This window comes from Dromaius novaehollandiae, chromosome 16 (assembly GCF_036370855.1).
Source record: "Dromaius novaehollandiae isolate bDroNov1 chromosome 16, bDroNov1.hap1, whole genome shotgun sequence".
NCBI lineage: Eukaryota > Metazoa > Chordata > Aves > Casuariiformes > Dromaiidae > Dromaius > Dromaius novaehollandiae.
This window is the reverse complement of record NC_088113.1, coordinates 3,691,115-3,830,479: the sequence shown is the minus strand read 5'-3', so window position 1 is coordinate 3,830,479 and position 139,365 is coordinate 3,691,115. Positions and strand designations below refer to the sequence as shown.

The 139,365-nt window shown below is 56.9% G+C and overlaps 1 protein-coding gene and 1 long non-coding RNA gene across 2 annotated transcripts; both read right to left on the bottom strand.

Annotated features, from left to right (window-relative positions):
• Positions 1-52,937: 52,937 nt before the first annotated feature.
• Positions 52,938-64,556, bottom strand: LOC135330088 (uncharacterized). Its single transcript, XM_064521291.1, has 4 exons — positions 63,928-64,556; positions 63,393-63,516; positions 62,834-62,958; positions 52,938-55,008 (listed from the first exon to the last, which is right to left on the bottom strand). The coding sequence occupies exons 1-4, from the start codon at positions 64,207-64,209 to the stop codon at positions 54,889-54,891; spliced, it is 651 nt and encodes a 216-aa protein (XP_064377361.1). The 5' UTR covers positions 64,210-64,556; the 3' UTR covers positions 52,938-54,888.
• Positions 64,557-94,062: 29,506 nt separating this feature from the next.
• LOC135330087 (uncharacterized) lies at positions 94,063-108,063 on the bottom strand. Its single transcript, XR_010391845.1, has 2 exons — positions 106,796-108,063; positions 94,063-106,361 (listed from the first exon to the last, which is right to left on the bottom strand). It is a non-coding gene; the product is annotated as an uncharacterized LOC135330087 (long non-coding RNA).
• Between the last annotated feature and the right edge of the window lie 31,302 nt (positions 108,064-139,365).

Below are 139,365 nucleotides of genomic sequence, written 5' to 3'. Positions count from 1 at the left end.
CTGCTGACGGCTGCTGGACGGGTCTCGCTTGCCCAGCAAGCTGCCCCCTGTGCCAGGCTGGCTGAAAGGTTCCCTTGCTGGCAGAGATGAATTCCCACCCCTAGGGGAAGGACACTAGAGCCAAGGAGAGACAGAGCGAGAGATTTCCCCGGTGCCGTAGGGTGTCTCCCTGCCTCTGAGAAAAACCAACCCAAACCAAGCAGCGCGGTCCCCCTGCCTAGCAAACTCCTTGAGGTGAGCTGAGTATTTTCCTGCTCTGGAAACGTGCTGGATTTCATGCAGCAGTGCCCCTGCGAGGCACAGCCCAGCCGTTGGGAAGGGGCTGCACCGAAAGGTGCACGGAGGGTTCTGGGTGGCTCCGAAGCAACCCCAGGGCTCGTGCTGCAGTGGATTTACAGCAGGCATTCGACTGCTGGCCATGGAAATGTTTGCGGCGGCCTCTGAAGCACAGCAGTCTTCCCTCCACTGACACCCTAACGTAGGGGCAGGAGCTGAGCTCGGTAACACAGGTGTGAGGGCAAGTGCTGGGAGCCCCCTTGCCTTCCCTGATGACGCCTTGATAGCCCAGGCCTTCCCAGTCCCCCGCCCCCCACCCTGAGAAAACAGGCTGTGGAGCCCTTCCCTCAGGCAGGCGGGTTGGACAGAAACTCGGGCTCCTCTGCCTTGCTAGCCGGGCAGAAGGTGTCGGCCAGCTCTCGGAGGAGTTGCTGGTGACGAAGAGGAAATCGCAAGAGCAGCAAAAGAATACCAGGACGTAAAAGCAGCGCTTGGAAGTAAAGTCTTTATTCTGTGCTGGGGGCGGGGGGGGGTGGGGGATAAGAGGAGGAGGGGGCTCCCCTCCCCGGGGGCTCTCTGGCTCTGGGCAGCAGCTGTGCTGGAAGATGCTTAGAGGATCCCAGCTGGAGGGGCTGTGCCACGCGGTGAGGCCTGTTCTCTGCTGACACGCGAGTCGGCACCGTCAGCAGCCCCTGCGGCTCAGAGAGAGCCAGGGAAGGACAGGGGCATATGTGCCACAGAGTGCCGAGCCTTCCCTGGCCCGGCAAAGGCAGCGGGAGTGAGGTGCAGCACAGCCCTCTGCGATGTGCTTCCTGCATGTTCTTCTCCCCACGGATTGTTCAAGAGTCTGAGCAAGCTCCCTGCCTTCTCTTGCTAACCGTCACTTCCGAGCACTGGTGTCAGAAGATGATCTGAAGCCTGGCGCCACGAACCTCCTCAGCTCACCCCCCAGCAGCCACCCAGCTAATGCCCTCCCTCAGCAGGCGCATTACTCCGGCGTGGCCCTCACAAGCTTTCCACGCATGCGTCTCTGCCGGGCTCCTCTCTGGGAAGGGGGCTTTGGAGCTGTTGGAGGGACGGGCTGCCTGGAATACTGCTGGCCCGTGGAGGGGAAGGTGTCTCGCGTGCTCCCTGGCCTCGCTTTAGCTTGGGTTTCTGGCACTGGAGCGCAAGGTCTTGATGGGGGTGCCGAGGGGTAATAGAGGGGCTTCTGCACGCCTTCTGCTGTGCTCTGAGCATCTTGCTGAGAGCCTTGGAGGACAGAGGGGAGGAGATGAGGTGACAGCTCCTCTGCAGACTGTGCTTCTGCCTCTGAAGGCATGACCATTCCGGGGGCCATGATAGGTGGGAGCTTCATGCTTGGTTGAGGCGTGTCTAATTTTTTAGTGGGGATTTTCTTTTCTGCTGGCCTTAGAAAGCCCTGGCCCGGAGAGCTCTCCTTCCCATCTCTTGGGCTGGGCTGTTTTGCGACCCGCCTTCCACAATGGACTCCTGAAGCCACTGTAGTCAGAGGGGGACCACACCGCTCTAATAGCTGCTCCACTAGCCCACTCTCCTCCGTGCTTTCTTCTGAAGAGTCCTCAAAGGAGCTTGCCTTTGCATGCATTTCTTTTTCTAACTTCTCCTCCTCCTCCTTCTTCAGGGTGTCAAGAGCATCACGGACAATCCTTTCAGCATACGCTTTTAATTCTGCGTGGAGATGCTGAACTTTGCAAATGGCGTTTTGGATGCTACGCCTTGCAAGCGTGCTACTCTCTGGGGATACAGCCGCAAGATTTTGCAAAGGCTGCACCGGGGGCAACCTTGTGGCTTCTGACAGCCAATGTTCAGATTCACGAGATGATCCTTCCCCTTCTTTTGTGACCTGGGTGGAGACAGGCATCTGGGGTGGCTGCGGTTGTCTCTCAGCAATCGTTTCAAGGGGCAGCTTCAGGACTTCAGAAAATTTACACTGGAAGTGCCGTTCAAATTGAGAAGCCACGAATGATTGCAAGGTGACTCCAACACTCACAACTGCATCTGTGGGGATTTGGTCAAGAGAAGGCAGAGGAGATGCTCCATCATAGCCTGCTCCCTCAGCTTGCCTCGCTCCGCTTCCTCCCGCTTCGGCAGCTCGCGTGGCTCCTCCGGCAACAAGCTGCTGCCTCCGCCTGGCCAACAGCCTGGGCTCAGAGGCGTCTGACGGGCTGCATAGCAAACGCTTCCCTAAGCGATCCCAAAGGGTTGCTGCAATCTCTCTGGCCGCCTGTCCAATTTCCTGCTGGAGATCTGCAGGCGATGTCTCTGAAGGCTCTGCCCTTCTCGCACTAGTCAGTATCCTTCCGCTGATGGCCAGGGGAGCCCTCCTTAAAACGTGGACCGCCGGATGCAGCTCTTTCACCCTCTGCAGCACTTCCTCGACCACGCTCTCAGCCAGCTCTTGCAGCTCCTGGGCTTCTGTCGGCGTAGTCCACACCAGCGTAGCCTGGGCTTCGTGATGCACTTCTCCCGTTAAAGGCTTCTGTAACAGAAACCAGCAGGAACTGATGAGGGAACGGTGAAGAAAAGGGTAGAGGAGAGGGAGGAGGGTAAGTTGTTGGGCTGGACTCTTTGCGCTCTTCTGCCGTGGGTGCTGCCTGCTCTCACGACACCTCTGCCTCTTCTCTGAGGCTCACTTGCACCTTTTCCAGTGCGCATGTGAAGAAGGCTAGTTTTGAGACCAAGAGAATAGAAAAGCAGTCCTTGTTCCTGGAGCACCCAGCTGCTCCTGTACTTTCCCTGCCAGGCTGTTGCACCGGATGGAGCCAGGCAGCATTTCCCACGCCCCGCTAATGAGACTCGGGCAACAGCAGGCTCTCCTCTAAGCTAACCTTGGAGCTCCTGCAGGAGGGAACTAACCCACGGGTGGCTAAGCACTGGCACTATCGGCCTCAGGGACGCTGCATGTCTGGCTGCTCACCACACGAGAAACAAGCAACAGGGACCGTGGGGACACGTAGTGCAGCTAAGGGATTGATGCTGAGTAGGGGAGTCTGAGAGCACAAGAGCCCACCAAGAGTGCCGGGCACACCTGGTCCTGCTCAGCCTGCTGGGGGAGGCGTTTGTCTGCTTCAGGAGCCTCAGGCTTCTCCATGCTCTCCGCAATCATGGCGAGATACCTTTGAAGAGAAATACAGATGGCTGAAACAGAGCGCCTGCAGCTCTCTTGCCCAGACCACTCCCTGCTCAGCCACTGCCCTCGTCCCGCTCTGGGCTTCCTGGCTCCAGCGCCCCAAACAGCTTCCAGCTGCCTTTGCCAGGCTCCAAACACTGATTGCACCACTCTAGGCACAACCAGCATCTGCTCGCGCAGCAATTTGGCGGTCTTCCGTGGAACGCAAGGCTCTAGCCGGCACCTCGCTGAAGGGCCACGGTCCCGCTCCTAGCGCAAGCGTTCCTTGTCCTGTCTCTTACCTGGCCCTCACGTCCCGCTCTGCAGCTCTCCAACTCTCTCGTTGCTCCCACAGCAGCCGCTCTCGCAGGCGAGAAATGTCCATCCCCTGTGGCAGTTCGGGGGCACTCTTCAATTTTGCCAGTTGTTCTCGAAGCCTTTTCTGAAAGTTGACACCGGCTCTCAGCTCCCCTCTGCCACAACACGCTCTCACGCACCTGCGTGTGGAGGCTTCACCCTGGCCCAGAGCAGCACTGTGCTTCAGCCACACACCCGGGGCGGGAGAGAAGGGCTTGCCTCAGCACTCGCGGCGGGCCCTCGGGCCTGCCTGTGCCCAGCCCCGCGCCCTGCGCTAGCTCAGCACGGAGCTGCGCAGTCGTTTCCATGCCACAAGGCCTGGCACACCAGCGCAGCCTTCCCCGCTTCTTCAGGTCAGGCCTTGCTGAGAGCAAAGAAGTGAGGCCCCGACCCTCTGCACCGGGAAGCGTGCCTGTGAGCCCTGAGCTGTACGTACTTGTTCTCGACGGTACGTTTTGTCCGCCTCTGTCCTGAGCGTGGCCAGATACTGCCTGTAGTCGTTGAACTCCCGCAGAGTGCACACGACCTGCGGTGGGACGAGGGCAGAAATCACCCAAGGCTTGTCACGCTCGCTACGCAGCCTGCCTTGCCAGCAAGAGCGCTAACGCAGCGGGAGCTGCTCCCCTGCACCCCCTGCCCTGCGCAGCGGCTGGGGGCTCTGCTCCCACCCCCGCAGCGGGCAGCAGCGCTCCTCACTCCGCCGCCAGGCCACGCACCCGCTGCTCCGTCGGCGCCCAGGCAGCGCGGCACGGCCCTGGGAGAGCAGGCGTGGGACTTCCCCGAGCGGGCTTTGGGCTCCTGCTGCCCCCAGGCAAAGCAGCGCAGCAGCCCCGCGCCCTCCGCCCACAAGAGGCGGCTGCAGCAAGCGCTCTGGCAACCCTGCCTCCTGGAAACTCTTCTTCTCACCCCCATAGCCAACCTACTTTGCCATCCCTGGTGACGTAACCTCCTCTCTTCAGTCTCCGCAGGTTGTCTTTGCGGTTGTAGTAGGCCTGCAAATGCGGGTCATGCAGACCGTTGTACTCGTTGCTTAGTAAGCGGCAGTGTGGGTCGCCCAGATTGAAATAACCAGATGGCTGGTGAAGCTGTAAAACGTACCGTCCACAGCATGAGCAGGGTAGGAGGGATCAGGAAAGAGACAAAGACACTTCAGAGCTTCCTCAGCCCATAGGGTAGCTTCTTCAGCCTCTGAGGTTTAGAGTAATTCCTGGCTCAGCACTTAGCGCAGCTCTGAATTTTACCCAAAGGACAGATTTCGCTACTTGAGAAAAAGCCTGGGGCCTACAGCTTCAGTCTTGGGGTCATCTATTGTTACTGTATGCAAGTGAGGAGCTATTTATGGGGCCATTTGAGAAGATGTCCCATTTCTCCACTAACATTTACTTTTCCTTTTCTGCATCCAGTGTTGCAGTTCTAAGGAGCTCGCCAGAAAGTTTGCATCTACCTATGGTTTCTTTCCTTTGGAAATTCACTGTGATTGCAAAACGAGGCTGTTGTCAGGAGAGCCACAAAACTGTGCTTGTGCAAATAGAAAGTGAGTTTGAATAGCTGATACCAAAAGTCTTTCCCATCATTGTGAAGTCCTAACAAATACCACAGCCACACTGCAGGGCAGAGGAGGGTGGGGAGAAGGCAAGAGAAACACCACCACCCCCATCCAAGCAGAAGAGGCATGCAAGCCAAGCAGGAAGAAGTGCAGGAAATCTCCGCACCAAAAACTTTTGTCCTGGTGTTTCACAGTTAGCAAATCTCTGCTCCACTGTAAGCAGTCTCCTCAGGGTTAGGCAGTCCTAAGGAGCGCCTTGGCTAACTTTGCCTCCGAGTAGTATCTGTATTGGCAACAGTGTATTGAGGCCTGGAAGGAAAAAGGGACTTCCTCTATTTCCCTAGCAGAGAGGCCATGGCATTGGCATATCCCCAAAGAACTGAAGCAGGAGAAATTTTGACTCTCCTTGATGATGATGGTGAGCCCTCCCATTTCTTCTCCAGGCTGCTCAGTGTATCTGGGCAAGCAGAGGCTGAAAAAGCAGGGACTTTTCCTACTCCTTTCTACTGCTTTTACCTTTTGCCCCAGCTTGCTCCGGTAGAAGACAGGGTTGGAGCCAGGCAGCAAAGGGAGTTTGACCCCGAGCGGCATATCCAGCAGCTCAGGACATCCTGCTCCGAGTTGCTGTCTTCTGCGCCCGGGCTGGAAAGACAGAGACGCTCATGGGCATTCGGGCCACCATCTCTAGAGCCTTCTTGCAGAGCGCTTACCGGAAATGCTCTTTAAGGAGCCCAGACAAGGAGAGTGCAAAGAGTGGCCTATTCCACAGCAGCTCTTTGCTTCATCGCCTCCTTCCCCACAGCTCCAACGCCTGTAAACCAACCCCCTGGGGTCCTTGCACAGCACCCCTCCTACCTGCTGAGCTCGAATCCAGCACGGGCAGAGAGACAGGAGCCCCTGGGAGCCTGCACTGGCATCCCTCTAGGCCTACCACTCTCACTTCCCTCCACACTGCCCCAGGCCCCAGAGCAGCCCGCGCGGTCGCCGGCTCCCAAGCTGAGCCCTCTCCATCCGTCCAGCACGCACCTCGCCCCTCTTCTCCTCTGCACTCAGCAGTCCGTCTGCGTCTCGCAGCCCTGCAGCCAGGTAATGCTCCATGGCTCCTCTCGAGAGCCCTCCTGCAGCTGCGACCCTCCACCGGCACCTCTCGCTCCAGCGGCACCCAGCTCCGGTCGCCCCAGCCGGTCTCCCGGCGAGCGGCACGCCCAGAACAATCGCGCACTGTTGCATTGCCGCTTTCCTGCGCCACCGCCCCGCTGCTGCCGGGCCACCCCGGGGCCGGCCTGCAGCCCTGGCCTGCCCTCGGCTTGCAGGAGAGTTCAAGAGCAAGGCTGACCCAGTCCTTGAGGAGGCTGTGGCAGGCCCTCTGCAGAGCTCTTGACCTTTCCTAAGCACCAAGCAGAGCACCCAAGCTGGTAATCCCCAACCACAGACGTGCCCAGGCAGCGCTGCCAACCAGGCAGCCTGGGGGGTGCCGAACGGTGAAGGCGGAGCCCCAGCATCCCCCCAAAACCACACAAAACTGGAAGGAGACTCAGCCACAGCTGCTGGGAACTCTTCTGCTCGGTAAGGGGAAGGACATCTGCCTTCTGAGAAGAGCAGCCAAAACTAGAGGCCCGTGCAGGCCCGCATGGTGCTGGCGACCTTAGACCTGCCAGGTCATGGCCCAAAGTGGCTCTCAGGATGTGAGCTTCCACTGCACTGGCGGTGCTGCTCTCTACCTGAGGAAGGTCTCTCTGAGCATGGCTGGGCTTTCTCCTTTGAGCAGGAGATGCCGTGATGCTGTCTGTCGGCGGTCATCACCTTCTCCGAGTGTGCCGGGACAGCCTTTCAGCAGGGCAGGCTCACAGGTCGCGTTCCTTCCACGCCAATGTGCCAGGAAGGCAGTGCAGCACTCACTGCTGCCCTACCTGCCTGTGGCTGGCTGAGCAAGGGCTTTCAGAAGCATCCACCCCATGGACATGGGGTGCTGGTGAACGGGAAGGTCTGGCAAAGTGGCAGTGTGCGTGTGCCAGGAGGATGTCTCTAGCAAGGCTGCAGGTGGAAATGGCAGCTGGAGCCGTTCCCTTCCAGAGGTCTCCCTGGCACAAAGCAAAGGGCGCAGGAGCAGCAGCACTGGGGGTCAAGGGGGAGCTCCAGCTGGCTTGGCTCCGCAAAGAGCTTGCCCCCAGCTTCTGCAGGCAGGGCACAGAGGCTGTGCTGAGCACCGCCACCGCCTCAGCCGCACACGAGCCGAGCTGCTGTCAGCTTGAGTCACCAGGCAAAGGGCTGGCCCTGTGCGGGCACGCAGCACAGCAGGTTGAAGAAGCTGCTTTGGGGAAGGTGCAGTCCCTGCCCGCCCGCCAGCTGCAGAACCCAGCACCCGCCATCTGGCAGCACCGCTGCCCCGACACCCTCTCTCCGGGACAAGAGCAGCCCACTGCAGCCTGACACTTCCCAGCCACGGCTGCACCCGCTCTCAAGGCCGACTCCTCCAGCCCCAAGCACATCCCCTGCTGACGGCTGCTGGACGGGTCTCGCTTGCCCAGCAAGCTGCCCCCTGTGCCAGGCTGGCTGAAAGGTTCCCTTGCTGGCAGAGATGAATTCCCACCCCTAGGGGAAGGACACTAGAGCCAAGGAGAGACAGAGCGAGAGATTTCCCCGGTGCCGTAGGGTGTCTCCCTGCCTCTGAGAAAAACCAACCCAAACCAAGCAGCGCGGTCCCCCTGCCTAGCAAACTCCTTGAGGTGAGCTGAGTATTTTCCTGCTCTGGAAACGTGCTGGATTTCATGCAGCAGTGCCCCTGCGAGGCATAGCCCAGCCGTTGGGAAGGGGCTGCACCGAAAGGTGCACGGAGGGTTCTGGGTGGCTCCGAAGCAACCCCAGGGCTCGTGCTGCAGTGGATTTACAGCAGGCATTCGACTGCTGGCCATGGAAATGTTTGCGGCGGCCTCTGAAGCACAGCAGTCTTCCCTCCACTGACACCCTAACGTAGGGGCAGGGGCTGAGCTTGGTAACACAGGTGTGAGGGCAAGTGCTGGGAGCCCCCTTGCCTTCCCTGATGACGCCTTGATAGCCCAGGCCTTCCCAGTCCCCCGCCCCCCACCCTGAGAAAACAGGCTGTGGAGCCCTTCCCTCAGGCAGGCGGGTTGGACAGAAACTCGGGCTCCTCTGCCTTGCTAGCCGGGCAGAAGGTGTCGGCCAGCTCTCGGAGGAGTTGCTGGTGACGAAGAGGAAATCGCAAGAGCAGCAAAAGAATACCAGGACGTAAAAGCAGCGCTTGGAAGTAAAGTCTTTATTCTGTGCTGGGGGCGGGGGGGGGTGGGGGATAAGAGGAGGAGGGGGCTCCCCTCCCCGGGGGCTCTCTGGCTCTGGGCAGCAGCTGTGCTGGAAGATGCTTAGAGGATCCCAGCTGGAGGGGCTGTGCCACGCGGTGAGGCCTGTTCTCTGCTGACACGCGAGTCGGCACCGTCAGCAGCCCCTGCGGCTCAGAGAGAGCCAGGGAAGGACAGGGGCATGCACGCCACAGAGTGCCGAGCCTTCCCTGGCCCAGCAAAGGCAGCGGGAGTGAGGTGCAGCACAGCCCTCTGCGATGTGCTTCCTGCGTGTTCTTCTCCCCACGGATTGTTCAAGAGTCTGAGCAAGCTCCCTGCCTTCTCTTGCTGACCGTCACTTCCGAGCACTGGTGTCAGAAGATGATCTGAAGCCTGGCGCCACGCACCTCCTCAGCTCACCCCCCAGCAGCCAGCTAATGCCCTCCCTCAGCACGCACATTACTCCGGCGTGGCCCTCACAAGCTTTCCACGCATGCGTCTCTGCCGGGCTCCTCTCTGGGAAGGGGGCTTTGGAGCTGTTGGAGGGATGGGCTGCCTGGAATACTGCTGGCCCGTGGAGGGGAAGGTGTCTCGCGTGCTCCCTGGCCTCTCTTTAGCTTGGGTTTCTGGCACTGGAGCGCAAGGTCTTGATGGGGGTGCCGAGGGGTAATAGAGGGGCTTCTGCACGCCTTCTGCTGTGCTCTGAGCATCTTGCTGAGAGCCTTGGAGGACAGAGGGGAGGAGATGAGGTGACAGCTCCTCTGCAGACTGTGCTTCTGCCTCTGAAGGCATGACCATTCCGGGGGCCATGATAGGTGGGAGCTTCATGCTTGGTTGAGGCGTGTCTAATTTTTTAGTGGGGATTTTCTTTTCTGCTGGCCTTAGAAAGCCCTGGCCCGGAGAGCTCTCCTTCCCATCTCTTGGGCTGGGCTGTTTTGCGACCCGCCTTCCACAATGGACTCCTGAAGCCACTGTAGTCAGAGGGGGACCACACCGCTCTAATAGCTGCTCCACTAGCCCACTCTCCTCCGTGCTTTCTTCTGAAGAGTCCTCAAAGGAGCTTGCCTTTGCATGCATTTCTTTTTCTAACTTCTCCTCCTCCTCCTTCTTCAGGGTGTCAAGAGCATCACGGACAATCCTTTCAGCATACGCTTTTAATTCTGCGTGGAGATGCTGAACTTTGCAAATGGCGTTTTGGATGCTACGCCTTGCAAGCGTGCTACTCTCTGGGGATACAGCCGCAAGATTTTGCAAAGGCTGCACCGGGGGCAACCTTGTGGCTTCTGACAGCCAATGTTCAGATTCACGAGATGATCCTTCCCCTTCTTTTGTGACCTGGGTGGAGACAGGCATCTGGGGTGGCTGCGGTTGTCTCTCAGCAATCGTTTCAAGGGGCAGCTTCAGGACTTCAGAAAATTTACACTGGAAGTGCCGTTCAAATTGAGAAGCCACGAATGATTGCAAGGTGACTCCAACACTCACAACTGCATCTGTGGGGATTTGGTCAAGAGAAGGCAGAGGAGATGCTCCATCATAGCCTGCTCCCTCAGCTTGCCTCGCTCCGCTTCCTCCCGCTTCGGCAGCTCGCGTGGCTCCTCCGGCAACAAGCTGCTGCCTCCGCCTGGCCAACAGCCTGGGCTCAGAGGCGTCTGACGGGCTGCATAGCAAACGCTTCCCTAAGCGATCCCAAAGGGTTGCTGCAATCTCTCTGGCCGCCTGTCCAATTTCCTGCTGGAGATCTGCAGGCGATGTCTCTGAAGGCTCTGCCCTTCTCGCACTAGCCAGTATCCTTCCGCTGATGGCCAGGGGAGCCCTCCTTAAAACGTGGACCGCCGGATGCAGCTCTTTCACCCTCTGCAGCACTTCCTCGACCACGCTCTCAGCCAGCTCTTGCAGCTCCTGGGCTTCTGTCGGCGTAGTCCACACCAGCGTAGCCTGGGCTTCGTGATGCACTTCTCCCGTTAAAGGCTTCTGTAACAGAAACCAGCAGGAACTGATGAGGGAACGGTGAAGAAAAGGGTAGAGGAGAGGGAGGAGGGTAAGTTGTTGGGCTGGACTCTTTGCGCTCTTCTGCCGTGGGTGCTGCCTGCTCTCACGACACCTCTGCCTCTTCTCTGAGGCTCACTTGCACCTTTTCCAGTGCGCATGTGAAGAAGGCTAGTTTTGAGACCAAGAGAATAGAAAAGCAGTCCTTGTTCCTGGAGCACCCAGCTGCTCCTGTACTTTCCCTGCCAGGCTGTTGCACCGGATGGAGCCAGGCAGCATTTCCCACGCCCCGCTAATGAGACTCGGGCAACAGCAGGCTCTCCTCTAAGCTAACCTTGGAGCTCCTGCAGGAGGGAACTAACCCACGGGTGGCTAAGCACTGGCACTATCGGCCTCAGGGACGCTGCATGTCTGGCTGCTCACCACACGAGAAACAAGCAACAGGGACCGTGGGGACACGTAGTGCAGCTAAGGGATTGATGCTGAGTAGGGGAGTCTGAGAGCACAAGAGCCCACCAAGAGTGCCGGGCACACCTGGTCCTGCTCAGCCTGCTGGGGGAGGCGTTTGTCTGCTTCAGGAGCCTCAGGCTTCTCCATGCTCTCCGCAATCATGGTGAGATACCTTTGAAGAGAAATAGAGATGGCTGAAACAGAGCGCCTGCAGCTCTCTTGCCCAGACCACTCCCTGCTCAGCCACTGCCCTCGTCCCGCTCTGGGCTTCCTGGCTCCAGCGCCCCAAACAGCTTCCAGCTGCCTTTGCCAGGCTCCAAACACTGATTGCACCACTCTAGGCACAACCAGCATCTGCTCGCGCAGCAATTTGGCGGTCTTCCGTGGAACGCAAGGCTCCAGCCGGCACCTCGCTGAAGGGCCACGGTCCCGCTCCTAGCGCAAGCGTTCCTTGTCCTGTCTCTTACCTGGCCCTCACGTCCCGCTCTGCAGCTCTCCAACTCTCTCGTTGCTCCCACAGCAGCCGCTCTCGCAGGCGAGAAATGTCCATCCCCTGTGGCAGTTCGGGGGCACTCTTCAATTTTGCCAGTTGTTCTCGAAGCCTTTTCTGAAAGTTGACACCGGCTCTCAGCTCCCCTCTGCCACAACACGCTCTCACGCACCTGCGTGTGGAGGCTTCACCCTGGCCCAGAGCAGCACTGTGCTTCAGCCACGCACCCGGGGCGGGGGAGAAGGGCTTGCCTCAGCACTCGCGGCGGGCCCTCGGGCCTGCCTGTGCCCAGCCCCGCGCCCTGCGCTAGCTCAGCACGGAGCTGCGCAGTCGTTTCCATGCCACAAGGCCTGGCACACCAGCGCAGCCTTCCCCGCTTCTTCAGGTCAGGCCTTGCTGAGAGCAAAGAAGTGAGGCCCCGACCCTCTGCACCGGGAAGCGTGCCTGTGAGCCCTGAGCTGTACGTACTTGTTCTCGACGGTACGTTTTGTCCGCCTCTGTCCTGAGCGTGGCCAGATACTGCCTGTAGTCGTTGAACTCCCGCAGAGTGCACACGACCTGCGGTGGGACGAGGGCAGAAATCACCCAAGGCTTGTCACGCTCGCTACGCAGCCTGCCTTGCCAGCAAGAGCGCTAACGCAGCGGGAGCTGCTCCCCTGCACCCCCTGCCCTGCGCAGCGGCTGGGGGCTCTGCTCCCACCCCCGCAGCGGGCAGCAGCGCTCCTCACTCCGCCGCCAGGCCACGCACCCGCTGCTCCGTCGGCGCCCAGGCAGCGCGGCACGGCCCTGGGAGAGCAGGCGTGGGACTTCCCCGAGCGGGCTTTGGGCTGCTGCTGCCCCCAGGCAAAGCAGCGCAGCAGCCCCGCGCCCTCCGCCCACAAGAGGCGGCTGCAGCAAGCGCTCTGGCAACCCTGCCTCCTGGAAACTCTTCTTCTCACCCCCATAGCCAACCTACTTTGCCATCCCTGGTGACGTAACCTCCTCTCTTCAGTCTCCGCAGGTTGTCTTTGCGGTTGTAGTAGGCCTGCAAATGCGGGTCATGCAGACCGTTGTACTCGTTGCTTAGTAAGCGGCAGTGTGGGTCGCCCAGATTGAAATAACCAGATGGCTGGTGAAGCTGTAAAACGTACCGTCCACAGCATGAGCAGGGTAGGAGGGATCAGGAAAGAGACAAAGACACTTCAGAGCTTCCTCAGCCCATAGGGTAGCTTCTTCAGCCTCTGAGGTTTAGAGTAATTCCTGGCTCAGCACTTAGCGCAGCTCTGAATTTTACCCAAAGGACAGATTTCGCTACTTGAGAAAAAGCCTGGGGCCTACAGCTTCAGTCTTGGGGTCATCTATTGTTACTGTATGCAAGTGAGGAGCTATTTATGGGGCCATTTGAGAAGATGTCCCATTTCTCCACTAACATTTACTTTTCCTTTTCTGCATCCAGTGTTGCAGTTCTAAGGAGCTCGCCAGAAAGTTTGCATCTACCTATGGTTTCTTTCCTTTGGAAATTCACTGTGATTGCAAAACGAGGCTGTTGTCAGGAGAGCCACAAAACTGTGCTTGTGCAAATAGAAAGTGAGTTTGAATAGCTGATACCAAAAGTCTTTCCCATCATTGTGAAGTCCTAACAAATAGCACAGCCACAGTGCAGGGCAGAGGAGGGTGGGGAGAAGGCAAGAGAAACACCACCACCCCCATCCAAGCAGAAGAGGCATGCAAGCCAAGCAGGAAGAAGTGCAGGAAATCTCCGCACCAAAAACTTTTGTCCTGGTGTTTCAAAGTTAGCAAATCTCTGCTCCACTGTAAGCAGTCTCCTCAGGGTTAGGCAGTCCTAAGGAGCGCCTTGGCTAACTTTGCCTCCGAGTAGTATCTGTATTGGCAACAGTGTATTGAGGCCTGGAAGGAAAAAGGGACTTCCTCTATTTCCCTAGCAGAGAGGCCATGGCATTGGCATATCCCCAAAGAACTGAAGCAGGAGAAATTTTGACTCTCCTTGATGATGATGGTGAGCCCTCCCATTTCTTCTCCAGGCTGCTCAGTGTATCTGGGCAAGCAGAGGCTGAAAAAGCAGGGACTTTTCCTACTCCTTTCTACTGCTTTTACCTTTTGCCCCAGCTTGCTCCGGTAGAAGACAGGGTTGGAGCCAGGCAGCAAAGGGAGTTTGACCCCGAGCGGCATATCCAGCAGCTCAGGACATCCTGCTCCGAGTTGCTGTCTTCTGCGCCCGGGCTGGAAAGACAGAGACGCTCATGGGCATTCGGGCCACCATCTCAAGAGCCTTCTTGCAGAGCGCTTACCGGAAATGCTCTTTAAAGAGCCCAGACAAGGAGAGTGCAGAGAGTGGCCTATTCCACAGCAGCTCTTTGCTTCATCGCCTCCTTCCCCACAGCTCCAACGCCTGTAAACCAACCCCCTGGGGTCCTTGCACAGCACCCCTCCTACCTGCTGAGCTCGAATCCAGCACGGGCAGAGAGACAGGAGCCCCTGGGAGCCTGCACTGGCATCCCTCTAGGCCTACCACTCTCACTTCCCTCCGCACTGCCCCAGGCCCCAGAGCAGCCCGCGCGGTCGCCGGCTCCCAAGCTGAGCCCTCTCCATCCGTCCAGCACGCACCTCGCCCCTCTTCTCCTCTGCACTCAGCAGTCCGTCTGCGTCTCGCAGCCCTGCAGCCAGGTAATGCTCCATGGCTCCTCTCGAGAGCCCTCCTGCAGCTGCGACCCTCCACCGGCACCTCTCGCTCCAGCGGCACCCAGCTCCGGTCGCCCCAGCCGGTCTCCCGGCGAGCGGCACGCCCAGAACAATCGCGCATTGTTGCATTGCCGCTTTCCCGCGCCACCGCCCCGCTGCTGCCGGGCCAGCCCGGGGCCGGCCTGCAGCCCTGGCCTGCCCTCGGCTTGCAGGAGAGTTCAAGAGCAAGGCCGACCCAGTCCTTGAGGAGGCTGTGGCAGGCCCTCCACAGAGCTCTTGACCTTTCCTAAGCACCAAGCAGAGCACCCAAGCTGCTAATCCCCAACCACAGACGTGCCCAGGCAGCGCTGCCAACCAGGCAGCCTGGGGGGTGCCGAATGGTGAAGGCGGAGCCCCAGCATCCCCCCAAAACCACACAAAACTGGAAGGAGACTCAGCCACAGCTGCTGGGAACTCTTCTGCTCAGTAAGGGGAAGGACATCCGCCTTCTGAGAAGAGCAGCCAAAACTAGAGGCCCGTGCAGGCCCGCATGGTGCTGGCGACCTTAGACCTGCCAGGTCATGGCCCAAAGTGGCTCTCAGGATGTGAGCTTCCACTGCACTGGCGGTGCTGCTCTCTACCTGAGGAAGGTCTCTCTGAGCATGGCTGGGCTTTCTCCTTTGATCAGGAGATGCCGTGATGCTGTCTGTCGGCGGTCATCACCTTCTCCGAGTGTGCCGGGACAGCCTTTCAGCAGGGCAGGCTCACAGGTCGCGTTCCTTCCACGCCAATGTGCCAGGAAGGCAGTGCAGCACTCACTGCTGCCCTACCTGCCTGTGGCTGGCTGAGCAAGGGCTTTCAGAAGCATCCACCCCATGGACATGGGGTGCTGGTGAACGGGAAGGTCTGGCAAAGTGGCAGTGTGCGTGTGCCAGGAGGATGTCTCTAGCAAGGCTGCAGGTGGAAATGGCAGCTGGAGCCGTTCCCTTCCAGAGGTCTCCCTGGCACAAAGCAAAGGGCGCAGGAGCAGCAGCACTGCGGGTCAAGGGGGAGCTCCAGCTGGCTTGGCTCCGCAAAGAGCTTGCCCCCAACTTCTGCAGGCAGGGCACAGAGGCTGTGCTGAGCACCGCCACCGCCTCAGCCGCACACGAGCCGAGCTGCTGTCAGCTTGAGTCACCAGGCAAAGGGCTGGCCCTGTGCGGGCACGCAGCACAGCAGGTTGAAGAAGCTGCTTTGGGGAAGGTGCAGTCCCTGCCCGCCCGCCAGCTGCAGAACCCAGCACCCGCCATCTGGCAGCACCGCTGCCCCGACACCCTCTCTCCGGGACAAGAGCAGCCCACTGCAGCCTGACACTTCCCAGCCACGGCTGCACCCGCTCTCAAGGCCGACTCCTCCAGCCCCAAGCACATCCCCTGCTGACGGCTGCTGGACGGGTCTCGCTTGCCCAGCAAGCTGCCCCCTGTGCCAGGCTGGCTGAAAGGTTCCCTTGCTGGCAGAGATGAATTCCCACCCCTAGGGGAAGGACACTAGAGCCAAGGAGAGACAGAGTGAGAGATTTCCCCAGTGCCGTAGGGTGTCTCCCTGCCTCTGAGAAAAACCAACCCAAACCAAGCAGCGCGGTCCCCCTGCCTAGCAAACTCCTTGAGGTGAGCTGAGTATTTTCCTGCTCTGGAAACGTGCTGGATTTCATGCAGCAGTGCCCCTGCGAGGCATAGCCCAGCCGTTGGGAAGGGGCTGCACCGAAAGGTGCACGGAGGGTTCTGGGTGGCTCCGAAGCAACCCCAGGGCTCGTGCTGCAGTGGATTTACAGCAGGCATTCGACTGCTGGCCATGGAAATGTTTGCGGCGGCCTCTGAAGCACAGCAGTCTTCCCTCCACTGACACCCTAACGTAGGGGCAGGGGCTGAGCTTGGTAACACAGGTGTGAGGGCAAGTGCTGGGAGCCCCCTTGCCTTCCCTGATGACGCCTTGATAGCCCAGGCCTTCCCAGTCCCCCGCCCCCCGCCCCGAGAAAACAGGCTGTGGAGCCCTTCCCTCAGGCAGGCGGGTTGGACAGAAACTCGGGCTCCTCTGCCTTGCTAGCCGGGCAGAAGGTGTCGGCCAGCTCTCGGAGGAGTTGCTGGTGACGAAGAGGAAATCGCAAGAGCAGCAAAAGAATACCAGGACGTAAAAGCAGCGCTTGGAAGTAAAGTCTTTATTCTGTGCTGGGGGCGGGGGGGGGTGGGGGATAAGAGGAGGAGGGGGCTCCCCTCCCCGGGGGCTCTCTGGCTCTGGGCAGCAGCTGTGCTGGAAGATGCTTAGAGGATCACAGCTGGAGGGGCTGTGCCACGCGGTGAGGCCTGTTCTCTGCTGACACGCGAGTCGGCACCGTCAGCAGCCCCTGCGGCTCAGAGAGAGCCAGGGAAGGACAGGGGCATACGTGCCACAGAGTGCCGAGCCTTCCCTGGCCCGGCAAAGGCAGCGGGAGTGAGGTGCAGCACAGCCCTCTGCGATGTGCTTCCTGCATGTTCTTCTCCCCACGGATTGTTCAAGAGTCTGAGCAATCTCCCTGCCTTCTCTTGCTGACCGTCACTTCCGAGCACCGGTGTCAGAAGATGATCTGAAGCCTGGCGCCACGAACCTCCTCAGCTCACCCCCCAGCAGCCACCCAGCTAATGCCCTCCCTCAGCAGGCGCATTACTTCGGCGTGGCCCTCACAAGCTTTCCACGCATGCGTCTCTGCCGGGCTCCTCTCTGGGAAGGGGGCTTTGGAGCTGTTGGAGGGACGGGCTGCCTGGAATACTGCTGGCCCGTGGAGGGGAAGGTGTCTCGCGTGCTCCCTGGCCTCGCTTTAGCTTGGGTTTCTGGCACTGGAGCGCAAGGTCTTGATGGGGGTGCCGAGGGGTAATAGAGGGGCTTCTGCACGCCTTCTGCTGTGCTCTGAGCATCTTGCTGAGAGCTTTGGAGGACAGAGGGGAGGAGATGAGGTGACAGCTCCTCTGCAGACTGTGCTTCTGCCTCTGAAGGCATGACCATTCCGGGGACCATGATAGGTGGGAGCTTCATGCTTGGTTGAGGCGTGTCTAATTTTTTAGCGGGGATTTTCTTTTCTGCTGGCCTTAGAAAGCCCTGGCCCGGAGAGCTCTCCTTCCCATCTCTTGGGCTGGGCTGTTTTGCGACCCGCCTTCCACAATGGACTCCTGAAGCCACTGTAGTCAGAGGGGGACCACACCGCTCTAATAGCTGCTCCACTAGCCCACTCTCCTCCGTGCTTTCTTCTGAAGAGTCCTCAAAGGAGCTTGCCTTTGCATGCATTTCTTTTTCTAACTTCTCCTCCTCCTCCTTCTTCAGGGTGTCAAGAGCATCACGGACAATCCTTTCAGCATACGCTTTTAATTCTGCGTGGAGATGCTGAACTTTGCAAATGGCATTTTGGATGCTATGCCTTGCAAGCGTGCTACTCTCTGGGGATACAGCCGCAAGATTTTGCAAAGGCTGCACCGGGGGCAACCTTGTGGCTTCTGACAGCCAATGTTCAGATTCACGAGATGATCCTTCCCCTTCTTTTGTGACCTGGGTGGAGACAGGCATCTGGAGTGGCTGCGGTTGTCTCTCAGCAATCGTTTCAAGGGGCAGCTTCAGGACTTCAGAAAATTTACACTGGAAGTGCCGTTCAAATTGAGAAGCCACGAGTGCTATTGCCTGCTCACAGTGGGCACCCTCCCACCAGTTGATCCCTTTCCGAGCTGGAGAGCACTGTGGGCAAGGCGGCAGGCAAAGAGCTGGTTTTGTGCCTGTCACCGGCTACCCAGAGCATCGGGAAGGCTGTTCTCCAGGACATGCCTGGTCCTTCAGCATCTTCCCTGCAGCTGGGAGAGAGCCTGGGAGGTGGCAGGGCCCTTGCTGCCAGCATGTTTCACCGCCTTCGCCTCTCCAGCCGTGGCAGCTGTGCCACTTGCCCGCCAATCCTCTGAGCGGCCAGCTCCTCCGCGGCAGGATGGCGAGTGCCTGTGGCCTTTTTGCCCACCCGGGAGGTCACAGCAACGACGGACTCCCATAAGCACTGCTGAGAGCCCGTCCCCAAGTGCTCCTGCCCAGGAAGTGCTTGCAGGAGGAGGCTGACTGCTTATCTGCAGGCAAAGGCATCACAGTGTCCTGAGGACACCTCCTGGCCTACTCTCCCAGGACTTCCTCAACTGACGTGTTTGGGAGGAAGAGGAAGGACCAAGCCCCGATCGGTGCTCGTCCAGCCAGCTGTGGGGGGAGTACCTGGCCAGTGCTGCCATAGCTCTGCCAGTCCATGGGCTCGGGCTGGTCACCAGCAGCCTGCCCGCCGGTCCCCAGAGCCTGAAACAGAGAAGGAGGCAATTGCAGGGAAAGCCACAAAGGCTTCCAGTGCCAGAGGCTTCCTGAGCAGACCTGAGCCCAGAGCCAGGGAGAGGGGCTCAGGCGGCAAGCTGCCGAGGGCTGTGCCTCTGGCTCTGGCTCCTGTGCTCTGTCCAGCTTTGCGCCAGCGCCCAAGGCTGGGAGAGCTGCCTGGCCCCTCTGCCAGCAGCCCCGCTGGCTGCTCTCGGAAAGCCGCCCAGGAACAACGGGAAGGGGAAGGGCCAAGCCCCCGTCTGTGCCTGTCCAGCCAGCAGCAGGGGGAATACCTGGCCGCTGCAGCCGTAACTCTCCCAGTCCAGGGGTTCTGGCTGGCTGCAGCCTGCCAGGCCGTTGGTGCCCAGAGCCTGCAAGAGAGAAGGAGGCCTTGTCAGGGAAGGTCACAAAGGCAGCAGGCTCTGGCACCAGGGCCTCTTGTCCTCTCCCTGCCCGGGAGAGTGCCGGAGGCTTCCCGGGCAGACCTGAGCCCAGAGCCAGGGAGAGGGGCTCAGGCAGCAAGCCCCCGAGGGCTGTGCCGCTCCAGCACCTTGGGTGGCAATGCCCCAGCGCCCGTGCCTGGGAGAGCTCCTAGACACCTCTGGCAGGCTCCCCGCTGGCTGCTCTTGGAAAACCAAGCCCTCACCTGTCCCCGTGCAGCCAGCTGGCTGCGGGGGCAGTACCTGGCCACTGCAGCCGTAGCTCTCCCAGTCCATGGCCTCTGGGATGCCACAGGCAGCCATGCCATCCCTCTCCAAAGCCTGCAAGAGAAAAGGAGGCCTTTGCAGGGAGAGCCCTGAAGCCAGTGGGCTCTGGCCCCAGGGCCTCTTTGCGCCTCCCTGCCCGGGACAGGTGATGCACAGCGCAGGCTGAGCTCGGCCTGCCCGCAGCAGCCTCCCTGCCACGGGCGGTCCCTTTTCCAGGGTGGCGGCAAAGTGGAAACTGGAGAAAAGAGAAAAGGGAAATCTGAGTGGTCTGAGCGCAGTCTGGCCTGCAGTGGTTTTGGGCCCTGCCTTCTGAGCCATCACGCAGGCCCTCCTGTACCCCCGCAGCTCCCCTGCGTCTTCTCCCGAGCATCAGTGGCCTGTGGTGCCGGCCGGCCCAGCTACACACCTGGCCTTGTCGCCCTGTGGCCAGCACTGGAGCCACGGTGGGACGGAGCCTCTGGAAGCAAGGCGACCCGCCTTCCACAATTGACTCCTGAAGCCACTGTAGTCAGAGGGGGACCACACCGCAAATCTGGAGCAAATGCAGTTTCGGAGCATCTTGCCAAGCCCACAAGCTTTTGTGAGTCTGCTGCGAAGCATTAGCGGCAGATAAGGCCTCCTTGGAGATGGATGTCTGGCGAGGGAGCCGAGTCTCCCTCTTCTCTTCCCAGCCTGGGGACACCGCTGACCGTGCAGGGAGGGCGCTGGGCTTCAGCCAGCCCCGGGATACCAGCTGCCACCTCTCCTCGCCTCTCCTCTCCCCCATCCCAGCCGCTGCCGGGCTCCGCGAGGCAGAGGGATTCCTGGAGGCTGCTCCTCCTGGCATCCCGGGGCGCTCCAGCATCCACCGCCAGGCTCCCTGGGGTGCTCAGTACCTGAGCGAGCAAGGGCAAGGGCGCATGGCTTTGCCGTGGTGAGGTTGGGACGGACCTAGCACGGCGTAGGTTGGTGCTGAGCCTATGCACGGAGCCACTGTGGCCTCCAAGGCCGGATTCATCCACCTTGCAGCCACAGGAGCGGTGGAGCTCCACAGGCCCGAGCGGGCAAATTCCCCTCCCGCCTCGTCCGCGCATGGGCCGTGTCCCGTGGCGCCCCAGGCCTGCCCTGGGGAGGTATCGCTCCTGAGACCCTGCACTCCCCGCGAGCCCCCCGAGCCTGGGCGCCAGAGCCGCACGGGGCGCAGCATGGCTGCTGCAAGCCCTGGTGCCCCCGGCCCCTTCCCAAATCGTCCTCCCCGCCTGGGGCTCGAGGCTGCGAGCAGCCGCAGGGCGGCATGGCTGGGGCAGCAGGGAGAGGTGGGCGACGCAGGCGGGGCGGAGGGGAGCGGTGGGGAGGTTAAGGCCGTTATAACACGGTGCGGGGGGGGTCTCTAACAGCCGAGGGATCGCTGGCCAGATGGGGAGCCTCGCCTGCTGCTCCGGGTGTGCAGGCCATGGCCACAAAGGAGGGTCCCCTCGTAGCAGCTGGCCGCGAGGAAGAGGTTAAAGAGACACGTGTCGGGGCAAAGCCCAAGGGTGGGAGACGCAGCCCTGGCTTTTGTCTGGGGGCACTTCCCATCTGACGGGCGAGCAGGTGGGACGGGAGCCCTGCAGCGCGCCGCTTGCACCCAGGGCCGCGGCGCTGAGCGGCACTGGGGAGGCCGGGCAGAGGCCATCTCAGCCGGGCCGGGCCGCCGGCCGTCTCCAGGGGCACGGCTTCAGCTGCAAGGCCTATTCAGCGCTGCGACTGCCTTTGTTGCTTTTGCGGATAATGAATCGCTGCTTTTCTTTTCTTTTTTTTTTTTTTTTTGTCCCCTCTCTGGAAAGAATGGAGACATCCCCATTGTGCGAAGCCTTCACAGAGGTAGCCAGAGGCCCCTGCCCGGCACAGGGACAGAGGAGGGGGCAGAGCCAGCCGTCACGCACTGCCTGGGAAGGGGCACAGCCTGGGAAGGGGCACCGCCGTCCCTGCACAGGGACCCCCCGAAGCATCACCGGGCTCAGCCACACCGTCCTCCCTGGTCCAGCTCGTGGGACCCTCGCGGGCGCGGGGCCGGCGCTGGCATCAGCTTGCCTCTCGCCTCACTTCTTCATACTAAATGTAGCCCAAACTCCAGGCAATCGTTCAGGGATGGATCTGCTGCAGCAGTGCCGGCATCCCTGGTGCTTCTCCGGGCCAGGCGTGAGCTGGTCGGGGACCGGCGTCCAGTGGAGCCTGTGCACCCTCCAAGAGGCCTCTGGCAGGGTGAGAGTGTCCCCTCTCCAAGGGCTGCCCCTCACCGACCCGTCTGGGCCCCAGGCTGTTGCAGGCAGTACATGTGCACACCCATCCGAGCACACGCGTGCACACTCGCAGATGAGCACGTGTGCATCTACACGCACGCACACACAGACGCCTGTGTGCACGCGCCGTGCTGCGTTGCCCCTTCCCTCCTCCGCCCTTTGGCCTCGCCTGCGTCTCCGCACTCCCCCGTCCCCTTGGCTGCACTAGAGACACCGTGGCACCGGCCCGGTGCAGCTCCCCGGCCCGTGGGCACCGCTGGGGGCCGGGACTGGCAGCGCAGAGGCGGGGGCTCAGCCGGAGGCGGTGGCGGCAGGAGCCTGCCGCTCCCGAGGCACGGCTGCGGTTTGGCTGAGCACCTCGCATCCGGCTCGGAGCCTGGCTTTCCACTGCCTCCTCGTCCTCCCCTTGCAAACGGCGCGGGGCTAATTTTGGTTATCTTCTCCGGGCCATATGAATTCTATTAATATGAAAGTAATGAGGTAATTACTGTGATTTGGAGAAATGGCTGGGGAATTGCTTTGGATAGGATTTCACCAGCCAAGAGGGCAAATTCAAACCGCTGTTTGGAAAGGAGCAAAGGGCTGTTCTGGACGGGGCGCTCTGCGGTGACCGGGGAGTGGTGGCTGCCGGCCCCGATGCCGCGAGTCCTGCTCAGGCTGCCCGTCTCCTGGGGGTCCGCGCTGCCCTCCCTGGGGTCTCTTCTCCTGGGGCAGCCGCTGGGGTTGGCAGGCTCCTTGGGAAGCGTCGTGGACTGCAAGGGGAAGCCCGTGGCCAGCGGCGAAGAGCAGCAGCCCTTTCTTGCCCCGGGTAGCAGCGTGGCCCGGGGCAGACCCTTGGGTCTGGCAGCCTGAGGAGGGACAGCTGATGTTCACGGCCGCTCTGCGCTAGCTACACAGCCCCCGGACCTGAGGAGCTGGAGCTCTCCCAGGTCCAGCAGCCCTTTCCTGACCATCCAAAATACCTGGCAGAGCTCCCAGCTGGCTGTGTCCCAGGGAGCCCTGAGTTTGCCAGGGGAAGGAGGCTTGACTGTCACCAAGATTGACAGGAAACCAGCCAGAGACAAGATGTCCATCTCTGGCCCTGGTCCTGCTGCTGGGATAGGCAGCTGAGAAGACCACTGGGAAGGGGGAAATAGCAGAGGCCGTGTACATACACAAGTCCTCCCACCAAACAAGCTCCAGTTAACTTGTCAGGCCACAAAAAAGAGCTTTGTACTGCCAGGTGGAAGGGGGCACTCGGGAAGGAAGAGCTCAGCCCACGGCAAAGTGGGGGACGGGGGGAGGCATTTGGGACCTCTGTGTCAGTTCCTGGACAGACACACCAAGAAGGAGGGTAAGGATGTGGGCTCCTAACCAGTGCTGTGTTGCCTTGGGACCATGTCCCTCCCACCCAGGGAAGAAGAAGTGACAACCCCAATGAAGAGAAACGCCCGTCCTGTTTCCCTTCCCGGCGTGGAGGCTGTTGGGGTACGCGCAGGTGAAAACAAGCAGAACCTGGCGCCAAGGCAGCAGAAGGCTGGGTCCCATTGGGCTACTGGGAGGGGAAGCAGGGATGGTTGACACCACAGCAGCAGTGACGAGGGTCCCTGGGCACGGCGGGGCAGGGAGACAAGCGGGCCCCGTGACGCCCGAGATCGGGAGCTCCTCCGGCAGGTTTGAAGGCGGGAGTGTGTGCACAGCTAGGAGTAAAAATAACTCTTGTTGCAGAGCAGGAGTAGCATGGACATCTACCAATCAGGTAGGGAGCGTGAGATGCAACCCCAGCTGGTATCAAAGGAATTTGCTAAGAAACTTGCTGTCCCAGTGAGGACAGCTTTGCGGAGCCCTCGAGAGCCGGGGCCATGTGGCCTAGCAGACAGCCAGAGCATGCAGAGGAGGGACATGGGGCTCAGCACCACCCTGTGAAAACCAGGGCTGGGCTAGCTGAGGGCTGGAGGGGCTGGGCTGTCAGTTCAGTGGGAAGGAGCTCCCAAAGCCCTCTTCAGAGACTCTCTCAGCCTAGATAACCAACAGGGAAGCGGTCAGTGGTCAGCCTGGTGAAGCGTGTCCCCTGTCCCCGTGGGGTGCTGCTCCAGGACTCAAGGGCACAACGCCGTGCCTGCAAGATGGACCAGAGGGGAGCCATGGCCCCATCCCTCTCCGTGCTGCCAGCTGTTGCGCCAGGGCAGAGGGCAGGGAGAGGAGCCCGGGGCTGCAGCGGGCACTTGCAGCTCTGAACATGGAGCTGCTCCCGCCTCCTCCGCGGAAGGGGTGGGGGTGCTTGGGGCCCAGCTTCGGTGCCCTCTGGAGAGAGGCGCAGCCTCTGTCCAGGGAGCCAGCTCTGACAGGGCTCCTGTCCCCTTCTCCAGGCTGTGGGACACCCAAGCCCATGCCCCGTGCTTCAGCTCTAGGTCCAAAAACCCACAAGCACACCCAGCCCCAAGAGGCTGGGTGCACCCCTGCTTGCACCCACCAGGCTGCCAGGTCAGGGCTGATGTTATAGTTTGTGAGTTATGTTTGCAGGTTCTCAGCTGGCTGTAAAGCACCCATGCTCCCCTCTGGCTACAGACAGGGTGGGTGGCCAAGCAGAAGCTTGGTCTCTAGTCTGCGGCACCCAGCGGGCCGGGTCAGGCCATGCTGGGCCTGGCAGCCCTCGGGCGGGGTGTGCAGAAGATGCCCAGCATTGCACACGGTGCTGAAGCCGAACACCCCCCCGCACACAACAGGCCTCCACTTGCTGTAGAATAGCTCTTTGCTGGCACCTGCTGTCAGCTTTAAATTATGCATTTGCCTTTTCCCACAGTGCATCAGCAGCAAGAGGTCAATCCAGCAGCACCTGGTGTGGCAAGAGCAAGGGCAGTGCATCTGGGGCTTCCCTCAGCTGCTCTGCACCCCAGGACCACGGCTTGGCCCCAGCTCTGCAGCTGTGCCTGTGCCCGGAGGACGATGCTGCCGGGCTGGGATGCATCCTGCCATCCCACAGTACCCCAACAGGATGAGAAGAGCAGACGTGGTGACAGTAACCAGGGCCAGCTGACACTTTGGCGGTTGCCAGCACGGCCATAGCGACGAGGCAGGTCATGGGCAAGGCAAGGGCAGGATCAAGGAGGTCGTGCACAGCTCCCCCCCCCTGCCGCGTAGCTCAGGCAAGGTCCGTGGGGAAGGGTCAGAGATTAAATGAGGCTCTGGAGCCTGTGGGAGGAGGATGCATTGGTGGAGACACCCCGGAGGCATCCCACAGCTGTTTCTCACACCCTTAGCAGTTTCTGCAGCAGCCTGCCCCGCGCTTACCCAGCGTGCCGTACCGGAGCAGACCCTGGGCACCGGGCACCACGACTGCTGCAGGGGGAAGCTGCAGCGCCTCATGGTTATGGGCTCACCAGAGCAGCTACAGCCTGGGGTCACTAGTCCAGATTTGCTCCGCAGCATTTCTCCAGACGAACCCTGACACAAATAACTTGATCCAGAGCTACTCCTCACCCCACACGTGGGAAGGAGAAATGGTCCCTTGGAGGGTGGGTCAGCACCAGCAAGCCCACCAGCCACGACACAACAGCAGCAGCTATTGAGGCACCATCAGCAGCACCCTGCCAGAGCCATAGCCCAGCTTGTGCCTGAGCATGGGCCAAACACCTGCTGGAAAGGTGAACCCCAAGGCAAAATTTAATTTACAAAACTGACGCTGAAGGGTCTTTTCTTCCAGATGCGGAGGAGCATCCTTCAGGGCCCATAAACAACCTTTTCCTAGGACATGAGGGTCTTCCTGCCCGTCCTGCCCCCCTGCTCTGAGAAGCCCCACGTTGGCGACAGAAGACTTTTCCTCCAGTGTTTCCCACTGGGCCTGGGAACTAAATATTGCAGCCAGCTGCTCTAATACTTCTGCTCTCTTAAAGCTTCAAGTAACATCCATCAAGATCTCCTCTCGCTCCAGGACATTTCCCACGGGCATCCCGGCTGCATGCAGAAGCCAGGAGGGCAGCTGGCCTGCCCATGCATCACCCAGCGCTGGCCTGTCCTCCCCCGGGGGCTCGGGTAAGAGGGTGGGTAACTGGCACAAGGGGGGCTGCAGGCAGCAGCAGATCACTCCAGGCCCATGGGGACAGGGTGGCTCGCTCGTGGGGGCGAGGAGGCTGGGCTGAGCAGGGCAGGGTATTGGGGTGGCGGCTTTCAGCCTGCAGCTTTTTTTTTTCTTTTTTTTTTTTTGCAGGTCTCTCCGCCAGCCAGACTGCCAGTGGCTCTGCATTTGCAAGGCAGGAGGATTTTGCCTTTCCCCTGGCCCAGCCTGCAAGCACGCGTGGCCATTTGCCTCTCCCCTCTGCACTCACAGCCCACTCCAGGGCTAGTGCAATGTCCCTAGCAGACATGTGAGGCGCAATAGATGCTGGGCCTGGAGCAGACAGGAACAGGGCTAGGGTGGGAGGGTTTTGCTACGTCTAAACAAAGCATCTCTGAGGTCAAACACCTTGGCAGGCAGCATGCGCCCTGGCACCTGCCAGTCTTAGAGAAGGAGGCCGCCTGTGCCCATGGGAAAGGCCACGTCACCGGTGTTTGCCAGCAGATAACGCCCCCGAGCCAGCGAGCACCCGCGTGTTGCCTGTGCAGCTGGGAAGCGTGATTTCAGTGCCTGCGCTTCTTGCAGGGCCATGCCCATTTTGACTGCCCATGAGCTCGGAAGTGCCAGGGCTTGAAACACCGGGGTTCAGATCCTGCTCTGCTGTGTTTGTCCTGACTTCTGCACTTCTGTCTTGACTTCAGCATCAGGCTGAGCTGGGCTGGGAGGAGGACCCAGGCCAGGAGCAGAGCTGCACTGATGCTCCCAGCCTGAGTTATTGCTCTCAGCCAGTGGAAAACATACTCTCTTTGCTGGGTCTGGAGCTGTCCCATGTCTGCAAGGTTGCTCCCAGCTGCAGCAGCCTCCAGGAGCCAGGAGAAATGAGGGCAGCTGTGGCTTCGCCTTCAGCCAGCTGCTGAGAGCCGAGGGGCTGCTGCGAATAACGCGTCTGTGCTGCCAGCCCAGGGTGATCGTCGCTGTGGGACAGCCGGGCTGCTCTCCCCGGGGAGGCACTGCCCAGGCAGCAAAGGGGAGCGGGCCAAGCCCTGGCTGCTGTGGCACAGACCCTTCAGCATCCCGCACCCAGCCGGGACCTGCATCACCTCGCTCTGTGTCTCAGTTTCTCCACGAGCACGGTGTGGGTGGGCGGCTCCTGGCCAGAGGGGAATGCTGCACCCATGGGAGCTGCGCCCATGGGAGCCAGGGGATGAGCAAAATCATCCGCTAATGTCTCCAGGAGGCAGTTCCCAGCCCAGCTCTAGACTCTGTGCCATCCAAGGGTACCTCTCCTCACCTCTCTGTGCTAAAGTTAAAGCTAGGACCCCACCACAACACTGGGCTCCAGAGAGCCGTGTCCGAACAAAGAGGAGCGTTTCTCCCGGCAGAGAGGCAGACGGCCCTCAGCATAGCTGGAGAAGCCATAAGCACCTGCGAGCAGTGTTTAAACAGAGGAGGCAGCCAGTGCTTTTTTCGGCTGGGTTTACCCCTTTGCACCAGGGCCTTGTCTCAAGGGACTGCCACGTGCTGGGGGAGCTGGAGCGGCAAGTTGGCCCTGGGCTGCTCAGGCAAAACTGGGGCTGCTCCCTGTGCGGGCTGGGGGCTGCTCCCTGCCTCCCACTGCTAGCGAGGGCATTTGCCCTGAGCCCATGCGTCTCCGAGGCCGTGCTGGGCAGGGCCTGGCAGGAAAGCAACAGCACTATCGTTTGCAAGATGCTGATTAGCCACAACACTGGGGTCTCACGCCCATTCCCCAAGAGGCCAGCGGGGCTAATCAACCCAGCATAAATTGCAGACATGACAGTAGATTTTACAGTCTGCAATTCATGTGCTGACTTTTATGTTTAACTTATGTCAACTACATCACCCGAGGGGCTGACTGAAGTCCTTGCCGTTGATGTCACTTGGTTGTAGAGCAGATGTATAGCATGCAGTAAATATTTGGGTTTAATGTGTAAAGTTTCACTGATGTGCAGGCCAAGAAATAGTCTTCCAGAAGATTAACAGCTTCACTTAAGCAAAGAGTAACTGTTAGAATTGCTGGATTTCATAGTCAGTGATTCACTGGCAGAAAGGATGGGATGGACTCCAGCACAGGTATGTCGCAGCACTCAACTCTTGCCTTTCCCAAAGCGGTTTTACTGCCCAAGGGCTACTTTTTCCCATCCTGTCCCTTGTTCTTCATTAGAAATTATCCTACCTTGATAGCCTAAGTCCTGCAGTGTGGTAGCAAAAGTCTTTGCACACCAGGAGAGTCCAGGTGACTGTGACTTTCTTGTAGGGATGTTGTAAGAGGAGAACCCAGACTGAGAAGGAAGAAACTTTGCAAGAACAAATTACATCCTAGAGCAAAGAGAAAGTGCTGTCAAGTTAAGAGAGTGATAGATTTCAGTGATTTTAAGATCAGGCAATACCATTTCGCTGCATCTCCTGTATAACAAAGGATGAATCAGTCAGTCAACCATATATTGCACATCTGAATCTCTTCAGCCATTTCCCTCTCCATCCATTTCAGCATTTTCCCAGGGCTTAGCCCTGCACCGTAGGGATGGTGACATGCCCACCGATGCCAGGTCGGGCAGACCGGGCTTGCAATACGCATCGGTGTAATCCTGGGGACGGCGTGCCACCAGCCTTGCTCATCCTCTGCAACAGCCCAGTCTCCGTAAGGAAGGGGCTGCTAATCAGAGGGGGCGCAAGCAAGCGGGATCAGTGATGGGAAAGGTGGTGACTGATGCTGCTCTCTCCCCCTCCTCGCTCTGCCAGGACCCTCATGTAAAGCCACACCAGGTTTGGGGAGCTCTGGCTGAGAAGCCTGGCAGCAAATGCCCAGCACAGCTGGGGCTGGATCCCTCCTGGGGTGTACGTCTGTCTGTGTGTCTGTGTGTCCGCATCCTCTGTGCCCAGCTCATTCCCACCCCTGGCCCCGCTGCTGCCGACAGCCCCCGGCAGCCCCTCGGCCGCCCTCCCTGATTCCCGCGGAGCTGCCCGGGGAGAGCCGGCGGTGCCTCTGCACAGCAGCCCTCACCTGGGCGCTGAGCACTAATTAGTGCCTGAATAGACACAGCACCGCAGGAAGCCCGATGGATTGTTATCCGGATGCTTGCAGCCTGGGAATCTTGTTCCACACTCTGAACGTGAGCTCTTAAGGTCTTTTATTTTTTCAGAAGGGATTAATTTAATTAATGCAACTAACAAAACGTCTAACTGCGCTCTGTAAGTAGACCTGCAGGCTTTGTCACAGCTCCTGTCTATGCCAAGAAATGAGTCTAATAATAGCTGCTTAACGATGAAGTTCAGGGGACCAGAGAGATTATGCAGAGAAAATGCCAGGACAGGCTCAAGCAGGGGATGGAAATCAGCTGTGAAAGTAGCATCAGAAGGTCTCAACAGGACTCTGAGAGACTGCTGCTGGAAGGAGCTCCTCAGCAGCCCCAGATATGGCTTTTATCGAACAGGAGAGACACACAGCTCAACAAAACCCGGCTTGCGAAAGGCTAAGGAGCCCATTAGCTACCAGCAAGCAGTCTTTGGCTTTGCTGCCACAGGAGGGTAACGTGGTCGTACACGCGCGCACGTGTGGGCTGTGGGAAGGGGCCAGTAGATCATCCTAAGCCATACAGCTTACGGATTTTACGTGTGGCCCAGCTGTCCCACACGGGAATCTGGACAGTTGCTTCAGAAATGCTGGAAATCAGTGTGCTATACAGGCACACAGTCACACGTGCTCGCTGAAAGGTAAAACACACACAGCCACAGCAGCAGAGCAGCGTCTCAGCACCCAGCCTGCAGCTTCTCTCGCTCCTGGTCCTCTTCCCCCTCACACTGGTTTTGCTGTCGGTGAGGAGCTCCAAGCTGGGCCTCTGCCACTGACGCACGAACGCTTCTCTGTTTCTGTGAATCAGATTTTTTCAAACAACCCCCTACTCCAGTTCATCAAAAAAGTCCTGACTAAGGATGCTGACCTGCCTGGAAGCGCGCAACTCACTTGCACGTGCCAGGCAGCCCAGACTCAGGCCCCACCCAGGCCCCTGGCCCAGAGCCAAGGCATGAATAAATCAAGCTCCCGGCCGTTTGTCCTTCCTGCAGGACATCGCGGCAGTTATTCCCACGACATCTCGCCGTGTGTCAAATAGAGCTGCAGGCCGGGACGCCTCCAGCGCTGGGTGCTTCTCCCATAGCTCACCACATGCCTGGGACACGCATGGGGGTCCTAGAAATGCGGGAGTCTCCTGCCTGAGAAAGGATGGGCTTCGGAGCATGCCCAGGGGGGAGCATGCCATCCCAAAAGCGTGAACCCCCCGCAGAGCATCCCAGCGTGTCCGTCCTCCCAGTACTGCAGCACCTCTCACCTGACCCTGGTTGGGGAGGTATAGTGGGGCTTCCCTCAGCTGCTCTGCACCCCAGGACCACGGCTTGGCCCCAGCTCTGCAGCTGTGCCTGTGCCGGGAGGACGATGCTGCCGGGCTGGGATGCATCCTGCCATCCCACAGTACCCCAACAGGATGAGAAGAGCAGATGTGGTTGTTAAAGAATAGCGAACTGAAACTGTCTAGAGGTAGCCGCTTAGCACAACTTCTATAAGACTTGCTTAGCATGAGTAGCTAAATTTGCTGAAGCCTTAGGCTGCACTTAGATAAAATAATGAACTTTTACTTAGTCCAGTAAGAAAAGGGCCTCAGAGCTGGTTCAAGCTAGGAAGATAAGGAAGTTACAAGCAGTCTGCATTCCTGCCTCTCACACTCCGAAAGGGAGGGTGTCTGCAGGAATGTATCTCACACCCCGAAAGGGAGGGTGTCAAGGCTTTGAAAGAAGACCAGCGCAGGGCATTAGGACCTTGAGGGACAAAGCCTCAGCTCACTGCTGGGGCAGTGTTAATTGTTATGATTTAGAATCACCTCCTCCTCAGGACCTTAAGACACAACAGTAAGACCCAACAAAAACAGAGGTACAACCGTCATCAGAGACCGCAAAAAACAAAAATAAGGAGAAAAACAGCTTACCTCAGAATGACGATGAGACCCAATGAGGAGCAGGAGACCCCAGGCCAAAAAATTACTATTGGTCTAACTATCGCGTGAGGGGTGGGAAATGTAAGTTGAAAAAACTGTAATTGCCCAGGATTTGTTTATGTTAGGGTCCCTCTTAGGAGGCACCCAGCTCGAGCTGTAATTATGGCACGCGCGTGATTAAAATTTAATTTGTTTTGATTTGGCTCTGAACTTTACTTGCGGGAACCTAGGGTCGAGCCCTGTTATGGTGGCCAACAAGCCTAATTTCCATAACAGTGGTGACAGTAACCAGGGCCAGCTGACACTTTGGCAGTTGCCAGCAAGCCCATAGCGACGAGGCAGGTCACGGACAAGCCAGGAAATCAGGTGGGCAAGGCAAGGGCAGAATCAGCAAGGTCGGGCACAGGCCCCCTGTGGCGTAGCTCAGGCAAGGTCCGTGGGGAAGGGTCAGAGATTAAATGAGGCTCCGGAGCCTGTGGGCGCAGGATGTGTTGGTGGAGACACCCCGGAGGCATCCCGCAGCTTTTTCTCATTTGGGTGCTTTGAGAATAAAGCCCTTCCACCAGGAAGCTAGAGGAGTGAACTAAGTATGGGGCAGGGGGCAGTGATGGTGAGGCAGGAAAGGCTCAGGATAAAGAGAAGAAAGTCTTCTGAACCCTATCAGTGGGTACCCCTAAACCATGTCAGAGCATGACAGCTGCTATCTTCTGAGATGTAGGGGGATGCTGATGTCATACCTGCAAAAATCTTCTGCTCTCTTTGTCTCATTGTCTTCTTCAGAGGCTCCTGAAGAGAGGGATGTTCTTGTCTCAGGACAGAGACACAGCTGTCTAGAAGAATCCTCTGTACTGCCTTCTGCAAGAAGAAACAACCAGCCACCAATGAGTAACTTCTCAGCCTGCAGTTCTACCTTGGCAAGAGGGTATAGAAAGCTAAGCGAGACATCATCCCTCAGCTAGAAAGTCTTCCTGTTGTGAGTATGACTGATGCTCATCACTTGCTTAGAGACATTACCCTTTGGAAACCTCCTCTGTCTGCTGTTTAATCTTGTCGTGAACTCTGGTCAGCACACAGGCTCCAGCCCTCCCCACTGTTTCCCCTCAGGTGCTGTGACGGGGGCCAGCAAAGCAGCCATGGCTCTGTTAGGCTAGAGCTCTTCTCTTGGAGCCTCCTGTAAAAGACTTCTGAACTAGAGGAAAGGGGAGGTTTGAGAAGGAAGGAGAGCACTGCCTGCAGTCCTGGGAGGGAAGACAGAGGCTTCGGGCACTGCAGTCCAGACGTGTATATACCTTGGTTTTCAGTGTCTTGGTCCTCCTGCAATGGCTCACTCAAGCTGTCTTCAGGACTCTGAAGTTCCTGACGAGCAGGCTCTTGGGAGCTCAGCAGCTTGCTGCTGGACAGAGTTTCTTCTTCCTGAAGAGTTAAGAAATGCATTAAAGAATAAGCTTCACGACACAACAAAAACAGGCAGGAATTGTGATTCAGCCCCCAAATTTCTTCATCTTCAGGATTAGGACATGGTGCACACTGGAACAGCTGGCTCCAAGACAAGCTGAATTCCAGACAAATAGAGAGGGCTGAAACAGAGCGCCTGCAGCTCTCTTGCCCAGACCACTCCCTGCTCAGCCACTGCCCTCGTCCCGCTCTGGGCTTCCTGGCTCCAGCGCCCCAAACAGCTTCCAGCTGCCTTTGCCAGGCTCCAAACACTGATTGCACCACTCTAGGCACAACCAGCATCTGCTCGCGCAGCAATTTGGCGGTCTTCCGTGGAACGCAAGGCTCCAGCCGGCACCTCGCTGAAGGGCCACGGTCCCGCTCCTAGCGCAAGCGTTCCTTGTCCTGTCTCTTACCTGGCCCTCACGTCCCGCTCTGCAGCTCTCCAACTCTCTCGTTGCTCCCACAGCAGCCGCTCTCGCAGGCGAGAAATGTCCATCCCCTGTGGCAGTTCGGGGGCACTCTTTAATTTTGCCAGTTGTTCTCGAAGCCTTTTCTGAAAGTTGACACCGGCTCTCAGCCCCCCTCTGCCACAACACGCTCTCACGCACCTGCGTGTGGAGGCTTCACCCTGGCCCAGAGCAGCACTGTGCTTCAGCCACAAACCAGGGGAGAAGAGAAGGGCTTGCCTCAGCACTCCAGGCACTCGGGGATGACTTTCCTGCCTGTCCCCACCCCTGTGCCATCTCAGCTCAGACCCAGGGAGTTGTTTCTATACCAGAATGCCCAGCCCGCCAGCACAGCCCCCACTGCTTCTTCAGTTCACGCCTTGCCAAGATAAAACAAGTAAAGCCCCAACCCTCTGCACCGGGAAACGTGCCTATGAACAGTGAGCTTTACTTACTTGTTCTCAACGGTACATTTTGTCCGCCTCTGTCCTGAGCGTGGCCAGATATTGCCTGTAGTCGTTGAACTCCCGCAGAGTGCACACGACCTGCGGTGGGACGAGGGCAGAAATCACCCAAGGCTTGTCACGCTCGCTACGCAGCCTGCCTTGCCAGCAAGAGCGCTAACGCAGCGGGAGCTGCTCCCCTGCACCCCCTGCCCTGCGCAGCGGCTGGGGGCTCTGCTCCCACCCCCGCAGCGGGCAGCAGCGCTCCTCGCTCCGCCGCCAGGCCACGCACCCGCTGCTCCGTCGGCGCCCAGGCAGCGCGGCACGGCCCTGGCAGAGCAGGCGTGGGACTTCCCCGAGCGGGCTTTGGGCTCCTGCTGCCCCCAGGCAAAGCAGCGCAGCAGCCCCGCGCCCTCCGCCCACAAGAGGCAGCTGCAGCAAGCGCTCTGGCAACCCTGCCTCCTGGAAACTCTTCTTCTCACCCCCATAGCCAACCTACTTTGCCATCCCTGGTGACGTAAGCTCCTCTCTTCAGTCTCCGCAGGTTGTCTTTGCGGTTGTAGTAGGCCTGCAAATGCGGGTCATGCAGACCGTTGTACTCGTTGCTTAGTGAGCGGCAGTGTGGATCGCCCAGATTGAAATAACCAGATGGCTGGTGAAGCTGTAAAACGTACCGTCCACAGCATGAGCAGGGTAGGAGAGAGCAGGAAAGCGACAAAGACATTCCCAAGCTCCTTCAGCCCACAGGGTAGCGCTTTCAAGCCTCCGAAGTTTAGAGTACTGCCTGCAGAGCCGGTAGTCACATCTGTGGCCCTGCCGGAAGGACACCGTCCCCCAGCATCTGGACGCCTTGCTGCCGGCTGCACGCAGGGCACCAGCCACACACTTGCATGGTGCCGCAAGCCAGGCTGGCGTTGGCTCTGGCAAGCTCACGCACAGGCAGAGACCAGTGGTGGGACACGCTCTCCCGCCCTCTGGCCAGTATTGGGCCCTGCTCTTTGCAACTCCTGCCTTCTCTCAGCACCACGGAGCCCGGAGCTTGCTTTGCCCTCCCAGCCCTGTCTCATTTAAGGACTGCAGCTCCCACTCTACAGCATGTCGCCACCCTGATTTCTGTGAAAGGCTGTTTCTTCTCCAGGCTGCTCAGTGTATCTGGGCAAGCAGAGGCTGAAAAAGCAGGGACTTTTCCTACTCCTTTCTACTGCTTTTACCTTTTGCCCCAGCTTGCTCCGGTAGAACACAGGGTTGGAGCCAGGCAGCAAAGGGAGTTTGACCCCGAGCGGCATATCCAGCAGCTCAGGACATCCTGCTCCGAGTTGCTGTCTTCTGCGCCCGGGCTGGAAAGACAGAGACGCTCATGGGCATTCGGGCCACCATCTCTAGAGCCTTCTTGCAGAGCGCTTACCGGAAATGCTCTTTAAAGAGCCCAGACAAGGAGAGTGCAAAGAGTGGCCTATTCCACAGCAGCTCTTTGCTTCATCGCCTCCTTCCCCACAGCTCCAACGCCTGTAAACCAACCCCCTGGGGTCCTTGCACAGCACCCCTCCCACCTGCTGAGCTCGAATCCAGCACGGGCAGAGAGACAGGAGCCCCTGGGAGCCTGCACTGGCATCCCTCTAGGCCTACCACTCTCACTTCCCTCCGCACTGCCCCAGGCCCCAGAGCAGCCCGCGCGGTCGCCGGCTCCCAAGCTGAGCCCTCTCCATCCGTCCAGCACGCACCTCGCCCCTCTTCTCCTCTGCACTCAGCAGTCCGTCTGCGTCTCGCAGCCCTGCAGCCAGGTAATGCTCCATGGCTCCTCTCGAGAGCCCTCCTGCAGCTGCGACCCTCCACCGGCACCTCTTGCTCTGCTGTGACCTCCTGGGTTGACAAAAAAGCCAGAGGCACCATGGCAGAGAGAGCCATTGCCCTGCAGGGCCTTGCCCACACGGCTCCATGCCGCCGGTGGCGGCGCCCGGGGCGCGGGGAGGGCATTCGTGCGGCCGCTGCGGCCCGGGCCCGCTTGGGAGCCGCCTGTGCCGCGGGACTACAGCTCCCAGCATGCCGCGGGGCGCCGCGCATGCTCCGTGGCGCTGCGCTGCTGCTGCTGCTGCTGCCGCCCCGGCCCTTCCGTTGCGTTCCGTTGCGCTCGGCGGCCCTTCCCCTCCCCCTGCCGCACGGCCGCCGGCGGCGCCGCCGAGGCCTGGGCCCCCGCACGAAGCCCCGCACCACGGCGGCACCTGCGGAATCGTGAATGAAATGCTGTCGTGGGGGTGGGCAGCTCCGAGCGAGTGGTAGGCATAACGCTGTCTGACCTCAGGCTTTGACCTCGCTTGTGATTTCACTGCTCCAAAAACTAGTGGCCTGGCAGGGCGCTTTGAATCTTCTGGAGCAGAAGACGCTGTCGGTGATGTTTCTTGGCCTGTCATGTGCTTGTGGAAAACCGCTCCGGAGCTTTCACAAGCTACTTAGGTGGGAGATGAAGAAAGATTTCTTTTCTGGGAGAAAAGAGTTAACCTTGTTTTGTCACAACAATCAGTTTGTCGAGGTGCAAAAGAGGGAGTGATGGGCCAGGCCATCTTCCAAGCAGGCGTTTTTACATGGTGATAGGATCAGCTCGGAGCCTTTTTTTCTCCAGGCTCAACTCCATGCCAGCTCTCTCAGCCTCTGCTCATAGGACAGATGCTCCAGTCTGTTACTCTCAGCCTCTGCTCATAGGACAGATGCTCCAATCTGTTAAGTCCTGAGATCTAGTCCCATTTAGTCTTGAAGACTTCTCTTTCCAATGAAGGGCGCACTAAAGACTTCTCACTCACTGAAGCCAGTGGAGAGATTGATTTATGTCAGTGTTCTTGGGAGTGAGTTCAAAGACAACAATTATAAATCAGACTTTCAGAAAGCATGACTTACCATGAATCCTAATATTACCATGCTAATAAAGGTAGAGAAAATAAAAAGCCTCCACTGAGCTCTCCTCCTGCCAAGCTAGGAAGTCTGGGAACTGACTCAAACCATTCAGCCAGGAGAGCTGGTGTTCCAGCTGAGGGTGCATAAAGACTAAGGCCTGCAGCAGGTACAAGAGATGCCTCTCAGGCCAGAGGAAGTTGTCTTCTCTGCAGGGTCTCTCCTGTGCTGCAGGAGCCTAGCGCCTTGAGCTGCTGTGCCTGCCAGGACAAGGCTTCTTCCCACCGGGCAACACCAGGGCTGCTTGCGGAGGCTCCGGTTGTACACAGAGCAGCCGCAGGCTGTGGCCCAAGGCTGTTGCAGTCCCTGGACCTCTTCTCTCCCACCTGCTTCCCCCCCTTGCTGGAGTGGCTCTGGCATCATGGCAGCAGTGGCCCTTCAGCCGCCCTTTGGAGGCAACGCTGCTGGCTCAGTGCCTGGTTGCCAGCTTTGCAGAGGCCTCTCTGTTTCACCTGTGGTGGAGCTGTGAGTGTGCTGGGGCTTGGCGAGGGCAGGTGCACTGCTAAAATGCACCAGCTACGCCAGTGCCTGCAGCTGGCCCACGCTGGCGCTGGGCTGTGGCCATGGCAGTGCTCGCAGCCCCTTTGCCCACGGCCCAGCAGTGCCTGCAAACCCTGCTGACGGTCACGCACACAGCGCTGCCGAGCTGCAGAGCAAAGCCCATGCAGAGACTTGTGTCTCCTCCCTGGCAGGAGAGGTAGGACACTGCCAACCGGCTACCAGAAATGCCATGCTGGGGAATGGCAGTGGGGGGGTCTTCTGCCTTTCCAAGCCCTCGGGTAGGCGCCACGGAGGCTGGAGGGGGCTGAGCTGCCAGGCAAGAGACCACCATCTTAGAGCCGGGGTTGCTGCAGGCTCCCCATGCCAGCCCACCAGCCTTGCTGGGGCGATGCCTTTGCTCAGCAGGTCTGCAACAGCTTCAGGTCTCCTCTGGTCAGAGCAGCCATGTGCCCCTTCTCCCCTCTCCAGGTGGAGCAGGCCAAAGGAACCTGTGTGATGGGCAGTAGTGGATGAGCCATGGGAAGGCTGGGCTCAGCCAAGGGACATGGCACCTGCAAGGTGCCCAGCATGAGAAGAGAAGGAGCCGAAGAGGTCACCAGAGGCTCCCAGGCCACCAACACAACAGTTTCAGCTCTCTGCTAAGGATGTGTGTCCCCGGGCAGGACAGTGCCTGCCCTCCAGGAGCATCAGCCCCATCCAGTTGTCCCCCACTGCCTCTGTCATCTCGCGTCTGGGTCCCCCAGGTGCCAGGGCTGCAGTGGGGCCAGAGCTGGGCCATGGGCACAACTATGTGGCCCCAGTGGGGCTGCTCCCAGGCTGCCGCCTGCCCAGGAGCCCGAGGCCAGGAGTGCTCGGGGACGCGATGGGGCCATCCCACTGCCCAGCTCTGCGCCAAGGGGTTTGCTGTGGCTGCGCTGGCTGATGTCAGTGTCCGCCACCTGGGAGCCCCTGACAAGCCCCAAATGCCTGCTGGCTCCACTGCCCAGGGCCTGGCAAGCCGCACAGGGGGGTGTCTGCAGCCCTTAGCACTGACCCCCGGGACTCACACTGCTGGGCTGGCTCCATCGCCAGCTGAAAGCATCTTTGGGAGAGCAGCCAGCACAGCACTAGAAAGCCTCATTGCCGCCCAGCAAGCCCAACTCAACGGGGCCGTACCAGAGGCAAGCTGCAGTACTGGCACTCTGGGGTTTAGGGGCCTCCTGAGCCAAAGGCTCCCCGGGATCAGCATTTTAAATTTAAAGGGCTAGAGCTTAGGACACAGACAGAAGTGACGGAAAGCTTAATCACTGCAATCTCCAAAGTCATAACACGGACTGCAGTAACAGTCCGAAGCTCAACAAATACCTGCGCAAACTCAAGAGCCCTCAGAGCCAGTCTGGCTCAACCTGCTCTCCTCTGTACTGCCATGCCAAGGAAAGAGCTTCCCAGGCCTGGCCAAAGCCAGCAAACACTGCAGGACTAGTATGCCCAGCCGCTGTCCCGTACTCCACAGACAGAGCTCTGCTGTTTAAAACACAAGCCTCCTGTTCAATACTTCTTGCTTAGACTGGCTGGGGGCACTACATCCACAGAGGTTCTGTATGGAGATGGGCCCGCAAAGGAGGAAGTCCTTGCTTCAAAAGGATGAGAAAGAAAGTACAACACAGGATCAGAGTTGTGGATGCCAAAGACAGTTACATAGGTTCAAAAAGTAAACACAGAAATTCATGCCGGGGGACGGGGAGGGAAGACGTGCCAGGCATCACCAAAGGCTCAAGAAGAACCAAGCTGCAAAACCGCTGGGAGACTGGGCATTTTGGACTGTTGCCTCAGCATCTGATGTTAGCCTCTGCCAAACACAGGATGCCAGCACAGATGGGCCACAAGAAGTCTGAGCAAAAGCAGCTGACCTGGTTAAGCAGCAGTGGAAGAGCAAGCTAACCAGAGCAGCTCTGACAAGTGCTACCGCCACACACCAACTTTCCCCCAGGATCATAGTCCTGAAGGGGGGCAAAAATGATTTTCTTTGGGTTCTTCGTTAGACCAAAATTGTGCCTTTTTCTTTTCCTGACAGTTTTCGTGAAAGCCTAAAGCTTTTGGGCTCCTCCTTCCCCACACAGGCCCAAACCCTGAGCTTGGTCTTTCCTTTAAGAATGGTATCCAACTGTGTGGAAGCTCCTGTGCAAGGACTGCCAATGTGAGTGGCAAATGGGAAAGAACAGCAGCATTGCTGTTGCTGTACTGGCACCTGAAAGGAAGGTGGGGGCAGGTAGGGAGGAAGTTGACTGAGCTTGCAGAGCATTAACAGGAAAACAGCTTGAGTTTATATGCTTTCCTGTAAAATACGCAAGGGTTAATTGAAGCAACTACCTTTCTCCTACCTTGGAATCAACAGCATCTCAGCAAACTTTGTGTGCCTGAAGTCAGTGGGTTGACTGGTAATTTTGCTCAGGGGTAAAGCAGTGATACAGTGATGGAAGTGTACGGGGAGAGAAGACACACTAGTGCCTCACAAGAGCGGTGAATATTGTGTTTATCATACTCAAACATGTGGTCATGGACATACGAAAAGTACGGCAGTCTTTCCTCCACACACACTGTAAGGGCGTGAACTGAGCTCAGTAACACAGATGTGAAGGCATGTGCTAGCCATCCCCTCTCCTCCCCTGAATACTCCTTGATAGCCCAGGGCTTCCCAGTCCACGCAAGCAAACGCACTGTGGAGCCCTTCCGTCAGGTAAGCTGGTTGAAGAGAAACTCCTGCTCCTCTGCCTTGCTAGTAAGGCATAAGGTGTCGTTGACCTGCTGGAGTAGTTGCTGCTGACTGTTGTGGTGAACTGTCTATCCTAAGAGCAGCAAAAGAATACGAGGACATACAAACAGCGCTTGGAAGTAAACTCTTTATTCTCTGTGGGGTGACCATTTCCTGTAGTTTTCTTGCTGACAGTTCTCAGCACTGGTGTCAGAAGAAGAACTGGAGCCTGCAGACACACACCTCCTCAGAACAGGCTCCAGCAGCCGCCCAGCTAATGCTGTCTCTCCCGATTCCCATTGCTGCAGCTCGCCTGGCACAAGCTTTACATGCACGGGTCTACGCTGGGCTCCTCTCTGGGAAGGGGGCTTTGGAGCTAGTGGTGGAGTGGGCTGTCTGGTTAACTGCTGGCCCATGGAGGGGAAGGCTTCTTGCATGCTTCCTGGCCTCGCTTTAGGCATGGGAGTATAAAGTCCTGATGCATGTGCCGAAGGATAATACAGGGGCTTCTGAATGCCTTCTGGTGGGCTCTGAGCATCTTGCGCAGAGCCTTGGAGGACAGAGGGGAGGAGATGAGGTGACAGCTCCTCTGCAGACTGTGCTTCTGCCTCTGAAGGCATGACCATTCCGGGGACCATGATAGGTGGGAGCTTCATGCTTGGTTGACGCTTGCCTAATTTTTTAGCGGGGATTTTCTTTTCCGCTGGCCTTAGAAAGCCCTGGCCCGGAGAGCTCTCCTTCCCATCTCTTGGGAGATCCCAGCTGGAGGGGCTGTGCCACGCGGTGAGGCCTGTTCTCTGCTGACATGCGAGTCGGCACCGTCAGCAGCCCCTGCGGCTCAGAGAGAGCCAGGGAAGGACAGGGGCATGCGCGCCACAGAGTGCCGAGCCCCTGGAGACAGGAGCCCCTGGGAGCCTGCACTGGCATCCCTCTAGGCCTACCACTCTCACTTCCCTCCACACTGCCCCAGGCCCCAGAGCAGCCCGCGCAGTCGCCGGCTCCCAAGCTGAGCCCTCTCCATCCGTCCAGCACGCACCTCGCCCCTCTTCTCCTCTGCACTCAGCAGTCCGTCTGCGTCTCGCAGCCCTGCAGCCAGGTAATGCTCCATGGCTCCTCTCGAGAGCCCTCCTGCAGCTGCGACCCTCCACCGGCACCTCTCGCTCCAGCGGCACCCAGCTCCGGTCGCCCCAGCCTGCGAGCGGCACGCCCAGAACAATCGCGCATTGTTGCATTGCCGCTTTCCCGCGCCACCGCCCCGCTGCTGCCGGGCCAGCCCGGGGCCGGCCTGCAGCCCTGGCCTGCCCTCGGCTTGCAGGAGAGTTCAAGAGCAAGGCCGACCCAGTCCTTGAGGAGGCTGTGGCAGGCCCTGCGCAGAGCTCTTGACCTTTCCTAAGCACCAAGCAGAGCACCCAAGCTGGTAATCCCCAACCACAGACGTGCCCAGGCAGCGCTGCCAACCAGGCAGCCTGGGAGGTGCCGAACGGTGAAGGCGGAGCCCCAGCATCCCCCCAAAACCACACAAAACTGGAAGGAGACTCAGCCACAGCTGCTGGGAACTCTTCTGCTCGGTAAGGGGAAGGACATCTGCCTTCTGAGAAGAGCAGCCAAAACTAGAGGCCCGTGCAGGCCCGCATGGTGCTGGCGACCTTAGACCTGCCAGGTCATGGCCCAAAGTGGCTCTCAGGATGTGAGCTTCCACTGCACTGGCGGTGCTGCTCTCTACCTGAGGAAGGTCTCTCTGAGCATGGCTGGGCTTTCTCCTTTGATCAGGAGATGCCGTGATGCTGTCTGTCGGCGATCATCACCTTCTCCGAGTGTGCCGGGACAGCCTTTCAGCAGGGCAGGCTCACAGGTCGCGTTCCTTCCACGCCAATGTGCCAGGAAGGCAGTGCAGCACTCACTGCTGCCCTACCTGCCTGTGGCTGGCTGAGCAAGGGCTTTCAGAAGCATCCACCCCATGGACATGGGGTGCTGGTGAACAGGAAGGTCTGGCAAAGTGGCAGTGTGCGTGTGCCAGGAGGATGTCTCTAGCAAGGCTGCAGGTGGAAATGGCAGCTGGAGCCGTTCCCTTCCAGAGGTCTCCCTGGCACAAAGCAAAGGGCGCAGGAGCAGCAGCACTGCAGGTCAAGGGGGAGCTCCAGCTGGCTTGGCTCCGCAAAGAGCTTGCCCCCAGCTTCTGCAGGCAGGGCACAGAGGCTGTGCTGAGCACCACCACCGCCGCAGCCGCACACGAGCCGAGCTGCTGTCAGCTTGAGTCACCAGGCAAAGGGCTGGCCCTGTGCGGGCACGCAGCACAGCAGGTTGAAGAAGCTGCTTTGGGGAAGGTGCAGTCCCTGCCCACCCGCCGGCTGCAGAACCCAGCACCCGCCATCTGGCAGCACCGCTGCCCCGACACCCTCTCTCCGGGACAAGAGCAGCCCACTGCAGCCTGACACTTCCCAGCCACGGCTGCACCCGCTCTCGAGGCCGACTCCTCCAGCCCCAAGCACATCCCCTGCTGACGGCTGCTGGACGGGTCTCGCTTGCCCAGCAAGCTGCCCCCTGTGCCAGGCTGGCTGAAAGGTTCCCTTGCTGGCAGAGATGAATTCCCACCCCTAGGGGAAGGACACTAGAGCCAAGGAGAGACAGAGTGAGAGATTTCCCCAGTGCCGTAGGGTGTCTCCCTGCCTCTGAGAAAAACCAACCCAAACCAAGCAGCGCGGTCCCCCTGCCTAGCAAACTCCTTGAGGTGAGCTGAGTATTTTCCTGCTCTGGAAACGTGCTGGATTTCATGCAGCAGTGCCCCTGCGAGGCATAGCCCAGCCGTTGGGAAGGGGCTGCACCGAAAGGTGCACGGAGGGTTCTGGGTGGCTCCGAAGCAACCCCAGGGCTCGTGCTGCAGTGGATTTACAGCAGGCATTCGACTGCTGGCCATGGAAATGTTTGCGGCGGCCTCTGAAGCACAGCAGTCTTCCCTCCACTGACACCCTAACGTAGGGGCAGGGGCTGAGCTTGGTAACACAGGTGTGAGGGCAAGTGCTGGGAGCCCCCTTGCCTTCCCTGATGACGCCTTGATAGCCCAGGCCTTCCCAGTCCCCCGCCCCCCGCCCCGAGAAAACAGGCTGTGGAGCCCTTCCCTCAGGCAGGCGGGTTGGACAGAAACTCGGGCTCCTCTGCCTTGCTAGCCGGGCAGAAGGTGTCGGCCAGCTCTCGGAGGAGTTGCTGGTGACGAAGAGGAAATCGCAAGAGCAGCAAAAGAATACCAGGACGTAAAAGCAGCGCTTGGAAGTAAAGTCTTTATTCTGTGCTGGGGGCGGGGGGGGGGGGGGTGGGGGATAAGAGGAGGAGGGGGCTCCCCTCCCCGGGGGCTCTCTGGCTCTGGGCAGCAGCTGTGCTGGAAGATGCTTAGAGGATCCCAGCTGGAGGGGCTGTGCCACGCGGTGAGGCCTGTTCTCTGCTGACACGCGAGTCGGCACCGTCAGCAGCCCCTGCGGCTCAGAGAGAGCCAGGGAAGGACAGGGGCATACGTGCCACAGAGTGCCAAGCCTTCCCTGGCCCGGCAAAGGCAGCGGGAGTGAGGTGCAGCACAGCCCTCTGCGATGTGCTTCCTGCGTGTTCTTCTCCCCACGGATTGTTCAAGAGTCTGAGCAAGCTCCCTGCCTTCTCTTGCTGACCGTCACTTCCGAGCACTGGTGTCAGAAGATGATCTGAAGCCTGGCGCCACGCACCTCCTCAGCTCACCCCCCAGCAGCCACCCAGCTAATGCCCTCCCTCAGCAGGCGCATTACTTCGGCGTGGCCCTCACAAGCTTTCCACGCATGCGTCTCTGCCGGGCTCCTCTCTGGGAAGGGGGCTTTGGAGCTGTTGGAGGGACGGGCTGCCTGGAATACTGCTGGCCCGTGGAGGGGAAGGTGTCTCGCGTGCTCCCTGGCCTCGCTTTAGCTTGGGTTTCTGGCACTGGAGCGCAAGGCCTTGATGGGGGTGCCGAGGGGTAATAGAGGGGCTTCTGCACGCCTTCTGCTGTGCTCTGAGCATCTTGCTGAGAGCCTTGGAGGACAGAGGGGAGGAGATGAGGTGACAGCTCCTCTGCAGACTGTGCTTCTGCCTCTGAAGGCATGACCATTCCGGGGACCATGATAGGTGGGAGCTTCATGCTTGGTTGACGCTTGTCTAATATTTTAGCGGGGATTTTCTTTTCTGCTGGCCTTAGAAAGCCCTGGCCCGGAGAGCTCTCCTTCCCATCTCTTGGGCTGGGCTGTTTTGCGACCCACCTTCCACAATGGACTCCTGAAGCCACTGTAGTCAGAGGGGGACCACACCGCTCTAATAGCTGCTCCACTAGCCCACTCTCCTCCGTGCTTTCTTCTGAAGAGTCCTCAAAGGAGCTTGCCTTTGCATGCATTTCTTTTTCTAACTTCTCCTCCTCCTCCTTCTTCAGGGTGTCAAGAGCATCACGGACAATCCTTTCAGCATACACTTTTAATTCTGCGTGGAGATGCTGAACTTTGCAAATGGCGTTTTGGATGCTACGCCTTGCAAGCGTGCTACTCTCTGGGGATACAGCCGCAAGATTTTGCAAAGGCTGCACCGGGGGCAACCTTGTGGCTTCTGACAGCCAATGTTCAGATTCACGAGATGATCCTTCCCCTTCTTTGGTGACCTGGGTGGAGACAGGCGTCTGGGGTGGCTGCGGTTGTCTCTCAGCAATCGTTTCAAGGGGCAGCTTCAGGACTTCAGAAAATTTACACTGGAAGTGCCGTTCAAATTGAGAAGCCACGAGTGCTATTGCCTGCTCACAGCGGGCACCCTCCCACCAGTTGATCCCTTTCCGAGCTGGAGAGCACTGTGGGCAAGGCGGCAGGCAAAGAGCTGGTTTTGTGCCTGTCACCGGCTACCCAGAGCATCGGGAAGGCTGTTCTCCAGGACACGCCTGGTCCTTCAGCATCTTCCCTGCAGCTGGGAGAGAGCCTGGGAGGTGGCAGGGCCCTTGTTGCCAGCATGGTTCACCGCCTTCGCCTCTCCAGCCGTGGCAGCTGTGCCACTTGCCCGCCAATCCTCTGAGCGGCCAGCTCCTCCGCGGCAGGATGGCGAGTGCCTGTGGCCTTTTTGCCCACCCGGGAGGTCACAGCAATGACGGACTCCCATAAGCACTGCTGAGAGCCCGTCCCCAAGTGCTCCTGCCCAGGAAGTGCTTGCAGGAGGAGGCTGACTGCTTATCTGCAGCCAAAGGCATCGCAGTGTCCTGAGGACACCTCCTGGCCTACTCTCCCAGGACTTCCTCAACTGACGTGTTTGGGAGGAAGAGGGAGGACCAAGCCCCGATCGGTGCTCGTCCAGCCAGCTGTGGGGGGAGTACCTGGCCAGTGCTGCCATAGCTCTCCCAGTCCATGGGCTTGGGCTGGTCACCAGCAGCCTGCCCGCCGGTCCCCAGAGCCTGAAACAGAGAAGGAGGCGATTGCAGGGAAAGCCACAAAGGCAGCGGGCTCTGGCACCAGGGCCTGTCTTCCTCCCAGAGCCTTTCCTAGGAGAGCTGCTGTCAGTGGCGCAGTGCCAGAGGCTTCCTGAGCAGACCTGAGCCCAGAGCCAGGGAGAGGGGCTCAGGCAGCAAGCCCCCGAGGGCTGTGCCGCTCCAGCACCTTGGGCGGCAATGCCCCAGCGCCCGTGCCTGGGAGAGCTCCTAGACACCTCTGGCAGGCTCCCCGCTGGCTGCTCTTGGAAAACCAAGCCCTCACCTGTCCCCGTGCAGCCAGCTGGCTGCGGGGGCAGTACCTGGCCACTGCAGCCGTAGCTCTCCCAGTCCATGGCCTCTGGGATGCCACAGGCAGCCATGCCATCCCTCTCCAAAGCCTGCAAGAGAAAAGGAGGCCTTTGCAGGGAGAGCCCTGAAGCCAGTGGGCTCTGGCCCCAGGGCCTCTTTGCGCCTCCCTGCCCGGGACAGGTGATGCACAGCGCAGGCTGAGCTCGGCCTGCCCGCAGCAGCCTCCCTGCCACGGGCGGTCCCTTTTCCAGGGTGGCGGCAAAGTGGAAACTGGAGAAAAGAGAAAAGGGAAATCTGAGTGGTCTGAGCGCAGTCTGGCCTGCAGTGGTTTTGGGCCCTGCCTTCTGAGCCATCACGCAGGCCCTCCTGTACCCCCGCAGCTCCCCTGCGTCTTCTCCCGAGCATCAGTGGCCTGTGGTGCCGGCCGGCCCAGCTACACACCTGGCCTTGTCGCCCTGTGGCCAGCACTGGAGCCACGGTGGGACGGAGCCTCTGGAAGCAAGGCGACCCGCCTTCCACAATTGACTCCTGAAGCCACTGTAGTCAGAGGGGGACCACACCGCAAATCTGGAGCAAATGCAGTTTCGGAGCATCTTGCCAAGCCCACAAGCTTTTGTGAGTCTGCTGCGAAGCATTAGCGGCAGATAAGGCCTCCTTGGAGATGGATGTCCAGCGAGGGAGCCGAGTCTCCCTCTTCTCTTCCCAGCCTGGGGACACCGCTGACCGTGCAGGGAGGGCGCTGGGCTTCAGCCAGCCCCGGGATACCAGCTGCCACCTCTCCTCGCCTCTCCTCTCCCCCATCCCAGCCGCTGCCGGGCTCCGCGAGGCAGAGGGATTCCTGGAGGCTGCTCCTCCTGGCATCCCGGGGCGCTCCAGCATCCACCGCCAGGCTCCCTGGGGTGCTCAGTACCTGAGCGAGCAAGGGCAAGGGCGCATGGCTTTGCCGTGGTGAGGTTGGGACGGACCTAGCACGGCGTAGGTTGGTGCTGAGCCTATGCACGGAGCCACTGTGGCCTCCAAGGCCGGATTCATCCACCTTGCAGCCACAGGAGCGGTGGAGCTCCACAGGCCCGAGCGGGCAAATTCCCCTCCCACCTCGTCCGCGCATGGGCCGTGTCCTGTGGCGCCCCAGGCCTGCCCTGGGGAGGTATCGCTCCTGAGACCCTGCACTCCCCGCAAGCCCCCCGAGCCTGGGCGCCAGAGCCGCACGGGGCGCAGCATGGCTGCTGCAAGCCCTGGTGCCCCCGGCCCCTTCCCAAATCGTCCTCCCCGCCTGGGGCTCGAGGCTGCGAGCAGCCGCGGGGCGGCATGGCTGGGGCAGCAGGGAGAGGTGGGCGACGCAGGCGACGCAGGCGGGGCGGAGGGGAGCGGTGGGGAGGTTAAGGCCGTTATAACACGGTGCAGGGGGGGTCTCTAACAGCCGAGGGATCGCTGGCCAGATGGGGAGCCTCGCCTGCTGCTCCGGGTGTGCAGGCCATGGCCACAAAGGAGGGTCCCCTCGTAGCAGCTGGCCGCGAGGAAGAGGTTAAAGAGACACATGTCGGGGCAAAGCCCAAGGGTGGGAGACGCAGCCCTGGCTTTTGTCTGGGGGCACTTCCCATCTGACGGGCGAGCAGGTGGGACGGGAGCCCTGCAGCGCGCCGCTTGCACCCAGGGCCGCGGCGCCGAGCGGCACTGGGGAGGCCGGGCAGAGGCCATCTCAGCCGGGCCGGGCCGCCGGCCGTCTCCAGGGGCACGGCTTCAGCTGCAAGGCCTATTCAGCGCTGCGACTGCCTTTGTTGCTTTTGCGGATAATGAATCGCTGCTTTTTTTTTTTTTTTTTTTTTTTTTTTTGGTCCCCTCTCTGGAAAGAATGGAGACGTCCCCATTGTGCGAAGCCTTCACAGAGGTAGCCAGAGGCCCCTGCCCGGCACAGGGACAGAGGAGGGGGCAGAGCCAGCCGTCACGCACTGCCTGGGAAGGGGCACAGCCTGGGAAGGGGCACCGCCGTCCCTGCACAGGGACCCCCCGAAGCATCACCGGGCTCAGCCACACCGTCCTCCCTGGTCCAGCTCGTGGGACCCTCGCGGGCGCAGGGCCGGCGCTGGCATCAGCTTGCCTCTCGCCTGACTTCTTCATACTAAATGTAGCCCAAACTCCAGGCAATCGTTCAGGGATGGATCTGCTGCAGCAGTGCCAGCATCCCTGGTGCTTCTCCGGGCCAGGCGTGAGCTGGTCGGGGACCGGCGTCCAGTGGAGCCTGTGCACCCTCCAAGAGGCCTCTGGCAGGGTGAGAGTGTCCCCTCTCCAAGGGCTGCCCCTCACCGACCCGTCCGGGCCCCAGGCTGTTGCAGGCAGTACATGTGCACACCCATCCGAGCACACGCGTGCACACTCGCAGATGGGCACGTGTGCATCTACACGCACGCACACACAGACGCCTGTGTGCACGCGCCGTGCTGCGTTGCCCCTTCCCTCCTCCGCCCTTTGGCCTCGCCTGCGTCTCCGCACTCCCCCGTCCCCTTGGCTGCACTAGAGACACCGTGGCACCGGCCCGGTGCAGCTCCCCGGCCCGTGGGCACCGCTGGGGGCCGGGACTGGCAGCGCAGAGGCGGGGGCTCAGCCGGAGGCGGTGGCAGCAGGAGCCTGCCGCTCCCGAGGCACGGCTGCGGTTTGGCTGAGCACCTCGCATCCGGCTCGGAGCCTGGCTTTCCACTGCCCCCTCGTCCTCCCCTTGCAAACGGCGCGGGGCTAATTTTGGTTATCTTCTCCGGGCCATATGAATTCTATTAATATGAAAGTAATGAGGTAATTACTGTGATTTGGAGAAATGGCTGGGGAATTGCTTTGGATAGGATTTCACCAGCCAAGAGGGCAAATTCAAACCGCTGTTTGGAAAGGAGCAAAGGGCTGTTCTGGACGGGGCGCTCTGCGGTGACCGGGGAGTGGTGGCTGCCGGCCCCGATGCTGCGAGTCCTGCTCAGGCTGCCCGTCTCCTGGGGGTCCGCGCTGCCCTCCCTGGGGTCTCTTCTCCTGGGGCAGCCGCTGGGGTTGGCAGGCTCCTTGGGAAGCGTTGTGGACTGCAAGGGGAAGCCCGCGGCCAGCGGCGAAGAGCAGCAGCCCTTTCTTGCCCCGGGTAGCAGCGTGGCCCGGGGCAGACCCTTGGGTCTGGCAGCCTGAGGAGGGACAGCTGATGTTCACGGCCGCTCTGTGCTAGCTACACAGCCCCCGGACCTGAGGAGCTGGAGCTCTCCCAGGTCCAGCAGCCCTTTCCTGACCATCCAAAATACCTGGCAGAGCTCCCAGCTGGCTGTGTCCCAGGGAGCCCTGAGTTTGCCAGGGGAAGGAGGCTTGACTGTCACCAAGATTGACAGGAAACCAGCCAGAGACAAGATGTCCATCTCTGGCCCTGGTCCTGCTGCTGGGATAGGCAGCTGAGAAGACCACTGGGAAGGGGGAAATAGCAGAGGCCGTGTACATACACAAGTCCTCCCACCAAACAAGCTCCAGTTAACTTGTCAGGCCACAAAAAAGAGCTTTGTACTGCCAGGTGGAAGGGGGCACTCGGGAAGGAAGAGCTCAGCCCACGGCAAAGTGGGGGACGGGGGGAGGCATTTGGGACCTCTGTGTCAGTTCCTGGACAGACACACCAAGAAGGAGGGTAAGGATGTGGGCTCCTAACCAGTGCTGTGTTGCCTTGGGACCATGTCCCTCCCACCCAGGGAAGAAGAAGTGACAACCCCAATGAAGAGAAACGCCCGTCCTGTTTCCCTTCCCGGCGTGGAGGCTGTTGGGGTACGCGCAGGTGAAAACAAGCAGAACCTGGCGCCAAGGCAGCAGAAGGCTGGGTCCCATTGGGCTACTGGGAGGGGAAGCAGGGATGGTTGACACCACAGCAGCAGTGACGAGGGTCCCTGGGCACGGCGGGGCAGGGAGACAAGCGGGCCCCGTGACGCCCGAGATCGGGAGCTCCTCCGGCAGGTTTGAAGGCGGGAGTGTGTGCACAGCTAGGAGTAAAAATAACTCTTGTTGCAGAGCAGGAGTAGCATGGACATCTACCAATCAGGTAGGGAGCGTGAGATGCTACCCCAGCTGGTATCAAAGGAATTTGCTAAGAAACTTGCTGTCCCAGTGAGGACAGCTTTGCGGAGCCCTCGAGAGCCGGGGCCATGTGGCCGAGCAGACAGCCAGAGCATGCAGAGGAGGGACATGGGGCTCAGCACCACCCTGTGAAAACCAGGGCTGGGCTAGCTGAGGGCTGGAGGGGCTGGGCTGTCAGTTCAGTGGGAAGGAGCTCCCAAAGCCCTCTTCAGAGACTCTCTCAGCCTAGATAACCAACAGGGAAGCGGTCAGTGGTCAGCCTGGTGAAGCGTGTCCCCTGTCCCCGTGGGGTGCTGCTCCAGGACTCAAGGGCACAACGCCGTGCCTGCAAGATGGACCAGAGGGGAGCCATGGCCCCATCCCTCTCTGTGCTGCCAGCTGTTGCGCCGGGGCAGAGGGCAGGGAGAGGAGCCCGGGGCTGCAGCGGGCACTTGCAGCTCTGAACATGGAGCTGCTCCCGCCTCCTCCGCGGAAGGGGTGGGGGTGCTTGGGGCCCAGCTTCGGTGCCCTCTGGAGAGAGGCGCAGCCTCTGTCCAGGGAGCCAGCTCTGACAGGGCTCCTGTCCCCTTCTCCAGGCTGTGGGACACCCAAGCCCATGCCCCGTGCTTCAGCTCTAGGTCCAAAAACCCACAAGCACACCCAGCCCCAAGAGGCTGGGTGCACCCCTGCTTGCACCCACCAGGCTGCCAGGTCAGGGCTGATGTTACAGTTTGTGAGTTATGTTTGCAGGTTCTCAGCTGGCTGTAAAGCACCCATGCTCCCCTCTGGCTACAGACAGGGTGGGTGGCCAAGCAGAAGCTTGGTCTCTAGTCTGTGGCACCCAGCGGGCCGGGTCAGGCCATGCTGGGCCTGGCAGCCCTCGGGCGGGGTGTGCAGAAGATGCCCAGCATTGCACACGGTGCTGAAGCCGAACACCCCCCCGCACACAACAGGCCTCCACTTGCTGTAGAATAGCTCTTTGCTGGCACCTGCTGTCAGCTTTAAATTATGCATTTGCCTTTTCCCACAGTGCATCAGCAGCAAGAGGTCAATCCAGCAGCACCTGGTGTGGCAAGAGCAAGGGCAGTGCATCTGGGGCTTCCCTCAGCTGCTCTGCACCCCAGGACCACGGCTTGGCCCCAGCTCTGCAGCTGTGCCTGTGCCCGGAGGACGATGCTGCCGGGCTGGGATGCATCCTGCCATCCCACAGTACCCCAACAGGATGAGAAGAGCAGACGTGGTGACAGTAACCAGGGCCAGCTGACACTTTGGCGGTTGCCAGCACGGCCATAGCGACGAGGCAGGTCATGGGCAAGGCAAGGGCAGGATCAAGGAGGTCGTGCACAGCTCCCCCCCCCCCGCCGCGTAGCTCAGGCAAGGTCCGTGGGGAAGGGTCAGAGATTAAATGAGGCTCTGGAGCCTGTGGGAGGAGGATGCATTGGTGGAGACACCCCGGAGGCATCCCACAGCTGTTTCTCACACCCTTAGCAGTTTCTGCAGCAGCCTGCCCCGCGCTTACCCAGCGTGCCGTACCGGAGCAGACCCTGGGCACCGGGCACCACGACTGCTGCAGGGGGAAGCTGCAGCGCCTCATGGTTATGGGCTCACCAGAGCAGCTACAGCCTGGGGTCACTAGTCCAGATTTGCTCCGCAGCATTTCTCCAGACGAACCCTGACACAAATAACTTGATCCAGAGCTACTCCTCACCCCACACGTGGGAAGGAGAAATGGTCCCTTGGAGGGTGGGTCAGCACCAGCAAGCCCACCAGCCACGACACAACAGCAGCAGCTATTGAGGCACCATCAGCAGCACCCTGCCAGAGCCAGAGCCCAGCTTGTGCCTGAGCATGGGCCAAACACCTGCTGGAAAGGTGAACCCCAAGGCAAAATTTAATTTACAAAACTGACGCTGAAGGGTCTTTTCTTCCAGATGCGGAGGAGCATCCTTCAGGGCCCATAAACAACCTTTTCCTAGGACATGAGGGTCTTCCTGCCCGTCCTGCCCCCCTGCTCTGAGAAGCCCCACGTTGGCGACAGAAGACTTTTCCTCCAGTGTTTCCCACTGGGTCTGGGAACTAAATATTGCAGCCAGCTGCTCTAATACTTCTGCTCTCTTAAAGCTTCAAGTAACATCCATCAAGATCTCCTCTCGCTCCAGGACATTTCCCACGGGCATCCCGGCTGCATGCAGAAGCCAGGAGGGCAGCTGGCCTGCCCATGCATCACCCAGTGCTGGCCTGTCCTCCCCCGGGGGCTCGGGTAAGAGGGTGGGTAACTGGCACAAGGGGGGCTGCAGGCAGCAGCAGATCACTCCAGGCCCATGGGGACAGGGTGGCTCGCTCGTGGGGGCGAGGAGGCTGGGCTGAGCAGGGCAGGGTATTGGGGTGGCGGCTTTCAGCCTGCAGCTTTTTTTTTTCTTTTTTTTCTCTTTTTTTTTTTGCAGGTCTCTCCGCCGGCCAGACTGCCAGTGGCTCTGCATTTGCAAGGCAGGAGGATTTTGCCTTTCCCCTGGCCCAGCCTGCAAGCACGCGTGGCCATTTGCCTCTCCCCTCTGCACTCACAGCCCACTCCAGGGCTAGCGCAATGTCCCTAGCAGACATGTGAGGCGCAATAGATGCTGGGCCTGGAGCAGACAGGAACAGGGCTAGGGTGGGAGGGTTTTGCTACGTCTAAACAAAGCATCTCTGAGGTCAAACACCTTGGCAGGCAGCATGCGCCCTGGCACCTGCCAGTCTTAGAGAAGGAGGCCGCCTGTGCCCATGGGAAAGGCCACGTCACCGGTGTTTGCCAGCAGATAACGCCCCCGAGCCAGCGAGCACCCGCGTGTTGCCTGTGCAGCTGGGAAGCGTGATTTCAGTGCCTGCGCTTCTTGCAGGGCCATGCCCATTTTGACTGCCCATGAGCTCGGAAGTGCCAGGGCTTGAAACACCGGGGTTCAGATCCTGCCCTGCTGTGTTTGTCCTGACTTCTGCACTTCTGTCTTGACTTCAGCATCAGGCTGAGCTGGGCTGGGAGGAGGACCCAGGCCGGGAGCAGAGCTGCACTGACGCTCCCTGCCTGAGTTATTGCTCTCAGCCAGTGGAAAACATACTCTCTTTGCTGGGTCTGGAGCTGTCCCATGTCTGCAAGGTTGCTCCCAGCTGCAGCAGCCTCCAGGAGCCAGGAGAAATGAGGGCAGCTGTGGCTTCGCCTTCAGCCAGCTGCTGAGAGCCGAGGGGCTGCTGCGAATAACGCGTCTGTGCTGCCAGCCCAGGGTGATCGTCGCTGTGGGACAGCCGGGCTGCTCTCCCCGGGGAGGCACTGCCCAGGCAGCAAAGGGGAGTGGGCCAAGCCCTGGCTGCGGTGGCACAGACCCTTCAGCATCCCGCACCCAGCCGGGACCTGCATCACCTCGCTCTGTGTCTCAGTTTCTCCACGAGCACGGTGTGGGTGGGCGGCTCCTGGCCAGAGGGGAATGCTGCACCCATGGGAGCTGCGCCCACGGGAGCCAGGGGATGAGCAAAATCATCCGCTAATGTCTCCAGGAGGCAGTTCCCAGCCCAGCTCTAGACTCTGTGCCATCCAAGGGTACCTCTCCTCACCTCTCTGTGCTAAAGTTAAAGCTAGGACCCCACCACAACACTGGGCTCCAGAGAGCCGTGTCCGAACAAAGAGGAGCGTTTCTCCCGGCAGAGAGGCAGACGGCCCTCAGCATAGCTGGAGAAGCCGTAAGCACCTGCGAGCAGTGTTTAAACAGAGGAGGCAGCCAGTGCTTTTTTCGGCTGGGTTTAACCCCTTTGCACCAGGGCCTTGTCTCAAGGGACTGCCACGTGCTGGGGGAGCTGGAGCGGCAAGTTGGCCCTGGGCTGCTCAGGCAAAACTGGGGCTGCTCCCTGTGCGGGCTGGGGGCTGCTCCCTGCCTCCCACTGCTAGCGAGGGCATTTGCCCTGAGCCCATGCGTCTCCGAGGCCGTGCTGGGCAGGGCCTGGCAGGAAAGCAACAGCACTATCGTTTGCAAGATGCTGATTAGCCACAACACTGGGGTCTCACGCCCATTCCCCAAGAGGCCAGCGGGGCTAATCAACCCAGCATAAATTGCAGACATGACAGTAGATTTTACAGTCTGCAATTCATGTGCTGACTTTTATGTTTAACTTATGTCAACTACATCACCCGAGGGGCTGATTGAAGTCCTTGCCGTTGATGTCACTTGGTTGTAGAGCAGATGTATAGCATGCAGTAAATATTTGGGTTTAATGTGTAAAGTTTCACTGATGTGCAGGCCAAGAAATAGTCTTCCAGAAGATTAACAGCTTCACTTAAGCAAAGAGTAACTGTTAGAATTGCTGGATTTCATAGTCAGTGATTCACTGGCAGAAAGGATGGGATGGACTCCAGCACAGGTATGTCGCAGCACTCAACTCTTGCCTTTCCCAAAGCGGTTTTACTGCCCAAGGGCTACTTTTTCCCATCCTGTCCCTTGTTCTTCATTAGAAATTATCCTACCTTGATAGCCTAAGTCCTGCAGTGTGGTAGCAAAAGTCTTTGCACACCAGGAGAGTCCAGGTGACTGTGACTTTCTTGTAGGGATGTTGTAAGAGGAGAACCCAGACTGAGAAGGAAGAAACTTTGCAAGAACAAATTACATCCTAGAGCAAAGAGAAAGTGCTGTCAAGTTAAGAGAGTGATAGATTTCAGTGATTTTAAGATCAGGCAATACCATTTCGCTGCATCTCCTGTATAACAAAGGATGAATCAGTCAGTCAACCATATATTGCACATCTGAATCTCTTCAGCCATTTCCCTCTCCATCCATTTCAGCATTTTCCCAGGGCTTAGCCCTGCACCGTAGGGATGGTGACATGCCCACCGATGCCAGGTCGGGCAGACCGGGCTTGCAATACGCATCGGTGTAATCCTGGGGACGGCGTGCCACCAGCCTTGCTCGTCCTCTGCAACAGCCCAGTCTCCGTAAGGAAGGGGCTGCTAATCAGAGGGGGCGCAAGCAAGCGGGATCAGTGATGGGAAAGGTGGTGACTGATGCTGCTCTCTCCCCCTCCTCGCTCTGCCAGGACCCTCATGTAAAGCCACACCAGGTTTGGGGAGCTCTGGCTGAGAAGCCTGGCAGCAAATGCCCAGCACAGCTGGGGCTGGATCCCTCCTGGGGTGTACGTCTGTCTGTGTGTCTGTGTGTCCGCATCCTCTGTGCCCAGCTCATTCCCACCCCTGGCCCCGCTGCTGCCGACAGCCCCCGGCAGCCCCTCGGCCGCCCTCCCTGATTCCCGCGGAGCTGCCCGGGGAGAGCTGGCGGTGCCTCTGCACAGCAGCCCTCACCTGGGCGCTGAGCACTAATTAGTGCCTGAACAGACACAGCACCGCAGGAAGCCCGATGGATTGTTATCCGGATGCTTGCAGCCTGGGAATCTTGTTCCACACTCTGAACGTGAGCTCTTAAGGTCTTTTATTTTTTCAGAAGGGATTAATTTAATTAATGCAACTAACAAAACGTCTAACTGCGCTCTGTAAGTAGACCTGCAGGCTTTGTCACAGCTCCTGTCTATGCCAAGAAATGAGTCTAATAATAGCTGCTTAACGATGAAGTTCAGGGGACCAGAGAGATTATGCAGAGAAAATGCCAGGACAGGCTCAAGCAGGGGATGGAAATCAGCTGTGAAAGTAGCATCAGAAGGTCTCAACAGGACTCTGAGAGACTGCTGCTGGAAGGAGCTCCTCAGCAGCCCCAGATACGGCTTTTATCGAACAGGAGAGACACACAGCTCAACAAAACCCGGTTTGCGAAAGGCTAAGGAGCCCATTAGCTACCAGCAAGCAGTCTTTGGCTTTGCTGCCGCAGGAGGGTAACGTGGTCGTACACGCGCGCACGTGTGGGCTGTGGGAAGGGGCCAGTAGATCATCCTAAGCCATACAGCTTACGGATTTTACGTGTGGCCCAGCTGTCCCACACGGGAATCTGGACAGTTGCTTCAGAAATGCTGGAAATCAGTGTGCTATACAGGCACACAGTCACACGTGCTCGCTGAAAGGTAAAACACACACAGCCACAGCAGCAGAGCAGCGTCTCAGCACCCAGCCTGCAGCTTCTCTCGCTCCTGGTCCTCTTCCCCTTCACACTGGTTTTGCTGTCGGTGAGGAGCTCCAAGCTGGGCCTCTGCCACTGACGCACGAACGCTTCTCTGTTTCTGTGAATCAGATTTTTTCAAACAACCCCCTACTCCAGTTCATCAAAAAAGTCCTGACTAAGGATGCTGACCTGCCTGGAAGCGCGCAACTCACTTGCACGTGCCAGGCAGCCCAGACTCAGGCCCCACCCAGGCCCCTGGCCCAGAGCCAAGGCATGAATAAATCAAGCTCCCGGCCGTTTGTCCTTCCTGCAGGACATCGCGGCAGTTATTCCCACGACGTCTCGCCGTGTGTCAAATAGAGCTGCAGGCCGGGACGCCTCCAGCACTGGGTGCTTCTCCCATAGCTCACCACATGCCTGGGACACGCATGGGGGTCCTAGAAATGCGGGTGTCTCCTGCCTGAGAAAGGATGGGCTTCGGAGCATGCCCAGGGGGGAGCATGCCATCCCAAAAGCGTGAACCCCCCGCAGAGCATCCCGGCGTATCCGTCCTCCCAGTACTGCAGCACCTCTCACCTGACCCCAGCCACACTGAGGAGACACCAAACGATCTGAGTCTTTGGAGATTAAAGCCCAGACCCTGAACGCTGTGTCAATCTACCTGCTGCTCCCTCTCGATACCCTGCTGACCTACCCAACACTCAAGCTGGGCCTCCAGAGTTAGGACCCACATGATGGGTCCTACCGTATCATTTCCTCAGGCCCTTTGAAGAACGGAGGGCCCTGGTTGGGGAGGTACAGTGGGGCTTCCCTCAGCTGCTCTGCACCCCAGGACCACGGCTTGGCCCCAGCTCTGCAGCTGTGCCTGTGCCGGGAGGACGATGCTGCCGGGCTGGGATGCATCCTGCCATCCCACAGTACCCCAACAGGATGAGAAGAGCAGACGTGGTTGTTAAAGAATAGCGAACTGAAACTGTCTAGAGGTAGCCGCTTAGCACAACTTCTATAAGACTTGCTTAGCATGAGTAGCTAAATTTGCTGAAGCCTTAGGCTGCACTTAGATAAAATAATGAACTTTTACTTAGTCCAGTAAGAAAAGGGCCTCAGAGCTGGTTCAAGCTAGGAAGATAAGGAAGTTACAAGCAGTCTGCATTCCTGCCTCTCACACCCCGAAAGGGAGGGTGTCTGCAGGAATGTATCTCACACCCCGAAAGGGAGGGTGTCAAGGCTTTGAAAGAAGACCAGCGCAGGGCATTAGGACCTTGAGGGACAAAGCCTCAGCTCACTGCTGGGGCAGTGTTAATTGTTATGATTTAGAATCACGTCCTCCTCAGGACCTTAAGACACAACAGTAAGACCCAACAAAAACAGAGGTACAACCGTCATCAGAGACCGCAAAAAACAAAAATAAGGAGAAAAACAGCTTACCTCAGAATGACGATGAGACCCAATGAGGAGCAGGAGACCCCAGGCCAAAAAATTACTATTGGTCTAACTATCGCGTGAGGGGTGGGAAATGTAAGTTGAAAAAACTGTAATTGCCCAGGATTTGTTTATGTTAGGGTCCCTCTTAGGAGGCACCCAGCTCGAGCTGTAATTATGGCACGCGCGTGATTAAAATTTAATTTGTTTTGATTTGGCTCTGAACTTTACTTGCGGGAACCTAGGGTCGAGCCCTGTTATGGTGGCCGACAAGCCTAATTTCCATAACAGTTTGGCACCCCAGATGGGACCCTAGGCGACCACTGTCGGGGTCTCTCGTCTCCAAACGATCATCTGGTGCCATCGGGTGAGTTCACCTGGGATCTTTGGCACCGAGAGGCACCGAGAAGGTGAGTCTTAAACTCCCGCCTAAATTCTAAATTCTGGTCTGGTAACAGTGCACTGTAAGGGGTAGGCAGGCTGATCACCGTAAGGCGTACCAGGCAGGGGGGTACACGGGCTGGCCACTCTAAGGCGTACCAGGGGGACGGGTGCGAGTCCCATCCCCAGGGTTTGAGTGGGTTGTAAGTCCCAGCTCGGTCCAGCCGGAGCAGGGATGCACAGCCTGATCAGCATAAGGCGCACTGCAAGACTGTAAGACAGAAGTCTAGAGTCACTGAGACTGGTGTGAGCGTGAACAGTACTCTGTGTGTGTGTGTGTGTGTGTGTGTGTGTGTGTGTGTAGCCTGGGAACCGACCGGGGCACCCGTCGGCTGAGGAAGCCGCCCGCTGCGCAGGGACAGCAGTCCTAGCAGTTAAAGACTCGGGGGGTGGGAGTGCGGTTCCCAGAGAGTGAGAGAAAGAGAGTGTGATCGCACCAGCTACAGGGGCTGGTGTTACTGGTAAGGAAGTGCGCTGCCTGACTTGCTTAAGACGCACTTTTCAGAAACTCAGTATGGGGAATAATTTCGGCATAGAAAAGGGGACGCCCTTAGCCGAAATTTTGGAAAACTGGAGTACCAAAAAAATCTAAGGAAAAAAGGTTGATCCAGCTGTGTCAGGAGGATTGCCCATTCCTGACAAAGGAGGGAAACCCAGCAGAACGGTGGCCACCGCAAGGGACTTTTGATCAGCAGGAACTAACTTCCTTGTGAAATCGTCTAGAAGACAGGTTTCCAAGTCTAATGGATTACTGGTATGTTTGGGATAACTGGGCATGGGCACGGAAGCATTTGAGCCAGGAGGGAGGGAGGAAAGAAACCTGCCGAAGGTAACACTTGTGCTAGCAGATACTAGTACCCCGGACTGTGCTCCAAAAGTTTCTGCTCCACCTTATATGCCTGATGATCTCTCTGTCATTACTTCTTCTCCTCCTCCCTCTCCCTCTACTCCACCGGCTGCCGGACTCTATCCTATGATCCCCAACGTGCTGACTAACCCTGCCGCTTTACAGCCAGGGGGAAAGGGAGGGGCCAGTCCCCCCCTCCTGTGCTGTGGGTATTTACTAATCAACCCCGGGACCCTGGCGATCTCGCCTTATGGGGGGGGGGGTAAAATGCAGAGATTAAGAAAGGATGCAGAGCGATGTGTCCAGTTATTTTCTAATATATGCACTGGGCACAACCCAAACTGGAGTGATACCCAAATTCTTTTGAGGGAATTATTTCAACCAAAAGAATGGGATAAGATAATTAAAGATGTGGAAGAAGCGCAGCAAGCCGGGGGAATAGAAACCTCTGGCTAGCAAATGATCCAAATTGGGATTGTAATAATGCAGGAGATAGAGCTGTGTGTCAAACAGGACTTTGAAATTTAGCAGAAGTAATTAGAGCATGCAGAGAGTTAGGAGTAAATTGGATTGAAGTGCAAGAATGCGGACAGTGATTAGATGAACACCCCCACGACTATGGGGACTTCTGTGGTAAGCCCTGCTAAAATATGGAGGAATGACCCCACAAAACTTCAACGATGCTCTCGCAATTAGTGTTTTTATAGATCAAGCAGCCCCTGATACACAAAAGTATTTTAAAGAGCATATGCCAGGCTGGCAAGGGGAGGGGGCGCGGCAGAACCAGAGGAGGTAGATGGAATCAAAGTGAACGTGGTGTACAATTGAGAGTTAATGATGTTTGTCATTATTGCGGGGAACAAGGGCACTGGAAGCAGGAATGCCCAGTGAGGCCCCGTGTACTTGGGAATAGAGGGGCCAGCATGAGAAAATCAAACACTAAGAATGAGACCAGGCAATTCCCAGTCAGCCCACAATGACAGGAGATAGGAGACTCAGAAAATACTGTGGAAATTGGGGTAAATTTATGGGATATAGATTTGAATTTTGAGGGGCAGACAATGGCAAATATAGAAGGTTTAGAAGTTCCCTTTCTAGTAGATACTGGAGCCACCCTTTCCCTTTTAAATTTTGAGCCTAAAGGATGCAAGTCATCAGACAAAATAGTGATGCAAGGAGTCATGGGAAAAGGTGAACGAATGTTATCTAAGCCCTTATTGCTCACTATTGGGGGTAAAACAGTGTGGGGACGTTTTATAATTTCCACAGACTCGCCCTCTTGCCTCTTAGGGAGAGATCTCCTGCAAGCCTTGGATACGCAGATCTGTTTACAGCTGGAAGGGATACAATTAATAATTATGGGCTCATGTGTTCTGGCTAAGACACCAGAACCAGAGTCGACTAATCTGCAAATTCCAACAAGTTTAGAATCAGTTTCTAAAAAGTTATGAAGCTCTTCAGGAATGGATGTGGAACTACTGAAATCAGCTAGTCCAGTCTCGATAAAAACAAAGGGGGGATTGCCTCCTGCAGTTAAACAATACCCTATCCCAAAGGAAGCAGAGAAGAGTATCCAAAAACAAATCAATCATTCTTTGAAACTGGGTATCCTTAGAGTCTGTGAATCTCTGTACAACACTCCGATTCTGCCGGTTAAAAAGAACAGGCAAGATTCTGATGGTGATCCGGAGTATCGGTTTGTACAAGACTTAAGGGCTATAATCCAACATGTAGTTGCTCCACATTCAGTAGTTCCCGACCCCTCAACCATTTTACTACAAATACCTCATTGGGCAACTTATTTTACTGTGATTGACCTAACAGCAGCCTTTTTTAGTATACTGAGAGCTGAAGACAGCCAAGATCTCTTTGCTTTCACTTAGAAGGGACAACAATTAACTTGGACGAGGCTGCCACAGGGATTTACTGGGTCTCCGACTATTTTTTCGCGTACACTCAAAAATGACCCAAGCAGCAAAAACAGGTAAGAACCTGCGGGTAAATATCTATACCGATTCTAAATATGCATTTGGAGTATGTCACGCAACAGGGATGTGATGGAAAGAACGAGGATTCTTTTCGTCATCAGGAAAGAAATTAGCTAATGGAGAAGAAATACGTAATTTGCTGGAAGCAGTTCAACTGCCCAAAGAAATTGCTGTAATACACTGCCCAGCCCATACTAAAGACACTACAGAAATTAGCAGAGAAAATGCTTTAGCCGACGCTGCTGCAAAAGCTGCAGCTCGACAGCCTCTGAAAGAATGTATGGGGGCAGTTCCAAGGATGGACCAGAGCGAGTGGCCAAACTTAATAGACCCCAAAACTATGTATGAAAAAGACTGCTCAGTGGAAGAGAAAAAACAGTGGGAGCAGTGGGAAGCAAAACAAAGTGATGATGGAATATGGACAATTGGAGGAAAACCAATTCTACCAAAAAAAATATTTAATTACTATAGCTAGGTGGTTTCACGATAAAGCTCATGGGAGAGCCGAGGCAATAGCTAAGCAGGTACAGAAAGTATGGGCTGCTCCAGGAATTTATGCAGCTGCTAAAAGAATAACAAATAGCTGCCCGACCTGCCAGAAGTTTTCAAATAACAAGCCAAGCTCAGATTTAGGGGAGGCGACCATGGGCTGACTTCCCTTTCCAAAAGCTGCAAATAGATGATGCGGATATGCCATCCGCCAATGGGTGCAAATACTTGTTAGTGATAGTAGATCAGTTATCAGGCTGGGTAGAAGCTTTCCCAACAAGAAAGGCCGACACAGGGGGAGTGGTAAAAGCCTTACTGAAAGAACTCATACCTAGGTATGGGGTCCCAGAAGCCATTGATTCAGATAGGGGTGCCCATTTCACGGCCAGCATAATCACTCAGTTATATAAATCATTAGGAATAAAAAGAAACCTATGTACCCCTTATCACCCACAATCTTCAGGACAAGTAGAAAGAATGAATAGAACATTAAAAGAAAAAATAGCAAGAATATGCACACGTGCTAGCCTAAAATGGCCAGAAGCATTAAACTTAGCTCTATGGCATGTTTGAAATGTCCCATGGCAACCCATAGGACTAACACCAGCAGAAATTCTCTTCGGGAGACATTTAGCTGTACTAGGGACTTATTATTCCAGCTAAGACCAGCCTGTTAGACAGAGATGAACGACTAACCCAGTATGTTCTAAGTATGCAAAAAGGTTTGAAAATCTTAAAAAAAAAAATGTATATATATATATATGCTCAATGATATCAATCCACACCACCTGACATACAAGTGCTTGGTATACAGCCTGGGGATGAAGTTTTAGTTAAAGTATTTTCACAAAAATCCAAGTTAAAACCTAAATGGAACAGGCCATATACTGTCATACTATGTTCTTCTTTTGCTGCTAAAGTTGAACTGTACTTGTATATGTTAAAAAAGGATGTGTATGTGTAAGAACACTTTGTAATCTTATATTCATAGATAACATTGCTGTAGATACAAGTCATCACTCAAATATTTGTATTTGTAACTTTACCCAAGATTATGGGATGCGACTTTAATTATTCAGCTCCTATTAGATCTTATCAATTGTTACAATCTACTCATACATTAATTCAAAATTTACTACCTACCCCCATTGGGATGAATCTCACCCTGGTAAAGAAACTACTATAACATGATGATTTGCGTTGACTGCTAGAACGCATCCGAAACAGTGGACAGAAAACTCTAATCACCATTCGTCATGATGCGGAAGAGATACACCACGTCTCGGAAAGGATAAAAAGGGACGGAGAACATCATGGCTGGGAAACTCTTCTAGGGTGGTCACCAACTACAACAGCGTTTATAATCATGTGTTGCACCCAGTAGTAGTTGTGCTAACTTTAACTGTGTTATGCCTATTGCTTACGATCATATCATGCATAAGATTATGGAACGTGATAGTACGCCTTGCAAGGCTTTGAGAACTCTGTTTAAAGTATTAGCAGGGATGCTTCATAAAAACAAAGGGGGGAACTGTTAAAGAATAGCAAACTGAAACTGTCTAGAGGTAGCTGCTTAGCACAACTTCTATAACATTTGCTTAGCATGAGTAGCTAAATTTGCTGAAGCCTTAGGCCGCACTTAGATAAAATAATGAACTTTTACTTAGTCCAGTAAGAAAAGGGCCTCAGAGCTGGTTCAAGCTAGGAAGATAAGGAAGTTACAAGCAGTCTGCATTCCTGCCTCTCACACCCCGAAAGGGAGGGTGTCTGCAGGAATGTATCTCACACCCCGAAAGGGAGGGTGTCAAGGCTTTGAAAGAAGACCAGCGCAGGGCATTAGGACCTTGAGGGACAAAGCCTCAGCTCACTGCTGGGGCAGTGTTAATTGTTATGATTTAGAATCACGTCCTCCTCAGGACCTTAAGACACAACAGTAAGACCCAACAAAAACAGAGGTACAACCGTCATCAGAGACCGCAAAAAACAAAAATAAGGAGAAAAACAGCTTACCTCAGAATGACGATGAGACCCAATGAGGAGCAGGAGACCCCAGGCCAAAAAATTACTATTGGTCTAACTATCGCGTGAGGGGTGGGAAATGTAAGTTGAAAAAACTGTAATTGCCCAGGATTTGTTTATGTTAGGGTCCCTCTTAGGAGGCACCCAGCTCGAGCTGTAATTATGGCACGCGCGTGATTAAAATTTAATTTGTTTTGATTTGGCTCTGAACTTTACTTGCGGGAACCTAGGGTCGAGCCCTGTTATGGTGGCCAACAAGCCTAATTTCCATAACAGTGGTGACAGTAACCAGGGCCAGCTGACACTTTGGCAGTTGCCAGCAAGCCCATAGCGACGAGGCAGGTCACGGACAAGCCAGGAAATCAGGTGGGCAAGGCAAGGGCAGAATCAGCAAGGTCGGGCACAGGCCCCCTGTGGCGTAGCTCAGGCAAGGTCCGTGGGGAAGGGTCAGAGATTAAATGAGGCTCCGGAGCCTGTGGGCGCAGGATGTGTTGGTGGAGACACCCCGGAGGCATCCCGCAGCTCTTTCTCATTTGGGTGCTTTGAGAATAAAGCCCTTCCACCAGGAAGCTAGAGGACTGAACTAAGTATGGGGCAGGGGGCAGTGATGGTGAGGCAGGAAAGGCTCAGGATAAAGAGAAGAAAGTCTTCTGAACCCTATCAGTGGGTACCCCTAAACCATGTCAGAGCATGACAGCTGCTATCTTCTGAGATGTAGGGGGATGCTGATGTCATACCTGCAAAAATCTTCTGCTCTCTTTCAAGTCAGAGTCATTGTCTTCTTCAGAGGCTCCTGAAGAGAGGGATGTTCTTGTCTCAGGACAGAGACACAGCTGTCTAGAAGAATCCTCTGTACTGCCTTCTGCAAGAAGAAACAACCAGCCACCAATGAGTAACTTCTAAGCCTGCAGTTCTACCTTGGCAAGAGGGTATAGAAAGCTAAGCGAGACATCATCCCTCAGCTAGAAAGTCTTCCTGTTGTGAGTATGACTGATGCTCATCACTTGCTTAGAGACATTACCCTTTGGAAACCTCCTCTGTCTGCTGTTTAATCTTGTCGTGAACTCTGGTCAGCACACAGGCTCCAGCCCTCCCCACTGTTTCCCCTCAGGTGCTGTGACGGGGGCCAGCAAAGCAGCCATGGCTCTGTTAGGCTAGAGCTCTTCTCTTGGAGCCTCCTGTAAAAGACTTCTGAACTAGAGGAAAGGGGAGGTTTGAGAAGGAAGGAGAGCACTGCCTGCAGTCCTGGGAGGGAAGACAGAGGCTTCGGGCACTGCAGTCCAGACGTGTATATACCTTGGTTTTCAGTGTCTTGGTCCTCCTGCGATGGCTCACTCAAGCTGTCTTCAGGACTCTGAAGTTCCTGACGAGCAGGCTCTTGGGAGCTCAGCAGCTTGCTGCTGGACAGAGTTTCTTCTTCCTGAAGAGTTAAGAAATGCATTAAAGAATAAGCTTCACGACACAACAAAAACAGGCAGGAATTGTGATTCAGCCCCCAAATTTCTTCATCTTCAGGATTAGGACATGGTGCACACTGGAACAGCTGGCTCCAAGACAAGCTGAATTCCTGGGGAGTGGTCTCAGCCGGAGGTGGAAATAAGTGCCCCGCAGGTCAGGAAGCCAGACCCCTCCTAATTGTTCAAGACAGAGACTCCCAGGCTGAGAAGATCCCTTCCTAGTTGCCAGGGGATTTCTCAGGAGACACTCTGACAACCCACTATGCGTCACGAGCCGAGAGAGGCTGTGTGTGCGGCAGCGCCCTCCCAGCAGTCCTGAGCGCCAATGCGCTGCCGCAAAGGAGAGCCACCACATCCACCCAGCTCCTACTCACAGGTCTCCCCTCAACAGCTGTCTGAGTAGCATCTTTTTCCTGAGATGAGGTGCTTTGGCATGTGGAACTATCCATGACCTTCGAGCTCTCCCGGGAGACCCCTGAAGTACACAGAGGTCTTCTGGTCTTCTTCCCATCAACTGAAGACTGATTGGTCTGTTCAGTTCCTACAGGGAAAAGTAAGTAAAATTCCCATTTGTGAATGTTCTCCATGGCAAAGAGTGTTGGCCACCGGGCTAAGTAAGAGTTTCCTGCTCTGAGAGCACAAATGGAAGAGCCCATGAACAACGTTCACAAGAGGGTCTGCCTGAATGAACGCCTCACAAAAGACAGAGCTGCTGCGAGTTATGCGGATTTTTATCATCAGCAAGCACGAAGGACGTGTTTCACAGCTGACAGCAGACACACTGAGTGCTATTGACATGACTGTGTAAATCTGCATGTACTGGGTAACCTGTGTTACTACCATGCATTCCTTTCTAAAGCAGTGTCTTCGCTTGAGCTGTTCCGGGTGCCTGGGTGTCTCTTCTTTCCCAGCTGCTGCTGTTCTGGCTCAGCCTGCTGGGGGAGGCATTTGATCTCTTCAAGAGCCTCAAGCTTCTCCATCCTCTGCACAATCATGGCAAGAAACCTTCAGACAAATAGAGAGGGCTGAAACAAAGCGCCTGCAGCTCTCTTGCCCAGACCACTCCCTGCTCAGCCACTGTCCTCGTCCCGCTCTGGGCTTCCTGGCTCCAGCGCCCCAAACAGCTTCCAGCTGCCTTTGCCAGGCTCCAAACACTGATTGCACCACTCCAGGCACAACCAGCATCTGCTCACGCAGCAATTTGGCGGTCTTCCGTGGAACGCAAGGCTCTAGCCGGCACCTCGCTGAAGGGCCACGGTCCCGCTCCTAGCGCAAGCGTTCCTTGTCCTGTCTCTTACCTGGCCCTCACGTCCCGCTCTGCAGCTCTCCAACTCTCTCGTTGCTCCCACAGCAGCCGCTCTCGCAGGCGAGAAATGTCCATCCCCTGTGGCAGTTCGGGGCCACTCTTTAATTTTGCCAGTTGTTCTCGAAGCCTTTTCTGAAAGTTGACACCGGCTCTCAGCTCCCCTCTGCCACAACACGCTCTCACGCACCTGCGTGTGGAGGCTTCACCCTGGCCCAGAGCAGCGCTGTGCTTCAGCCACAAACCAGGGGAGAAGAGAAGGGCTTGCCTCAGCACTCCAGGCACTCAGGGATGACTTTCCTGCCTGTCCCCACCCCTGTGCCATCTCAGCTCAGACCCAGGGAGTTGTTTCTATACCAGAATGCCCAGCCCACCAGCACAGCCCCCACTGCTTCTTCAGTTCACGCCTTGCCGAGATAAAACAAGTAAAGCCCCAACCCTCTGCACCGGGAAACGTGCCTATGAACAGTGAGCTTTACTTACTTGTTCTCAACGGTACGTTTTGTCCGCCTCTGTCCTGAGCGCGGCCAGATACTGCCTGTAGTCGTTGAACTCCCGCAGAGTGCACACGACCTGCGGTGGGACGAGGGCAGAAATCACCCAAGGCTTGTCACGCTCGCTACGCAGCCTGCCTTGCCAGCAAGAGCGCTAACGCAGCGGGAGCTGCTCCCCTGCACCCCCTGCCCTGCGCAGCGGCTGGGGGCTCTGCTCCCACCCCCGCAGCGGGCAGCAGCGCTCCTCACTCCGCCGCCAGGCCACGCACCCGCTGCTCCGTCGGCGCCCAGGCAGCGCGGCACGGCCCTGGGAGAGCAGGCGTGGGACTTCCCCGAGCGGGCTTTGGGCTCCTGCTGCCCCCAGGCAAAGCAGCGCAGCAGCCCCGCGCCCTCCGCCCACAAGAGGCGGCTGCAGCAAGCGCTCTGGCAACCCTGCCTCCTGGAAACTCTTCTTCTCACCCCCATAGCCAACCTACTTTGCCATCCCTGGTGACGTAACCTCCTCTCTTCAGTCTCCGCAGGTTGTCTTTGCGGTTGTAGTAGGCCTGCAAATGCGGGTCATGCAGACCGTTGTACTCGTTGCTTAGTAAGCGGCAGTGTGGATCGCCCAGACTGAAATAACCAGATGGCTGGTGAAGCTGTAAAACATATCGTCCACAGCATGAGCAGGGTAGGAGAGAGCAGGAAAGCGACAAAGACATTCCCAAGCTCCTTCAGCCCACAGGGTAGCGCTTTCAAGCCTCCGAAGTTTAGAGTACTGCCTGCAGAGCCAGTAGTCACATCTGTGGCCCTGCCGGAAGGACACCGTCCCCCAGCATCTGGACGCCTTGCTGCCGGCTGCACGCAGGGCACCAGCCACACACTTGCATGGTGCCGCAAGCCAGGCTGGCGTTGGCTCTGGCAAGCTCACGCACAGGCAGAGACCAGTGGTGGGACACGCTCTCCCGCCCTCTGGCCAGTATTGGGCCCTGCTCTTTGCAACTCCTGCCTTCTCTCAGCACCACGGAGCCCGGAGCTTGCTTTGCCCTCCCAGCCCTGTCTCATTTAAGGACTGCAGCTCCCACTCTACAGCATGTCGCCACCCTGATTTCTGTGAAAGGCTGTTTCTTTTCCAGGCTGCTCAGTGTATCTGGGCAAGCAGAGGCTGAAAAAGCAGGGACTTTTCCTACTCCTTTCTACTGCTTTTACCTTTTGCCCCAGCTTGCTCCGGTAGAACACAGGGTTGGAGCCAGGCAGCAAAGGGAGTTTGACCCCGAGCGGCATATCCAGCAGCTCAGGACATCCTGCTCCGAGTTGCTGTCTTCTGCGCCCGGGCTAGAAAGACAGAGACGCTCATGGGCATTCGGGCCACCATCTCTAGAGCCTTCTTGCAGAGCGCTTACCGGAAATGCTCTTTAAAGAGCCCAGACAAGGAGAGTGCAAAGAGTGGCCTATTCCACAGCAGCTCTTTGCTTCATCGCCTCCTTCCCCACAGCTCCAACGCCTGTAAACCAACCCCCTGGGGTCCTTGCACAGCACCCCTCCTACCTGCTGAGCTCGAATCCAGCACAGGCAGAGAGACAGGAGCCCCTGGGAGCCTGCACTGGCATCCCTCTAGGCCTACCACTCTCACTTCCCTCCGCACTGCCCCAGGCCCCAGAGCAGCCCGCGCAGTCGCCGGCTCCCAAGCTGAGCCCTCTCCATCCGTCCAGCACGCACCTCGCCCCTCTTCTCCTCTGCACTCAGCAGTCCGTCTGCGTCTCGCAGCCCTGCAGCCAGGTAATGCTCCATGGCTCCTCTCGAGAGCCCTCCTGCAGCTGCGACCCTCCACCGGCACCTCTTGCTCTGCTGTGACCTCCTGGGTTGACAAAAAAGCCAGAGGCACCATGGCAGAGAGAGCCATTGCCCTGCAGGGCCTTGCCCACACGGCTCCATGCCGCCGGTGGCGGCGCCCGGGGCGCGGGGAGGGCATTCGTGCGGCCGCTGCGGCCCGGGTCCGCTTGGGAGCCGCCTGTGCCGCGGGACTACAGCTCCCAGCATGCCGCGGGGCGCCGCGCATGCTCCGTGGCGCTGCGCTGCTGCTGCTGCTGCTGCTGCCGCCCCGGCCCTTCCGTTGCGTTCCGTTGCGCTCGGCGGCCCTTCCCCTCCCCCTGCCGCACGGCCGCCGGCGGCGCCGCCGAGGCCTGGGCCCCCGCACGAAGCCCCGCACCACGGCGGCACCTGCGGAATCGTGAATGAAATGCTGTCGTGGGGGTGGGCAGCTCCGAGCGAGTGGTAGGCATAACGCTGTCTGACCTCAGGCTTTGACCTCACTTGTGATTTCACTGCTCCAAAAACTAGTGGCCTGGCAGGGCGCTTTGAATCTTCTGGAGCAGAAGACGCTGTCGGTGATGTTTCTTGGCCTGTCATGTGCTTGTGGAAAACCGCTCCGGAGCTTTCACAAGCTACTTAGGTGGGAGATGAAGAAAGATTTCTTTTCTGGGAGAAAAGAGTTAACCTTGTTTTGTCACAACAATCAGTTTGTCGAGGTGCAAAAGAGGGAGTGATGGGCCAGGCCATCTTCCAAGCAGGCGTTTTTACATGGTGATAGGATCAGCTCGGAGCCTTTTTTTCTCCAGGCTCAACTCCATGCCAGCTCTCTCAGCCTCTGCTCATAGGACAGATGCTCCAGTCTGTTACTCTCAGCCTCTGCTCATAGGACAGATGCTCCAATCTGTTAAGTCCTGAGATCTAGTCCCATTTAGTCTTGAAGACTTCTCTTTCCAATGAAGGGCGCACTAAAGACTTCTCACTCACTGAAGCCAGTGGAGAGATTGATTTATGTCAGTGTTCTTGGGAGTGAGTTCAAAGACAACAATTATAAATCAGACTTTCAGAAAGCATGACTTACCATGAATCCTAATATTACCATGCTAATAAAGGTAGAGAAAATAAAAAGCCTCCACTGAGCTCTCCTCCTGCCAAGCTAGGAAGTCTGGGAACAACTGACTCAAACCATTCAGCCAGGAGAGCTGGTGTTCCAGCTGAGGGTGCATAAAGACTAAGGCCTGCAGCAGGTACAAGAGATGCCTCTCAGGCCAGAGGAAGCTGTCTTCTCTGCAGGGTCTCTCCTGTGCTGCAGGAGCCTAGCGCCTTGAGCTGCTGTGCCTGCCAGGACAAGGCTTCTTCCCACCGGGCAACACCAGGGCTGCTTGCGGAGGCTCCGGTTGTACACAGAGCAGCCGCAGGCTGTGGCCCAAGGCTGTTGCAGTCCCTGGACCTCTTCTCTCCCACCTGCTTCCCCCTCTTGCTGGAGTGGCTCTGGCATCATAGCAGCAGTGGCCCTTCAGCCGCCCTTTGGAGGCAACGCTGCTGGCTCAGTGCCTGGTTGCCAGCTTTGCAGAGGCCTCTCTGTTTCACCTGTGGTGGAGCTGTGAGCGTGCTGGGGCTTGGCGAGGGCAGGTGCACTGCTAAAATGCACCAGCTACGCCAGTGCCTGCAGCTGGCCCACGCTGGCGCTGGGCTGTGGCCATGGCAGTGCTCGCAGCCCCTTTGCCCACGGCCCAGCAGTGCCTGCAAACCCTGCTGACGGTCACGCACACAGCGCTGCCGAGCTGCAGAGCAAAGCCCATGCAGAGACTTGTGTCTCCTCCCTGGCAGGAGAGGTAGGACACTGCCAACCGGCTACCAGAAATGCCATGCTGGGGAATGGCAGTGGGGGGGTCTTCTGCCTTTCCAAGCCCTCGGGTAGGCGCCACGGAGGCTGGAGGGGGCTGAGCTGCCAGGCAAGAGACCACCATCTTAGAGCCGGGGTTGCTGCAGGCTCCCCATGCCAGCCCACCAGCCTTGCTGGGGCGATGCCTTTGCTCAGCAGGTCTGCAACAGCTTCAGGTCTCCTCTGGTCAGAGCAGCCATGTGCCCCTTCTCCCCTCTCCAGGTGGAGCAGGCCAAAGGAACCTGTGTGATGGGCAGTAGTGGATGAGCCATGGGAAGGCTGGGCTCAGCCAAGGGACATGGCACCTGCAAGGTGCCCAGCATGAGAAGAGAAGGAGCCGAAGAGGTCACCAGAGGCTCCCAGGCCACCAACACAACAGTTTCAGCTCTCTGCTAAGGATGTGTGTCCCCGGGCAGGACAGTGCCTGCCCTCCAGGAGCAACAGCCCCATCCAGTTGTCCCCCACTGCCTCTGTCATCTCGCGTCTGGGTCCCCCAGGTGCCAGGGCTGCAGTGGGGCCAGAGCTGGGCCATGGGCACAACTATGTGGCCCCAGTGGGGCTGCTCCCAGGCTGCCGCCTGCCCAGGAGCCCGAGGCCAGGAGTGCTCGGGGACGCGATGGGGCCATCCCACTGCCCAGCTCTGCGCCAAGGGGTTTGCTGTGGCTGCGCTGGCTGATGTCAGTGTCCGCCACCTGGGAGCCCCTGACAAGCCCCAAATGCCTGCTGGCTCCACTGCCCAGGGCCTGGCAAGCCGCACAGGGGGGTGTCTGCAGCCCTTAGCACTGACCCCCGGGACTCACACTGCTGGGCTGGCTCCATCGCCAGCTGAAAGCATCTTTGGGAGAGCAGCCAGCACAGCACTAGAAAGCCTCATTGCCGCCCAGCAAGCCCAACTCAACGGGGCCGTACCAGAGGCAAGCTGCAGTACTGGCACTCTGGGGTTTAGGGGCCTCCTGAGCCAAAGGCTCCCCGGGATCAGCATTTTAAATTTAAAGGGCTAGAGCTTAGGACACAGACAGAAGTGACGGAAAGCTTAATCACTGCAATCTCCAAAGTCATAACACGGACTGCAGTAACAGTCCGAAGCTCAACAAATACCTGCGCAAACTCAAGAGCCCTCAGAGCCAGTCTGGCTCAACCTGCTCTCCTCTGTACTGCCATGCCAAGGAAAGAGCTTCCCAGGCCTGGCCAAAGCCAGCAAACACTGCAGGACTAGTATGCCCAGCCGCTGTCCCGTACTCCACAGACAGAGCTCTGCTGTTTAAAACACAAGCCTCCTGTTCAATACTTCTTGCTTAGACTGGCTGGGGGCACTACATCCACAGAGGTTCTGTATGGAGATGGGCCCGCAAAGGAGGAAGTCCTTGCTTCAAAAGGATGAGAAAGAAAGTACAACACAGGATCAGAGTTGTGGATGCCAAAGACAGTTACATAGGTTCAAAAAGTAAACACAGAAATGCATGCCGGGGGACGGGGAGGGAAGACGTGCCAGGCATCACCAAAGGCTCAAGAAGAACCAAGCTGCAAAACCGCTGGGAGACTGGGCATTTTGGACTGTTGCCTCAGCATCTGATGTTAGCCTCTGCCAAACACAGGATGCCAGCACAGATGGGCCACAAGAAGTCTGAGCAAAAGCAGCTGACCTGGTTAAGCAGCAGTGGAAGAGCAAGCTAACCAGAGCAGCTCTGACAAGTGCTACCGCCACACACCAACTTTCCCCCAGGATCATAGTCCTGAAGGGGGGCAAAAATGATTTTCTTTGGGTTCTTCGTTAGACCAAAATTGTGCCTTTTTCTTTTCCTGACAGTTTTCGTGAAAGCCTAAAGCTTTTGGGCTCCTCCTTCCCCACACAGGCCCAAACCCTGAGCTTGGTCTTTCCTTTAAGAATGGTATCCAACTGTGTGGAAGCTCCTGTGCAAGGACTGCCAATGTGAGTGGCAAATGGGAAAGAACAGCAGCATTGCTGTTGCTGTACTGGCACCTGAAAGGAAGGTGGGGGCAGGTAGGGAGGAAGTTGACTGAGCTTGCAGAGCATTAACAGGAAAACAGCTTGAGTTTATATGCTTTCCTGTAAAATACGCAGGGGTTAATTGAAGCAACTACCTTTCTCCTACCTTGGAATCAACAGCATCTCAGCAAACTTTGTGTGCCTGAAGTCAGTGGGTTGACTGGTAATTTTGCTCAGGGGTAAAGCAGTGATACAGTGATGGAAGTGTACGGGGAGAGAAGACACACTAGTGCCTCACAAGAGCGGTGAATATTGTGTTTATCATACTCAAACATGTGGTCATGGACATACGAAAAGTACGGCAGTCTTTCCTCCACACACACTGTAAGGGCGTGAACTGAGCTCAGTAACACAGATGTGAAGGCATGTGCTAGCCATCCCCTCTCCTCCCCTGAATACTCCTTGATAGCCCAGGGCTTCCCAGTCCACGCAAGCAAACGCACTGTGGAGCCCTTCCGTCAGGTAAGCTGGTTGAAGAGAAACTCCTGCTCCTCTGCCTTGCTAGTAAGGCATAAGGTGCCGTTGACCTGCTGGAGTAGTTGCTGCTGACTGTTGTGGTGAACTGTCTATCCTAAGAGCAGCAAAAGAATACGAGGACATACAAACAGCGCTTGGAAGTAAACTCTTTATTCTCTGTGGGGTGACCATTTCCTGTAGTTTTCTTGCTGACAGTTCTCAGCACTGGTGTCAGAAGAAGAACTGGAGCCTGCAGACACACACCTCCTCAGAACAGGCTCCAGCAGCCGCCCAGCTAATGCTGTCTCTCCCGATTCCCATTGCTGCAGCTCGCCTGGCACAAGCTTTACATGCACGGGTCTACGCTGGGCTCCTCTCTGGGAAGGGGGCTTTGGAGCTAGTGGTGGAGTGGGCTGTCTGGTTAACTGCTGGCCCATGGAGGGGAAGGCTTCTTGCATGCTTCCTGGCCTCGCTTTAGGCATGGGAGTATAAAGTCCTGATGCATGTGCCGAAGGATAATACAGGGGCTTCTGAATGCCTTCTGGTGGGCTCTGAGCATCTTGCGCAGAGCCTTGGAGGACAGAGGGGAGGAGATGAGGTGACAGCTCCTCTGCAGACTGTGCTTCTGCCTCTGAAGGCATGACCATTCCAGGGACCATGATAGGTGGGAGCTTCATGCTTGGTTGACGCTTGCCTAATTTTTTAGCGGGGATTTTCTTTTCCGCTGGCCTTAGAAAGCCCTGGCCCGGAGAGCTCTCCTTCCCATCTCTTGGGAGATCCCAGCTGGAGGGGCTGTGCCATGCGGTGAGGCCTGTTCTCTGCTGACATGCGAGTCGGCACCGTCAGCAGCCCCTGCGGCTCAGAGAGAGCCAGGGAAGGACAGGGGCATGCGCGCCACAGAGTGCCGAGCCTTCCCTGGCCCGGCAAAGGCAGCGGGAGTGAGGTGCAGCACAGCCCTCTGCGATGTGCTTCCTGCATGTTCTTCTCCCCACGGATTGTTCAAGAGTCTGAGCAAGCTCCCTGCCTTCTCTTGCTGACCGTCACTTCCGAGCACTGGTGTCAGAAGATGATCTGAAGCCTGGCGCCACGCACCTCCTCAGCTCACCCCCCAGCAGCCACCCAGCTAATGCCCTCCCTCAGCAGGCGCATTACTCCGGCGTGGCCCTCACAAGCTTTCCACGCATGCGTCTCTGCCGGGCTCCTCTCTGGGAAGGGGGCTTTGGAGCTGTTGGAGGGACGGGCTGCCTGGAATACTGCTGGCCCGTGGAGGGGAAGGTGTCTCGCGTGCTCCCTGGCCTCGCTTTAGCTTGGGTTTCTGGCACTGGAGCGCAAGGTCTTGATGGGGGTGCCGAGGGGTAATAGAGGGGCTTCTGCACGCCTTCTGCTGTGCTCTGAGCATCTTGCTGAGAGCCTTGGAGGACAGAGGGGAGGAGATGAGGTGACAGCTCCTCTGCAGACTGTGCTTCTGCCTCTGAAGGCATGACCATTCCGGGGGCCATGATAGGTGGGAGCTTCATGCTTGGTTGAGGCGTGTCTAATTTTTTAGCGGGGATTTTCTTTTCCGCTGGCCTTAGAAAGCCCTGGCCCGGAGAGCTCTCCTTCCCATCTCTTGGGCTGGGCTGTTTTGCGACCCGCCTTCCACAATGGACTCCTGAAGCCACTGTAGTCAGAGGGGGACCACACCGCTCTAATAGCTGCTCCACTAGCCCACTCTCCTCCGTGCTTTCTTCTGAAGAGTCCTCAAAGGAGCTTGCCTTTGCATGCATTTCTTTTTCTAACTTCTCCTCCTCCTCCTTCTTCAGGGTGTCAAGAGCATCACGGACAATCCTTTCAGCATACGCTTTTAATTCTGCGTGGAGATGCTGAACTTTGCAAATGGCGTTTTGGATGCTACGCCTTGCAAGCGTGCTACTCTCTGGGGATACAGCCGCAAGATTTTGCAAAGGCTGCACCAGGGGCAACCTTGTGGCTTCTGACAGCCAATGTTCAGATTCACGAGATGATCCTTCCCCTTCTTTTGTGACCTGGGTGGAGACAGGCATCTGGGGTGGCTGCGGTTGTCTCTCAGCAATCGTTTCAAGGGGCAGCTTCAGGACTTCAGAAAATTTACACTGGAAGTGCCGTTCAAATTGAGAAGCCACGAATGATTGCAAGGTGGCTCCAACACTCACAACTGCATCTGTGGGGATTTGGTCAAGAGAAGGCAGAGGAGATGCTCCATCATAGCCTGCTCCCTCAGCTTGCCTCGCTCCGCTTCCTCCCGCTTCGGCAGCTCGCGTGGCTCCTCCGGCAACAAGCTGCTGCCTCCGCCTGGCCAACAGCCTGGGCTCAGAGGCGTCTGACGGGCTGCATAGCAAACGCTTCCCTAAGCGATCCCAAAGGGTTGCTGCAATCTCTCTGGCCGCCTGTCCAATTTCCTGCTGGAGATCTGCAGGCGATGTCTCTGAAGGCTCTGCCCTTCTCGCACTAGTCAGTATCCTTCCGCTGATGGCCAGGGGAGCCCTCCTTAAAACGTGGACCGCCGGACGCAGCTCTTTCACCCTCTGCAGCACTTCCTCGACCACGCTCTCAGCCAGCTCTTGCAGCTCCTGGGCTTCTGTCGGTGTGCACACCAGCGTAGTCTGGACTTCGTGATGCACTTCTCCCGTTAAGGGCTTCTGTAACAGAAACCAGCAGGAACTGATGAGGGAATGGTGAAGAAAAGGGTAGAGGAGAGGGAGGAGGGTAAGTTGTTGGGCTGGACTCTTTGCGCTCTTCTGCCGTGGGTGCTGCCTGCTCTCACGACACCTCTGCCTCTTCTCTGAGGCTCACTTGCACCTTTTCCAGTGCGCATGTGAAGAAGGCTAGTTTTGAGACCAAGAGAAGAGAAAAGCAGTCCTTGTTCCTGGAGCACCCAGCTGCTCCTGTACTTTCCCTGCCAGGCTGTTGCACCGGATGGAGCCAGGCAGCATTTCCCACGCCCCGCTAATGAGACTCGGGCAACAGCAGGCTCTCCTCTAAGCTAACCTTGGAGCTCCTGCAGGAGGGAACTAACCCACGGGTGGCTAAGCACTGGCACTATCGGCCTCAGGGACGCTGCATGTCTGGCTGCTCGCCACACGAGAAACAAGCAACAGGGACCGTGGGGACACGTAGTGCAGCTAAGGGATTGATGCTGAGTAGGGGAGTCTGAGAGCACAAGAGCCCACCAAGAGTGCCGGGCACACCTGGTCCTGCTCAGCCTGCTGGGGGAGGCGTTTGTCTGCTTCAGGAGCCTCAGGCTTCTCCATGCTCTCTGCAATCATGGCGAGATACCTTTGAAGAGAAATACAGATGGCTGAAACAGAGCGCCTGCAGCTCTCTTGCCCAGACCACTCCCTGCTCAGCCACTGCCCTCGTCCCGCTCTGGGCTTCCTGGCTCCAGCGCCCCAAACAGCTTCCAGCTGCCTTTGCCAGGCTCCAAACACTGATTGCACCACTCTAGGCACAACCAGCATCTGCTCGCGCAGCAATTTGGCGGTCTTCCGTGGAACGCAAGGCTCCAGCCGGCACCTCGCTGAAGGGCCACGGTCCCGCTCCTAGCGCAAGCGTTCCTTGTCCTGTCTCTTACCTGGCCCTCACGTCCCGCTCTGCAGCTCTCCAACTCTCTCGTTGCTCCCACAGCAGCCGCTCTCGCAGGCGAGAAATGTCCATCCCCTGTGGCAGTTCGGGGGCACTCTTCAATTTTGCCAGTTGCTCTCGAAGCCTTTTCTGAAAGTTGACACCGGCTCTCAGCTCCCCTCTGCCACAACACGCTCTCACGCACCTGCGTGTGGAGGCTTCACCCTGGCCCAGAGCAGCACTGTGCTTCAGCCACGCACCCGGGGCGGGAGAGAAGGGCTTGCCTCAGCACTCGCGGCGGGCCCTCGGGCCTGCCTGTGCCCAGCCCCGCGCCCTGCGCTAGCTCAGCACGGAGCCGCGCAGTCGTTTCCATGCCACAAGGCCTGGCACGCCAGCGCAGCCTTCCCCGCTTCTTCAGGTCAGGCCTTGCTGAGAGAAAAGAAGTGAGGCCCCGACCCTCTGCACCGGGAAGCGTGCCTGTGAGCCCTGAGCTGTACGTACTTGTTCTCGACGGTACGTTTTGTCCGCCTCTGTCCTGAGCGTGGCCAGATACTGCCTGTAGTCGTTGAACTCCCGCAGAGTGCACACGACCTGCGGTGGGACGAGGGCAGAAATCACCCAAGGCTTGTCACGCTCGCTACGCAGCCTGCCTTGCCAGCAAGAGCGCTAACGCAGCGGGAGCTGCTCCCCTGCACCCCCTGCCCTGCGCAGCGGCTGGGGGCTCTGCTCCCACCCCCGCAGCGGGCAGCAGCGCTCCTCACTCCGCCGCCAGGCCACGCACCCGCTGCTCCGTCGGCGCCCAGGCAGCACGGCACGGCCCTGGGAGAGCAGGCGTGGGACTTCCCCGAGCGGGCTTTGGGCTCCTGCTGCCCCCAGGCAAAGCAGCGCAGCAGCCCCGCGCCCTCCGCCCACAAGAGGCGGCTGCAGCAAGCGCTCTGGCAACCCTGCCTCCTGGAAACTCTTCTTCTCACCCCCATAGCCAACCTACTTTGCCATCCCTGGTGACGTAACCTCCTCTCTTCAGTCTCCGCAGGTTGTCTTTGCGGTTGTAGTAGGCCTGCAAATGCGGGTCATGCAGACCGTTGTACTCGTTGCTTAGTAAGCGGCAGTGTGGATCGCCCAGATTGAAATAACCAGATGGCTGGTGAAGCTGTAAAACGTACCGTCCACAGCATGAGCAGGGTAGGAGGGATCAGGAAAGAGACAAAGACACTTCAGAGCTTCCTCAGCCCATAGGGTAGCTTCTTCAGCCTCTGAGGTTTAGAGTAATTCCTGGCTCAGCACTTAGCGCAGCTCTGAATTTTACCCAAAGGACAGATTTCGCTACTTGAGAAAAAGCCTGGGGCCTACAGCTTCAGTCTTGGGGTCATCTATTGTTACTGTATGCAAGTGAGGAGCTATTTATGGGGCCATTTGAGAAGATGTCCCATTTCTCTACTAACATTTACTTTTCCTTTTCTGCATCCAGTGTTGCAGTTCTAAGGAGCTCGCCAGAAAGTTTGCATCTACCTATGGTTTCTTTCCTTTGGAAATTCACTGTGATTGCAAAACGAGGTTGTTGTCAGGAGAGCCACAAAACTGTGCTTGTGCAAATAGAAAGTGAGTTTGAATAGCTGATACCAAAAGTCTTTCCCATCATTGTGAAGTCCTAACAAATAGCACAGCCACAGTGCAGGGCAGAGGAGGGTGGGGAGAAGGCAAGAGAAACACCACCACCCCCATCCAAGCAGAAGAGGCATGCAAGCCAAGCAGGAAGAAGTGCAGGAAATCTCCACACCAAAAACTTTTGTCCTGGTGTTTCACAGTTAGCAAATCTCTGCTCCACTGTAAGCAGTCTCCTCAGGGTTAGGCAGTCCTAAGGAGCGCCTTGGCTAACTTTGCCTCCGAGTAGTATCTGTATTGGCAACAGTGTATTGAGGCCTGGAAGGAAAAAGGGACTTCCTCTATTTCCCTAGCAGAGAGGCCATGGCATTGGCATATCCCCAAAGAACTGAAGCAGGAGAAATTTTGACTCTCCTTGATGATGATGGTGAGCCCTCCCATTTCTTCTCCAGGCTGCTCAGTGTATCTGGGCAAGCAGAGGCTGAAAAAGCAGGGACTTTTCCTACTCCTTTCTACTGCTTTTACCTTTTGCCCCAGCTTGCTCCGGTAGAACACAGGGTTGGAGCCAGGCAGCAAAGGGAGTTTGACCCCGAGCGGCATATCCAGCAGCTCAGGACATCCTGCTCCGAGTTGCTGTCTTCTGCGCCCGGGCTGGAAAGACAGAGACGCTCATGGGCATTCGGGCCACCATCTCTAGAGCCTTCTTGCAGAGCGCTTACCGGAAATGCTCTTTAAAGAGCCCAGACAAGGAGAGTGCAAAGAGTGGCCTATTCCACAGCAGCTCTTTGCTTCATCGCCTCCTTCCCCACAGCTCCAACGCCTGTAAACCAACCCCCTGGGGTCCTTGCACAGCACCCCTCCTACCTGCTGAGCTCGAATCCAGCACGGGCAGAGAGACAGGAGCCCCTGGGAGCCTGCACTGGCATCCCTCTAGGCCTACCACTCTCACTTCCCTCCACACTGCCCCAGGCCCCAGAGCAGCCCGCGCAGTCGCCGGCTCCCAAGCTGAGCCCTCTCCATCCGTCCAGCACGCACCTCGCCCCTCTTCTCCTCTGCACTCAGCAGTCCGTCTGCGTCTCGCAGCCCTGCAGCCAGGTAATGCTCCATGGCTCCTCTCGAGAGCCCTCCTGCAGCTGCGACCCTCCACCGGCACCTCTCGCTCCAGCGGCACCCAGCTCCGGTCGCCCCAGCCGGTCTCCCGGCGAGCGGCACGCCCAGAACAATCGCGCATTGTTGCATTGCCGCTTTCCCGCGCCACCGCCCCGCTGCTGCCGGGCCAGCCCGGGGCCGGCCTGCAGCCCTGGCCTGCCCTCGGCTTGCAGGAGAGTTCAAGAGCAAGGCCGACCCAGTCCTTGAGGAGGCTGTGGCAGGCCCTGCGCAGAGCTCTTGACCTTTCCTAAGCACCAAGCAGAGCACCCAAGCTGGTAATCCCCAACCACAGACGTGCCCAGGCAGCGCTGCCAACCAGGCAGCCTGGGAGGTGCCGAACGGTGAAGGCGGAGCCCCAGCATCCCCCCAAAACCACACAAAACTGGAAGGAGACTCAGCCACAGCTGCTGGGAACTCTTCTGCTCGGTAAGGGGAAGGACATCTGCCTTCTGAGAAGAGCAGCCAAAACTAGAGGCCCGTGCAGGCCCGCATGGTGCTGGCGACCTTAGACCTGCCAGGTCATGGCCCAAAGTGGCTCTCAGGATGTGAGCTTCCACTGCACTGGCGGTGCTGCTCTCTACCTGAGGAAGGTCTCTCTGAGCATGGCTGGGCTTTCTCCTTTGAGCAGGAGATGCCGTGATGCTGTCTGTCGGCGATCATCACCTTCTCCGAGTGTGCCGGGACAGCCTTTCAGCAGGGCAGGCTCACAGGTCGCGTTCCTTCCATGCCAATGTGCCAGGAAGGCAGTGCAGCACTCACTGCTGCCCTACCTGCCTGTGGCTGGCTGAGCAAGGGCTTTCAGAAGCATCCACCCCATGGACATGGGGTGCTGGTGAACAGGAAGGTCTGGCAAAGTGGCAGTGTGCGTGTGCCAGGAGGATGTCTCTAGCAAGGCTGCAGGTGGAAATGGCAGCTGGAGCCGTTCCCTTCCAGAGGTCTCCCTGGCACAAAGCAAAGGGCGCAGGAGCAGCAGCACTGCGGGTCAAGGGGGAGCTCCAGCTGGCTTGGCTCCGCAAAGAGCTTGCCCCCAGCTTCTGCAGGCAGGGCACAGAGGCTGTGCTGAGCACCACCACCGCCGCAGCCGCACACGAGCCGAGCTGCTGTCAGCTTGAGTCACCAGGCAAAGGGCTGGCCCTGTGCGGGCACGCAGCACAGCAGGTTGAAGAAGCTGCTTTGGGGAAGGTGCAGTCCCTGCCCACCCGCCGGCTGCAGAACCCAGCACCCGCCATCTGGCAGCACCGCTGCCCCGACACCCTCTCTCCGGGACAACAGCAGCCCACTGCAGCCTGACACTTCCCAGCCACGGCTGCACCCGCTCTCAAGGCCGACTCCTCCAGCCCCAAGCACATCCCCTGCTGACGGCTGCTGGACGGGTCTCGCTTGCCCAGCAAGCTGCCCCCTGTGCCAGGCTGGCTGAAAGGTTCCCTTGCTGGCAGAGATGAATTCCCACCCCTAGGGGAAGGACCCTAGAGCCAAGGAGAGACAGAGCGAGAGATTTCCCCGGTGCCGTAGGGTGTCTCCCTGCCTCTGAGAAAAACCAACCCAAACCAAGCAGCGCGGTCCCCCTGCCTAGCAAACTCCTTGAGGTGAGCCGAGTATTTTCCTGCTCTGGAAACGTGCTGGATTTCATGCAGCAGTGCCCCTGCGAGGCATAGCCCAGCCGTTGGGAAGGGGCTGCACCGAAAGGTGCACGGAGGGTTCTGGGTGGCTCCGAAGCAACCCCAGGGCTCGTGCTGCAGTGGATTTACAGCAGGCATTCGACTGCTGGCCATGGAAATGTTTGCGGCGGCCTCTGAAGCACAGCAGTCTTCCCTCCACTGACACCCTAACGTAGGGGCAGGAGCTGAGCTTGGTAACACAGGTGTGAGGGCAAGTGCTGGGAGCCCCCTTGCCTTCCCTGATGACGCCTTGATAGCCCAGGCCTTCCCAGTCCCCCGCCCCCCGCCCCGAGAAAACAGGCTGTGGAGCCCTTCCCTCAGGCAGGCGGGTTGGACAGAAACTCGGGCTCCTCTGCCTTGCTAGCCGGGCAGAAGGTGTCGGCCAGCTCTCGGAGGAGTTGCTGGTGACGAAGAGGAAATCGCAAGAGCAGCAAAAGAATACCAGGACGTAAAAGCAGCGCTTGGAAGTAAAGTCTTTATTCTGTGCTGGGGGCGGGGGGGGGGGGGGTGGGGGATAAGAGGAGGAGGGGGCTCCCCTCCCCGGGGGCTCTCTGGCTCTGGGCAGCAGCTGTGCTGGAAGATGCTTAGAGGATCCCAGCTGGAGGGGCTGTGCCACGCGGTGAGGCCTGTTCTCTGCTGACACGCGAGTTGGCACCGTCAGCAGCCCCTGCAGCTCAGAGAGAGCCAGGGAAGGACAGGGGCATACGTGCCACAGAGTGCCGAGCCTTCCCTGGCCCGGCAAAGGCAGCGGGAGTGAGGTGCAGCACAGCCCTCTGCGATGTGCTTCCTGCATGTTCTTCTCCCCACGGATTGTTCAAGAGTCTGAGCAAGCTCCCTGCCTTCTCTTGCTGACCGTCACTTCCGAGCACTGGTGTCAGAAGATGATCTGAAGCCTGGCGCCACGAACCTCCTCAGCTCACCCCCCAGCAGCCACCCAGCTAATGCCCTCCCTCAGCAGGCGCATTACTTCGGCGTGGCCCTCACAAGCTTTCCACACATGCGTCTCTGCCGGGCTCCTCTCTGGGAAGGGGGCTTTGGAGCTGTTGGAGGGACGGGCTGCCTGGAATACTGCTGGCCCGTGGAGGGGAAGGTGTCTCGCGTGCTCCCTGGCCTCGCTTTAGCTTGGGTTTCTGGCACTGGAGCGCAAGGTCTTGATGGGGGTGCCGAGGGGTAATAGAGGGGCTTCTGCACGCCTTCTGCTGTGCTCTGAGCATCTTGCTGAGAGCTTTGGAGGACAGAGGGGAGGAGATGAGGTGACAGCTCCTCTGCAGACTGTGCTTCTGCCTCTGAAGGCATGACCATTCCGGGGGCCATGATAGGTGGGAGCTTCATGCTTGGTTGACGCTTGTCTAATATTTTAGCGGGGATTTTCTTTTCTGCTGGCCTTAGAAAGCCCTGGCCCGGAGAGCTCTCCTTCCCATCTCTTGGGCTGGGCTGTTTTGCGACCCACCTTCCACAATGGACTCCTGAAGCCACTGTAGTCAGAGGGGGACCACACCGCTCTAATAGCTGCTCCACTAGCCCACTCTCCTCCGTGCTTTCTTCTGAAGAGTCCTCAAAGGAGCTTGCCTTTGCATGCATTTCTTTTTCTAACTTCTCCTCCTCCTCCTTCTTCAGGGTGTCAAGAGCATCATGGACAATCCTTTCAGCATACGCTTTTAATTCTGCGTGGAGATGCTGAACTTTGCAAATGGCGTTTTGGATGCTACGCCTTGCAAGCGTGCTACTCTCTGGGGATACAGCCGCAAGATTTTGCAAAGGCTGCACCGGGGGCAACCTTGTGGCTTCTGACAGCCAATGTTCAGATTCACGAGATGATCCTTCCCCTTCTTTGGTGACCTGGGTGGAGACAGGCGTCTGGGGTGGCTGCGGTTGTCTCTCAGCAATCGTTTCAAGGGGCAGCTTCAGGACTTCAGAAAATTTACACTGGAAGTGCCGTTCAAATTGAGAAGCCACGAGTGCTATTGCCTGCTCACAGCGGGCACCCTCCCACCAGTTGATCCCTTTCCGAGCTGGAGAGCACTGTGGGCAAGGTGGCAGGCAAAGAGCCGGTTTTGTGCCTGTCACCCGCTACCCAGAGCATCGGGAAGGCTGTTCTCCAGGACACGCCTGGTCCTTCAGCATCTTCCCTGCAGCTGGGAGAGAGCCTGGGAGGTGGCAGGGCCCTTGTTGCCAGCATGGTTCACCGCCTTCGCCTCTCCAGCCGTGGCAGCTGTGCCACTTGCCCGCCAATCCTCTGAGCGGCCAGCTCCTCCGCGGCAGGATGGCGAGTGCCTGTGGCCTTTTTGCCCACCCGGGAGGTCACAGCAATGACGGACTCCCATAAGCACTGCTGAGAGCCCGTCCCCAAGTGCTCCTGCCCAGGAAGTGCTTGCAGGAGGAGGCTGACTGCTTATCTGCAGCCAAAGGCATCGCAGTGTCCTGAGGACACCTCCTGGCCTACTCTCCCAGGACTTCCTCAACTGACGTGTTTGGGAGGAAGAGGAAGGACCAAGCCCCGATCGGTGCTCGTCCAGCCAGCTGTGGGGGGAGTACCTGGCCAGTGCTGCCATAGCTCTGCCAGTCCATGGGCTCGGGCTGGTCACCAGCAGCCTGCCCGCCGGTCCCCAGAGCCTGAAACAGAGAAGGAGGCGATTGCAGGGAAAGCCACAAAGGCAGCGGGCTCTGGCACCAGGGCCTGTCTTCCTCCCAGAGCCTTTCCTAGGAGAGCTGCTGTCAGTGGCGCAGTGCCAGAGGCTTCCTGAGCAGACCTGAGCCCAGAGCCAGGGAGAGGGGCTCAGGCGGCAAGCTGCCGAGGGCTGTGCCGCTCCAGCACCTTGGGCGGCAATGCCCCAGCGCCCGTGCCTGGGAGAGCTCCTAGACACCTCTGGCAGGCTCCCCGCTGGCTGCTCTTGGAAAACCAAGCCCTCACCTGTCCCCGTGCAGCCAGCTGGCTGCGGGGGCAGTACCTGGCCACTGCAGCCGTAGCTCTCCCAGTCCATGGCCTCTGGGATGCCACAGGCAGCCATGCCATCCCTCTCCAAAGCCTGCAAGAGAAAAGGAGGCCTTTGCAGGGAGAGCCCTGAAGCCAGTGGGCTCTGGCCCCAGGGCCTCTTTGCGCCTCCCTGCCCGGGACAGGTGATGCACAGCGCAGGCCGAGCTCGGCCTGCCCGCAGCAGCCTCCCTGCCACGGGCGGTCCCTTTTCCAGGGTGGCGGCAAAGTGGAAACTGGAGAAAAGAGAAAAGGGAAATCTGAGTGGTCTGAGCGCAGTCTGGCCTGCAGTGGTTTTGGGCCCTGCCTTCTGAGCCATCACGCAGGCCCTCCTGTACCCCCGCAGCTCCCCTGCGTCTTCTCCCGAGCATCAGTGGCCTGTGGTGCCGGCCGGCCCAGCTACACACCTGGCCTTGTCGCCCTGTGGCCAGCACTGGAGCCACGGTGGGACGGAGCCTCTGGAAGCAAGGCGACCCGCCTTCCACAATTGACTCCTGAAGCCACTGTAGTCAGAGGGGGACCACACCGCAAATCTGGAGCAAATGCAGTTTCGGAGCATCTTGCCAAGTCCACAAGCTTTTGTGAGTCTGCTGCGAAGCATTAGCGGCAGATAAGGCCTCCTTGGAGATGGATGTCTGGCGAGGGAGCCGAGTCTCCCTCTTCTCTTCCCAGCCTGGGGACACCGCTGACCGTGCAGGGAGGGCGCTGGGCTTCAGCCAGCCCCGGGATACCAGCTGCCACCTCTCCTCGCCTCTCCTCTCCCCCATCCCAGCCGCTGCCGGGCTCCGCGAGGCAGAGGGATTCCTGGAGGCTGCTCCTCCTGGCATCCCGGGGCGCTCCAGCATCCACCGCCGGGCTCCCTGGGGTGCTCAGTACCTGAGCGAGCAAGGGCAAGGGCGCATGGCTTTGCCGTGGTGAGGTTGGGACGGACCTACCACGGCGTAGGTTGGTGCTGAGCCTATGCACGGAGCCACTGTGGCCTCCAAGGCCGGATTCATCCACCTTGCAGCCACAGGAGCGGTGGAGCTCCACAGGCCCGAGCGGGCAAATTCCCCTCCCGCCTCGTCCGCGCATGGGCCGTGTCCCGTGGCGCCCCAGGCCTGCCCTGGGGAGGTATCGCTCCTGAGACCCTGCACTCCCCGCGAGCCCCCCGAGCCTGGGCGCCAGAGCCGCACGGGGCGCAGCATGGCTGCTGCAAGCCCTGGTGCCCCCGGCCCCTTCCCAAATCGTCCTCCCCGCCTGGGGCTCGAGGCTGCGAGCAGCCGCGGGGCGGCATGGCTGGGGCAGCAGGGAGAGGTGGGCGACGCAGGCGACGCAGGCGGGGCGGAGGGGAGCGGTGGGGAGGTTAAGGCCGTTATAACACGGTGCGGGGGGGGTCTCTAACAGCCGAGGGATCGCTGGCCAGATGGGGAGCCTCGCCTGCTGCTCCGGGTGTGCAGGCCATGGCCACAAAGGAGGATCCCCTCGTAGCAGCTGGCCGCGAGGAAGAGGTTAAAGAGACACGTGTCGGGGCAAAGCCCAAGGGTGGGAGACGCAGCCCTGGCTTTTGTCTGGGGGCACTTCCCATCTGACGGGCGAGCAGGTGGGACGGGAGCCCTGCAGCGCGCCGCTTGCACCCAGGGCCGCGGCGCCGAGCGGCACTGGGGAGGCCGGGCAGAGGCCATCTCAGCCGGGCCGGGCCGCCGGCCGTCTCCAGGGGCACGGCTTCAGCTGCAAGGCCTGTTCAGCGCTGCGACTGCCTTTGTTGCTTTTGCGGATAATGAATCGCTGCTTTTTTTTTTTTTTTTTTTTTTTTGGTCCCCTCTCTGGAAAGAATGGAGACGTCCCCATTGTGCGAAGCCTTCACAGAGGTAGCCAGAGGCCCCTGCCCGGCACAGGGACAGAGGAGGGGGCAGAGCCAGCCGTCACGCACTGCCTGGGAAGGGGCACAGCCTGGGAAGGGGCACCGCCGTCCCTGCACAGGGACCCCCCGAAGCATCACCGGGCTCAGCCACACCGTCCTCCCTGGTCCAGCTCGTGGGACCCTCGCGGGCGCAGGGCCGGCGCTGGCATCAGCTTGCCTCTCGCCTGACTTCTTCATACTAAATGTAGCCCAAACTCCAGGCAATCGTTCAGGGATGGATCTGCTGCAGCAGTGCCGGCATCCCTGGTGCTTCTCCGGGCCAGGCGTGAGCTGGTCGGGGACCGGCGTCCAGTGGAGCCTGTGCACCCTCCAAGAGGCCTCTGGCAGGGTGAGAGTGTCCCCTCTCCAAGGGCTGCCCCTCACCGACCCGTCCGGGCCCCAGGCTGTTGCAGGCAGTACATGTGCACACCCATCCGAGCACACGCGTGCACACTCGCAGATGGGCACGTGTGCATCTACACGCACGCACACACAGACGCCTGTGTGCACGCGCCGTGCTGCGTTGCCCCTTCCCTCCTCCGCCCTTTGGCCTCGCCTGCGTCTCCGCACTCCCCCGTCCCCTTGGCTGCACTAGAGACACCGTGGCACCGGCCCGGTGCAGCTCCCCGGCCCGTGGGCACCGCTGGGGGCCGGGACTGGCAGCGCAGAGGCGGGGGCTCAGCCGGAGGTGGTGGCGGCAGGAGCCTGCCGCTCCCGAGGCACGGCTGCGGTTTGGCTGAGCACCTCGCATCCGGCTCGGAGCCTGGCTTTCCACTGCCCCCTCGTCCTCCCCTTGCAAACGGCGCGGGGCTAATTTTGGTTATCTTCTCCGGGCCATATGAATTCTATTAATATGAAAGTAATGAGGTAATTACTGTGATTTGGAGAAATGGCTGGGGAATTGCTTTGGATAGGATTTCACCAGCCAAGAGGGCAAATTCAAACCGCTGTTTGGAAAGGAGCAAAGGGCTGTTCTGGACGGGGCGCTCTGCGGTGACCGGGGAGTGGTGGCTGCCGGCCCCGATGCTGCGAGTCCTGCTCAGGCTGCCCGTCTCCTGGGGGTCCGCGCTGCCCTCCCTGGGGTCTCTTCTCCTGGGGCAGCCGCTGGGGTTGGCAGGCTCCTTGGGAAGCGTTGTGGACTGCAAGGGGAAGCCCGCGGCCAGCGGCGAAGAGCAGCAGCCCTTTCTTGCCCCGGGTAGCAGCGTGGCCCGGGGCAGACCCTTGGGTCTGGCAGCCTGAGGAGGGACAGCTGATGTTCACGGCCGCTCTGTGCTAGCTACACAGCCCCCGGACCTGAGGAGCTGGAGCTCTCCCAGGTCCAGCAGCCCTTTCCTGACCATCCAAAATACCTGGCAGAGCTCCCAGCTGGCTGTGTCCCAGGGAGCCCTGAGTTTGCCAGGGGAAGGAGGCTTGACTGTCACCAAGATTGACAGGAAACCAGCCAGAGACAAGATGTCCATCTCTGGCCCTGGTCCTGCTGCTGGGATAGGCAGCTGAGAAGACCACTGGGAAGGGGGAAATAGCAGAGGCCGTGTACATACACAAGTCCTCCCACCAAACAAGCTCCAGTTAACTTGTCAGGCCACAAAAAAGAGCTTTGTACTGCCAGGTGGAAGGGGGCACTCGGGAAGGAAGAGCTCAGCCCACGGCAAAGTGGGGGACGGGGGGAGGCATTTGGGACCTCTGTGTCAGTTCCTGGACAGACACACCAAGAAGGAGGGTAAGGATGTGGGCTCCTAACCAGTGCTGTGTTGCCTTGGGACCATGTCCCTCCCACCCAGGGAAGAAGAAGTGACAACCCCAATGAAGAGAAACGCCCGTCCTGTTTCCCTTCCCGGCGTGGAGGCTGTTGGGGTACGCGCAGGTGAAAACAAGCAGAACCTGGCACCAAGGCAGCAGAAGGCTGGGTCCCATTGGGCTACTGGGAGGGGAAGCAGGGATGGTTGACACCACAGCAGCAGTGACGAGGGTCCCTGGGCACGGCGGGGCAGGGAGACAAGCGGGCCCCGTGACGCCCGAGATCGGGAGCTCCTCCGGCAGGTTTGAAGGCGGGAGTGTGTGCACAGCTAGGAGTAAAAATAACTCTTGTTGCAGAGCAGGAGTAGCATGGACATCTACCAATCAGGTAGGGAGCGTGAGATGCAACCCCAGCTGGTATCAAAGGAATTTGCTAAGAAACTTGCTGTCCCAGTGAGGACAGCTTTGCGGAGCCCTCGAGAGCCGGGGCCATGTGGCCGAGCAGGCAGCCAGAGCATGCAGAGGAGGGACATGGGGCTCAGCACCACCCTGTGAAAACCAGGGCTGGGCTAGCTGAGGGCTGGAGGGGCTGGGCTGTCAGTTCAGTGGGAAGGAGCTCCCAAAGCCCTCTTCAGAGACTCTCTCAGCCTAGATAACCAACAGGGAAGCGGTCAGTGGTCAGCCTGGTGAAGCGTGTCCCCTGTCCCCGTGGGGTGCTGCTCCAGGACTCAAGGGCACAACGCCGTGCCTGCAAGATGGACCAGAGGGGAGCCATGGCCCCATCCCTCTCCGTGCTGCCAGCTGTTGCGCCAGGGCAGAGGGCAGGGAGAGGAGCCCGGGGCTGCAGCGGGCACTTGCAGCTCTGAACATGGAGCTGCTCCCGCCTCCTCCGCGGAAGGGGTGGGGGTGCTTGGGGCCCAGCTTCGGTGCCCTCTGGAGAGAGGCGCAGCCTCTGTCCAGGGAGCCAGCTCTGACAGGGCTCCTGTCCCCTTCTCCAGGCTGTGGGACACCCAAGCCCATGCCCCGTGCTTCAGCTCTAGGTCCAAAAACCCACAAGCACACCCAGCCCCAAGAGGCTGGGTGCACCCCTGCTTGCACCCACCAGGCTGCCAGGTCAGGGCTGATGTTACAGTTTGTGAGTTATGTTTGCAGGTTCTCAGCTGGCTGTAAAGCACCCATGCTCCCCTCTGGCTACAGACAGGGTGGGTAGCCAAGCAGAAGCTTGGTCTCTAGTCTGTGGCACCCAGCGGGCCGGGTCAGGCCATGCTGGGCCTGGCAGCCCTCGGGCGGGGTGTGCAGAAGATGCCCAGCATTGCACACGGTGCTGAAGCCGAACACCCCCCCGCACACAACAGGCCTCCACTTGCTGTAGAATAGCTCTTTGCTGGCACCTGCTGTCAGCTTTAAATTATGCATTTGCCTTTTCCCACAGTGCATCAGCAGCAAGAGGTCAATCCAGCAGCACCTGGTGTGGCAAGAGCAAGGGCAGTGCATCTGGGGCTTCCCTCAGCTGCTCTGCACCCCAGGACCACGGCTTGGCCCCAGCTCTGCAGCTGTGCCTGTGCCCGGAGGACGATGCTGCCGGGCTGGGATGCATCCTGCCATCCCACAGTACCCCAACAGGATGAGAAGAGCAGACGTGGTGACAGTAACCAGGGCCAGCTGACACTTTGGCGGTTGCCAGCACGGCCATAGCGACGAGGCAGGTCATGGGCAAGGCAAGGGCAGGATCAAGGAGGTCGTGCACAGCTCCCCCCCCCCGCCGCGTAGCTCAGGCAAGGTCCGTGGGGAAGGGTCAGAGATTAAATGAGGCTCTGGAGCCTGTGGGAGGAGGATGCATTGGTGGAGACACCCCGGAGGCATCCCACAGCTGTTTCTCACACCCTTAGCAGTTTCTGCAGCAGCCTGCCCCGCGCTTACCCAGCGTGCCGTACCGGAGCAGACCCTGGGCACCGGGCACCACGACTGCTGCAGGGGGAAGCTGCAGCGCCTCATGGTTATGGGCTCACCAGAGCAGCTACAGCCTGGGGTCACTAGTCCAGATTTGCTCCGCAGCATTTCTCCAGACGAACCCTGACACAAATAACTTGATCCAGAGCTACTCCTCACCCCACACGTGGGAAGGAGAAATGGTCCCTTGGAGGGTGGGTCAGCACCAGCAAGCCCACCAGCCACGACACAACAGCAGCAGCTATTGAGGCACCATCAGCAGCACCCTGCCAGAGCCAGAGCCCAGCTTGTGCCTGAGCATGGGCCAAACACCTGCTGGAAAGGTGAACCCCAAGGCAAAATTTAATTTACAAAACTGACGCTGAAGGGTCTTTTCTTCCAGATGCGGAGGAGCATCCTTCAGGGCCCATAAACAACCTTTTCCTAGGACATGAGGGTCTTCCTGTCCGTCCTGCCCCCCTGCTCTGAGAAGCCCCACGTTGGCGACAGAAGACTTTTCCTCCAGTGTTTCCCACTGGGTCTGGGAACTAAATATTGCAGCCAGCTGCTCTAATACTTCTGCTCTCTTAAAGCTTCAAGTAACATCCATCAAGATCTCCTCTCGCTCCAGGACATTTCCCACGGGCATCCCGGCTGCATGCAGAAGCCAGGAAGGCAGCTGGCCTGCCCATGCATCACCCAGTGCTGGCCTGTCCTCCCCCGGGGGCTCGGGTAAGAGGGTGGGTAACTGGCACAAGGGGGGCTGCAGGCAGCAGCAGATCACTCCAGGCCCATGGGGACAGGGTGGCTCGCTCGTGGGGGCGAGGAGGCTGGGCTGAGCAGGGCAGGGTATTGGGGTGGCGGCTTTCAGCCTGCAGCTTTTTTTTTTCTTTTTTTTTTTTTGCAGGTCTCTCCGCCGGCCAGACTGCCAGTGGCTCTGCATTTGCAAGGCAGGAGGATTTTGCCTTTCCCCTGGCCCAGCCTGCAAGCACGCGTGGCCATTTGCCTCTCCCCTCTGCACTCACAGCCCACTCCAGGGCTAGCGCAATGTCCCTAGCAGACATGTGAGGCGCAATAGATGCTGGGCCTGGAGCAGACAGGAACAGGGCTAGGGTGGGAGGGTTTTGCTACGTCTAAACAAAGCATCTCTGAGGTCAAACACCTTGGCAGGCAGCATGCGCCCTGGCACCTGCCAGTCTTAGAGAAGGAGGCCGCCTGTGCCCATGGGAAAGGCCACGTCACTGGTGTTTGCCAGCAGATAACGCCCCCGAGCCAGCGAGCACCCGCGTGTTGCCTGTGCAGCTGGGAAGCGTGATTTCAGTGCCTGCGCTTCTTGCAGGGCCATGCCCATTTTGACTGCCCATGAGCTCGGAAGTGCCAGGGCTTGAAACACCGGGGTTCAGATCCTGCCCTGCTGTGTTTGTCCTGACTTCTGCACTTCTGTCTTGACTTCAGCATCAGGCTGAGCTGGGCTGGGAGGAGGACCCAGGCCAGGAGCAGAGCTGCACTGACGCTCCCTGCCTGAGTTATTGCTCTCAGCCAGTGGAAAACATACTCTCTTTGCTGGGTCTGGAGCTGTCCCATGTCTGCAAGGTTGCTCCCAGCTGCAGCAGCCTCCAGGAGCCAGGAGAAATGAGGGCAGCTGTGGCTTCGCCTTCAGCCAGCTGCTGAGAGCCGAGGGGCTGCTGCGAATAACGCGTCTGTGCTGCCAGCCCAGGGTGATCGTCGCTGTGGGACAGCCGGGCTGCTCTCCCCGGGGAGGCACTGCCCAGGCAGCAAAGGGGAGTGGGCCAAGCCCTGGCTGCGGTGGCACAGACCCTTCAGCATCCCGCACCCAGCCAGGACCTGCATCACCTCGCTCTGTGTCTCAGTTTCTCCACGAGCACGGTGTGGGTGGGCGGCTCCTGGCCAGAGGGGAATGCTGCACCCATGGGAGCTGCGCCCACGGGAGCCAGGGGATGAGCAAAATCATCCGCTAATGTCTCCAGGAGGCAGTTCCCAGCCCAGCTCTAGACTCTGTGCCATCCAAGGGTACCTCTCCTCACCTCTCTGTGCTAAAGTTAAAGCTAGGACCCCACCACAACACTGGGCTCCAGAGAGCCGTTTCCGAACAAAGAGGAGCGTTTCTCCCGGCAGAGAGGCAGACGGCCCTCAGCATAGCTGGAGAAGCCGTAAGCACCTGCGAGCAGTGTTTAAACAGAGGAGGCAGCCAGTGCTTTTTTCGGCTAGGTTTAACCCCTTTGCACCAGGGCCTTGTCTCAAGGGACTGCCACGTGCTGGGGGAGCTGGAGCGGCAAGTTGGCCCTGGGCTGCTCAGGCAAAACTGGGGCTGCTCCCTGTGCGGGCTGGGGGCTGCTCCCTGCCTCCCACTGCTAGCGAGGGCATTTGCCCTGAGCCCATGCGTCTCCGAGGCCGTGCTGGGCAGGGCCTGGCAGGAAAGCAACAGCACTATCGTTTGCAAGATGCTGATTAGCCACAACACTGGGGTCTCACGCCCATTCCCCAAGAGGCCAGCGGGGCTAATCAACCCAGCATAAATTGCAGACATGACAGTAGATTTTACAGTCTGCAATTCATGTGCTGACTTTTATGTTTAACTTATGTCAACTACATCACCCGAGGGGCTGATTGAAGTCCTTGCCGTTGATGTCACTTGGTTGTAGAGCAGATGTATAGCATGCAGTAAATATTTGGGTTTAATGTGTAAAGTTTCACTGATGTGCAGGCCAAGAAATAGTCTTCCAGAAGATTAACAGCTTCACTTAAGCAAAGAGTAACTGTTAGAATTGCTGGATTTCATAGTCAGTGATTCACTGGCAGAAAGGATGGGATGGACTCCAGCACAGGTATGTCGCAGCACTCAACTCTTGCCTTTCCCAAAGCGGTTTTACTGCCCAAGGGCTACTTTTTCCCATCCTGTCCCTTGTTCTTCATTAGAAATTATCCTACCTTGATAGCCTAAGTCCTGCAGTGTGGTAGCAAAAGTCTTTGCACACCAGGAGAGTCCAGGTGACTGTGACTTTCTTGTAGGGATGTTGTAAGAGGAGAACCCAGACTGAGAAGGAAGAAACTTTGCAAGAACAAATTACATCCTAGAGCAAAGAGAAAGTGCTGTCAAGTTAAGAGAGTGATAGATTTCAGTGATTTTAAGATCAGGCAATACCATTTCGCTGCATCTCCTGTATAACAAAGGATGAATCAGTCAGTCAACCATATATTGCACATCTGAATCTCTTCAGCCATTTCCCTCTCCATCCATTTCAGCATTTTCCCAGGGCTTAGCCCTGCACCGTAGGGATGGTGACATGCCCACCGATGCCAGGTCGGGCAGACCGGGCTTGCAATACGCATCGGTGTAATCCTGGGGACGGCGTGCCACCAGCCTTGCTCGTCCTCTGCAACAGCCCAGTCTCCGTAAGGAAGGGGCTGCTAATCAGAGGGGGCGCAAGCAAGCGGGATCAGTGATGGGAAAGGTGGTGACTGATGCTGCTCTCTCCCCCTCCTCACTCTGCCAGGACCCTCATGTAAAGCCACACCAGGTTTGGGGAGCTCTGGCTGAGAAGCCTGGCAGCAAATGCCCAGCACAGCTGGGGCTGGATCCCTCCTGGGGTGTACGTCTGTCTGTGTGTCTGTGTGTCCGCATCCTCTGTGCCCAGCTCATTCCCACCCCTGGCCCCGCTGCTGCCGACAGCCCCCGGCAGCCCCTCGGCCGCCCTCCCTGATTCCCGCGGAGCTGCCCGGGGAGAGCTGGCGGTGCCTCTGCACAGCAGCCCTCACCTGGGCGCTGAGCACTAATTAGTGCCTGAATAGACACAGCACCGCAGGAAGCCCGATGGATTGTTATCCGGATGCTTGCAGCCTGGGAATCTTGTTCCACACTCTGAACGTGAGCTCTTAAGGTCTTTTATTTTTTCAGAAGGGATTAATTTAATTAATGCAACTAACAAAACGTCTAACTGCGCTCTGTAAGTAGACCTGCAGGCTTTGTCACAGCTCCTGTCTATGCCAAGAAATGAGTCTAATAATAGCTGCTTAACGATGAAGTTCAGGGGACCAGAGAGATTATGCAGAGAAAATGCCAGGACAGGCTCAAGCAGGGGATGGAAATCAGCTGTGAAAGTAGCATCAGAAGGTCTCAACAGGACTCTGAGAGACTGCTGCTGGAAGGAGCTCCTCAGCAGCCCCAGATACGGCTTTTATCGAACAGGAGAGACACACAGCTCAACAAAACCCGGTTTGCGAAAGGCTAAGGAGCCCATTAGCTACCAGCAAGCAGTCTTTGGCTTTGCTGCCGCAGGAGGGTAACGTGGTCGTACACGCGCGCACGTGTGGGCTGTGGGAAGGGGCCAGTAGATCATCCTAAGCCATACAGCTTACGGATTTTACGTGTGGCCCAGCTGTCCCACACGGGAATCTGGACAGTTGCTTCAGAAATGCTGGAAATCAGTGTGCTATACAGGCACACAGTCACACGTGCTCGCTGAAAGGTAAAACACACACAGCCACAGCAGCAGAGCAGCGTCTCAGCACCCAGCCTGCAGCTTCTCTCGCTCCTGGTCCTCTTCCCCTTCACACTGGTTTTGCTGTCGGTGAGGAGCTCCAAGCTGGGCCTCTGCCACTGACGCACGAACGCTTCTCTGTTTCTGTGAATCAGATTTTTTCAAACCCCCTACTCCAGTTCATCAAAAAAGTCCTGACTAAGGATGCTGACCTGCCTGGAAGCGCGCAACTCACTTGCACGTGCCAGGCAGCCCAGACTCAGGCCCCACCCAGGCCCCTGGCCCAGAGCCAAGGCATGAGTCAATCAAGCTCCCGGCCGTTTGTCCTTCCTGCAGGACATCGCGGCAGTTATTCCCACGACGTCTCGCCGTGTGTCAAATAGAGCTGCAGGCCGGGACGCCTCCAGCACTGGGTGCTTCTCCCATAGCTCACCACATGCCTGGGACACGCATGGGGGTCCTAGAAATGCGGGTGTCTCCTGCCTGAGAAAGGATGGGCTTCGGAGCATGCCCAGGGGGGAGCATGCCATCCCAAAAGCGTGAACCCCCCGCAGAGCATCCCGGCGTATCCGTCCTCCCAGTACTGCAGCACCTCTCACCTGACCCCAGCCACACTGAGGAGACACCAAACGATCTGAGTCTTCGGAGATTAAAACCCAGACCCTGAACGCTGTGTCAATCTACCTGCTGCTCCCTCTCGATACCCTGCTGACCTACCCAACACCCAAGCTGGGCCTCCAGAGTTAGGACCCACATGATGGGTCCTACCGTATCATTTCCTCAGGCCCTTTGAAGAACGGAGGGCCCTGGTTGGGGAGGTACAGTGGGGCTTCCCTCAGCTGCTCTGCACCCCAGGACCACGGCTTGGCCCCAGCTCTGCAGCTGTGCCTGTGCCGGGAGGACGATGCTGCCGGGCTGGGATGCATCCTGCCATCCCACAGTACCCCAACAGGATGAGAAGAGCAGATGTGGTTGTTAAAGAATAGCGAACTGAAACTGTCTAGAGGTAGCCGCTTAGCACAACTTCTATAACATTTGCTTAGCATGAGTAGCTAAATTTGCTGAAGCCTTAGGCTGCACTTAGATAAAATAATGAACTTTTACTTAGTCCAGTAAGAAAAGGGCCTCAGAGCTGGTTCAAGCTAGGAAGATAAGGAAGTTACAAGCAGTCTGCATTCCTGCCTCTCACACCCCGAAAGGGAGGGTGTCTGCAGGAATGTATCTCACACCCCGAAAGGGAGGGTGTCAAGGCTTTGAAAGAAGACCAGCGCAGGGCATTAGGACCTTGAGGGACAAAGCCTCAGCTCACTGCTGGGGCAGTGTTAATTGTTATGATTTAGAATCACGTCCTCCTCAGGACCTTAAGACACAACAGTAAGACCCAACAAAAACAGAGGTACAACCGTCATCAGAGACCGCAAAAAACAAAAATAAGGAGAAAAACAGCTTACCTCAGAATGACGATGAGACCCAATGAGGAGCAGGAGACCCCAGGCCAAAAAATTACTATTGGTCTAACTATCGCGTGAGGGGTGGGAAATGTAAGTTGAAAAAACTGTAATTGCCCAGGATTTGTTTATGTTAGGGTCCCTCTTAGGAGGCACCCAGCTCGAGCTGTAATTATGGCACGCGCGTGATTAAAATTTAATTTGTTTTGATTTGGCTCTGAACTTTACTTGCGGGAACCTAGGGTCGAGCCCTGTTATGGTGGCCGACAAGCCTAATTTCCATAACAGTTTGGCACCCCAGATGGGACCCTAGGCGACCACTGTCGGGGTCTCTCGTCTCCAAACGATCATCTGGTGCCATCGGGTGAGTTCACCTGGGATCTTTGGCACCGAGAGGCACCGAGAAGGTGAGTCTTAAACTCCCGCCTAAATTCTAAATTCTGGTCTGGTAACAGTGCACTGTAAGGGGTAGGCAGGCTGATCACCGTAAGGCGTACCAGGCAGGGGGGTACACGGGCTGGCCACTGTAAGGCGTACCAGGGGGACGGGTGCGAGTCCCATCCCCAGGGTTTGAGTGGGTTGTAAGTCCCAGCTCGGTCCAGCCGGAGCAGGGATGCACAGCCTGATCAGCATAAGGCGCACTGCAAGACTGTAAGACAGAAGTCTAGAGTCACTGAGACTGGTGTGAGCGTGAACAGTACTCTGTGTGTGTGTGTGTGTGTGTGTGTGTGTGTGTGTGTGTGTGTGTGTGTGTAGCCTGGGAACCGACCGGGGCACCCGTCGGCTGAGGAAGCCGCCCGCTGCGCAGGGACAGCAGTCCTAGCAGTTAAAGACTCGGGGGGTGGGAGTGCGGTTCCCAGAGAGTGAGAGAAAGAGAGTGTGATCGCACCAGCTACAGGGGCTGGTGTTACTGGTAAGGAAGTGCGCTGCCTGACTTGCTTAAGACGCACTTTTCAGAAACTCAGTATGGGGAATAATTTCGGCATAGAAAAGGGGACGCCCTTAGCCGAAATTTTGGAAAACTGGAGTACCAAAAAAATCTAAGGAAAAAAGGTTGATCCAGCTGTGTCAGGAGGATTGCCCATTCCTGACAAAGGAGGGAAACCCAGCAGAACGGTGGCCACCGCAAGGGACTTTTGATCAGCAGGAACTAACTTCCTTGTGAAATCGTCTAGAAGACAGGTTTCCAAGTCTAATGGATTACTGGTATGTTTGGGATAACTGGGCATGGGCACGGAAGCATTTGAGCCAGGAGGGAGGGAGGAAAGAAACCTGCCGAAGGTAACACTTGTGCTAGCAGATACTAGTACCCCGGACTGTGCTCCAAAAGTTTCTGCTCCACCTTATATGCCTGATGATCTCTCTGTCATTACTTCTTCTCCTCCTCCCTCTCCCTCTACTCCACCGGCTGCCGGACTCTATCCTATGATCCCCAACGTGCTGACTAACCCTGCCGCTTTACAGCCAGGGGGAAAGGGAGGGGCCAGTCCCCCCCTCCTGTGCTGTGGGTATTTACTAATCAACCCCGGGACCCTGGCGATCTCGCCTTATGGGGGGGGGGGGTAAAATGCAGAGATTAAGAAAGGATGCAGAGCGATGTGTCCAGTTATTTTCTAATATATGCACTGGGCACAACCCAAACTGGAGTGATACCCAAATTCTTTTGAGGGAATTATTTCAACCAAAAGAATGGGATAAGATAATTAAAGATGTGGAAGAAGCGCAGCAAGCCGGGGGAATAGAAACCTCTGGCTAGCAAATGATCCAAATTGGGATTGTAATAATGCAGGAGATAGAGCTGTGTGTCAAACAGGACTTTGAAATTTAGCAGAAGTAATTAGAGCATGCAGAGAGTTAGGAGTAAATTGGATTGAAGTGCAAGAATGCGGACAGTGATTAGATGAACACCCCCACGACTATGGGGACTTCTGTGGTAAGCCCTGCTAAAATATGGAGGAATGACCCCACAAAACTTCAACGATGCTCTCGCAATTAGTGTTTTTATAGATCAAGCAGCCCCTGATACACAAAAGTATTTTAAAGAGCATATGCCAGGCTGGCAAGGGGAGGGGGCGCGGCAGAACCAGAGGAGGTAGATGGAATCAAAGTGAACGTGGTGTACAATTGAGAGTTAATGATGTTTGTCATTATTGCGGGGAACAAGGGCACTGGAAGCAGGAATGCCCAGTGAGGCCCCGTGTACTTGGGAATAGAGGGGCCAGCATGAGAAAATCAAACACTAAGAATGAGACCAGGCAATTCCCAGTCAGCCCACAATGACAGGAGATAGGAGACTCAGAAAATACTGTGGAAATTGGGGTAAATTTATGGGATATAGATTTGAATTTTGAGGGGCAGACAATGGCAAATATAGAAGGTTTAGAAGTTCCCTTTCTAGTAGATACTGGAGCCACCCTTTCCCTTTTAAATTTTGAGCCTAAAGGATGCAAGTCATCAGACAAAATAGTGATGCAAGGAGTCATGGGAAAAGGTGAACGAATGTTATCTAAGCCCTTATTGCTCACTATTGGGGGTAAAACAGTGTGGGGACGTTTTATAATTTCCACAGACTCGCCCTCTTGCCTCTTAGGGAGAGATCTCCTGCAAGCCTTGGATACGCAGATCTGTTTACAGCTGGAAGGGATACAATTAATAATTATGGGCTCATGTGTTCTGGCTAAGACACCAGAACCAGAGTCGACTAATCTGCAAATTCCAACAAGTTTAGAATCAGTTTCTAAAAAGTTATGAAGCTCTTCAGGAATGGATGTGGAACTACTGAAATCAGCTAGTCCAGTCTCGATAAAAACAAAGGGGGGATTGCCTCCTGCAGTTAAACAATACCCTATCCCAAAGGAAGCAGAGAAGAGTATCCAAAAACAAATCAATCATTCTTTGAAACTGGGTATCCTTAGAGTCTGTGAATCTCTGTACAACACTCCGATTCTGCCGGTTAAAAAGAACAGGCAAGATTCTGATGGTGATCCGGAGTATCGGTTTGTACAAGACTTAAGGGCTATAATCCAACATGTAGTTGCTCCACATTCAGTAGTTCCCGACCCCTCAACCATTTTACTACAAATACCTCATTGGGCAACTTATTTTACTGTGATTGACCTAACAGCAGCCTTTTTTAGTATACTGAGAGCTGAAGACAGCCAAGATCTCTTTGCTTTCACTTAGAAGGGACAACAATTAACTTGGACGAGGCTGCCACAGGGATTTACTGGGTCTCCGACTATTTTTTCGCGTACACTCAAAAATGACCCAAGCAGCAAAAACAGGTAAGAACCTGCGGGTAAATATCTATACCGATTCTAAATATGCATTTGGAGTATGTCACGCAACAGGGATGTGATGGAAAGAACGAGGATTCTTTTCGTCATCAGGAAAGAAATTAGCTAATGGAGAAGAAATACGTAATTTGCTGGAAGCAGTTCAACTGCCCAAAGAAATTGCTGTAATACACTGCCCAGCCCATACTAAAGACACTACAGAAATTAGCAGAGGAAATGCTTTAGCCGACGCTGCTGCAAAAGCTGCAGCTCGACAGCCTCTGAAAGAATGTATGGGGGCAGTTCCAAGGATGGACCAGAGTGAGTGGCCAAACTTAATAGACCCCAAAACTATGTATGAAAAAGACTGCTCAGTGGAAGAGAAAAAACAGTGGGAGCAGTGGGAAGCAAAACAAAGTGATGATGGAATATGGACAATTGGAGGAAAACCAATTCTACCAAAAAAAATATTTAATTACTATAGCTAGGTGGTTTCATGATAAAGCTCATGGGAGAGCTGAGGCAATAGCTAAGCAGGTACAGAAAGTATGGGCTGCTCCAGGAATTTATGCAGCTGCTAAAAGAATAACAAATAGCTGCCCGACCTGCCAGAAGTTTTCAAATAACAAGCCAAGCTCAGATTTAGGGGAGGCGACCATGGGCTGACTTCCCTTTCCAAAAGCTGCAAATAGATGATGCGGATATGCCATCCGCCAATGGGTGCAAATACTTGTTAGTGATAGTAGATCAGTTATCAGGCTGGGTAGAAGCTTTCCCAACAAGAAAGGCCGACACAGGGGGAGTGGTAAAAGCCTTACTGAAAGAACTCATACCTAGGTATGGGGTCCCAGAAGCCATTGATTCAGATAGGGGTGCCCATTTCACGGCCAGCATAATCACTCAGTTATATAAATCATTAGGAATAAAAAGAAACCTATGTACCCCTTATCACCCACAATCTTCAGGACAAGTAGAAAGAATGAATAGAACATTAAAAGAAAAAATAGCAAGAATATGCACACGTGCTAGCCTAAAATGGCCAGAAGCATTAAACTTAGCTCTATGGCATGTTTGAAATGTCCCATGGCAACCCATAGGACTAACACCAGCAGAAATTCTCTTCGGGAGACATTTAGCTGTACTAGGGACTTATTATTCCAGCTAAGACCAGCCTGTTAGACAGAGATGAACGACTAACCCAGTATGTTCTAAGTATGCAAAAAGGTTTGAAAATCTTAAAAAAAAAAATGTATATATATATATATGCTCAATGATATCAATCCACACCACCTGACATACAAGTGCTTGGTATACAGCCTGGGGATGAAGTTTTAGTTAAAGTATTTTCACAAAAATCCAAGTTAAAACCTAAATGGAACAGGCCATATACTGTCATACTATGTTCTTCTTTTGCTGCTAAAGTTGAACTGTACTTGTATATGTTAAAAAAGGATGTGTATGTGTAAGAACACTTTGTAATCTTATATTCATAGATAACATTGCTGTAGATACAAGTCATCACTCAAATATTTGTATTTGTAACTTTACCCAAGATTATGGGATGCGACTTTAATTATTCAGCTCCTATTAGATCTTATCAATTGTTACAATCTACTCATACATTAATTCAAAATTTACTACCTACCCCCATTGGGATGAATCTCACCCTGGTAAAGAAACTACTATAACATGATGATTTGCGTTGACTGCTAGAACGCATCCGAAACAGTGGACAGAAAACTCTAATCACCATTCGTCATGATGCGGAAGAGATACACCACGTCTCGGAAAGGATAAAAAGGGACGGAGAACATCATGGCTGGGAAACTCTTCTAGGGTGGTCACCAACTACAACAGCGTTTATAATCATGTGTTGCACCCAGTAGTAGTTGTGCTAACTTTAACTGTGTTATGCCTATTGCTTACGATCATATCATGCATAAGATTATGGAACGTGATAGTACGCCTTGCAAGGCTTTGAGAACTCTGTTTAAAGTATTAGCAGGGATGCTTCATAAAAACAAAGGGGGGAACTGTTAAAGAATAGCAAACTGAAACTGTCTAGAGGTAGCTGCTTAGCACAACTTCTATAACATTTGCTTAGCATGAGTAGCTAAATTTGCTGAAGCCTTAGGCCGCACTTAGATAAAATAATGAACTTTTACTTAGTCCAGTAAGAAAAGGGCCTCAGAGCTGGTTCAAGCTAGGAAGATAAGGAAGTTACAAGCAGTCTGCATTCCTGCCTCTCACACCCCGAAAGGGAGGGTGTCTGCAGGAATGTATCTCACACCCCGAAAGGGAGGGTGTCAAGGCTTTGAAAGAAGACCAGCGCAGGGCATTAGGACCTTGAGGGACAAAGCCTCAGCTCACTGCTGGGGCAGTGTTAATTGTTATGATTTAGAATCACGTCCTCCTCAGGACCTTAAGACACAACAGTAAGACCCAACAAAAACAGAGGTACAACCGTCATCAGAGACCGCAAAAAACAAAAATAAGGAGAAAAACAGCTTACCTCAGAATGACGATGAGACCCAATGAGGAGCAGGAGACCCCAGGCCAAAAAATTACTATTGGTCTAACTATCGCGTGAGGGGTGGGAAATGTAAGTTGAAAAAACTGTAATTGCCCAGGATTTGTTTATGTTAGGGTCCCTCTTAGGAGGCACCCAGCTCGAGCTGTAATTATGGCACGCGCGTGATTAAAATTTAATTTGTTTTGATTTGGCTCTGAACTTTACTTGCGGGAACCTAGGGTCGAGCCCTGTTATGGTGGCCGACAAGCCTAATTTCCATAACAGTTTGGCACCCCAGATGGGACCCTAGGCGACCACTGTCGGGGTCTCTCGTCTCCAAACGATCATCTGGTGCCATCGGGTGAGTTCACCTGGGATCTTTGGCACCGAGAGGCACCGAGAAGGTGAGTCTTAAACTCCCGCCTAAATTCTAAATTCTGGTCTGGTAACAGTGCACTGTAAGGGGTAGGCAGGCTGATCACCGTAAGGCGTACCAGGCAGGGGGGTACACGGGCTGGCCACTGTAAGGCGTACCAGGGGGACGGGTGCGAGTCCCATCCCCAGGGTTTGAGTGGGTTGTAAGTCCCAGCTCGGTCCAGCCGGAGCAGGGATGCACAGCCTGATCAGCATAAGGCGCACTGCAAGACTGTAAGACAGAAGTCTAGAGTCACTGAGACTGGTGTGAGCGTGAACAGTACTCTGTGTGTGTGTGTGTGTGTGTGTGTGTGTGTGTGTAGCCTGGGAACCGACCGGGGCACCCGTCGGCTGAGGAAGCCGCCCGCTGCGCAGGGACAGCAGTCCTAGCAGTTAAAGACTCGGGGGGTGGGAGTGCGGTTCCCAGAGAGTGAGAGAAAGAGAGTGTGATCGCACCAGCTACAGGGGCTGGTGTTACTGGTAAGGAAGTGCGCTGCCTGACTTGCTTAAGACGCACTTTTCAGAAACTCAGTATGGGGAATAATTTCGGCATAGAAAAGGGGACGCCCTTAGCCGAAATTTTGGAAAACTGGAGTACCAAAAAAATCTAAGGAAAAAAGGTTGATCCAGCTGTGTCAGGAGGATTGCCCATTCCTGACAAAGGAGGGAAACCCAGCAGAACGGTGGCCACCGCAAGGGACTTTTGATCAGCAGGAACTAACTTCCTTGTGAAATCGTCTAGAAGACAGGTTTCCAAGTCTAATGGATTACTGGTATGTTTGGGATAACTGGGCATGGGCACGGAAGCATTTGAGCCAGGAGGGAGGGAGGAAAGAAACCTGCCGAAGGTAACACTTGTGCTAGCAGATACTAGTACCCCGGACTGTGCTCCAAAAGTTTCTGCTCCACCTTATATGCCTGATGATCTCTCTGTCATTACTTCTTCTCCTCCTCCCTCTCCCTCTACTCCACCGGCTGCCGGACTCTATCCTATGATCCCCAACGTGCTGACTAACCCTGCCGCTTTACAGCCAGGGGGAAAGGGAGGGGCCAGTCCCCCCCTCCTGTGCTGTGGGTATTTACTAATCAACCCCGGGACCCTGGCGATCTCGCCTTATGGGGGGGGGGGGGTAAAATGCAGAGATTAAGAAAGGATGCAGAGCGATGTGTCCAGTTATTTTCTAATATATGCACTGGGCACAACCCAAACTGGAGTGATACCCAAATTCTTTTGAGGGAATTATTTCAACCAAAAGAATGGGATAAGATAATTAAAGATGTGGAAGAAGCGCAGCAAGCCGGGGGAATAGAAACCTCTGGCTAGCAAATGATCCAAATTGGGATTGTAATAATGCAGGAGATAGAGCTGTGTGTCAAACAGGACTTTGAAATTTAGCAGAAGTAATTAGAGCATGCAGAGAGTTAGGAGTAAATTGGATTGAAGTGCAAGAATGCGGACAGTGATTAGATGAACACCCCCACGACTATGGGGACTTCTGTGGTAAGCCCTGCTAAAATATGGAGGAATGACCCCACAAAACTTCAACGATGCTCTCGCAATTAGTGTTTTTATAGATCAAGCAGCCCCTGATACACAAAAGTATTTTAAAGAGCATATGCCAGGCTGGCAAGGGGAGGGGGCGCGGCAGAACCAGAGGAGGTAGATGGAATCAAAGTGAACGTGGTGTACAATTGAGAGTTAATGATGTTTGTCATTATTGCGGGGAACAAGGGCACTGGAAGCAGGAATGCCCAGTGAGGCCCCGTGTACTTGGGAATAGAGGGGCCAGCATGAGAAAATCAAACACTAAGAATGAGACCAGGCAATTCCCAGTCAGCCCACAATGACAGGAGATAGGAGACTCAGAAAATACTGTGGAAATTGGGGTAAATTTATGGGATATAGATTTGAATTTTGAGGGGCAGACAATGGCAAATATAGAAGGTTTAGAAGTTCCCTTTCTAGTAGATACTGGAGCCACCCTTTCCCTTTTAAATTTTGAGCCTAAAGGATGCAAGTCATCAGACAAAATAGTGATGCAAGGAGTCATGGGAAAAGGTGAACGAATGTTATCTAAGCCCTTATTGCTCACTATTGGGGGTAAAACAGTGTGGGGACGTTTTATAATTTCCACAGACTCGCCCTCTTGCCTCTTAGGGAGAGATCTCCTGCAAGCCTTGGATACGCAGATCTGTTTACAGCTGGAAGGGATACAATTAATAATTATGGGCTCATGTGTTCTGGCTAAGACACCAGAACCAGAGTCGACTAATCTGCAAATTCCAACAAGTTTAGAATCAGTTTCTAAAAAGTTATGAAGCTCTTCAGGAATGGATGTGGAACTACTGAAATCAGCTAGTCCAGTCTCGATAAAAACAAAGGGGGGATTGCCTCCTGCAGTTAAACAATACCCTATCCCAAAGGAAGCAGAGAAGAGTATCCAAAAACAAATCAATCATTCTTTGAAACTGGGTATCCTTAGAGTCTGTGAATCTCTGTACAACACTCCGATTCTGCCGGTTAAAAAGAACAGGCAAGATTCTGATGGTGATCCGGAGTATCGGTTTGTACAAGACTTAAGGGCTATAATCCAACATGTAGTTGCTCCACATTCAGTAGTTCCCGACCCCTCAACCATTTTACTACAAATACCTCATTGGGCAACTTATTTTACTGTGATTGACCTAACAGCAGCCTTTTTTAGTATACTGAGAGCTGAAGACAGCCAAGATCTCTTTGCTTTCACTTAGAAGGGACAACAATTAACTTGGACGAGGCTGCCACAGGGATTTACTGGGTCTCCGACTATTTTTTCGCGTACACTCAAAAATGACCCAAGCAGCAAAAACAGGTAAGAACCTGCGGGTAAATATCTATACCGATTCTAAATATGCATTTGGAGTATGTCACGCAACAGGGATGTGATGGAAAGAACGAGGATTCTTTTCGTCATCAGGAAAGAAATTAGCTAATGGAGAAGAAATACGTAATTTGCTGGAAGCAGTTCAACTGCCCAAAGAAATTGCTGTAATACACTGCCCAGCCCATACTAAAGACACTACAGAAATTAGCAGAGAAAATGCTTTAGCCGACGCTGCTGCAAAAGCTGCAGCTCGACAGCCTCTGAAAGAATGTATGGGGGCAGTTCCAAGGATGGACCAGAGCGAGTGGCCAAACTTAATAGACCCCAAAACTATGTATGAAAAAGACTGCTCAGTGGAAGAGAAAAAACAGTGGGAGCAGTGGGAAGCAAAACAAAGTGATGATGGAATATGGACAATTGGAGGAAAACCAATTCTACCAAAAAAAATATTTAATTACTATAGCTAGGTGGTTTCACGATAAAGCTCATGGGAGAGCCGAGGCAATAGCTAAGCAGGTACAGAAAGTATGGGCTGCTCCAGGAATTTATGCAGCTGCTAAAAGAATAACAAATAGCTGCCCGACCTGCCAGAAGTTTTCAAATAACAAGCCAAGCTCAGATTTAGGGGAGGCGACCATGGGCTGACTTCCCTTTCCAAAAGCTGCAAATAGATGATGCGGATATGCCATCCGCCAATGGGTGCAAATACTTGTTAGTGATAGTAGATCAGTTATCAGGCTGGGTAGAAGCTTTCCCAACAAGAAAGGCCGACACAGGGGGAGTGGTAAAAGCCTTACTGAAAGAACTCATACCTAGGTATGGGGTCCCAGAAGCCATTGATTCAGATAGGGGTGCCCATTTCACGGCCAGCATAATCACTCAGTTATATAAATCATTAGGAATAAAAAGAAACCTATGTACCCCTTATCACCCACAATCTTCAGGACAAGTAGAAAGAATGAATAGAACATTAAAAGAAAAAATAGCAAGAATATGCACACGTGCTAGCCTAAAATGGCCAGAAGCATTAAACTTAGCTCTATGGCATGTTTGAAATGTCCCATGGCAACCCATAGGACTAACACCAGCAGAAATTCTCTTCGGGAGACATTTAGCTGTACTAGGGACTTATTATTCCAGCTAAGACCAGCCTGTTAGACAGAGATGAACGACTAACCCAGTATGTTCTAAGTATGCAAAAAGGTTTGAAAATCTTAAAAAAAAAAATGTATATATATATATATGCTCAATGATATCAATCCACACCACCTGACATACAAGTGCTTGGTATACAGCCTGGGGATGAAGTTTTAGTTAAAGTATTTTCACAAAAATCCAAGTTAAAACCTAAATGGAACAGGCCATATACTGTCATACTATGTTCTTCTTTTGCTGCTAAAGTTGAACTGTACTTGTATATGTTAAAAAAGGATGTGTATGTGTAAGAACACTTTGTAATCTTATATTCATAGATAACATTGCTGTAGATACAAGTCATCACTCAAATATTTGTATTTGTAACTTTACCCAAGATTATGGGATGCGACTTTAATTATTCAGCTCCTATTAGATCTTATCAATTGTTACAATCTACTCATACATTAATTCAAAATTTACTACCTACCCCCATTGGGATGAATCTCACCCTGGTAAAGAAACTACTATAACATGATGATTTGCGTTGACTGCTAGAACGCATCCGAAACAGTGGACAGAAAACTCTAATCACCATTCGTCATGATGCGGAAGAGATACACCACGTCTCGGAAAGGATAAAAAGGGACGGAGAACATCATGGCTGGGAAACTCTTCTAGGGTGGTCACCAACTACAACAGCGTTTATAATCATGTGTTGCACCCAGTAGTAGTTGTGCTAACTTTAACTGTGTTATGCCTATTGCTTACGATCATATCATGCATAAGATTATGGAACGTGATAGTACGCCTTGCAAGGCTTTGAGAACTCTGTTTAAAGTATTAGCAGGGATGCTTCATAAAAACAAAGGGGGGAACTGTTAAAGAATAGCAAACTGAAACTGTCTAGAGGTAGCTGCTTAGCACAACTTCTATAACATTTGCTTAGCATGAGTAGCTAAATTTGCTGAAGCCTTAGGCCGCACTTAGATAAAATAATGAACTTTTACTTAGTCCAGTAAGAAAAGGGCCTCAGAGCTGGTTCAAGCTAGGAAGATAAGGAAGTTACAAGCAGTCTGCATTCCTGCCTCTCACACCCCGAAAGGGAGGGTGTCTGCAGGAATGTATCTCACACCCCGAAAGGGAGGGTGTCAAGGCTTTGAAAGAAGACCAGCGCAGGGCATTAGGACCTTGAGGGACAAAGCCTCAGCTCACTGCTGGGGCAGTGTTAATTGTTATGATTTAGAATCACGTCCTCCTCAGGACCTTAAGACACAACAGTAAGACCCAACAAAAACAGAGGTACAACCGTCATCAGAGACCGCAAAAAACAAAAATAAGGAGAAAAACAGCTTACCTCAGAATGACGATGAGACCCAATGAGGAGCAGGAGACCCCAGGCCAAAAAATTACTATTGGTCTAACTATCGCGTGAGGGGTGGGAAATGTAAGTTGAAAAAACTGTAATTGCCCAGGATTTGTTTATGTTAGGGTCCCTCTTAGGAGGCACCCAGCTCGAGCTGTAATTATGGCACGCGCGTGATTAAAATTTAATTTGTTTTGATTTGGCTCTGAACTTTACTTGCGGGAACCTAGGGTCGAGCCCTGTTATGGTGGCCAACAAGCCTAATTTCCATAACAGTGGTGACAGTAACCAGGGCCAGCTGACACTTTGGCAGTTGCCAGCAAGCCCATAGCGACGAGGCAGGTCACGGACAAGCCAGGAAATCAGGTGGGCAAGGCAAGGGCAGAATCAGCAAGGTCGGGCACAGGCCCCCTGTGGCGTAGCTCAGGCAAGGTCCGTGGGGAAGGGTCAGAGATTAAATGAGGCTCCGGAGCCTGTGGGCGCAGGATGTGTTGGTGGAGACACCCCGGAGGCATCCCGCAGCTCTTTCTCATTTGGGTGCTTTGAGAATAAAGCCCTTCCACCAGGAAGCTAGAGGAGTGAACTAAGTATGGGGCAGGGGGCAGTGATGGTGAGGCAGGAAAGGCTCAGGATAAAGAGAAGAAAGTCTTCTGAACCCTATCAGTGGGTACCCCTAAACCATGTCAGAGCATGACAGCTGCTATCTTCTGAGATGTAGGGGGATGCTGATGTCATACCTGCAAAAATCTTCTGCTCTCTTTGTCTCATTGTCTTCTTCAGAGGCTCCTGAAGAGAGGGATGTTCTTGTCTCAGGACAGAGACACAGCTGTCTAGAAGAATCCTCTGTACTGCCTTCTGCAAGAAGAAACAACCAGCCACCAATGAGTAACTTCTAAGCCTGCAGTTCTACCTTGGCAAGAGGGTATAGAAAGCTAAGCGAGACATCATCCCTCAGCTAGAAAGTCTTCCTGTTGTGAGTATGACTGATGCTCATCACTTGCTTAGAGACATTACCCTTTGGAAACCTCCTCTGTCTGCTGTTTAATCTTGTCGTGAACTCTGGTCAGCACACAGGCTCCAGCCCTCCCCACTGTTTCCCCTCAGGTGCTGTGACGGGGGCCAGCAAAGCAGCCATGGCTCTGTTAGGCTAGAGCTCTTCTCTTGGAGCCTCCTGTAAAAGACTTCTGAACTAGAGGAAAGGGGAGGTTTGAGAAGGAAGGAGAGCACTGCCTGCAGTCCTGGGAGGGAAGACAGAGGCTTCGGGCACTGCAGTCCAGACGTGTATATACCTTGGTTTTCAGTGTCTTGCTCCTCCTGCGATGGCTCACTCAAGCTGTCTTCAGGACTCTGAAGTTCCTGACGAGCAGGCTCTTGGGAGCTCAGCAGCTTGCTGCTGGACAGAGTTTCTTCTTCCTGAAGAGTTAAGAAATGCATTAAAGAATAAGCTTCATGACACAACAAAAACAGGCAGGAATTGTGATTCAGCCCCCAAATTTCTTCACCCTCAGGATTAGGACATGGTGCACACTGGAACAGCTGGCTCCAAGACAAGCTGAATTCCTGGGGAGTGGTCTCAGCCGGAGGTGGAAATAAGTGCCCCGCAGGTCAGGAAGCCAGACCCCTCCTAATTGTTCAAGACAGAGACTCCCAGGCTGAGAAGATCCCTTCCTAGTTGCCAGGGGATTTCTCAGGAGACACTCTGACAACCCACTATGCGTCACGAGCCGAGAGAGGCTGTGTGTGCGGCAGCGCCCTCCCAGCAGTCCTGAGCGCCAATGCGCTGCCGCAAAGGAGAGCCACCACATCCACCCAGCTCCTACTCACAGGTCTCCCCTCAACAGCTGTCTGAGTAGCATCTTTTTCCTGAGATGAGGTGCTTTGGCATGTGGAACTATCCATGACCTTCGAGCTCTCCCGGGAGACCCCTGAAGTACACAGAGGTCTTCTGGTCTTCTTCCCATCAACTGAAGACTGATTGGTCTGTTCAGTTCCTACAGGGAAAAGTAAGTAAAATTCCCATTTGTGAATGTTCTCCATGGCAAAGAGTGTTGGCCACCGGGCTAAGTAAGAGTTTCCTGCTCTGAGAGCACAAATGGAAGAGCCCATGAACAACGTTCACAAGAGGGTCTGCCTGAATGAACGCCTCACAAAAGACAGAGCTGCTGCGAGTTATGCGGATTTTTATCATCAGCAAGCACGAAGGACGTGTTTCACAGCTGACAGCAGACACACTGAGTGCTATTGACATGACTGTGTAAATCTGCATGTACTGGGTAACCTGTGTTACTACCATGCATTCCTTTCTAAAGCAGTGTCTTCGCTTGAGCTGTTCCGGGTGCCTGGGTGTCTCTTCTTTCCCAGCTGCTGCTGTTCTGGCTCAGCCTGCTGGGGGAGGCATTTGATCTCTTCAAGAGCCTCAAGCTTCTCCATCCTCTGCACAATCATGGCAAGAAACCTTCAGACAAATAGAGAGGGCTGAAACAGAGCGCCTGCAGCTCTCTTGCCCAGACCACTCCCTGCTCAGCCACTGTCCTCGTCCCGCTCTGGGCTTCCTGGCTCCAGCGCCCCAAACAGCTTCCAGCTGCCTTTGCCAGGCTCCAAACACTGATTGCACCACTCTAGGCACAACCAGCATCTGCTCGCGCAGCAATTTGGCGGTCTTCCGTGGAACGCAAGGCTCCAGCCGGCACCTCGCTGAAGGGCCACGGTCCCGCTCCTAGCGCAAGCGTTCCTTGTCCTGTCTCTTACCTGGCCCTCACGTCCCGCTCTGCAGCTCTCCAACTCTCTCGTTGCTCCCACAGCAGCCGCTCTCGCAGGCGAGAAATGTCCATCCCCTGTGGCAGTTCGGGGGCACTCTTTAATTTTGCCAGTTGTTCTCGAAGCCTTTTCTGAAAGTTGACACCGGCTCTCAGCTCCCCTCTGCCACAACACGCTCTCACGCACCTGCGTGTGGAGGCTTCACCCTGGCCCAGAGCAGCGCTGTGCTTCAGCCACAAACCAGGGGAGAAGAGAAGGGCTTGCCTCAGCACTCCAGGCACTCGGGGATGACTTTCCTGCCTGTCCCCACCCCTGTGCCATCTCAGCTCAGACCCAGGGAGTTGTTTCTATACCAGAATGCCCAGCCCACCAGCACAGCCCCCACTGCTTCTTCAGTTCACGCCTTGCCGAGATAAAACAAGTAAAGCCCCAACCCTCTGCACCGGGAAACGTGCCTATGAACAGTGAGCTTTACTTACTTGTTCTCAACGGTACGTTTTGTCCGCCTCTGTCCTGAGCGCGGCCAGATACTGCCTGTAGTCGTTGAACTCCCGCAGAGTGCACACGACCTGCGGTGGGACGAGGGCAGAAATCACCCAAGGCTTGTCACGCTCGCTACGCAGCCTGCCTTGCCAGCAAGAGCGCTAACGCAGCGGGAGCTGCTCCCCTGCACCCCCTGCCCTGCGCAGCGGCTGGGGGCTCTGCTCCCACCCCCGCAGCGGGCAGCAGCGCTCCTCACTCCGCCGCCAGGCCACGCACCCGCTGCTCCGTCGGCACCCAGGCAGCGCGGCACGGCCCTGGGAGAGCAGGCGTGGGACTTCCCCGAGCGGGCTTTGGGCTCCCGCTGCCCCCAGGCAAAGCAGCGCAGCAGCCCCGCGCCCTCCGCCCACAAGAGGCGGATGCAGCAAGCGCTCTGGCAACCCTGCCTCCTGGAAACTCTTCTTCTCACCCCCATAGCCAACCTACTTTGCCATCCCTGGTGACGTAACCTCCTCTCTTCAGTCTCCGCAGGTTGTCTTTGCGGTTGTAGTAGGCCTGCAAATGCGGGTCATGCAGACCGTTGTACTCGTTGCTTAGTAAGCGGCAGTGTGGATCGCCCAGACTGAAATAACCAGATGGCTGGTGAAGCTGTAAAACATATCGTCCACAGCATGAGCAGGGTAGGAGAGAGCAGGAAAGCGACAAAGACATTCCCAAGCTCCTTCAGCCCACAGGGTAGCGCTTTCAAGCCTCCGAAGTTTAGAGTACTGCCTGCAGAGCCAGTAGTCACATCTGTGGCCCTGCCGGAAGGACACCGTCCCCCAGCATCTGGACGCCTTGCTGCCGGCTGCACGCAGGGCACCAGCCACACACTTGCATGGTGCCGCAAGCCAGGCTGGCGTTGGCTCTGGCAAGCTCACGCACAGGCAGAGACCAGTGGTGGGACACGCTCTCCCGCCCTCTGGCCAGTATTGGGCCCTGCTCTTTGCAACTCCTGCCTTCTCTCAGCACCACGGAGCCCGGAGCTTGCTTTGCCCTCCCAGCCCTGTCTCATTTAAGGACTGCAGCTCCCACTCTACAGCATGTCGCCACCCTGATTTCTGTGAAAGGCTGTTTCTTTTCCAGGCTGCTCAGTGTATCTGGGCAAGCAGAGGCTGAAAAAGCAGGGACTTTTCCTACTCCTTTCTACTGCTTTTACCTTTTGCCCCAGCTTGCTCCGGTAGAACACAGGGTTGGAGCCAGGCAGCAAAGGGAGTTTGACCCCGAGCGGCATATCCAGCAGCTCAGGACATCCTGCTCCGAGTTGCTGTCTTCTGCGCCCGGGCTGGAAAGACAGAGACGCTCATGGGCATTCGGGCCACCATCTCTAGAGCCTTCTTGCAGAGCGCTTACCGGAAATGCTCTTTAAAGAGCCCAGACAAGGAGAGTGCAGAGAGTGGCCTATTCCACAGCAGCTCTTTGCTTCATCGCCTCCTTCCCCACAGCTCCAACGCCTGTAAACCAACCCCCTGGGGTCCTTGCACAGCACCCCTCCCACCTGCTGAGCTCGAATCCAGCACGGGCAGAGAGACAGGAGCCCCTGGGAGCCTGCACTGGCATCCCTCTAGGCCTACCACTCTCACTTCCCTCCGCACTGCCCCAGGCCCCAGAGCAGCCCGCGCGGTCGCCGGCTCCCAAGCTGAGCCCTCTCCATCCGTCCAGCACGCACCTCGCCCCTCTTCTCCTCTGCACTCAGCAGTCCGTCTGCGTCTCGCAGCCCTGCAGCCAGGTAATGCTCCATGGCTCCTCTCGAGAGCCCTCCTGCAGCTGCGACCCTCCACCGGCACCTCTCGCTCTGCTGTGACCTCCTGGGTTGACAAAAAAGCCAGAGGCACCATGGCAGAGAGAGCCATTGCCCTGCAGGGCCTTGCCCACACGGCTCCATGCCGCCGGTGGCGGCGCCCGGGGCGCGGGGAGGGCATTCGTGCGGCCGCTGCGGCCCGGGCCCGCTTGGGAGCCGCCTGTGCCGCGGGACTACAGCTCCCAGCATGCCGCGGGGCGCCGCGCATGCTCCGTGGCGCTGCGCTGCTGCTGCTGCTGCTGCCGCCCCGGCCCTTCCGTTGCGTTCCGTTGCGCTCGGCGGCCCTTCCCCTCCCCCTGCCGCACGGCCGCCGGCGGCGCCGCCGAGGCCTGGGCCCCCGCACGAAGCCCCGCACCACGGCGGCACCTGCGGAATCGTGAATGAAATGCTGTCGTGGGGGTGGGCAGCTCCGAGCGAGTGGTAGGCATAACGCTGTCTGACCTCAGGCTTTGACCTCGCTTGTGATTTCACTGCTCCAAAAACTAGTGGCCTGGCAGGGCGCTTTGAATCTTCTGGAGCAGAAGACGCTGTCGGTGATGTTTCTTGGCCTGTCATGTGCTTGTGGAAAACCGCTCCGGAGCTTTCACAAGCTACTTAGGTGGGAGATGAAGAAAGATTTCTTTTCTGGGAGAAAAGAGTTAACCTTGTTTTGTCACAACAATCAGTTTGTCGAGGTGCAAAAGAGGGAGTGATGGGCCAGGCCATCTTCCAAGCAGGCGTTTTTACATGGTGATAGGATCAGCTCGGAGCCTTTTTTTCTCCAGGCTCAACTCCATGCCAGCTCTCTCAGCCTCTGCTCATAGGACAGATGCTCCAGTCTGTTACTCTCAGCCTCTGCTCATAGGACAGATGCTCCAATCTGTTAAGTCCTGAGATCTAGTCCCATTTAGTCTTGAAGACTTCTCTTTCCAATGAAGGGCGCACTAAAGACTTCTCACTCACTGAAGCCAGTGGAGAGATTGATTTATGTCAGTGTTCTTGGGAGTGAGTTCAAAGACAACAATTATAAATCAGACTTTCAGAAAGCATGACTTACCATGAATCCTAATATTACCATGCTAATAAAGGTAGAGAAAATAAAAAGCCTCCACTGAGCTCTCCTCCTGCCAAGCTAGGAAGTCTGGGAACTGACTCAAACCATTCAGCCAGGAGAGCTGGTGTTCCAGCTGAGGGTGCATAAAGACTAAGGCCTGCAGCAGGTACAAGAGATGCCTCTCAGGCCAGAGGAAGTTGTCTTCTCTGCAGGGTCTCTCCTGTGCTGCAGGAGCCTAGCGCCTTGAGCTGCTGTGCCTGCCAGGACAAGGCTTCTTCCCACCGGGCAACACCAGGGCTGCTTGCGGAGGCTCCGGTTGTACACAGAGCAGCCGCAGGCTGTGGCCCAAGGCTGTTGCAGTCCCTGGACCTCTTCTCTCCCACCTGCTTCCCCCCCTTGCTGGAGTGGCTCTGGCATCATGGCAGCAGTGGCCCTTCAGCCGCCCTTTGGAGGCAACGCTGCTGGCTCAGTGCCTGGTTGCCAGCTTTGCAGAGGCCTCTCTGTTTCACCTGTGGTGGAGCTGTGAGTGTGCTGGGGCTTGGCGAGGGCAGGTGCACTGCTAAAATGCACCAGCTACGCCAGTGCCTGCAGCTGGCCCACGCTGGCGCTGGGCTGTGGCCATGGCAGTGCTCGCAGCCCCTTTGCCCACGGCCCAGCAGTGCCTGCAAACCCTGCTGACGGTCACGCACACAGCGCTGCCGAGCTGCAGAGCAAAGCCCATGCAGAGACTTGTGTCTCCTCCCTGGCAGGAGAGGTAGGACACTGCCAACCGGCTACCAGAAATGCCATGCTGGGGAATGGCAGTGGGGGGGTCTTCTGCCTTTCCAAGCCCTCGGGTAGGCGCCACGGAGGCTGGAGGGGGCTGAGCTGCCAGGCAAGAGACCACCATCTTAGAGCCGGGGTTGCTGCAGGCTCCCCATGCCAGCCCACCAGCCTTGCTGGGGCGATGCCTTTGCTCAGCAGGTCTGCAACAGCTTCAGGTCTCCTCTGGTCAGAGCAGCCATGTGCCCCTTCTCCCCTCTCCAGGTGGAGCAGGCCAAAGGAACCTGTGTGATGGGCAGTAGTGGATGAGCCATGGGAAGGCTGGGCTCAGCCAAGGGACATGGCACCTGCAAGGTGCCCAGCATGAGAAGAGAAGGAGCCGAAGAGGTCACCAGAGGCTCCCAGGCCACCAACACAACAGTTTCAGCTCTCTGCTAAGGATGTGTGTCCCCGGGCAGGACAGTGCCTGCCCTCCAGGAGCAACAGCCCCATCCAGTTGTCCCCCACTGCCTCTGTCATCTCGCGTCTGGGTCCCCCAGGTGCCAGGGCTGCAGTGGGGCCAGAGCTGGGCCATGGGCACAACTATGTGGCCCCAGTGGGGCTGCTCCCAGGCTGCCGCCTGCCCAGGAGCCCGAGGCCAGGAGTGCTCGGGGACGCGATGGGGCCATCCCACTGCCCAGCTCTGCGCCAAGGGGTTTGCTGTGGCTGTGCTGGCTGATGTCAGTGTCCGCCACCTGGGAGCCCCTGACAAGCCCCAAATGCCTGCTGGCTCCACTGCCCAGGGCCTGGCAAGCCGCACAGGGGGGTGTCTGCAGCCCTTAGCACTGACCCCCGGGACTCACACTGCTGGGCTGGCTCCATCGCCAGCTGAAAGCATCTTTGGGAGAGCAGCCAGCACAGCACTAGAAAGCCTCATTGCCGCCCAGCAAGCCCAACTCAACGGGGCCGTACCAGAGGCAAGCTGCAGTACTGGCACTCTGGGGTTTAGGGGCCTCCTGAGCCAAAGGCTCCCCGGGATCAGCATTTTAAATTTAAAGGGCTAGAGCTTAGGACACAGACAGAAGTGACGGAAAGCTTAATCACTGCAATCTCCAAAGTCATAACACGGACTGCAGTAACAGTCCGAAGCTCAACAAATACCTGCGCAAACTCAAGAGCCCTCAGAGCCAGTCTGGCTCAACCTGCTCTCCTCTGTACTGCCATGCCAAGGAAAGAGCTTCCCAGGCCTGGCCAAAGCCAGCAAACACTGCAGGACTAGTATGCCCAGCCGCTGTCCCGTACTCCACAGACAGAGCTCTGCTGTTTAAAACACAAGCCTCCTGTTCAATACTTCTTGCTTAGACTGGCTGGGGGCACTACATCCACAGAGGTTCTGTATGGAGATGGGCCCGCAAAGGAGGAAGTCCTTGCTTCAAAAGGATGAGAAAGAAAGTACAACACAGGATCAGAGTTGTGGATGCCAAAGACAGTTACATAGGTTCAAAAAGTAAACACAGAAATTCATGCCGGGGGACGGGGAGGGAAGACGTGCCAGGCATCACCAAAGGCTCAAGAAGAACCAAGCTGCAAAACCGCTGGGAGACTGGGCATTTTGGACTGTTGCCTCAGCATCTGATGTTAGCCTCTGCCAAACACAGGATGCCAGCACAGATGGGCCACAAGAAGTCTGAGCAAAAGCAGCTGACCTGGTTAAGCAGCAGTGGAAGAGCAAGCTAACCAGAGCAGCTCTGACAAGTGCTACCGCCACACACCAACTTTCCCCCAGGATCATAGTCCTGAAGGGGGGCAAAAATGATTTTCTTTGGGTTCTTCGTTAGACCAAAATTGTGCCTTTTTCTTTTCCTGACAGTTTTCGTGAAAGCCTAAAGCTTTTGGGCTCCTCCTTCCCCACACAGGCCCAAACCCTGAGCTTGGTCTTTCCTTTAAGAATGGTATCCAACTGTGTGGAAGCTCCTGTGCAAGGACTGCCAATGTGAGTGGCAAATGGGAAAGAACAGCAGCATTGCTGTTGCTGTACTGGCACCTGAAAGGAAGGTGGGGGCAGGTAGGGAGGAAGTTGACTGAGCTTGCAGAGCATTAACAGGAAAACAGCTTGAGTTTATATGCTTTCCTGTAAAATACGCAGGGGTTAATTGAAGCAACTACCTTTCTCCTACCTTGGAATCAACAGCATCTCAGCAAACTTTGTGTGCCTGAAGTCAGTGGGTTGACTGGTAATTTTGCTCAGGGGTAAAGCAGTGATACAGTGATGGAAGTGTACGGGGAGAGAAGACACACTAGTGCCTCACAAGAGCGGTGAATATTGTGTTTATCATACTCAAACATGTGGTCATGGACATACGAAAAGTACGGCAGTCTTTCCTCCACACACACTGTAAGGGCGTGAACTGAGCTCAGTAACACAGATGTGAAGGCATGTGCTAGCCATCCCCTCTCCTCCCCTGAATACTCCTTGATAGCCCAGGGCTTCCCAGTCCACGCAAGCAAACGCACTGTGGAGCCCTTCCGTCAGGTAAGCTGGTTGAAGAGAAACTCCTGCTCCTCTGCCTTGCTAGTAAGGCATAAGGTGTCGTTGACCTGCTGGAGTAGTTGCTGCTGACTGTTGTGGTGAACTGTCTATCCTAAGAGCAGCAAAAGAATACGAGGACATACAAACAGCGCTTGGAAGTAAACTCTTTATTCTCTGTGGGGTGACCATTTCCTGTAGTTTTCTTGCTGACAGTTCTCAGCACTGGTGTCAGAAGAAGAACTGGAGCCTGCAGACACACACCTCCTCAGAACAGGCTCCAGCAGCCGCCCAGCTAATGCTGTCTCTCCCGATTCCCATTGCTGCAGCTCGCCTGGCACAAGCTTTACATGCACGGGTCTACGCTGGGCTCCTCTCTGGGAAGGGGGCTTTGGAGCTAGTGGTGGAGTGGGCTGTCTGGTTAACTGCTGGCCCATGGAGGGGAAGGCTTCTTGCATGCTTCCTGGCCTCGCTTTAGGCATGGGAGTATAAAGTCCTGATGCATGTGCCGAAGGATAATACAGGGGCTTCTGAATGCCTTCTGGTGGGCTCTGAGCATCTTGCGCAGAGCCTTGGAGGACAGAGGGGAGGAGATGAGGTGACAGCTCCTCTGCAGACTGTGCTTCTGCCTCTGAAGGCATGACCATTCCGGGGACCATGATAGGTGGGAGCTTCATGCTTGGTTGACGCTTGCCTAATTTTTTAGCGGGGATTTTCTTTTCCGCTGGCCTTAGAAAGCCCTGGCCCGGAGAGCTCTCCTTCCCATCTCTTGGGAGATCCCAGCTGGAGGGGCTGTGCCACGCGGTGAGGCCTGTTCTCTGCTGACATGCGAGTCGGCACCGTCAGCAGCCCCTGCGGCTCAGAGAGAGCCAGGGAAGGACAGGGGCATGCGCGCCACAGAGTGCCGAGCCTTCCCTGGCCCAGCAAAGGCAGCGGGAGTGAGGTGCAGCACAGCCCTCTGCGATGTGCTTCCTGCATGTTCTTCTCCCCACGGATTGTTCAAGAGTCTGAGCAAGCTCCCTGCCTTCTCTTGCTGACCGTCACTTCCGAGCACTGGTGTCAGAAGATGATCTGAAGCCTGGCGCCACGCACCTCCTCAGCTCACCCCCCAGCAGCCACCCAGCTAATGCCCTCCCTCAGCAGGCGCATTACTCCGGCGTGGCCCTCACAAGCTTTCCACGCATGCGTCTCTGCCGGGCTCCTCTCTGGGAAGGGGGCTTTGGAGCTGTTGGAGGGACGGGCTGCCTGGAATACTGCTGGCCCGTGGAGGGGAAGGTGTCTCGCGTGCTCCCTGGCCTCGCTTTAGCTTGGGTTTCTGGCACTGGAGCGCAAGGTCTTGATGGGGGTGCCGAGGGGTAATAGAGGGGCTTCTGCACGCCTTCTGCTGTGCTCTGAGCATCTTGCTGAGAGCCTTGGAGGACAGAGGGGAGGAGATGAGGTGACAGCTCCTCTGCAGACTGTGCTTCTGCCTCTGAAGGCATGACCATTCCGGGGGCCATGATAGGTGGGAGCTTCATGCTTGGTTGAGGCGTGTCTAATTTTTTAGCGGGGATTTTCTTTTCCGCTGGCCTTAGAAAGCCCTGGCCCGGAGAGCTCTCCTTCCCATCTCTTGGGCTGGGCTGTTTTGCGACCCGCCTTCCACAATGGACTCCTGAAGCCACTGTAGTCAGAGGGGGACCACACCGCTCTAATAGCTGCTCCACTAGCCCACTCTCCTCCGTGCTTTCTTCTGAAGAGTCCTCAAAGGAGCTTGCCTTTGCATGCATTTCTTTTTCTAACTTCTCCTCCTCCTCCTTCTTCAGGGTGTCAAGAGCATCACGGACAATCCTTTCAGCATACACTTTTAATTCTGCGTGGAGATGCTGAACTTTGCAAATGGCGTTTTGGATGCTACGCCTTGCAAGCGTGCTACTCTCTGGGGATACAGCCGCAAGATTTTGCAAAGGCTGCACCAGGGGCAACCTTGTGACTTCTGACAGCCAATGTTCAGATTCACGAGATGATCCTTCCCCTTCTTTTGTGACCTGGGTGGAGACAGGCATCTGGGGTGGCTGCGGTTGTCTCTCAGCAATCGTTTCAAGGGGCAGCTTCAGGACTTCAGAAAATTTACACTGGAAGTGCCGTTCAAATTGAGAAGCCACGAATGATTGCAAGGTGGCTCCAACACTCACAACTGCATCTGTGGGGATTTGGTCAAGAGAAGGCAGAGGAGATGCTCCATCATAGCCTGCTCCCTCAGCTTGCCTCGCTCCGCTTCCTCCCGCTTCGGCAGCTCGCGTGGCTCCTCCGGCAACAAGCTGCTGCCTCCGCCTGGCCAACAGCCTGGGCTCAGAGGCGTCTGACGGGCTGCATAGCAAACGCTTCCCTAAGCGATCCCAAAGGGTTGCTGCAATCTCTCTGGCCGCCTGTCCGATTTCCTGCTGGAGATCTGGAGGCGATGTCTCTGAAGGCTCTGCCCTTCTCGCACTAGCCAGTATCCTTCCGCTGATGGCCAGGGGAGCCCTCCTTAAAACGTGGACCGCCGGATGCAGCTCTTTCACCCTCTGCAGCACTTCCTCGACCACGCTCTCAGCCAGCTCTTGCAGCTCCTGGGCTTCTGTCGGTGTGCACACCAGCGTAGTCTGGACTTCGTGATGCACTTCTCCCGTTAAGGGCTTCTGTAACAGAAACCAGCAGGAACTGATGAGGGAATGGTGAAGAAAAGGGTAGAGGAGAGGGAGGAGGGTAAGTTGTTGGGCTGGACTCTTTGCGCTCTTCTGCCGTGGGTGCTGCCTGCTCTCACGACACCTCTGCCTCTTCTCTGAGGCTCACTTGCACCTTTTCCAGTGCGCATGTGAAGAAGGCTAGTTTTGAGACCAAGAGAAGAGAAAAGCAGTCCTTGTTCCTGGAGCACCCAGCTGCTCCTGTACTTTCCCTGCCAGGCTGTTGCACCGGATGGAGCCAGGCAGCATTTCCCACGCCCCGCTAATGAGACTCGGGCAACAGCAGGCTCTCCTCTAAGCTAACCTTGGAGCTCCTGCAGGAGGGAACTAACCCACGGGTGGCTAAGCACTGGCACTATCGGCCTCAGGGACGCTGCATGTCTGGCTGCTCGCCACACGAGAAACAAGCAACAGGGACCGTGGGGACACGTAGTGCAGCTAAGGGATTGATGCTGAGTAGGGGAGTCTGAGAGCACAAGAGCCCACCAAGAGTGCCGGGCACACCTGGTCCTGCTCAGCCTGCTGGGGGAGGCGTTTGTCTGCTTCAGGAGCCTCAGGCTTCTCCATGCTCTCTGCAATCATGGCGAGATACCTTTGAAGAGAAATACAGATGGCTGAAACAGAGCGCCTGCAGCTCTCTTGCCCAGACCACTCCCTGCTCAGCCACTGCCCTCGTCCCGCTCTGGGCTTCCTGGCTCCAGCGCCCCAAACAGCTTCCAGCTGCCTTTGCCAGGCTCCAAACACTGATTGCACCACTCTAGGCACAACCAGCATCTGCTCGCGCAGCAATTTGGCGGTCTTCCGTGGAACGCAAGGCTCCAGCCGGCACCTCGCTGAAGGGCCACGGTCCCGCTCCTAGCGCAAGCGTTCCTTGTCCTGTCTCTTACCTGGCCCTCACGTCCCGCTCTGCAGCTCTCCAACTCTCTCGTTGCTCCCGCAGGCGAGAAATGTCCATCCCCTGTGGCAGTTCGGGGGCACTCTTCAATTTTGCCAGTTGTTCTCGAAGCCTTTTCTGAAAGTTGACACCGGCTCTCAGCTCCCCTCTGCCACAACACGCTCTCACGCACCTGCGTGTGGAGGCTTCACCCTGGCCCAGAGCAGCACTGTGCTTCAGCCACGCACCCGGGGCGGGAGAGAAGGGCTTGCCTCAGCACTCGCGGCGGGCCCTCGGGCCTGCCTGTGCCCAGCCCCGCGCCCTGCGCTAGCTCAGCACGGAGCCGCGCAGTCGTTTCCATGCCACAAGGCCTGGCACGCCAGCGCAGCCTTCCCCGCTTCTTCAGGTCAGGCCTTGCTGAGAGAAAAGAAGTGAGGCCCCGACCCTCTGCACCGGGAAGCGTGCCTGTGAGCCCTGAGCTGTACGTACTTGTTCTCGACGGTACGTTTTGTCCGCCTCTGTCCTGAGCGTGGCCAGATACTGCCTGTAGTCGTTGAACTCCCGCAGAGTGCACACGACCTGCGGTGGGACGAGGGCAGAAATCACCCAAGGCTTGTCACGCTCGCTACGCAGCCTGCCTTGCCAGCAAGAGCGCTAACGCAGCGGGAGCTGCTCCCCTGCACCCCCTGCCCTGCGCAGCGGCTGGGGGCTCTGCTCCCACCCCCGCAGCGGGCAGCAGCGCTCCTCACTCCGCCGCCAGGCCACGCACCCGCTGCTCCGTCGGCGCCCAGGCAGCACGGCACGGCCCTGGGAGAGCAGGCGTGGGACTTCCCCGAGCGGGCTTTGGGCTCCTGCTGCCCCCAGGCAAAGCAGCGCAGCAGCCCCGCGCCCTCCACCCACAAGAGGCGGCTGCAGCAAGCGCTCTGGCAACCCTGCCTCCTGGAAACTCTTCTTCTCACCCCCATAGCCAACCTACTTTGCCATCCCTGGTGACGTAACCTCCTCTCTTCAGTCTCCGCAGGTTGTCTTTGCGGTTGTAGTAGGCCTGCAAATGCGGGTCATGCAGACCGTTGTACTCGTTGCTTAGTAAGCGGCAGTGTGGATCGCCCAGATTGAAATAACCAGATGGCTGGTGAAGCTGTAAAACGTACCGTCCACAGCATGAGCAGGGTAGGAGGGATCAGGAAAGAGACTAAGACACTTCAGAGCTTCCTCAGCCCATAGGGTAGCTTCTTCAGCCTCTGAGGTTTAGAGTAATTCCTGGCTCAGCACTTAGCGCAGCTCTGAATTTTACCCAAAGGACAGATTTCGCTACTTGAGAAAAAGCCTGGGGCCTACAGCTTCAGTCTTGGGGTCATCTATTGTTACTGTATGCAAGTGAGGAGCTATTTATGGGGCCATTTGAGAAGATGTCCCATTTCTCTACTAACATTTACTTTTCCTTTTCTGCATCCAGTGTTGCAGTTCTAAGGAGCTCGCCAGAAAGTTTGCATCTACCTATGGTTTCTTTCCTTTGGAAATTCACTGTGATTGCAAAACGAGGTTGTTGTCAGGAGAGCCACAAAACTGTGCTTGTGCAAATAGAAAGTGAGTTTGAATAGCTGATACCAAAAGTCTTTCCCATCATTGTGAAGTCCTAACAAATAGCACAGCCACAGTGCAGGGCAGAGGAGGGTGGGGAGAAGGCAAGAGAAACACCACCACCCCCATCCAAGCAGAAGAGGCATGCAAGCCAAGCAGGAAGAAGTGCAGGAAATCTCCACACCAAAAACTTTTGTCCTGGTGTTTCACAGTTAGCAAATCTCTGCTCCACTGTAAGCAGTCTCCTCAGGGTTAGGCAGTCCTAAGGAGCGCCTTGGCTAACTTTGCCTCCGAGTAGTATCTGTATTGGCAACAGTGTATTGAGGCCTGGAAGGAAAAAGGGACTTCCTCTATTTCCCTAGCAGAGAGGCCATGGCATTGGCATATCCCCAAAGAACTGAAGCAGGAGAAATTTTGACTCTCCTTGATGATGATGGTGAGCCCTCCCATTTCTTCTCCAGGCTGCTCAGTGTATCTGGGCAAGCAGAGGCTGAAAAAGCAGGGACTTTTCCTACTCCTTTCTACTGCTTTTACCTTTTGCCCCAGCTTGCTCCGGTAGAACACAGGGTTGGAGCCAGGCAGCAAAGGGAGTTTGACCCCGAGCGGCATATCCAGCAGCTCAGGACATCCTGCTCCGAGTTGCTGTCTTCTGCGCCCGGGCTGGAAAGACAGAGACGCTCATGGGCATTCGGGCCACCATCTCTAGAGCCTTCTTGCAGAGCGCTTACCGGAAATGCTCTTTAAAGAGCCCAGACAAGGAGAGTGCAAAGAGTGGCCTATTCCACAGCAGCTCTTTGCTTCATCGCCTCCTTCCCCACAGCTCCAACGCCTGTAAACCAACCCCCTGGGGTCCTTGCACAGCACCCCTCCTACCTGCTGAGCTCGAATCCAGCACGGGCAGAGAGACAGGAGCCCCTGGGAGCCTGCACTGGCATCCCTCTAGGCCTACCACTCTCACTTCCCTCCACACTGCCCCAGGCCCCAGAGCAGCCCGCGCGGTCGCCGGCTCCCAAGCTGAGCCCTCTCCATCCGTCCAGCACGCACCTCGCCCCTCTTCTCCTCTGCACTCAGCAGTCCGTCTGCGTCTCGCAGCCCTGCAGCCAGGTAATGCTCCATGGCTCCTCTCGAGAGCCCTCCTGCAGCTGCGACCCTCCACCGGCACCTCTCGCTCCAGCGGCACCCAGCTCCGGTCGCCCCAGCCGGTCTCCCGGCGAGCGGCACGCCCAGAACAATCGCGCATTGTTGCATTGCCGCTTTCCCGCGCCACCGCCCCGCTGCTGCCGGGCCAGCCCGGGGCCGGCCTGCAGCCCTGGCCTGCCCTCGGCTTGCAGGAGAGTTCAAGAGCAAGGCCGACCCAGTCCTTGAGGAGGCTGTGGCAGGCCCTGCGCAGAGCTCTTGACCTTTCCTAAGCACCAAGCAGAGCACCCAAGCTGGTAATCCCCAACCACAGACGTGCCCAGGCAGCGCTGCCAACCAGGCAGCCTGGGAGGTGCCGAACGGTGAAGGCGGAGCCCCAGCATCCCCCCAAAACCACACAAAACTGGAAGGAGACTCAGCCACAGCTGCTGGGAACTCTTCTGCTCGGTAAGGGGAAGGACATCTGCCTTCTGAGAAGAGCAGCCAAAACTAGAGGCCCGTGCAGGCCCGCATGGTGCTGGCGACCTTAGACCTGCCAGGTCATGGCCCAAAGTGGCTCTCAGGATGTGAGCTTCCACTGCACTGGCGGTGCTGCTCTCTACCTGAGGAAGGTCTCTCTGAGCATGGCTGGGCTTTCTCCTTTGAGCAGGAGATGCCGTGATGCTGTCTGTCGGCGATCATCACCTTCTCCGAGTGTGCCGGGACAGCCTTTCAGCAGGGCAGGCTCACAGGTCGCGTTCCTTCCACGCCAATGTGCCAGGAAGGCAGTGCAGCACTCACTGCTGCCCTACCTGCCTGTGGCTGGCTGAGCAAGGGCTTTCAGAAGCATCCACCCCATGGACATGGGGTGCTGGTGAACAGGAAGGTCTGGCAAAGTGGCAGTGTGCGTGTGCCAGGAGGATGTCTCTAGCAAGGCTGCAGGTGGAAATGGCAGCTGGAGCCGTTCCCTTCCAGAGGTCTCCCTGGCACAAAGCAAAGGGCGCAGGAGCAGCAGCACTGCGGGTCAAGGGGGAGCTCCAGCTGGCTTGGCTCCGCAAAGAGCTTGCCCCCAGCTTCTGCAGGCAGGGCACAGAGGCTGTGCTGAGCACCACCACCGCCGCAGCCGCACACGAGCCGAGCTGCTGTCAGCTTGAGTCACCAGGCAAAGGGCTGGCCCTGTGCGGGCACGCAGCACAGCAGGTTGAAGAAGCTGCTTTGGGGAAGGTGCAGTCCCTGCCCACCCGCCGGCTGCAGAACCCAGCACCCGCCATCTGGCAGCACCGCTGCCCCGACACCCTCTCTCCGGGACAAGAGCAGCCCACTGCAGCCTGACACTTCCCAGCCACGGCTGCACCCGCTCTCAAGGCCGACTCCTCCAGCCCCAAGCACATCCCCTGCTGACGGCTGCTGGACGGGTCTCGCTTGCCCAGCAAGCTGCCCCCTGTGCCAGGCTGGCTGAAAGGTTCCCTTGCTGGCAGAGATGAATTCCCACCCCTAGGGGAAGGACACTAGAGCCAAGGAGAGACAGAGCGAGAGATTTCCCCGGTGCCGTAGGGTGTCTCCCTGCCTCTGAGAAAAACCAACCCAAACCAAGCAGCGCGGTCCCCCTGCCTAGCAAACTCCTTGAGGTGAGCCGAGTATTTTCCTGCTCTGGAAACGTGCTGGATTTCATGCAGCAGTGCCCCTGCGAGGCATAGCCCAGCCGTTGGGAAGGGGCTGCACCGAAAGGTGCACGGAGGGTTCTGGGTGGCTCCGAAGCAACCCCAGGGCTCGTGCTGCAGTGGATTTACAGCAGGCATTCGACTGCTGGCCATGGAAATGTTTGCGGCGGCCTCTGAAGCACAGCAGTCTTCCCTCCACTGACACCCTAACGTAGGGGCAGGAGCTGAGCTTGGTAACACAGGTGTGAGGGCAAGTGCTGGGAGCCCCCTTGCCTTCCCTGATGACGCCTTGATAGCCCAGGCCTTCCCAGTCCCCCGCCCCCCGCCCCGAGAAAACAGGCTGTGGAGCCCTTCCCTCAGGCAGGCGGGTTGGACAGAAACTCGGGCTCCTCTGCCTTGCTAGCCGGGCAGAAGGTGTCGGCCAGCTCTCGGAGGAGTTGCTGGTGACGAAGAGGAAATCGCAAGAGCAGCAAAAGAATACCAGGACGTAAAAGCAGCGCTTGGAAGTAAAGTCTTTATTCTGTGCTGGGGGCGGGGGGGGGGGGTGGGGGATAAGAGGAGGAGGGGGCTCCCCTCCCCGGGGGCTCTCTGGCTCTGGGCAGCAGCTGTGCTGGAAGATGCTTAGAGGATCCCAGCTGGAGGGGCTGTGCCACGCGGTGAGGCCTGTTCTCTGCTGACACGCGAGTTGGCACCGTCAGCAGCCCCTGCGGCTCAGAGAGAGCCAGGGAAGGACAGGGGCATACGTGCCACAGAGTGCCGAGCCTTCCCTGGCCCGGCAAAGGCAGCGGGAGTGAGGTGCAGCACAGCCCTCTGCGATGTGCTTCCTGCACGTTCTTCTCCCCACGGATTGTTCAAGAGTCTGAGCAAGCTCCCTGCCTTCTCTTGCTGACCGTCACTTCCGAGCACTGGTGTCAGAAGATGATCTGAAGCCTGGCGCCACGAACCTCCTCAGCTCACCCCCCAGCAGCCACCCAGCTAATGCCCTCCCTCAGCAGGCGCATTACTTCGGCGTGGCCCTCACAAGCTTTCCACGCATGCGTCTCTGCCGGGCTTCTCTCTGGGAAGGGGGCTTTGGAGCTGTTGGAGGGACGGGCTGCCTGGAATACTGCTGGCCCGTGGAGGGGAAGGTGTCTCGCGTGCTCCCTGGCCTCGCTTTAGCTTGGGTTTCTGGCACTGGAGCGCAAGGCCTTGATGGGGGTGCCGAGGGGTAATAGAGGGGCTTCTGCACGCCTTCTGCTGTGCTCTGAGCATCTTGCTGAGAGCCTTGGAGGACAGAGGGGAGGAGATGAGGTGACAGCTCCTCTGCAGACTGTGCTTCTGCCTCTGAAGGCATGACCATTCCGGGGACCATGATAGGTGGGAGCTTCATGCTTGGTTGACGCGTGTCTAATTTTTTAGCGGGGATTTTCTTTTCTGCTGGCCTTAGAAAGCCCTGGCCCGGAGAGCTCTCCTTCCCATCTCTTGGGCTGGGCTGTTTTGCGACCCACCTTCCACAATGGACTCCTGAAGCCACTGTAGTCAGAGGGGGACCACACCGCTCTAATAGCTGCTCCACTAGCCCACTCTCCTCCGTGCTTTCTTCTGAAGAGTCCTCAAAGGAGCTTGCCTTTGCATGCATTTCTTTTTCTAACTTCTCCTCCTCCTCCTTCTTCAGGGTGTCAAGAGCATCATGGACAATCCTTTCAGCATACGCTTTTAATTCTGCGTGGAGATGCTGAACTTTGCAAATGGCGTTTTGGATGCTACGCCTTGCAAGCGTGCTACTCTCTGGGGATACAGCCGCAAGATTTTGCAAAGGCTGCACCGGGGGCAACCTTGTGGCTTCTGACAGCCAATGTTCAGATTCACGAGATGATCCTTCCCCTTCTTTGGTGACCTGGGTGGAGACAGGCGTCTGGGGTGGCTGCGGTTGTCTCTCAGCAATCGTTTCAAGGGGCAGCTTCAGGACTTCAGAAAATTTACACTGGAAGTGCCGTTCAAATTGAGAAGCCACGAGTGCTATTGCCTGCTCACAGCGGGCACCCTCCCACCAGTTGATCCCTTTCCGAGCTGGAGAGCACTGTGGGCAAGGTGGCAGGCAAAGAGCCGGTTTTGTGCCTGTCACCCGCTACCCAGAGCATCGGGAAGGCTGTTCTCCAGGACACGCCTGGTCCTTCAGCATCTTCCCTGCAGCTGGGAGAGAGCCTGGGAGGTGGCAGGGCCCTTGTTGCCAGCATGGTTCACCGCCTTCGCCTCTCCAGCCGTGGCAGCTGTGCCACTTGCCCGCCAATCCTCTGAGCGGCCAGCTCCTCCGCGGCAGGATGGCGAGTGCCTGTGGCCTTTTTGCCCACCCGGGAGGTCACAGCAATGACGGACTCCCATAAGCACTGCTGAGAGCCCGTCCCCAAGTGCTCCTGCCCAGGAAGTGCTTGCAGGAGGAGGCTGACTGCTTATCTGCAGCCAAAGGCATCGCAGTGTCCTGAGGACACCTCCTGGCCTACTCTCCCAGGACTTCCTCAACTGACGTGTTTGGGAGGAAGAGGAAGGACCAAGCCCCGATCGGTGCTCGTCCAGCCAGCTGTGGGGGGAGTACCTGGCCAGTGCTGCCATAGCTCTGCCAGTCCATGGGCTCGGGCTGGTCACCAGCAGCCTGCCCGCCGGTCCCCAGAGCCTGAAACAGAGAAGGAGGCGATTGCAGGGAAAGCCACAAAGGCAGCGGGCTCTGGCACCAGGGCCTGTCTTCCTCCCAGAGCCTTTCCTAGGAGAGCTGCTGTCAGTGGCGCAGTGCCAGAGGCTTCCTGAGCAGACCTGAGCCCAGAGCCAGGGAGAGGGGCTCAGGCAGCAAGCCCCCGAGGGCTGTGCCGCTCCAGCACCTTGGGCGGCAATGCCCCAGCGCCCGTGCCTGGGAGAGCTCCTAGACACCTCTGGCAGGCTCCCCGCTGGCTGCTCTTGGAAAACCAAGCCCTCACCTGTCCCCGTGCAGCCAGCTGGCTGCGGGGGCAGTACCTGGCCACTGCAGCCGTAGCTCTCCCAGTCCATGGCCTCTGGGATGCCACAGGCAGCCATGCCATCCCTCTCCAAAGCCTGCAAGAGAAAAGGAGGCCTTTGCAGGGAGAGCCCTGAAGCCAGTGGGCTCTGGCCCCAGGGCCTCTTTGCGCCTCCCTGCCCGGGACAGGTGATGCACAGCGCAGGCTGAGCTCGGCCTGCCCGCAGCAGCCTCCCTGCCACGGGCGGTCCCTTTTCCAGGGTGGCGGCAAAGTGGAAACTGGAGAAAAGAGAAAAGGGAAATCTGAGTGGTCTGAGCGCAGTCTGGCCTGCAGTGGTTTTGGGCCCTGCCTTCTGAGCCATCACGCAGGCCCTCCTGTACCCCCGCAGCTCCCCTGCGTCTTCTCCCGAGCATCAGTGGCCTGTGGTGCCGGCCGGCCCAGCTACACACCTGGCCTTGTCGCCCTGTGGCCAGCACTGGAGCCACGGTGGGACGGAGCCTCTGGAAGCAAGGCGACCCGCCTTCCACAATTGACTCCTGAAGCCACTGTAGTCAGAGGGGGACCACACCGCAAATCTGGAGCAAATGCAGTTTCGGAGCATCTTGCCAAGTCCACAAGCTTTTGTGAGTCTGCTGCGAAGCATTAGCGGCAGATAAGGCCTCCTTGGAGATGGATGTCTGGCGAGGGAGCCGAGTCTCCCTCTTCTCTTCCCAGCCTGGGGACACCGCTGACCGTGCAGGGAGGGCGCTGGGCTTCAGCCAGCCCCGGGATACCAGCTGCCACCTCTCCTCGCCTCTCCTCTCCCCCATCCCAGCCGCTGCCGGGCTCCGCGAGGCAGAGGGATTCCTGGAGGCTGCTCCTCCTGGCATCCCGGGGCGCTCCAGCATCCACCGCCAGGCTCCCTGGGGTGCTCAGTACCTGAGCGAGCAAGGGCAAGGCCGCATGGCTTTGCCGTGGTGAGGTTGGGACGGACCTACCACGGCGTAGGTTGGTGCTGAGCCTATGCACGGAGCCACTGTGGCCTCCAAGGCCGGATTCATCCACCTTGCAGCCACAGGAGCGGTGGAGCTCCACAGGCCCGAGCGGGCAAATTCCCCTCCCGCCTCGTCCGCGCATGGGCCGTGTCCCGTGGCGCCCCAGGCCTGCCCTGGGGAGGTATCGCTCCTGAGACCCTGCACTCCCCGCGAGCCCCCCGAGCCTGGGCGCCAGAGCCGCACGGGGCGCAGCATGGCTGCTGCAAGCCCTGGTGCCCCCGGCCCCTTCCCAAATCGTCCTCCCCGCCTGGGGCTCGAGGCTGCGAGCAGCCGCGGGGCGGCATGGCTGGGGCAGCAGGGAGAGGTGGGCGACGCAGGCGACGCAGGCGGGGCGGAGGGGAGCGGTGGGGAGGTTAAGGCCGTTATAACACGGTGCGGGGGGGGTCTCTAACAGCCGAGGGATCGCTGGCCAGATGGGGAGCCTCGCCTGCTGCTCCGGGTGTGCAGGCCATGGCCACAAAGGAGGGTCCCCTCGTAGCAGCTGGCCGCGAGGAAGAGGTTAAAGAGACACGTGTCGGGGCAAAGCCCAAGGGTGGGAGACGCAGCCCTGGCTTTTGTCTGGGGGCACTTCCCATCTGACGGGCGAGCAGGTGGGACGGGAGCCCTGCAGCGCGCCGCTTGCACCCAGGGCCGCGGCGCCGAGCGGCACTGGGGAGGCCGGGCAGAGGCCATCTCAGCCGGGCCGGGCCGCCGGCCGTCTCCAGGGGCACGGCTTCAGCTGCAAGGCCTGTTCAGCGCTGCGACTGCCTTTGTTGCTTTTGCGGATAATGAATCGCTGCTTTTTTTTTTTTTTTTTTTTTTTTTGGTCCCCTCTCTGGAAAGAATGGAGACGTCCCCATTGTGCGAAGCCTTCACAGAGGTAGCCAGAGGCCCCTGCCCGGCACAGGGACAGAGGAGGGGGCAGAGCCAGCCGTCACGCACTGCCTGGGAAGGGGCACAGCCTGGGAAGGGGCACCGCCGTCCCTGCACAGGGACCCCCCGAAGCATCACCGGGCTCAGCCACACCGTCCTCCCTGGTCCAGCTCGTGGGACCCTCGCGGGCGCAGGGCCGGCGCTGGCATCAGCTTGCCTCTCGCCTGACTTCTTCATACTAAATGTAGCCCAAACTCCAGGCAATCGTTCAGGGATGGATCTGCTGCAGCAGTGCCGGCATCCCTGGTGCTTCTCCGGGCCAGGCGTGAGCTGGTCGGGGACCGGCGTCCAGTGGAGCCTGTGCACCCTCCAAGAGGCCTCTGGCAGGGTGAGAGTGTCCCCTCTCCAAGGGCTGCCCCTCACCGACCCGTCTGGGCCCCAGGCTGTTGCAGGCAGTACATGTGCACACCCATCCGAGCACACGCGTGCACACTCGCAGATGGGCACGTGTGCATCTACACGCACGCACACACAGACGCCTGTGTGCACGCGCCGTGCTGCGTTGCCCCTTCCCTCCTCCGCCCTTTGGCCTCGCCTGCGTCTCCGCACTCCCCCGTCCCCTTGGCTGCACTAGAGACACCGTGGCACCGGCCCGGTGCAGCTCCCCGGCCCGTGGGCACCGCTGGGGGCCGGGACTGGCAGCGCAGAGGCGCGGGCTCAGCCGGAGGCGGTGGCGGCAGGAGCCTGCCGCTCCCGAGGCACGGCTGCGGTTTGGCTGAGCACCTCGCATCCGGCTCGGAGCCTGGCTTTCCACTGCCCCCTCGTCCTCCCCTTGCAAACGGCGCGGGGCTAATTTTGGTTATCTTCTCCGGGCCATATGAATTCTATTAATATGAAAGTAATGAGGTAATTACTGTGATTTGGAGAAATGGCTGGGGAATTGCTTTGGATAGGATTTCACCAGCCAAGAGGGCAAATTCAAACCGCTGTTTGGAAAGGAGCAAAGGGCTGTTCTGGACGGGGCGCTCTGCGGTGACCGGGGAGTGGTGGCTGCCGGCCCCGATGCTGCGAGTCCTGCTCAGGCTGCCCGTCTCCTGGGGGTCCGCGCTGCCCTCCCTGGGGTCTCTTCTCCTGGGGCAGCCGCTGGGGTTGGCAGGCTCCTTGGGAAGCGTTGTGGACTGCAAGGGGAAGCCCGCGGCCAGCGGCGAAGAGCAGCAGCCCTTTCTTGCCCCGGGTAGCAGCGTGGCCCGGGGCAGACCCTTGGGTCTGGCAGCCTGAGGAGGGACAGCTGATGTTCACGGCTGCTCTGCGCTAGCTACACAGCCCCCGGACCTGAGGAGCTGGAGCTCTCCCAGGTCCAGCAGCCCTTTCCTGACCATCCAAAATACCTGGCAGAGCTCCCAGCTGGCTGTGTCCCAGGGAGCCCTGAGTTTGCCAGGGGAAGGAGGCTTGACTGTCACCAAGATTGACAGGAAACCAGCCAGAGACAAGATGTCCATCTCTGGCCCTGGTCCTGCTGCTGGGATAGGCAGCTGAGAAGACCACTGGGAAGGGGGAAATAGCAGAGGCCGTGTACATACACAAGTCCTCCCACCAAACAAGCTCCAGTTAACTTGTCAGGCCACAAAAAAGAGCTTTGTACTGCCAGGTGGAAGGGGGCACTCGGGAAGGAAGAGCTCAGCCCACGGCAAAGTGGGGGACGGGGGGAGGCATTTGGGACCTCTGTGTCAGTTCCTGGACAAACACACCAAGAAGGAGGGTAAGGATGTGGGCTCCTAACCAGTGCTGTGTTGCCTTGGGACCATGTCCCTCCCACCCAGGGAAGAAGAAGTGACAACCCCAATGAAGAGAAACGCCCGTCCTGTTTCCCTTCCCGGCGTGGAGGCTGTTGGGGTACGCGCAGGTGAAAACAAGCAGAACCTGGCACCAAGGCAGCAGAAGGCTGGGTCCCATTGGGCTACTGGGAGGGGAAGCAGGGATGGTTGACACCACAGCAGCAGTGACGAGGGTCCCTGGGCACGGCGGGGCAGGGAGACAAGCGGGCCCCGTGACGCCCGAGATCGGGAGCTCCTCCGGCAGGTTTGAAGGCGGGAGTGTGTGCACAGCTAGGAGTAAAAATAACTCTTGTTGCAGAGCAGGAGTAGCATGGACATCTACCAATCAGGTAGGGAGCGTGAGATGCTACCCCAGCTGGTATCAAAGGAATTTGCTAAGAAACTTGCTGTCCCAGTGAGGACAGCTTTGCGGAGCCCTCGAGAGCCGGGGCCATGTGGCCGAGCAGGCAGCCAGAGCATGCAGAGGAGGGACATGGGGCTCAGCACCACCCTGTGAAAACCAGGGCTGGGCTAGCTGAGGGCTGGAGGGGCTGGGCTGTCAGTTCAGTGGGAAGGAGCTCCCAAAGCCCTCTTCAGAGACTCTCTCAGCCTAGATAACCAACAGGGAAGCGGTCAGTGGTCAGCCTGGTGAAGCGTGTCCCCTGTCCCCGTGGGGTGCTGCTCCAGGACTCAAGGGCACAACGCCGTGCCTGCAAGATGGACCAGAGGGGAGCCATGGCCCCATCCCTCTCTGTGCTGCCAGCTGTTGCGCCGGGGCAGAGGGCAGGGAGAGGAGCCCGGGGCTGCAGTGGGCACTTGCAGCTCTGAACATGGAGCTGCTCCCGCCTCCTCCGCGGAAGGGGTGGGGGTGCTTGGGGCCCAGCTTCGGTGCCCTCTGGAGAGAAGCGCAGCCTCTGTCCAGGGAGCCAGCTCTGACAGGGCTCCTGTCCCCTTCTCCAGGCTGTGGGACACCCAAGCCCATGCCCCGTGCTTCAGCTCTAGGTCCAAAAACCCACAAGCACACCCAGCCCCAAGAGGCTGGGTGCACCCCTGCTTGCACCCACCAGGCTGCCAGGTCAGGGCTGATGTTACAGTTTGTGAGTTACGTTTGCAGGTTCTCAGCTGGCTGTAAAGCACCCATGCTCCCCTCTGGCTACAGACAGGGTGGGTGGCCAAGCAGAAGCTTGGTCTCTAGTCTGTGGCACCCAGCGGGCCGGGTCAGGCCATGCTGGGCCTGGCAGCCCTCGGGCGGGGTGTGCAGAAGATGCCCAGCATTGCACACGGTGCTGAAGCCGAACACCCCCCCGCACACAACAGGCCTCCACTTGCTGTAGAATAGCTCTTTGCTGGCACCTGCTGTCAGCTTTAAATTATGCATTTGCCTTTTCCCACAGTGCATCAGCAGCAAGAGGTCAATCCAGCAGCACCTGGTGTGGCAAGAGCAAGGGCAGTGCATCTGGGGCTTCCCTCAGCTGCTCTGCACCCCAGGACCACGGCTTGGCCCCAGCTCTGCAGCTGTGCCTGTGCCCGGAGGACGATGCTGCCGGGCTGGGATGCATCCTGCCATCCCACAGTACCCCAACAGGATGAGAAGAGCAGACGTGGTGACAGTAACCAGGGCCAGCTGACACTTTGGCGGTTGCCAGCACGGCCATAGCGACGAGGCAGGTCATGGGCAAGGCAAGGGCAGGATCAAGGAGGTCGTGCACAGCTCCCCCCCCCCGCCGCGTAGCTCAGGCAAGGTCCGTGGGGAAGGGTCAGAGATTAAATGAGGCTCTGGAGCCTGTGGGAGGAGGATGCATTGGTGGAGACACCCCGGAGGCATCCCACAGCTGTTTCTCACACCCTTAGCAGTTTCTGCAGCAGCCTGCCCCGCGCTTACCCAGCGTGCCGTACCGGAGCAGACCCTGGGCACCGGGCACCACGACTGCTGCAGGGGGAAGCTGCAGCGCCTCATGGTTATGGGCTCACCAGAGCAGCTACAGCCTGGGGTCACTAGTCCAGATTTGCTCCGCAGCATTTCTCCAGACGAACCCTGACACAAATAACTTGATCCAGAGCTACTCCTCACCCCACACGTGGGAAGGAGAAATGGTCCCTTGGAGGGTGGGTCAGCACCAGCAAGCCCACCAGCCACGACACAACAGCAGCAGCTATTGAGGCACCATCAGCAGCACCCTGCCAGAGCCATAGCCCAGCTTGTGCCTGAGCATGGGCCAAACACCTGCTGGAAAGGTGAACCCCAAGGCAAAATTTAATTTACAAAACTGACGCTGAAGGGTCTTTTCTTCCAGATGCGGAGGAGCATCCTTCAGGGCCCATAAACAACCTTTTCCTAGGACATGAGGGTCTTCCTGTCCGTCCTGCCCCCCTGCTCTGAGAAGCCCCACGTTGGCGACAGAAGACTTTTCCTCCAGTGTTTCCCACTGGGTCTGGGAACTAAATATTGCAGCCAGCTGCTCTAATACTTCTGCTCTCTTAAAGCTTCAAGTAACATCCATCAAGATCTCCTCTCGCTCCAGGACATTTCCCACGGGCATCCCGGCTGCATGCAGAAGCCAGGAAGGCAGCTGGCCTGCCCATGCATCACCCAGTGCTGGCCTGTCCTCCCCCGGGGGCTCGGGTAAGAGGGTGGGTAACTGGCACAAGGGGGGCTGCAGGCAGCAGCAGATCACTCCAGGCCCATGGGGACAGGGTGGCTCGCTCGTGGGGGCGAGGAGGCTGGGCTGAGCAGGGCAGGGTATTGGGGTGGCGGCTTTCAGCCTGCAGCTTTTTTTTTTCTTTTTTTTTTTTTGCAGGTCTCTCCGCCGGCCAGACTGCCAGTGGCTCTGCATTTGCAAGGCAGGAGGATTTTGCCTTTCCCCTGGCCCAGCCTGCAAGCACGCGTGGCCATTTGCCTCTCCCCTCTGCACTCACAGCCCACTCCAGGGCTAGCGCAATGTCCCTAGCAGACATGTGAGGCGCAATAGATGCTGGGCCTGGAGCAGACAGGAACAGGGCTAGGGTGGGAGGGTTTTGCTACGTCTAAACAAAGCATCTCTGAGGTCAAACACCTTGGCAGGCAGCATGCGCCCTGGCACCTGCCAGTCTTAGAGAAGGAGGCCGCCTGTGCCCATGGGAAAGGCCACGTCACCGGTGTTTGCCAGCAGATAACGCCCCCGAGCCAGCGAGCACCCGCGTGTTGCCTGTGCAGCTGGGAAGCGTGATTTCAGTGCCTGCGCTTCTTGCAGGGCCATGCCCATTTTGACTGCCCATGAGCTCGGAAGTGCCAGGGCTTGAAACACCGGGGTTCAGATCCTGCCCTGCTGTGTTTGTCCTGACTTCTGCACTTCTGTCTTGACTTCAGCATCAGGCTGAGCTGGGCTGGGAGGAGGACCCAGGCCAGGAGCAGAGCTGCACTGACGCTCCCTGCCTGAGTTATTGCTCTCAGCCAGTGGAAAACATACTCTCTTTGCTGGGTCTGGAGCTGTCCCATGTCTGCAAGGTTGCTCCCAGCTGCAGCAGCCTCCAGGAGCCAGGAGAAATGAGGGCAGCTGTGGCTTCGCCCTCAGCCAGCTGCTGAGAGCCGAGGGGCTGCTGCGAATAACGCGTCTGTGCTGCCAGCCCAGGGTGATCGTCGCTGTGGGACAGCCGGGCTGCTCTCCCCGGGGAGGCACTGCCCAGGCAGCAAAGGGGAGTGGGCCAAGCCCTGGCTGCGGTGGCACAGACCCTTCAGCATCCCGCACCCAGCCAGGACCTGCATCACCTCGCTCTGTGTCTCAGTTTCTCCACGAGCACGGTGTGGGTGGGCGGCTCCTGGCCAGAGGGGAATGCTGCACCCATGGGAGCTGCGCCCACGGGAGCCAGGGGATGAGCAAAATCATCCGCTAATGTCTCCAGGAGGCAGTTCCCAGCCCAGCTCTAGACTCTGTGCCATCCAAGGGTACCTCTCCTCACCTCTCTGTGCTAAAGTTAAAGCTAGGACCCCACCACAACACTGGGCTCCAGAGAGCCGTTTCCGAACAAAGAGGAGCGTTTCTCCCGGCAGAGAGGCAGACGGCCCTCAGCATAGCTGGAGAAGCCGTAAGCACCTGCGAGCAGTGTTTAAACAGAGGAGGCAGCCAGTGCTTTTTTCGGCTAGGTTTAACCCCTTTGCACCAGGGCCTTGTCTCAAGGGACTGCCACGTGCTGGGGGAGCTGGAGCGGCAAGTTGGCCCTGGGCTGCTCAGGCAAAACTGGGGCTGCTCCCTGTGCGGGCTGGGGGCTGCTCCCTGCCTCCCACTGCTAGCGAGGGCATTTGCCCTGAGCCCATGCGTCTCCGAGGCCGTGCTGGGCAGGGCCTGGCAGGAAAGCAACAGCACTATCGTTTGCAAGATGCTGATTAGCCACAACACTGGGGTCTCACGCCCATTCCCCAAGAGGCCAGCGGGGCTAATCAACCCAGCATAAATTGCAGACATGACAGTAGATTTTACAGTCTGCAATTCATGTGCTGACTTTTATGTTTAACTTATGTCAACTACATCACCCGAGGGGCTGATTGAAGTCCTTGCCGTTGATGTCACTTGGTTGTAGAGCAGATGTATAGCATGCAGTAAATATTTGGGTTTAATGTGTAAAGTTTCACTGATGTGCAGGCCAAGAAATAGTCTTCCAGAAGATTAACAGCTTCACTTAAGCAAAGAGTAACTGTTAGAATTGCTGGATTTCATAGTCAGTGATTCACTGGCAGAAAGGATGGGATGGACTCCAGCACAGGTATGTCGCAGCACTCAACTCTTGCCTTTCCCAAAGCGGTTTTACTGCCCAAGGGCTACTTTTTCCCATCCTGTCCCTTGTTCTTCATTAGAAATTATCCTACCTTGATAGCCTAAGTCCTGCAGTGTGGTAGCAAAAGTCTTTGCACACCAGGAGAGTCCAGGTGACTGTGACTTTCTTGTAGGGATGTTGTAAGAGGAGAACCCAGACTGAGAAGGAAGAAACTTTGCAAGAACAAATTACATCCTAGAGCAAAGAGAAAGTGCTGTCAAGTTAAGAGAGTGATAGATTTCAGTGATTTTAAGATCAGGCAATACCATTTCGCTGCATCTCCTGTATAACAAAGGATGAATCAGTCAGTCAACCATATATTGCACATCTGAATCTCTTCAGCCATTTCCCTCTCCATCCATTTCAGCATTTTCCCAGGGCTTAGCCCTGCACCGTAGGGATGGTGACATGCCCACCGATGCCAGGTCGGGCAGACCGGGCTTGCAATACGCATCGGTGTAATCCTGGGGACGGCGTGCCACCAGCCTTGCTCGTCCTCTGCAACAGCCCAGTCTCCGTAAGGAAGGGGCTGCTAATCAGAGGGGGCGCAAGCAAGCGGGATCAGTGATGGGAAAGGTGGTGACTGATGCTGCTCTCTCCCCCTCCTCGCTCTGCCAGGACCCTCATGTAAAGCCACACCAGGTTTGGGGAGCTCTGGCTGAGAAGCCTGGCAGCAAATGCCCAGCACAGCTGGGGCTGGATCCCTCCTGGGGTGTACGTCTGTCTGTGTGTCTGTGTGTCCGCATCCTCTGTGCCCAGCTCATTCCCACCCCTGGCCCCGCTGCTGCCGACAGCCCCCGGCAGCCCCTCGGCCGCCCTCCCTGATTCCCGCGGAGCTGCCCGGGGAGAGCTGGCGGTGCCTCTGCACAGCAGCCCTCACCTGGGCGCTGAGCACTAATTAGTGCCTGAATAGACACAGCACCGCAGGAAGCCCGATGGATTGTTATCCGGATGCTTGCAGCCTGGGAATCTTGTTCCACACTCTGAACGTGAGCTCTTAAGGTCTTTTATTTTTTCAGAAGGGATTAATTTAATTAATGCAACTAACAAAACGTCTAACTGCGCTCTGTAAGTAGACCTGCAGGTTTTGTCACAGCTCCTGTCTATGCCAAGAAATGAGTCTAATAATAGCTGCTTAACGATGAAGTTCAGGGGACCAGAGAGATTATGCAGAGAAAATGCCAGGACAGGCTCAAGCAGGGGATGGAAATCAGCTGTGAAAGTAGCATCAGAAGGTCTCAACAGGACTCTGAGAGACTGCTGCTGGAAGGAGCTCCTCAGCAGCCCCAGATACGGCTTTTATCGAACAGGAGAGACACACAGCTCAACAAAACCCGGTTTGCGAAAGGCTAAGGAGCCCATTAGCTACCAGCAAGCAGTCTTTGGCTTTGCTGCCGCAGGAGGGTAACGTGGTCGTACACGCGCGCACGTGTGGGCTGTGGGAAGGGGCCAGTAGATCATCCTAAGCCATACAGCTTACGGATTTTACGTGTGGCCCAGCTGTCCCACACGGGAATCTGGACAGTTGCTTCAGAAATGCTGGAAATCAGTGTGCTATACAGGCACACAGTCACACGTGCTCGCTGAAAGGTAAAACACACACAGCCACAGCAGCAGAGCAGCGTCTCAGCACCCAGCCTGCAGCTTCTCTCGCTCCTGGTCCTCTTCCCCTTCACACTGGTTTTGCTGTCGGTGAGGAGCTCCAAGCTGGGCCTCTGCCACTGACGCACGAACGCTTCTCTGTTTCTGTGAATCAGATTTTTTCAAACAACCAGTTCATCAAAAAAGTCCTGACTAAGGATGCTGACCTGCCTGGAAGCGCGCAACTCACTTGCACGTGCCAGGCAGCCCAGACTCGGGCCCCACCCAGGCCCCTGGCCCAGAGCCAAGGCATGAGTCAATCAAGCTCCCGGCCGTTTGTCCTTCCTGCAGGACATCGCGGCAGTTATTCCCACGACGTCTCGCCGTGTGTCAAATAGAGCTGCAGGCCGGGACGCCTCCAGCACTGGGTGCTTCTCCCATAGCTCACCACATGCCTGGGACACGCATGGGGGTCCTAGAAATGCGGGTGTCTCCTGCCTGAGAAAGGATGGGCTTCGGAGCATGCCCAGGGGGGAGCATGCCATCCCAAAAGCGTGAACCCCCCGCAGAGCATCCCGGCGTATCCGTCCTCCCAGTACTGCAGCACCTCTCACCTGACCCCAGCCACACTGAGGAGACACCAAACGATCTGAGTCTTTGGAGATTAAAGCCCAGACCCTGAACGCTGTGTCAATCTACCTGCTGCTCCCTCTCGATACCCTGCTGACCTACCCAACACCCAAGCTGGGCCTCCAGAGTTAGGACCCACATGATGGGTCCTACCGTATCATTTCCTCAGGCCCTTTGAAGAACGGAGGGCCCTGGTTGGGGAGGTACAGTGGGGCTTCCCTCAGCTGCTCTGCACCCCAGGACCACGGCTTGGCCCCAGCTCTGCAGCTGTGCCTGTGCCGGGAGGACGATGCTGCCGGGCTGGGATGCATCCTGCCATCCCACAGTACCCCAACAGGATGAGAAGAGCAGACGTGGTTGTTAAAGAATAGCGAACTGAAACTGTCTAGAGGTAGCCGCTTAGCACAACTTCTATAAGACTTGCTTAGCATGAGTAGCTAAATTTGCTGAAGCCTTAGGCTGCACTTAGATAAAATAATGAACTTTTACTTAGTCCAGTAAGAAAAGGGCCTCAGAGCTGGTTCAAGCTAGGAAGATAAGGAAGTTACTAGCAGTCTGCATTCCTGCCTCTCACACTCCGAAAGGGAGGGTGTCTGCAGGAATGTATCTCACACCCCGAAAGGGAGGGTGTGAAGGCTTTGAAAGAAGACCAGCGCAGGGCATTAGGACCTTGAGGGACAAAGCCTCAGCTCACTGCTGGGGCAGTGTTAATTGTTATGATTTAGAATCACGTCCTCCTCAGGACCTTAAGACACAACAGTAAGACCCAACAAAAACAGAGGTACAACCGTCATCAGAGACCGCAAAAAACAAAAATAAGGAGAAAAACAGCTTACCTCAGAATGACGATGAGACCCAATGAGGAGCAGGAGACCCCAGGCCAAAAAATTACTATTGGTCTAACTATCGCGTGAGGGGTGGGAAATGTAAGTTGAAAAAACTGTAATTGCCCAGGATTTGTTTATGTTAGGGTCCCTCTTAGGAGGCACCCAGCTCGAGCTGTAATTATGGCACGCGCGTGATTAAAATTTAATTTGTTTTGATTTGGCTCTGAACTTTACTTGCGGGAACCTAGGGTCGAGCCCTGTTATGGTGGCCAACAAGCCTAATTTCCATAACAGTTTGGCACCCCAGATGGGACCCTAGGCGACCACTGTCGGGGTCTCTCGTCTCCAAACGATCATCTGGTGCCATCGGGTGAGTTCACCTGGGATCTTTGGCACCGAGAGGCACCGAGAAGGTGAGTCTTAAACTCCCGCCTAAATTCTAAATTCTGGTCTGGTAACAGTGCACTGTAAGGGGTAGGCAGGCTGATCACCGTAAGGCGTACCAGGCAGGGGGGTACACGGGCTGGCCACTGTAAGGCGTACCAGGGGGACGGGTGCGAGTCCCATCCCCAGGGTTTGAGTGGGTTGTAAGTCCCAGCTTGGTCCAGCCGGAGCAGGGATGCACAGCCTGATCAGCATAAGGCGCACTGCAAGACTGTAAGACAGAAGTCTAGAGTCACTGAGACTGGTGTGAGCGTGAACAGTACTCTGTGTGTGTGTGTGTGTGTGTGTGTGTGTGTGTGTGTGTGTAGCCTGGGAACCGACCGGGGCACCCGTCGGCTGAGGAAGCCGCCCGCTGCGCAGGGACAGCAGTCCTAGCAGTTAAAGACTCGGGGGGTGGGAGTGCGGTTCCCAGAGAGTGAGAGAAAGAGAGTGTGATCGCACCAGCTACAGGGGCTGGTGTTACTGGTAAGGAAGTGCGCTGCCTGACTTGCTTAAGACGCACTTTTCAGAAACTCAGTATGGGGAATAATTTCGGCATAGAAAAGGGGACGCCCTTAGCCGAAATTTTGGAAAACTGGAGTACCAAAAAAATCTAAGGAAAAAAGGTTGATCCAGCTGTGTCAGGAGGATTGCCCATTCCTGACAAAGGAGGGAAACCCAGCAGAATGGTGGCCACCGCAAGGGACTTTTGATCAGCAGGAACTAACTTCCTTGTGAAATCGTCTAGAAGACAGGTTTCCAAGTCTAATGGATTACTGGTATGTTTGGGATAACTGGGCATGGGCACGGAAGCATTTGAGCCAGGAGGGAGGGAGGAAAGAAACCTGCCGAAGGTAACACTTGTGCTAGCAGATACTAGTACCCCGGACTGTGCTCCAAAAGTTTCTGCTCCACCTTATATGCCTGATGATCTCTCTGTCATTACTTCTTCTCCTCCTCCCTCTCCCTCTACTCCACCGGCTGCCGGACTCTATCCTATGATCCCCAACGTGCTGACTAACCCTGCCGCTTTACAGCCGGGGGGAAAGGGAGGGGCCAGTCCCCCCCTCCTGTGCTGTGGGTATTTACTAATCAACCCCGGGACCCTGGCGATCTCGCCTTATGGGGGGGGGGGGAGTAAAATGCAGAGATTAAGAAAGGATGCAGAGCGATGTGTCCAGTTATTTTCTAATATATGCACTGGGCACAACCCAAACTGGAGTGATACCCAAATTCTTTTGAGGGAATTATTTCAACCAAAAGAATGGGATAAGATAATTAAAGATGTGGAAGAAGCGCAGCAAGCCGGGGGAATAGAAACCTCTGGCTAGCAAATGATCCAAATTGGGATTGTAATAATGCAGGAGATAGAGCTGTGTGTCAAACAGGACTTTGAAATTTAGCAGAAGTAATTAGAGCATGCAGAGAGTTAGGAGTAAATTGGATTGAAGTGCAAGAATGCGGACAGTGATTAGATGAACACCCCCACGACTATGGGGACTTCTGTGGTAAGCCCTGCTAAAATATGGAGGAATGACCCCACAAAACTTCAACGATGCTCTCGCAATTAGTGTTTTTATAGATCAAGCAGCCCCTGATACACAAAAGTATTTTAAAGAGCATATGCCAGGC

Coding starts and splice junctions, on each gene's coding strand:
- LOC135330088 (XM_064521291.1), bottom strand. CDS start 64,209: ATGGGCTCTTCCATTTGTGCTCTCAGAGCAGGAAACTCTTACTTAGCC. Junction 63,517..63,927: donor CAGCTGTTGAGGGGAGACCT/GTGAGTAGGAGC, acceptor TTAACTCTTCAG/GAAGAAGAAACTCTGTCCAG. Junction 62,959..63,392: donor CCAAGACACTGAAAACCAAG/GTATATACACGT, acceptor TTCTTCTTGCAG/AAGGCAGTACAGAGGATTCT.